This window comes from Ambystoma mexicanum, chromosome 1q (genome assembly GCF_040938575.1).
Source record: "Ambystoma mexicanum isolate Mex_15411 chromosome 1q, UKY_AmexF1_1, whole genome shotgun sequence".
In the NCBI taxonomy this organism is placed as follows: domain Eukaryota; kingdom Metazoa; phylum Chordata; class Amphibia; order Caudata; family Ambystomatidae; genus Ambystoma; species Ambystoma mexicanum.
Window position 1 is genome coordinate 479830669 of NC_090922.1, and position 144179 is coordinate 479974847.

Here is a 144179-nt window from a genome sequence, read left to right on the forward strand (position 1 = left end):
GAGAAATCCCGAAGGAAGAGATGATAGGGGCAAGGAGGGAGGTCTAAAGAGAGAATAAGAAGGGTCCAAAGACATGGTATCTAATGTCAGCCAATTGTAGTTCTGATAAGACCTTGGCTCTCTTGGCTCATCCAACTCCTTAGCTGAGATATATTCTGTTTAATTCAATTGCTTTTGTAACTGCAACACTGAATTTGAGGCCTTCCTCGTTGTTCAAGACTGCTATATACGTAGTAGAACATTCACTCTTTCTTCAATCCATATGTATCTATGAGGTTTATATGTATATGTTGGCGCTTGCCGCAATCTATTTACTATAAGCATTTGGTTAGCACGTGATTGCTTTGCTGCTTGCATTTCATTGCATCTGTACACGTTTAAACCAACTAAGTATCTTCATCATGCTCATGGCATAAGTCTCTTTATCTTGATCCCAAGATGTCACTTATCTTTAGTACTTCTTTGTTCTTCATAAATCGTCTGCCTCTCTAGTCTGGTTATCTTCTATGTGGAGGTCGGTTCAGATTAGTATGGCGTCCCCATTCATCTTGCTCATTCAGTTTCTTTGTTTCATCATGAATCGCGTTGAAATGGCCATCATATTGTCTTGGATGTAGGTAAGGTTTTCTTAATGGGTACTATACTTCCCATATTCTCTTAGGTATAGGTATTCTTATGGGTACTGCACAGAGTTGTTGCTCTTCTTCTTGCTTTCTTATTGGTGTAGTGTATGTCACATACTTTGGTTCACACTTCTCAGGTAATGTCGGCGGGGCAGGTGGAATGGGGGTACTTGGCTCCTCCTCTACACGGCCATGCTAGTTTTTCTGTTGTGTTCTTGTGAGCAGCCAGTTTTTGAAGGTTCTTTTGAGTTCCATGAATTGGTTGACAGTGAAAGCATCTGACTGCTGAGGGAAAGTGTTCTAGCAGGTGTGTTCTAGCACAGAACCTAAGTTGGGACTGCATAATTTGTATATATTTCACCTTATACCATTGTTATAACCCAATGTTATGACTGTATAATATGTAAAACATGTATATATCTCCCATTGTAATCTTACCCTGACTGTATAAACTGCACCTCTTCTCTCATGTATAAAATTGTCTATACTATGCCATGTAACGATTACTGTCTTACCAGCGCCCAGTTACCTTTGGGTCAAGTGCGCGATATAAATAAAATAAACAAACAAACAAATAATGGATGAACTTCTTCTTGGGGAATTCTGGATCCCTGCTTTGGAAGGCACAGTGTGCAATGCTGATGGTTTTGAAATGACTCCTGCATTTTACCGAGAGCCAGTGTAGTGTTTACTGAGGCGTTGTGACCTGTTACCAACTTTCTAGTCTTAGGAGGAATCTAGCTGTGGCTTTCTGACTCTCTGTAGGCAGTTTAGCAAATATTATGAGAGGCCCAGGTAGAGACCATTGTCATACTGAAACCTGAAGAGTCCTAGGGAGATGCTAGGGTAATGATTGCTACGGTGCTGCATGAGAATGCCAGGTATGGCATGATGTGCAGTTAGATTGGCTTTGGAAACAACAGCCTACAACTAAATCTTTGACTTGGGGTTAAAAGTTATGGTAGGTATCTTTGAGTTTGAGGTTCTTGGCCCTTGCTGTTGATTGGGTCGGTTACCCAAGGAATCAGTGCATTGTTTGTTGTTTTGGCAATTCATATCTTAAGTTCCATTTTGTTAAGGTTTATTATTAGTCAAATTGTTGCCATCCTGTCATGATCTCTGCTTCCAAGAGGTCAGGACTTGCCCAACTCCCTCGGAAGCAGACCCATAACCCAGGTTCCGAGCGCCAGCCGGTCCCAATTGGGACCTTTTGGACTCTCTCCTGGCGCCGGTGGCGCCAGGCTCATAAATGTGCCCAGTCCCAGCGCTGGAAGCGCCGGGCTCATAATGCTTGGGTGGACTTACCTGCGGCAGACCATGCTGCTTACTTACCTGCCAGTTGAGCCTCTGATCCTCTTCTGATCGGGACTACTTTTCCTGTTGGGTGGGGCAGGAGCCACTCCCTAGGTTCAGAACCCTGGAACTCTTCTGGAAAGCAGGGACTCTTTTCTTTCCTAGGCGTGGCTGTGGAAGGAGACACCTAAGCACTACAGGAGGCTATTTAAACCACACCCGATGGATGAATCTTGCTTTGTGTTATTCTGCATCCTCTGCAGCAGAACGCTCATCGTGTCTTCTGCATCTGATCCTGGGCCTGAGGAAAAAGGCTTACCATCCTGAATCCAGTCTTCAGCAACACCTATAAAGACAAGAAAGAACAGGTTAGCATTACGGTCTTCAGTGACAGCGCTCCTTTTACCTGATCCATCGGCTGTCATCAACGCCTCGCACTGCATTCCGGCATCTGAAGACAAAAGCTTACCAATTCTGCGCACGCTCCGGAGGTCTTCGGCGCTGCATCCCGCATCTGAAAGATAAAACAAGGTGCGTTTAAAGACTTTGGGGAACTTAAATACTCACGAGCCATTACTCCTTTCGCATCTAACCCAGTGGGTATTCCGGCACCCTGCAGCCACTCCGAACTTATACCTGCAAAGGAAAAAGACAGTTAGAGCGCGCCGTGAAGCAGGCAGCAAGCGCTTACTTACGTGCTTCAAGGCGCTTCTATTCATCACACGGGCTCCATCTTCGCCATCGCCGAAACCCTGCAAAACAAGATACAACATTACTAAAGACTTTTAAAGACAATTGAATTACTCGAAACTTACCGTGCGTGAAGAAAACGACGGACAGCAGTCCTCTGAAGTCAAGAGGCCTGCTTCCCTTATCCAGTGAGGAAACTGGTTTCAGCACCCTGCTCCGAAGCAGATGGAGAGCACGGCGTTCACTTACTTAAGGTGAGCGCGTTAACCTTTGGGGTCCTACAGGAGAAGAGAAAGGGAAGAAGAGAGAGACATTCAATAACCCAGTTCATTAATCCCATATTTTCTATCTGCAGACACCTTACCCTTCAAGTCAGACATACAGTGCACAGGGGTCCAGCCCAAAGAGCCAGCCGTGTGTTACACATCACCTTAGAAGATACGGTATACGCTCAGTCAAGACCGGCGCCTCTACGGGAATCAGGTGAGCGTTACAGAACACAAAGCCTACCACAAAACTCCCGTCCAGGCGCTATGGAAACCTCGGATACCGACCAGCTAGCCCAGTTGCTTGGGGAACTAAGGGCAGAAGTGCATGCAGCCCGTCAGGAAACCAACGCTCTAAAAAGGGAACTGATTATTTCCAAGGAGCGAACAGATGATCTCTCTAGGCAATTGCTACAGTCACAAGCCGGACAGACCCCGTTACCCGCATCTGGGGGAAATCTTCCTTCTACATCCTCTATGAGTCCAGTGCAGATCAACCTACCTGGGAATGTACCTCTGGCTCCGCCCGAACGATTTTCTGGTGACCCAAAGAGGTTTGCAGTATTTATCAATCAGTGTCGGTTGCATTTCTTATGCCGGCCAGCAGCATTTCCAACTGATCAGGATAAAGTAGCTTTCGTGCTTTCGTACCTTAGTGGTAATGCGGCAGACTGGTCGATCCCTCTAGTAAATCAAGATGATCCGGTCCTCCATGATTTTCAAGCTTTTCAGCTCAGTATGGAAAAACTTTTCGCAAGACATTCACAGGGGCAGGCTTTGGACAATGAGCTTCTTTCGTTGCGACAAGGTAATCAAGACCTTTTGGCTTATATTGCATCTTTCAACAGACTGATAGTGGAAACTCAATGGCCTGAGGACAAAAGGATTACGCTGTTTTATAGAGGTCTACGTGGAGAGCTCAAAGATGTGTTAGCCCAAGTAGTGAATCCCCCACAAGATTGTTCGGACTATATAGATTTAGTTGTTCAAATAGATCACAGACTGCAGAACAGGAAGGCTGATCGTTCCAAGTTTGATGCTCGAGTATTTTCCAAACCTCCAACTCCTTCCAAAGGAGTAGACTCTGGGGAACCCATGCAAATAGGGGGCCTGAAAGGTCCTCTAACACAAAAGGAGCGGGAAAGAAGAAAACAGTTGCAATTATGCCTCTATTGCGGAAACTCAGGGCACTTTCTTCGAGACTGTCCGGTGAAACCTGCCAAGAAGGCAGTAGGAGCTGCAGTTACCAAAGTTACAAACTCTGAGCAGGGAAACGACCTCGCCCGACAAGAATAGAGGTCCTCTTGCCGAGCGTGAAAACCAGTTCCGTGACCTCGCATTTCGTGATACCTATGGTCCTCATTAGCCCTGATAATCCGGATCGATTACATGCAATTGAAGCTTACGTCGACAGCGGTGCCATCGGCAATTATGTGGATCATGCAATGGTTTTGAGGATGAATCTAACTCTTTGTCCCAAGGCTGTAAAGGACGTCATTACTACGGTGGATGGAACGGAGATAGCCTCCGGACCAGTAACGCATACCACTCAAGAAGTGACGCTCGTAAGTCAAGATGGACACCATGAGAAGATCGTGTTCGATGTGATCAAGGCCCCTCAGTTTCAGGTTATTCTAGGAATTCCTTGGTTAGAGAAACACAATCCTCTGATCGATTAGCGAGCAAGAACAGTCCAGTTTCCAGAATGTGTCTCTACTTGTCATCCTCCACCTGGTGTTGCACTGGCAACTACTTCTTCAGAGATGACTCCCCAGTTACCTCCCGAATACCAAGAATACCAAGATGTTTTCCGGAAGGATCAGGCTAACTCTCTACCTCCTCATAGGTCTTATGACTGCCAGATAGACCTGATACCTGGATCTACTCCTCCTTGTAGTAGAATTTATGCCCTCACCGAGCCTGAGAACCTTCACCTTCGTCAATACCTGGATCAATACCTGGCAAATGGGTTTATTCGTCCTTCCAAGTCCCCTGCTTCTTCAGCTTTGTTCTTCGTTCCAAAAAAGGAAGGAGACCTTAGAACTTGTATAGATTATCGCTCCCTGAACCAGATCACCGTCAAGAATAGATATCCGTTACCTTTGATCCCTGAACTCTTGGACCAGTTCAGAAAAGCATGCATATATACAAAGTTGGACCTTAGAGGAGCCTACCATTTGGTTCGAATAAAGGAGGGCGATGAATGGAAGACGGCCTTCCGCACCAAATATGGGCTATTTGAATATCAGGTCATGCCCTTTGGACTTTGCAATGCCCCGGCCGCCTTTCAATATTTTATGAACGATGTCCTCAGAGAGCTCATAGATGTGTGTGTTGTTGTTTACATTGACGACATCCTTGTTTATTCTTCATCGGAATCTGAACATCGGAAACACGTAAAAATGGTCCTCGAAAGATTGCGTCAACACAAACTTTTCGCTAAGTTGGAAAAATGTGTTTTCAACGTGACTGAAGTTGAATTCTTGGGATTCATATTATCACCTAGCGGAGTACGTATGGATTCAAAGAAGGTCGATGCAATTCTCAAATGGCCATCACCATCCTCCGTAAAAGGTGTGCAAAGCATGTTAGGCTTCGCTAACTTTTACCGTAGGTTTATCCCCGAATTTTCTCGAATAGTCCAGCCCATCACTGCCTTGTTAAAGAAAAACAAACGTTTTGAATGGTCTACCGAGGCGGAACAAGCTTTCCAGGATTTGAAGACTAAATTTATCTCTGCACCAATCTTAAAACACCCTCGCCCCGAACTCCCCTACATCGTGGAAACTGATGCTTCAAGCCTTGCCATGGGGGCAGTTCTATCACAAAAGGACCCGGTAACCAATCAGTTGCATCCTGTGGCATTTTGGTCCCGCAAATTCTCACCTCCTGAAATCAATTACACGATTACTGACAAGGAACTTCTGGCTATCAAGTCTGCTTTTAAGGCTTGGCGGCATTATCTGCTGGGGGCCCGACACACCGTTACTGTGATTACGGATCACCGAAACCTGCAATATTTGAAAACTGCAAAAGCCCAATCCTCTAGACAACTTCGTTGGGCATTATTCTTTGCCGAATTTGACTTTATAATTACCTATCGACCCGGTACAAAAAACGGTAAAGCCGATGCCCTTTCTCGAATGGGAGTGGAAGAACACTTGATCAACCCTAAACCTGTACCTATCATTCCCGAACAAAGAATCCTGGGTGTAATCGCCACACAATCCATAGAGGAAGTTAAGGATAAAGCCAGGCAACTTGTAACTCCAGCAGACATACAGAATTGGCCTTTAAAGGGAAAGGACTTTGCAGTAAAGGACAACTTGTTGTATTTCCAAGAACGATTATACCTGCCCAGCACAGATTTACAGAAAAAAGTAATCTCTTGTTATCACGATTCTTTAATGGAAGGACATCCCGGTATGACCAAGACTTCAGAAAAGATCAAGCGCTACTTCTGGTGGCCGTCTTGGAAAAAAGATATCAGAGACTTTATAATGTCCTGTGGAGAATGCGCCCAAAACAAGAGTCAAAAGGAAAGACCAGCAGGCCTCTTACGCCCTATTGACATCCCACCTCGCCCTTGGCATACGCTTTCTATGGACTTCATCACCGATCTACCTCCATGCTCCGGATACAATACGATTCTAGTAATCGTGGACTTATTCTCCAAGATGGCGCATTTCATTCCGCTCAAAGGCTTGCCAACAGCAGCAACTCTGGCCCGTGAATTTCTGGAAAACATTGTCCGACTGCACGGTTTTCCTTCGGTTCTAATATCGGATCGTGGTAGTCAATTTATTTCTCATTTTTGGCGAAGTTGCTGTCGGTCGGCTCAAATTGATGTGAGACTATCGACCAGTCACCACCCTCAGACCGACGGACAAACCGAGAGGACCAATCAAACTCTGGAACAGTATTTACGCTGCATGCTGCAACAAACTGAAAAAACTTGGAAAGACATACTTTGGATAGTCGAATATGCCTACAATAACTCTGTCCATTCGGGAACTGGGAAAACCCCGTTTTTTCTTTTATACGGCAGTCACCCTCGAACCTCGGAGTTGGATCCCCTCCAAGATCTTGAAACACCAGCAGTAGAATACCTGCATGCTACAATCACCCAAGCCTTTAAGGAAGCTGTTTCTCACCTTCAAAGGGCTAAAGAACAATACAAGAAAGGAGCAGATCAACATCGGAAGGAAGCCCCTCAATATCAAGTAGGGGATCAAGTCTGGTTATCTACCAAATATCTACCTCTCAAAGGGCCACGTACATTCAACCCAAGATACCTTGGTCCCTATTCCATCACTACCATAGTAAACCCAGTAGCGGTCAAGTTGGACTTGCCCCCGCACATGAAGATTCATCCGGTCTTCCACGTCTCTCTATTAAAACCCGTGCAACCTCAAACCCGACTAACTAAATCTCCAAAACCTATCCTAGTTGATGGAGAACTCGAGTTTGAAGTCAAAAGCATTCTGGACTCCAAGATCTCCAAATCTAAACTATTTTACCTAATTGACTGGAAAGGCTACGGCCCCCAAGAGAGATCCTGGGAACCTGCTGAATATGTCCACGCTCCTCGCCTAATCAAAAAATTTCATCGAACATTTCCTGACAAACCCAAACCCCCGGAGAAGCCCGGTTTGGGAGGGGCCTTGAGGGGGGGTACTGTCATGATCTCTGCTTCCAAGAGGTCAGGACTTGCCCAACTCCCTTGGAAGCAGACCCATAACCCAGGTTCCGAGCGCCAGCCGGTCCCAATTGGGACCTTTTGGACTCTGTCCTGGCGCCGGTGGCGCCAGGCTCATAAATGTGCCCAGTCCCAGCGCTGGAAGCGCCGGGCTCATAATGCTTGGGTGGACTTACCTGCGGCAGACCATGCTGCTTACTTACCTGCCAGTTGAGCCTCTGATCCTCTTCTGTTCGGGACTACTTTTCCTGTTGGGTGGGGCAGGAGCCACTCCCTAGGTTCAGAACCCTGGAACTCTTCTGGAAAGCAGGGACTCTTTTCTTTCCTAGGCGTGGCTGTGGAAGGAGACACCTAAGCACTACAGGAGGCTATTTAAACCACACCCGATGGATGAATCTTGCTTTGTGTTATTCTGCATCCTCTGCAGCAGAACGCTCATCGTGTCTTCTGCATCTGATCCTGGGCCTGAGGAAAAAGGCTTACCATCCTGAATCCAGTCTTCAGCAACACCTATAAAGACAAGAAAGAACAGGTTAGCATTACGGTCTTCAGTGACAGCGCTCCTTTTACCTGATCCATCGGCTGTCATCAACGCCTCGCACTGCATTCCGGCATCTGAAGACAAAAGCTTACCAATTCTGCGCACGCTCCGGAGGTCTTCGGCGCTGCATCCCGCATCTGAAAGATAAAACAAGGTGCGTTTAAAGACTTTGGGGAACTTAAATACTCACGAGCCATTACTCCTTTCGCATCTAACCCAGTGGGTATTCCGGCACCCTGCAGCCACTCCGAACTTATACCTGCAAAGGAAAAAGACAGTTAGAGCGCGCCGTGAAGCAGGCAGCAAGCGCTTACTTACGTGCTTCAAGGCGCTTCTATTCATCACACGGGCTCCATCTTCGCCATCGCCGAAACCCTGCAAAACAAGATACAACATTACTAAAGACTTTTAAAGACAATTGAATTACTCGAAACTTACTGTGCGTGAAGAAAACGACGGACAGCAGTCCTCTGAAGTCAAGAGGCCTGCTTCCCTTATCCAGTGAGGAAACTGGTTTCAGCACCCTGCTCCGAAGCAGATGGAGAGCACGGCGTTCACTTACTTAAGGTGAGCGCGTTAACCTTTGGGGTCCTACAGGAGAAGAGAAAGGGAAGAAGAGAGAGACATTCAATAACCCAGTTCATTAATCCCATATTTTCTATCTGCAGACACCTTACCCTTCAAGTCAGACATACAGTGCACAGGGGTCCAGCCCAAAGAGCCAGCCGTGTGTTACACATCACCTTAGAAGATACGGTATACGCCCAGTCAAGACCGGCGCCTCTACGGGAATCAGGTGAGCGTTACACATCCATGAGACAATATGTGGGAGGCAGGTGCCGAGATCCTGTTGATTTTCAGTTATGATTTGAGTACATTTAAAGATGATTTTGGTATCCTCTGCATAGTTGCTCACGATTTCCAAGAATGGGGTCATATAGATGCTGTGGAAATAAGTTTGATACTCGGTTACTCCACAAGGGATGTTGTTTTGGTATGACTTGAAGGGAGCCATGCAAATAGTCTATGTCCTGTCTGAGAGAAAGGATGAGATCAAAAACGGAGCTGTTTCCTCTAGTCTGAGTTTTTCAAGCAGGATTTTGAAAAGCCACTCAAATGTCGGGACAAATAAGTTTCCATTGATGTGTTTGCATCAGCGTTGTATTTTCAGTATTCAGCATATGGACAAGAGTGGATCCTGTCCCCCTCCTGGGTCTGAATCTGTGTGGTGATTTGTGCTTGATGTTGTTGGTTTCCAGATGGTCCTGGAGTTGATATTAGATTTGTATTTTTCAATGTGTTTATTTATTATAAAACAGCCTAACATTATAGGCGTTTTATTGTCATGCTTGCGCCATGGGCGCATCCATTTACGCTCAATATGGACTATTTGCTTATCATTTATTTACAACAGACTCCAACAAACTACGTATACCACAATGCACCTGGCTACAAACATCGATTCCTGGCTGTTCCTATTTGTCATCAAAGGAACTACACCCCCCAGAAGCCCTAGGGACTTGCCCTGCTTCCACCAGCCTAGGAACAGAAAGGGAGGTGGCCGATTGCCTGCAGGTGTGCTTAGCCAGGTGAAACCAATTAGCTTGCCTCTGTGCTGGGCTAGGCAGTATAAAAGGCTGCTGCCTGCAGTGGCTCGGCCTCTTGCATTGAGAGTCCTTCCTCCACCTTTCGCGTCTGTCTTTGGATCCTTGTATGCTGTTTACCATCACTCCTGCTTGGACCCTGCCTTGCAACTTGCTACACCCTGCTGCCTACAGCCCTAGCCTTTTGGGCTCCCAGCCTCAGTCCAGCTCCTCTGGGCTCCCTGCCTTGTTGCTTGCTCCACCCTGTTGCCTCCAGCCATAGCCTTCCAGGCTCCCTTCCTCACAGCCCTGCTCCTCCGGGCTCTCCACATTGCAGCCGATCACGCTCTGCTGCCTTTCAGCCTCCGCCCTCGCCCTGCCGGGCTCTCCACATTGCAGCTGATCACGCTCTGCTGCCTTCCAGCCTCCGCCCTTGCCTTGCCGGGCTCTCCACATTGCAGCCGATCACGCGCTGCTGCCTTTCAGCCTCCGCCCTCGCCCTGCCGGGCTCTCCACATTGCAGCCGATCACGCTCTGCTGCCTTCCAGCCTCCGCCCTTGCCTTGCCGGGCTCTCCACATTGCAGCTGATCACGCTCTGCTGCCTTCCAGTCTCCGCCCTTGCCCTGCGGGCTCTCTACATTGCAGCTGATCACGCTCTGCTGCTTCCCAGCCTCAGCCCTTGTCCTCTGGGTTCCCTGCTCTGCAGCCTGCCTCACTACGGCTGCCTTAGCCCTTGTCCTCTGCTCTCCCTGCTCTACAGCCTGCCTCACTCCAGCTGTCTTAGCCCTTGTCCTCTGGGCTCCCTGCTCTACAGCCTGCCTCACTCCGGCTGCCTTAGCCCTTGTCCTCTGGGCTCCCAGCTCTACAGCCTGCCTCACTCCAGCTGCCTTAGCCCTTGTACTCTGGGCTCCCTGCTCTGCAGCCTACCTCACTCCGGCTGCCTTAGCCCTTGTCCTCTGGGCCTTTCTACTTTGCAGCTTATCACGCTCCGCTGCCTACTACCTACCTTTTCCGCTGGGTTCTCGGCCTAGTAGCCCTCTACAGTCCTCTGCTACCTTCTTCGTTCAGCGACCCTGCCCCTCAGAGTTCACTCCTTACTGCCGGCCCTTCTGGGATCCTTGCCGTGCAGTCTGCTTTACTCTGCTGCCCTAAGCCCTTTTCCTCTGGGCTTTCTACCTTACAGTCCTACTCCTGTGGGATTACTCACTGCTTTCCTGCTCCCCTGAGCTCTCTACCTTGTACCTTACTGTCCTCTGCTATCCTATCCTGTTACTCGACTTTCCCTTCATATCCTTCTGCTAGTTTGCTATCACCTCCTTTCTTGGATTTGTCTGTAGTATCTTCTCTTGTACTGTTTGTAGACCCTTTTGTACAGAGCTTGTCTGTTGGTTCCCATCAGTCAACATCTGCCCCTTGCCTTGTCTCGTTTCTACATTACAGACACCCATAGCTGCTGTTCCAAGTCATGAGCAAATAGTGTGGGCCTCTGTTATAGCAAACTGTGCAGAAGGCTAGAGTATTTCCAAGGTTCGTGGAATACTCTTTTCCTATATCTGCATACACCCCAAGAGGGTATTCATTCTGTATCTTTTCTCTTGCCTACTCTTCGTTCTCTTTCTTTTCCGCTGTGTGTGTTCTTATCTGTCCACTTTATTTGGCACAACCACCCAAACCCTTTCTGGGTGTCCTGTGCCACTCTTAATAGAGTGCCATCCTTGACAGAATGCAAGAGCAAAACATTTCTTATTCCATTGGCCGGAAAGGCACACACAGACCAAAGATGCTTTCCTTTCGAGTTAAGAAACCTTTGCATAAACCTATGGTTTCCCTAAAGACAGCAAACAAGAAACTTAGTCTAAAGGACAGTCTCGCCTAAGTAAACAAAGATTTACAAGCACGGTACTATACTCACTGGCTAGCCGACCCTTCTTCCATGTACAGTTATTATGACATTTGCGACTATGATCCGCAGTCCTTATCTGTTGCAGAGCTACAGCAAGATAATGAATTCTTACAGATCTTGTTAGACCAAACTGTGAAAAACTCTCCTGCGTCTTCTGACAAGCCACTATAACACTGCAACAGCTAAGGACATATCACTCATTGTGAGAGAATCTAAACCCGAATACGCTGTTGCCAGAGTGATATGCGCAAGATCAGCTTGGCAAGCTCCCCAGAATTCTGAATACCCTTATTTGACAGGACAAGGCAGTCAGTATCCTGAGGTTTGTGCATCTGGTCCTGGGTACAAAAGACCTATACTAACCATCGGGTGTCTTAATGCTTCCACTGTATCTACTAACTACAATAACCCTAAGGTCAGTCTTCCCATTGCTACAACCGAATTTTCTGCCACACCAGCTTCTGAAGCTTTAGATCAAACTAATGATACTTACCTGTTACACGAACAACTTCTACGCCTTAAAAAAGAGACCGAAGACCTCTATGATGACTTTGTTTATTTGCATTATAAGAATCTTATGAAGGGACACAAGTTACCAGACCATCTGACACTATGTCCAACACCTGACATCTTATCTTTAGAGATCGATATGATAAGGCCTGGGATCGTCACACAGAAAAGTATACAGACTTATACCAAGCAGATGGAAGACCTAAATATAGCATATGTATCCCTTCTAAAGACTGACACAGCTCTTTCACCTTCCAGCCACAGTAACTCAGGTTGTTGTACTGACAGAAAAGAATTAACTCCTCCGGTGGGTCAAATCACTCACACAGCCATAACACCACAAAACAAGGGTGGTCTTCGGATTGGAGATTCCTCTGAGTCAAAGGATGGTTCCGCCCTCACCCTTGCCTATTGTCCAGTACTCTCACTTACAACCTCTGAAATGACAACGGCAGCTGAGGAGACTGGCGCAGTTCACACCAAGCATGCTGAGTTGGCAAGCGGGGCTTGTCAAAGTGTGGCTGTGCTATCAGACAACACTCTTGAGCAATCAACATCTTCAGTTTCTTCGATACTCCCTGAATCGCCAGTGGTTGTGGTACCTGATCTACCAGTAGTTGCAACACCTGAACTGTCTGTAGCTGCTACAGCACCCGAACCTCCAACTGCAATTCATGATCTTCCTGCTGCGGTGGTTCTTAAACTCCCTGTCACATTTGAGACTCCTGAAGTCCCTGCTGCAAATCTTGAGGTTGCTATAGCTACTGTGATTCCTGAAGCTACTGCTAATTCTGATGCTTCCGATGCCCAGATTTCTACTTCCTTCGCAGCTGTGCTCGCTGCAGCAGAATCCTCTGCTACACAACCTGATCCCGCAGCACCTTCTCTTCCTGATCCTACACCCGCCATGCTAACTGTTGCAAAGTCAGCGAAGGGTTTTCCTGTTAAGACTATTGCTCCAGTTGTTCCTGCTGGTGTATCTATAGCACTAAGACTGTCAGACTCTACTCTACCAGTCTCAGGTGGGTTCCAGCCCGCTGGCTCTCTCATGGCACCCACACACCCAGTCGCTACAGCATCTATACTCTCTACAGCCATTCAAGATCTCACCGCTGCTGTAACCTCTGAACTGTCTACTAATCCTGGGGAAACCGCCGCTGTGAATCCTGAACTCTCTGCGGCTAACCCTAACGTTGTCATTGCTGCTCCGGATGTCTTGGAAACCCTTCCTAAAGCTACCAACTCTGCTGTACCTATGGCTCCACTTTCCAGCATCATACTGTTGCCCGTCAAAGCAAAATCTATCATGGAGCCTGCAGCAGTTTTTCGCAGTTCCTCTCTTCATGCACACACAGTTGGCGTTTGTGATCCAAAGACTTTGTCTTTTCTGATTTCTACATCTAAAGTTCAGAACATTGGTAATGTCTCCGTCATTCAAGACTCTCACCTTGTAACCCGTTTCTGGTGCTTCATGATGTGCCTTTTCGGATTAAGACTCTGGTACGATGTGACAGACATTCTTCCTCTAGGTCGGTCTTCAGGGAGCCTGGAGAGGGGCCTGGAGAGGGGCATACTGTCATGCTTGCGCCATGGGCGCATCCATTTACGCTCAATATGGACTATTTGCTTATCATTTATTTACAACAGACTCCAACAAACTACGTATACCACAATGCACCTGGCTACAAACATCGATTCCTGGCTGTTCCTATTTGTCATCAAAGGAACTACACCCCCCAGAAGCCCTAGGGACTTGCCCTGCTTCCACCAGCCTAGGAACAGAAAGGGAGGTGGCCGATTGCCTGCAGGTGTGCTTAGCCAGGTGAAACCAATTAGCCTGCCTCTGTGCTGGGCTAGGCAGTATAAAAGGCTGCTGCCTGCAGTGGCTCGGCCTCTTGCATTGAGAGTCCTTCCTCCACCTTTCGCGTCTGTCTTCGGATCCTTGTATGCTGTTTACCATCACTCCTGCTTGGACCCTGCCTTGCAACTTGCTACACCCTGCTGCCTACAGCCCTAGCCTTTTGGGCTCCCTGCCTCAGTCCAGCTCCTCTGGGCTCCCTGCCTTGTTGCTTGCACCACCCTGCTGCCTCCAGCCATAGCCTTCCAGGCTCCCTTCCTCACAGCCCTGCTCCTCCGGGCTCTCCACATTGCAGCCGATCACGCTCTGCTGCCTTTCAGCCTCCGCCCTCGCCCTGCCGGGCTCTCCACATTGCAGCTGATCACGCTCTGCTGCCTTCCAGCCTCCGCCCTTGCCTTGCCGGGCTCTCCACATTGCAGCCGATCACGCTCTGCTGCCTTTCAGCCTCCGCCCTCGCCCTGCCGGGCTCTCCACATTGCAGCCGATCACGCTCTGCTGCCTTCCAGCCTCCGCCCTTGCCTTGCCGGGCTCTCCACATTGCAGCTGATCACGCTCTGCTGCCTTCCAGTCTCCGCCCTTGCCCTGCGGGCTCTCTACATTGCAGCTGATCACGCTCTGCTGCTTCCCAGCCTCAGCCCTTGCCCTCTGGGTTCCCTGCTCTGCAGCCTGCCTCACTCCGGCTGCCTTAGCCCTTGTCCTCTGCTCTCCCTGCTCTACAGCCTGCCTCACTCCGGCTGCCTTAGCCCTTGTCCTCTGGGCTCCCTGCTCTACAGCCTGCCTCAATCCGGCTGCCTTAGCCCTTGTCCTCTGGGCTCCCTGCTCTACAGCCTGCCTCACTCCGGCTGCCTTAGCCCTTGTACTCTGGGCTCCCTGCTCTGCAGCCTACCTCACTCCGGCTGCCTTAGCCCTTGTCCTCTGGGCCTTTCTACTTTGCAGCTTATCACGCTCCGCTGCCTACTACCTACCTTTTCCGCTGGGTTCTCGGCCTAGTAGCCCTCTACAGTCCTCTGCTACCTTCTTCGTTCAGCGACCCTGCCCCTCAGGGTTCAATCCTTACTGCCGGCCCTTCTGGGATCCTTGCCGTGCAGTCTGCTTTACTCTGCTGCCCTAAGCCCTTTTCCTCTGGGCTTTCTACCTTACAGTCCTACTCCTGTGGGCTTACTCACTGCTTTCCTGCTCCTCTGAGCTCTCTACCTTGTACCTTACTGTCCTCTGCTATCCTATCCTGTTACTCGACTTTCCCTTCATATCTTTCTGCTAGTTTGCTATCACCTCCTTTCTTGGATTTGTCTGTAGTATCTTCTCTTGTACTGTTTGTAGACCCTTTTGTACAGAGCTTGTCTGTTGGTTCCCATCAGTCAACCTCTGCCCCTTCCCTTGTCTCGTTTCTACATTACAGACACCCATAGCTGCTGTTCCAAGTCATGAGCAAATAGCGTGGGCCTCTGTTATAGCAAACTGTGCAGAAGGCTAGAGTATTTCCAAGGTTCGTGGGATACTCTTTTCCTATATCTGCATACACCCCAAGAGGGTATTCATTCTGTATCTTTTCTCTTGCCTACTCTTCGTTCTCTTTCTTTTCCGCTGTGTGTGTTCTTATCTGACAACTTTATTTGGCACAACCACCCAAACCCTTTCTGGGTGTCCTGTGCCACACTTAATAGAGTGCCATCCTTGACATTTATACAACAAGAAAGAAAAACATAGTAAGTGATTCATTTCATGATTCAGTTAATTTTTCCAAGGATATTTCAGTGGACATTGTTTTGAGGAAGGAGTGGTAACTGGCTGGGCCAACGGGGCTAAATATGGTTTTCTTTAATAGAGGCTTACTGCAAGGCAGTTTGAAGGTTCACAGGAAAACACCTTGTACTTTGTATGAGTTGAGGTATGAGGCCGAAAGCTCAGTTTCGGAGTAACATTTGTCGTGGAGTGTGATGCCATTCAGCTTACCTCATCCATCATCACAAGCTCGGAGGAGACCATTAAATACATTTGATTAACATAGGGACAATCGGGTGACAGGGATAGAGCACTGGGATGTGGAGGTGGGGCCAGAACTTGAGTGGGCATTCCCCCCATAATTCTGTGGATGTGACACTGGGTCTCTGTGGTCAATGAAGTAACAGTGGTTTCTTCAAGTTTGTGGATACTTGTATTTTGTTGATATCTCTCGTTGGTCCAGACATTTGAGTTAGAAGATCCTTCATGGTGGGTTTTTGGTCTCTCCGTTTAACTGGGTTTTTGATCTATGGAATGGTTTAACTGTGATGGTGATGTGTCTTTTTCTGGTTGTTGCTGCTAACTTGCACGACCTCTTGAGATGTAATAGGTATTGTAGGTGGGTTGTTGTTAATACTGTTTGCGTTTCTCTTTGATTGGTTGGTAGGGATTCCAGAGGAGGATTGTATTCGTTTTTAAGCCTCTCAGTGCCTCGGGTGCTGCTGTGTTTGCGCCACTTTGCCATAGAGTTGTATGCAGCGATTGAGGCTCCAATGGCGTGTTTGTGGAGATGTTCTGAAAATAAAATGTTTCTATCTCCAGTGCATGAATTGGCCCCACCTGAATTCCAGATCTTTGAAGGACAATTGGTATTTTGAACATGTTCCTTTTAAAATGATGCATTGTCCCCACATAAGGGCGAACAGAACACAAAATTATATAAACAGCATATAAACCCATAAGCAGAGTACAAAATTCAGAGAGAACAGCAAGGAAGAAAATTATATTAACACTGCAGCATCATTATGTATCTGTAAACGGGGGATGAGCATTCGATACAGCCCCACTCGTGGGGAGGGGAAAATAATGTCTGGCTACTGTAGATGTGTGGATGAGGAGGAACCAGGCTGAAGGAAGCTGATAGGAAATGAGACAAAGGCAGATGGCAAGGCATCTTGAGGTACTGATCGGGCATCAGTCGGCAGAGCAAGCCCCACCACTAAGAAAATCCTTTTAGTCAGTGATGCAAAGCAAATTTCCAGCTGAGTAGAATGTATGGGGTGCAGGCTTGCATTGGCACTTAAAGCTGAGTTACCCATACTGCAGTTGGATACAGATCTTTATCGGGATGCTAATATGTGCTAGTCACACAGGGAGATTGGCAAATACCAAATTTCTATAATCACATGATGCAACAATCTGTACAGTATAATAGTGAATTCCCTTTGTAGAATGAACCAAAGCATGTTGGAACATATGTAAAACCTCACACATTAAAATATATTTTAAATACAACAGCAGACCCTGATGTTATAATTTAAAAACACTTACAAATATAGTCTAAAAAAGTCATATTTTCTGTTAAAATAATATAATCTTTATACAGTACAGCTTAGAAATAGTACCAGTATAAAAGTGCAAAGTGTGCTATAAAGCGCAAAGTATGACTCTAAAATCATTTAGACAAATGCTAATGCAGCGTTGCTGGCAGGATCACTCAGACACCCTGTTATTTCTAGATCCAAGCGCATATTTTATTAAGGTTGCCAGTTTGTAAATAATCGTGGTTGAGCTTCCAACCTCAATAAATATGTTAGTTTCCCTATAGTTGAAACATCTTCGTTCCAGTAATACAGGCACAAGCCACTGTTTTTTATATGATGTTACTAGGGGCAGAAAATTAAAGAAACGGGTACTGTCTTTACCAACCTCCTATAACAAGGACACCTAGACAATATTCATTAATTCTTCTCCTTGCCAAGGTTTTCTCCAATCTCTGTCTGGCCCCTGTGTATACAATCTTCTCTCTTAGCCAATCAAAATTGGTTTCATTGTGCACTATCATATTAGTCAACAACTTATTTGCTCCTAAGAACCTTTTAAACAAATTGTTTGCAACAGAGTTAAAACGCTCTGTGGCATGAAGTGCCCATACTTCAACTGTACATGACGTTGAGGATAACATATGAGGTAAGGATATGATGTGGCAATGCAAGGAGCTTAGATGGCAATTAGATATTGACTTAACAGTAAGGTCTTGAACTCCTTCTTGAACTGCAAGAGCATTTCCACTGTCTGCATTGCCACTGGGATGGGGTTTATGTAGGCAGGAACGTAGCAAGAGAAAACCTTTTTCCTGTTATCTCCCTGTGTAGCACTTTTGTCTAGTGTCTAGCAATGGCCTGACTACTGCAGGAGAGTCGCCCGCATATGCTATAGAGATTTACAGCTACATACGAAGGTGTGCAAGCAGTGGTTGACTTAAAGGTAGTGCAGGCAGGCTGAAAGGGATTAGAAGCCTTTGCAGCTCCCTTAGGACAGTAGGAATGGGGTCGAATTTCTTGTTTCCCCGTTACGAGTTATGCTGTGGCATGGTGGGCTACTCTAAGGGGGGGGGGGCAAGTGCTTTCATGGAAGGCCAGTGAGTAGGCCCTTTCTCCAAACTATTTGTGGGAGATTACCAACGTCTGGACTGTAGTTCTGAAGTGACTGGGTGGAAGGAAGGGTTTTATCCTACGGAGGAGGTTTAGCTGGTACTAGGTGGTTTGGGCCATTCTTATCCTGCTTAGATGGGTGACCAAATAAAATAAAATGATCTTTGTGGGATTGAGCTTCAGGTATATACTTGTAATCCAGGCTTGGATGGAGGCAAGGGAATTCCTGCAACGTGATGTCCTGGGTACAACTGACTTTTAGAAATAGGGTATCATCTGCGTATTGGTTAAGTGAGCCCTCAAGGTCAGTGAGAAGTGATTTCAATGGCTCCATATATATAGATTACAGATCACCGGGGAGAGTATTGAACCTTGTCGGATTCTGAAGGTGATTGTGCAGTGTTTTGACCTGAAGTTGCCCATCTGGACGAATTGGTGCTTTTCTTGCGAGGTGAACCAGATGAGAACTGAACTGAGAAGCCTGTTCTTTTCGTGAGTAGGCTGGTCATCTATCCTCTTTGATAGTCATGCGATATTCCAATTGAACACCCCTGTTTTACTCCCCGATTGGTGGGCATGGGCGATGAAATCAGGCTGTTGTTATCAAGTCTCACTTGTATTGAGGTATTATGATGCAACATCATAATTGGTGGTAGCAGGTCACATGGGCATCCTAGATGGGACATCTTGCCCCACACGTTATTGCTATTGAAATATTTTCTGTTCTACCATAACAGGTTAATTAAGGCTCAATGAAAGAGAAACCATAGCGATGTTGCTATGACTAGCCGCCCTCCATTTCCTTTCCAGGTGTAGTTCCCTGCACATCCCTGTTAATACTTCCATTCAGCATGGTCAAACCCCATTCATTAGGATATTTAATCCACCATTTCCCATGCTTGGGTAGCCTAAAGTAAAAAGCTGTGCCTTAAATGCAGAAAGGATGGATCCAGTGACATTGAGTTTTTTAGATATGTTTTTATTTCATCAGTTTGGTCTATGAGTGATGATCTGTCCGATATATCTTGTCGGTGAGCACTACATGCATGGAAGATTGAATAGCTGCAAGTCTAGAGGAAGGACATTTCTCTCTTTCTCCTATCCCTTTTAACTAGGCGGCGCACCACCTGCTCCTAGGGATATTTCACTCCCAGGGATAGTGTAGTCCTTCGTTGAGGGCTGGAGACAGTCTAGTTAGTTGTGTTGATTCAATCTAAGCACTAAAATAGCTTGTCTACTCAGGTCACCCTACAGTCAGTCATGGTCTACCATCAACAACTCCTATGTTATCTCCTTGTTGACGGGTCTGGGGTTTCGATTGGTCACACAGGTATTTTCGAACATTTTGTTGGTTTCTAAAAGTATGACATATGTTATACTTGGCATAGCTCTGTGCAGTAGGCTTCAGAATTTCCACTTCATATCCCATCTTAAGCATACATGTTGTAAATAACTCTATCATTTCAACAGTGTCCTGTGTATAGCATTGAACAATTGAGCTCAGAACATTTGTATCTTCAATGATTTGCATGTATTGAACATCTTTGCATAACAGAACTCTTAGTTGGGGTATTGCATTTCGAATCTTCTAGACGGCTTCCCTGTTTAACCATTTCTCGGCTTTATTTGGGAATGTACTGCTTACCAATATCTTTTTGCTTCCCGGAAACCGTGACATCGTCAATACGTGGGATAATTTGTTTCCTTATCTCACAGGCTTTAGCTCTAACTCCACTCATTACTTCAGTTTATTCTGGTGTTGATCTTGCTTCCACCACAAAGGATACATTACTCATGTTTTCTCTGTCACAAGATGTCTCTATCGCTCCTTCCTTATCCGTGATAATATTAGTTGAGTAGCCAGCTGGTTAAAACTCAACTCTTTTTTCCAATCTTTTCTGCTTCCAATTGGCACATTTTCTAGATGTTCTTATGTTTGCCAGACTCGTTTCTTCTATAGGATTTGTATCAGTATTATTCGCTGTAGCAGGCTGCACTGTTTGCTGATGTGTTGTTTTTGCGGTAGCCAATCTCTTTAGTTTTCTTGTTTTTTCTGTGTAAGATAGATACTACCATCTCTCCCGCCAGAATTATTCATATCTTCCCGTGAAAGATTATGATCGTCAAGTGCTTCAACAGTTAATGCTGTCTCTACACTAGTTTTGATTCTCTCCTCATCAGTTGGCACCATCTGATTTACTCCCCTCATTAGTATATCATTATTTCTTAAGCCCACAGTGTTCTGCCATTGTTCGATACGCATAATCACAGCTCATTGTGCGATGTCTTCATGCATTTTATTGTACAATCTCAATAGAATTTTGATCGCAAATTGCAAAACATCCATGGGCATTTCCTCCGCAAGTGAAGCCTCAATGTTTTAAATTGTTGGTTCCTCCACAAACAACAGCAGGGAGGCAGAGAGGCAGTAAGGCTGGGTCACTAGATTAACAGTTGTGGGGTCTTTCCTATCCAAATCGCACCACGAACCTGTGGCAGTATTATCATTAAGTGGAGCATTCGCACTTCTCTGTAAAGAATAACAAAGTTCTAATAGTGAATTGTTATTTTATTGATGGGGTTTTGGACTGATGGTGTTGTTTTGTATCAGAGGCCACAATCTGTATGGACGGCGCAGAGGCTTTCGGGCCTAGGATGTGCTTGTACTTCAAAGAAGTTAGTGATCTTTCCCCTAGAACTGTTGGAAGCGCAATCCCATGAAGCCTTATGAGGCACCTTTTCTGTGTCTAGTATGTCCACCAGAGTCATTTCACCATTTAACCATCGAGCACCTTTCTCCCTGTGTTTGATGGTGGTACAACACCAATTGGTTTTTCTGTCGTGCCGGCAGGTTAAATTTTGTGCTAACAGGGCTTTACTCCCACGACTATGTAGCGACAGAGAGCTGGAAATATAGGCACTTACTTATGTTGACTTGACCAGTCCAGGGCAGGCTCACCACCAAACCACCTTACACTTCTCTCAGCGCTTGCCTGAGGTGGGCACACTGAGGCAAGCTACAGGAGTTTTTCTAATCCACTGGAAGTGGGTGGAGTCAGATATCATTACACAGGCAAGAATTAGCACAAGCACAGGATAACTTCAACAGATGTGGTCCGCCATCAAACCCCCTTATACTTGTCTCAATACTTGCTTGAGATGCGTGCGCTGAGGCGTGCCGCAGGAGTTTTTATAATCCTCTGCAAGTGGGCGAAGTCAGCTCTTGCTCCGCAAGTAAGAGGTAGCACTAGCACAAGATAATTTCAACAGACGTGGTCCTCCACCAAACCACCTTACACTTGTCTCAGCACTAGGTTGAGGCGCACACGAGGAGGAGCGTCACATGAGTTTTTATAAAACTCTGCAAGTGGACGGAATCAGCTCTCGTTCCGCAGGTAAGACTTAGCAAAAGCACAGGATTACTTCAACAGACATGGACCACCACCAAAACACCTTACACATGCTTGAGGCGTATTGCAGTAGTTTTTATAATCCTCTGCAAGTGGACTGTGTCAGCTCTCATTCCGGAGGTAAGAGTTAGCACAAGCACAGGATAACTTAAACAGATGTGGTCATCCACCAAACAACCATAGACTTTCCGCAGCAATTTCGAAACCCTTCTGTACTCTTCTCTACTCCTGTGGATGTTGGATCCTAATATGCCACTCACCATCTACAAATGGTGAAGCACCCAACAGAGTGGACTGCCACACAATACCTTAGCTGGACATTGTGGGCTTTGCGGCTGCAGGTGGTTTTGAAGCCATTTACCTCTCACTTCCTGTGAGTGCTGGATCCTAATTCTCCTGGACCTCTGCCAAATAATAAAGTGCTCAACTGAATAGACTATGCAGGTTCCCTTAGAATGCTGACAGACTGCCTTAATGGGCATATGCTGAATGAAGCAGACAATGAAGTTGAGCATTTGGAGATTGAATTGATAATTAAGAGTTATGCTGGCCTGCAGTGTATGTATATGTCATATTCTGATCCTTACCTGCATTTGGGCATCAACAAACTTAGAAGAAGTTCAAGTTACATAGGTCAGGATGCTTACTAGTCAGGCTATACAAAGCCCAACTCTTCAGCACTTCCTTTAAAAACAGTGTATTAGGAGACAGGTGTTATTGGTTGTAGGGAAGTTAGGGGTCCTTGTAAACTGCCTTGGGACCTGCAAATACACCAGGCACTAATATAATGTTCACATAATATCAAAAAGGAAAGGGGTTACTTTAGCAATAAAATTATATATAAAATGCAAAAGATACAGAACATCAAATGTGGGATTATTGACCACATAAATATTTGTGTACTTTGTGTAATTGCATTGTAGACATTAAGAGTTGGCTAACTCTGTGGACGTGTTGCCCTCATGTCCTAAACGTTTAGTATTATACTGTCAAAACATAGAGTACAGTGTGTCTAATGAGACAGTTACTTAGCCAACAGGATCTGGTGATTGAAGCAGGCTGTAGCAGGACAGGTAATCGCTGTGAGATGGTGAATGCAGGAACGCTTTGTGAATAGATAGGGATGTCTGCCAGTGGATAGTTCTGGGCAAAGTTATTTGGATGAACTATGGGGGCTGTTCGGAATTCCATTAATTTACTGAGATTTTAGGGTTGCAATGTTCAGGGGCCCTAATTTTCCAGACTATGGAAGGCCCATCGTTTAAGCATAACAGCAATAACCTGAGACAAGCATACAAAGAGAGTTGGTTGGTTGCTGCTGAAGAAGTTTGCTGTTCTTATAACAGGAGGGCTGCATCTAATTTGTTTTGCTCAGAAAATAATGTTTGCACGGTTCCTAACATAACAATACATTGGGAAAACATGCAAGGACAAAGGAAGTCTTTCTGAACACAACTTTGCAATTTCTTTTTTTTTTTTTATTTATTGACATTAGTTTTGTAAATAGAAACAAACTTTTTAGTCATTTCCTCCGTGATTTACATGTTACTAACCAAAATGGGTAGGAAAAAAGAATCAAAAACTAGAATTGATGTAACGATTAAACAGGCAAGAAAGCACAAGCGGAGACGTGCTTAGACTGGTGGCGAATTGTCACTCGTTATGTCAGGGTTTGGTAGAATCAAATCCATAAAGTTAATAATGGCACAGGTTAATCGGGTATTTATCCCTGAAATTACATAGCTCCACCAGTCTTGCATGTTTCCATTTTTCGGCGCATATCGTGCCAGATGTAAAGAACGTTGGGCAGCAACTTCTGGGCATTCCGTTATCAAATGTTTACTTGTTTCCACGTCCTTTAAACAAAACCGGCAGATGTTGCTTAATGTCGATGGATCTTTCCTTTGCGACAGGACCTCACGAGTTTTGTAGAGATTTACAGGCCGATTCATGGAATAATTAGCGCGGCGCAAGTGGCCAAAAACGTGCGAATCGCAGTTGAATAGCGAAAATCGCAGTGCAAGTGCGAAAATCGCACGAAAAGCAGCGCACATCGATTCATGGAAGGCCGTGCGCGAGAAAACCATCGGATGTGCGATAAAAAAGTGCGCGGAGCACGTTGGCGCACAGGCCATCTAACGGCGTGCGCCAGGTCACAGCGAAAATCGCACAGGCCACAGCGAAAATCGCACATAGCGCGGCGCACGCAACAAAAGTAGGCGGAACACGGGGCGTACCACTCGGAATGGGGAACAACTTGCCAAAATGTGGGCGTCACGGGGGAAGCACAGGGTACAAGTGCGCGGAACGCCCACACGCTCGCCTACAACACGTATTCATGGAATAGAATAGGGCAAAAAAGCGCACGCTCAAACCAGCGCACAGGCACAAACACGACCGCCACAAGAAAGCAGGCGGTAGAGTCTCTGCGCCTATAAGAAATGTTCGCCAAAAGGTGCGCCAACAAATAGCACCTATATACAGCCATGATGAATGCCCAATACTGTGGCCCTCCAGGACAAATGACGTGCAAAGGGGTACCCACAAACACAGACACCCGCTGACAGAAAAAAAACGTGTGCGTGTATACCGGGGTGTGCGGGAAGTCTCACACGCGAATTGGCCAGGTACGTGGATTTCAGGGGTGCGCGGGAAGTACCACACGCGTTTTGTCAGGGTACGTGGATTTCAGGGGTGCGCGGGAAGTTCCACACGCGATTTGGCCGGGTACGTGGATTTCAGGGGTGCGCGGGAAGATCCACACGCGATTTGGCCGGGTACGTGGATTGCAGGGGTGCGCAGGAAGTTCCACACGCGATTTGGCCGGGTACGTGGATTTCAGGGGTGCGCGGGAAGTTCCACACGCGATTAGTCAGGGTACGTGGATTGCAGGGGTGCGCGGGAAGTTCCACACGCGATTTGGCTGGGTACGTGGATTGCAGGGGTGCGCGGGAAGTTCCACACGCGATTAGTCAGGGTACGTGGATTTCAGGGGTGCACGGGAAGTTCCACACGCGATTGGTCAGGGAACGTGGATTTCAGGGGTGCGCGGGAAGTTCCACACGCGATTTGGCCGGGTACGTGGATTTCAGGGGTGCGCGGGAAGTTCCACACGCGATTTGGCCGGGTACGTGGATTTCAGGGGTGCGCGGGAAGTTCCACACGCGATTTGGCTGGGCACGTGTATGACAGGGGTACGTGGCAAATTCTACATGCGATTTGGCTGTGTGCTACCAAGTATTACCTGTACACCCTCCACGGCCCCTGCAGGCAGCACACACCACAGGGGACTACCCTGCACACCTGCTCATGTCACCTACCACCCCCACCCCCCCAGCCACCAGGGGCACCCTCCACCAGGCCCCCACCCATGTCTCCCACCACCCCCACCCCCAGCAGTGCAGGGGCAGCCTCCACCAGGCCCCCACCCATGTCTCCCACCACCCCCACCCCCCAGCCACCAGGGGCACCCTCCACCAGGCCCCCACCCATGTCTCCCACCACCCCCACCCCCCAGCAGTGCAGGGGCAGCCTCCACCAGGCCCCCACCCATGTCTCCCACCACCCCCACCCCCCAGCAGTGCAGGGGCAGCCCCCACCAGGCCCCCACCCATGTCTCCCACCACCCCCACCCCCCAGCCACCAGGGGCACCCTCCACCAGGCCCCCACCCATGTCTCCCACCACCCCCACCCCCCAGCAGTGCAGGGGCACCCTCCACCAGGCCCCCACCCATGTCTCCCACCACCCCCACCCCCCAGCAGTGCAGGGGCAGCCTCCACCAGGCCCCCACCCATGTCTCCCACCACCCCCACCCCCCAGCCACCAGGGGCACCCTCCACCAGGCCCCCACCCATGTCTCCCACCACCCCCACCCCCCAGCAGTGCAGGGGCACCCTCCACCAGGCCCCCACCCATGTCTCCCACCACCCCCACCCCCCAGCAGTGCAGGGGCAGCCTTCACCAGGCCCCCACCCATGTCTCCCACCACCCCCACCCCCCAGCCACCAGGGGCACCCTCCACCAGGCCCCCACCCATGTCTACCACCACCCCCACCCCCCAGCCACCAGGGGCAACCTCCACCAGGCCCCCACCCATGTCTCCCACCACCCCCACCCCCCAGCAGTGCAGGGGCAGCCTCCACCAGGCCCCCACCCATGTCTCCCACCACCCCCACCCCCCAGCAGTGCAGGGGCACCCTCCACCAGGCCCCCACCCATGTCTCCCACCACCCCCACCCCCCAGCAGTGCAGGGGCAGCCTCCACCAGGCCCCCACCCATGTCTCCCACCACCCCCACCCCCCAGCCACCAGGGGCACCCTCCACCAGGCCCCCACCCATGTCTACCACCACCCCCACCCCCCAGCCACCAGGGGCACCCTCCACCAGGCCCCCACCCATGTCTCCCACCACCCCCACCCCCCAGCAGTGCAGGGGCAGCCTCCACCAGGCCCCCACCCATGTCTCCCACCACCCCCACCCCCCAGCACTGTGGGGCACCCTCCACCAGGCCCCCACCCATGTCTCCCACCACCCCCACCCCCCAGCCACCAGGGACCCCTCCACCAGGCCCACACCCATGTCTCCCACCACCCCCACCCCCCAGCAGTGCAGGGGCAGCCTCCACCAGGCCCCCACCCATGTCTCCCACCACCCCCACCCCCCAGCCACCAGGGGCACCCTCCACCAGGCCCCCACCCATGTCTCCCACCACCCCCACCCCCCAGCAGTGCAGGGGCACCCTCCACCACGCCCCCACCCATGTCTACCACCACCCCCACCCCCTAGCCACCAGGGGCACCCTCCACCAGGCCCCCACCCATGTCTCCCACCACCCCCACCCCCCAGCAGTGCAGGGGCAGCCTCCACCAGGCCCCCACCCATGTCTCCCACCACCCCCACCCCCCAGCAGTGCAGGGGCAGCCCCCACCAGGCCCCCACCCATGTCTCCCACCACCCCCACCCCCCAGCCACCAGGGGCACCCTCCACCAGGCCCCCACCCATGTCTCCCACCACCCCCACCCCCCAGCAGTGCAGGGGCACCCTCCACCAGGCCCCCACCCATGTCTCCCACCACCCCCACCCCCCAGCAGTGCAGGGGCAGCCTCCACCAGGCCCCCACCCATGTCTCCCACCACCCCCACCCCCCAGCCACCAGGGGCACCCTCCACCAGGCCCCCACCCATGTCTCCCACCACCCCCACCCCCCAGCAGTGCAGGGACACCCTCCACCAGGCCCCCACCCATGTCTCCCACCACCCCCACCCCCCAGCAGTGCAGGGGCAGCCTTCACCGGGCACCCTCCACCAGGCCCCCACCCATGTCTACCACCACCCCCAGCCACCAGGGGCAACCTCCACCAGGCCCCCACCCATGTCTCCCACCACCCCCACCCCCCAGCAGTGCAGGGGCAGCCTCCACCAGGCCCCCACCCATGTCTCCCACCACCCCCACCCCCCAGCAGTGCAGGGGCACCCTCCACCAGGCCCCCACCCATGTCTCCCACCACCCCCACCCCCCAGCAGTGCAGGGGCAGCCTCCACCAGGCCCCCACCCATGTCTCCCACCACCCCCACCCCCCAGCCACCAGGGGCACCCTCCACCAGGCCCCCACCCATGTCTACCACCACCCCCACCCTCCAGCCACCAGGGGCACCCTCCACCAGGCCCCCACCCATGTCTCCCACCACCCCCACCCCCCAGCAGTGCAGGGGCAGCCTCCACCAGGCCCCCACCCATGTCTCCCACCACCCCCACCCCCCAGCACTGTGGGGCACCCTCCACCAGGCCCCCACCCATGTCTCCCACCACCCCCACCCCCCAGCCACCAGGGACCCCTCCACCAGGCCCACACCCATGTCTCCCACCACCCCCACCCCCCAGCAGTGCAGGGGCAGCCTCCACCAGGCCCCCACCCATGTCTCCCACCACCCCCACCCCCCAGCCACCAGGGGCACCCTCCACCAGGCCCCCACCCATGTCTCCCACCACCCCCACCCCCCAGCAGTGCAGGGGCACCCTCCACCACGCCCCCACCCATGTCTACCACCACCCCCACCCCCTAGCCACCAGGGGCACCCTCCACCAGGCCCCCACCCATGTCTCCCACCACCCCCACCCCCCAGCAGGGCAGGGGCAGCCTCCACCAGGCCCCCACTCATGCCCAACTCATGTCCCCCTGCACCCCCACCCCCCAGCAGTGCAGGGGCAGCCTTCACCAGGCCCCCACCCATGTCTCCCACCACCCCCACCCCCCAGCCACCAGGGGCACCCTCCACCAGGCCCCCACCCATGTCTCCCACCACCCCCACCCCCCAGTAGTGCAGGGGCACCCTCCACCAGGCCCCCACCCATGTCTCCCACCACCCCCACCCCCCAGCAGTGCAGGGGCAGCCTCCACCAGGCCCCCACCCATGTCTCCCAGCACCCCCACCCCCCAGCAGTGCAGGGGCAGCCTCCACCAGGCCCCCACCCATGTCTCTCACCACCCCCCCCCCAGCCACCAGGGGCACCCTCCACCAGGCCCCCACCCATGTCTCCCACCACCCCCACCCCCCAGCAGTGCAGGGGCAGCCTCCACCAGGCCCCCACCCATGTCTCCCACCACCCCCACCCCCCAGCACTGTGGGGCACCCTCCACCAGGCCCCCACCCATGTCTCCCACCACCCCCACCCCCCAGCCACCAAGGGCACCCTCCACTAGGCCCACACCCATGTCTCCCACCACCCCCACCCCCCAGCAGTGCAGGGGCAGCCTCCACCAGGCCCCCACCCATGTCTCCCACCACCCCCACCCCCCAGCCACCAGGGGCACCCTCCACCAGGCCCCCACCCATGTCTCCCACCACCCCCACCCCCAGCAGTGCAGGGGCACCCTCCACCACGCCCCCACCCATGTCTACCACCACCCCCACCCCCCAGCCACCAGGGGCACCCTCCACCAGGCCCCCACCTATGTCTCCCACCACCCCCACCCCCCAGCAGTGCAGGAGCAGCCTCCACCAGGCCCCCACTCATGCCCAACTCATGTCCCCCTGCACCCCCACCCCCCAGAAGTGCAGGGGCAGCCTTCACCAGGCCCCCACCCATGTCTCCCACCACCCCCACCCCCCAGCCACCAGGGGCACCCTCCACCAGGCCCCCACCCATGTCTCCCACCACCCCCACCCCCCAGCAGTGCAGGGGCACCCTCCACCAGGCCCCCACCCATGTCTCCCACCACCCCCACCCCCCAGCAGTGCAGGGGCAGCCTCCACCAGGCCCCCACCAATGTCTCCCAGCACCCCCACCCCCCAGCAATGCAGGGGTAGCCTCCACCAGGCCCCCACCCACGTCTCCCACCACCCCCACCCCCCAGCCACCAGGGGCACCCTCCACCAGGCCCCCACCCATGTCTCCCACCACCCCCACCCCCCAGCAGTGCAGGGGCAGCCTTCACCAGGCCCCCACCCATGTCACCCACCACCCCCACCCCCCAGCCACCAGGGGCACCCTCCACCAGGCCCCCACCCATGTCTCCCACCACCCCCACCCCCCAGCAGTGCAGGGGCACCCTCCACCAGGCCCCCACCCATGTCTCCCACCACCCCCACCCCCCAGCAGTGCAGGGGCAGCCTCCACCAGGCCCCCACCCATGTCTCCCAGCACCCCCACCCCCCAGCAGTGCAGGGGCAGCCTCCACCAGGCCCCACCCATGTCTCCCACCACCCCCACCCCCCAGCCACCAGGGGCACCCTCCACCAGGCCCCCACCCATGTCTCCCACCACCCCCACCCCCCAGCAGTGCAGGGGCAGCCTCCACCAGGGCCCCACCCATGTCTCCCACCACCCCACCCCCCAGCACTGTGGGGCACCCTCCACCAGGCCCCCACACATGTCTCCCACCACCCCCACCCCCCAGCCACCAGGGGCACCCTCCACCAGGCCCACACCCATGTCTCCCACCACCCCCACCCCCCAGCAGTGCAGGGGCAGCCTCCACCAGGCCCCCACCCATGTCTCCCACCACCCCCACCCCCCAGCCACCAGGGGCACCCTCCACCAGGCCCCCACCCATGTCTCCCACCACCCCCACCCCCCAGCAGTGCAGGGGCACCCTCCACCACGCCCCCACCCATATCTACCACCACCCCCACCCCCCAGCCACCAGGGGCACCCTCCACCAGGCCCCCACCTATGTCTCCCACCACTCCCACCCCCCAGCAGTGCAGGGGCAGCCTCCACCAGGCCCCCACTCATGCCCAACTCATGTCCCCCTGCACCCCCACCCCCCAGAAGTGCAGGGGCAGCCTTCACCAGGCCCCCAGCCATGTCTTCCACCACCCCCCACCCCCCAGCCACCAGGGGCACCCTCCACCAGGCCCCCACCCATGTCTCCCACCACCCCCATCCCCCAGCAGTGCAGGGGCACCCTCCACCAGGCCCCCACCGATGTCTCCCACCACCCCCACCCCCCAGCAGTGCAGGGGCAGCCTCCACCAGGCCCCCACCCATGTCTCCCAGCACCCCCACCCCCCAGCAGTGCAGGGGTAGCCTCCACCAGGCCCCCACCCATGTCTCCCACCACCCCCAACCCCCAGCAGTGCAGGGGCAGCCTCCACCAGGCCCCCACCCATGTCTCCCACCACCCCCACCCCCCAGCCACCAGGGGCACCCTCTACCAGGCCCCCACCCATGTCACCCACCACCCCCACCCCCCAGCAGTGCAGGGGCAGCCTCCACCAGGCCCCCACCCATGTCTCCCACCACCCCCACCCCCCAGCCACCAGGGGCACCCTCCACCAGGCCCCCACCCATGTCTCCCACCACCTCCACCCCCCAGCAGTGCAGGGGCAGCCTCCACCAGGCCCCCACCCATGTCTCCCACCACCCCCACCCCCCAGCAGTGCAGGGGCAGCCTCCACCAGGCCCCCACCCATGTCTCCCACCACCCCCACCCCCCCAGCCACCAGGGGCACCCTCCACCAGGCCCCCACCCATGTCTCCCACCACCCCCACCCCCCTGCAGTGCAGGGGCACCCTCCACCAGGCCCCCACCCATGTCTCCCACCACCCCCACCCCCCAGCAGTGCAGGGGCAGCCTCCACCAGGCCCCCACCCATGTCTCCCAGCGCCCCCACCCCCCAGCACTGTGGGGCACCCTCCACCAGGCCCCCACCCATGTCTCCCACCACCCCCACCCCCCAGCCACCAGGGGCACCCTCCACCAGGCCCCCACCCATGTCTCCCACCACCCCCACCCCCAGCAGTGCAGGGGTAGCCTCCACCAGGCCCCCACCCATGTCTCCCACCACCCCCACCCCCCAGCCACCAGGGGCACCCTCCATCAGGCCCCCACCCATGTCTCCCACCACCCCCACCCCTCAGCAGTGCAGGGGCACCCTCCACCACGCCCCCACCCATGTCTACCACCACCCCCACCCCCCAGCAGTGCAGGGGCAGCCTCCACCAGGCCCCCATACATGTCCCCCTGCCCCCAGGTCCTGACGATACTCAATCATGGCAGTAATGGGCAGCATACCCAGCACAAACACCCAGCCAAGGATTGCATCCACCCACATAGTAATTGCAATTACATGATACAACCCCAATGGCAAGTATGTAAATGAACACATGTCTGTCACACACACATACACAATGGGTGCAAGTGAATGTCAAAACCCATATCATGGCATGAATGAAACCAATGAGAAAATACCACAAGTGAAAGTAAAAAAAAACATGTATTCAAGATGAAAAAGAAGTAAACAAATCAAACATACAACAATGGGGATAACAAAATAAATGGTCCATGTCCGAGAACAAATGTAAAAATAAAAAAAACAAAGGAATCCAAAAACAAATGTTGTCCAAAGCAATATCATGTGGAAGGAAAATAATGAAAAACCATTGCTTCATGGTGAACACAAATATTAATCAAAAAAATGTTTCTTCAAAAAGCCAACTATATACAAGAATGTTCCAGGGTCCATGAGCCCAACACCATAAATGAAACCTACTACTGCCTAATGAAAAAAATATATACAGAAAAGTGGCCATTGTCCAAGCGGTCCAAAAAAATCTCAATAAATAAAGGAAACCTAACACTAACTAACTAAATAACTATATACAATGGCAGCGGGCAAGTGTTGCGGCTCACTCTGTGATGTTGCCGGCCAGGGCATCATCAAACTCCATGTCGATGTCCTGGAGGCGGGACTCTGTCCTGGCCCCGAGGTCTTGCAGGGATAACCCCATGTTCAACTCAAACTCCCTGCGAGCTTCCTCGAGGCACTCAGCCCGCCTCAACGCCCGACGCATGGAGAACTCCGCCCTGACCATGGTGAGCCGCTCCTCTTCCGCCCGCTGCCGCTCCGCACCTATCCGCTGGACCAACTGCTCCCACACGGAAGACACTACCGTCCCAGGGTTCCCCTGCCCTCCGGCCGATGCCTGCCCCTCTGATCTTGATGGCCCCGAGCCATGATGCCTCCCACGTCGAGCCTGCTGCTGCCTCCGACGCCACTGCCTCTGCCAGCACACCGGCATCCAGGCTGATGGAAACCACCGACGCCGTTGTGCACGTGCCCTGCCCGATGATGCCGTCACATCTTCCATCTGCTGGGGTCCAGTTGCTGTGTTGTCCACCCCTGCTGGACCTCCGACTCCCGACTGTGGCAGGGATGGGATCCCCACCGAGCTGGCTGCATTGTTCAGGGCAGGTCCACAGGGGGCCCTGGTGGCATCTGGGCCGGAAGACGGCAAGGAGAACGACTGGTGTATAGCCTGCACAGAGGAGGAGAGGGCCGCCAGATTGGCCAACACATGCAGGAAACCCCCGAACATGGCCGATCCCAATTGGGCCACGTCGGCACGGTGCACTTCGTGATGACGTGCGTGCTCCTCCCGGGAAGCACGCACGGCATCACGAATCACAGCCGTGCGCATCGCGACCCCAATCAGGACCTTCTCCACACGGCCAGGGGTCCCCTCGTCTGCAGGTGGAGGGGAGTCAGGTGACATGGACATCCCCTCTACCTGCGGACGGGCCTGGGACGGGGCATCCCTGCTGGTACATGGTGGTGCACTCACAGGGTCAGGGACAGCGACATGCACAGGCCCCTCCACGGTGACCTGTGCTGCCTCCTGCCCCTGGCCCTGGACTGCACCACTTGCACCAGCAGGGATGCCCCCACCAGGCCCCATGTGTGCCCCAGTGGCGGCCTCCTCCTCCTCTGTGGAAACCACCAACCTGGATGGCTCCTCACCGTCTCCCACCGTAGCAGGCCCCTGTGGGGGCTCACCCACCCCTTCCGCTGCAGCCATGGGGGCATCCCCGCCGCCTTGCTCCACAGCGCCGTCCCCGCCCTCTTCTTCACTAGCCGCTGCGTAGAGGGAGACAAAGAACACAAGCATCAGGGTACTGTACAATGGTCCCCTAGACAGGAAGCAATAGCAGATGAGCACCACTGTCAAAGTACACTTCCATCATGTCCCTCCACAACACATGGGTCAGTCCAGGCAAAACACACACAGTAACAGGCATGGTGCATGCCATGGACATTTCCATGCATGTCCAATGGACTCTTGAAACATTCAATGATATGTAACTCACATGCATCATGGGTCATGCCTATCACATGCACACACTTCACCTCAGTCACATCCATCTGGCCCCATACACCCCAAACACAGCGGATACAAGGGTAATTTGGCAGCTTCACTGAATCTGTGCATTGTCACACACATGTGTCATGCATCCATGGCATGCACAAGTCACAGACACGCAGGTCAGGCACACAGACATGGCTACCATATATGTACCTGGCATCAGCACCCATCCCTCACCCCCACCCATGTCCAGGAACAGAGACTGGCATGCTCTCATGTTTAAAATCTGCATAGGGCTCCCCATGTGGCATTTAAACACATGCAACAATCATGTGGTTCACACATCACTGGTCGCACATGCATTACCATGATGTCCCTGCACACATACATGCATACATGGCCTATAGCACACATACAGGCAAGTATCATAGAACCAGCACACCGCAACATGCCCTGTCTCACACAGTAATGCTTGGACACTTACCGCTCAACTCCAGACGGGTCTCCCTCTCAAGGATCTGGGCATGGAGCGCTGGGCGTACGCGTTCCAGGACCCTCATCTGGATGGAACTCATGCGGCCCCGGCCCCCCTCCACGAGGCGCCGGGCCTTCACAAGGGTCCTGGTCCTCAAGTCCTCCCAGCGCTTCTTGATCTTCTGGACGTTGCGGGTTGCCACCCCCTCCGCGTTGATGGCAACCACACAGTCGGCCCAGATCCTCTCCCGTCCTTCCTTGCTGGCGCGGGACGATCCAAAGAGGGCATCATACTGCCCCAGGACATGCTCCACCAGGACACCAACTTCGGTGGCAGTGAAGCTGGTGCCCCTCTGCCCCTCTGGCCTGGGGTTGCCACTGGTGCCAGATGTGGAAGTGCCCGACATGGCAACCCCAGAGGCAGGTGTGGGTGGGCAACTGGGTCCTGGGGCTGGGCTGTGGAGCGATGGAATCCCAGTCGGGAGTCTTCAGTTCCAGCAGGGGTGGACACAGCAACTGGACCCCTGCAGATGGCTGATGTGCAGGCACCAAATGGCAGGGCACGGTGGCAGCAGGCAGGCAGGCAGCAGCAGATGGCACGTGGGAGGCTGCTCGGGGCACTGGGGGGCAGTAACTCGGCCTTCTGGGCAGGAGCGTGGTCTTCCGTGTGTTTTCGCATGGCCAGCTTGATACGGAGTGATTTGGCACGTGAACATCCTGCACGTCAGCGTGAAATTCGAGGAAAGGCCCTTAGCGCGTAAGCGCGTCAGCACGCATATGTGATTCTATTGGACCAAAGTCCCTCAGCACGTAAGCGCGTCTGTGACGTGACCCGCACGGGTGTTCCCCACACAGCACGTGATGACGGAGCACACGTGGAAATACTGCACGTCAGAGTGTCATCGCGTGTAATTGGACAAAAGTGCGCGTACATGCGATTGGCCTATGTACGTGTATTTCAGGGGTGCGCGGGCACTTACACACGCAAGTACGTCAGCGCACCTGTATCCCGTGGTGCGTGGGAATTTCCACACGCCATTGGACTGGGAACTGGATTCCAGGGGTGCGCGGGTCACACGCTCGCCTACAACACGACACGCGCAAATCATAAATTTGCGCACTTACAAAATAACAAGCTCAGACGCCAGGATGAACATACCGTTCCTAGCAGCAGTGGCCGTAGCCTACCAAAGGAGGAGGAGGAGGATAGTCAGGGCCAGAATATTCACACCCAGAACCAGCCTTTTCGGGATGCCTGACGACCAGGTGTATGGGAGGTACAGGTTTCCACCACACATAATACTGGACCTGGTGAGTGAGTGGGAGGATGACCTCACATCACCCACCCTGTGCTCCCAAGCACTCAGCCCCCTGGAGAAGGTCCTCAATGTACTGCACTTCTTAGCCACTGGATCATTTCAGCGGACAAGTGCCATAGTGGGTGGGGTGTCACAGGCCACCCAGTCACGCTGCCTACACCAGGTCTTGAACATCATCACTGCACGCCCATCAGTCCGCAGGCACATATACCTGCCCAGAACACCTGCAGAAAGGCATGCTGCCGCCCTGGATTTTTACGGTGTGGCACGATTCCCCAAAGTGCTAGGTGCCATTGACTGCACCCATGTGGCTCTACGTCCCCCCAGCACATCTATAGGAACCACAAGCACTGGCATTCCATCAACGTGCAGGTAGTATGTAATGCCAAGGGAATCATCACCTCAGTATATGCCAACTATCCCGGGTCCACCCACGACAGCTACATTTACCGAATGTCCACCCTAAGCCGGGACCTAGAAGCTGGGCAGCATGGCGATACATGGCTGCTTGGTGAGTATGAATGCCACTGCACATGCATGCATGTTGGATACTGAGCAAGGTCACAACCCCACCAATGATACCAATTACCACCTCCACAGGGGACAGTGCCTACCCTCTCAGCCCCCACATGATGACGCCAATTCGGAACCCCACCACGCCACCCGAGGTAAGATATAACACAGCCCACATTACAACCCGGGGCATAGTGGAGCGCACATTCGGAGTGCTAAAGTCACGCTTTCGCTCCCTTGACCGTTCTGGCGGGCAGCTGTTATACGCTCCCCCAGTAGTGTGCAGGATCATAGTGGCAGCATGTGTCCTGCACAACGTTGCAACACGCCGGGGCCTGGCCGTGGATATGGTGGTGGCCCCACATCCCCAACCACATGCACAGCCGCTGCGCATGGGAGGGGAAAGGGCACGGGGGGAGGCAGCCCGTACACAGCTAGTGGCTAATTACTTCACATAGTAATCACACCCCTGTGGAGTGCACACTGGCCTGGCACATTCCATCTGACAATCAATGATGACTCAACCTGACACTGATCCTGAATGTCTGGAGAATCAACCGTGAAAAGAATATCAGCCTGAGATTGTTCACCTGGAAGTGTTACAATGTGTGCATCCCTATCCACACATACACCACCAATGCAGTTTTGTGAAGGAACACATTCAAGCAGCTAAAATGAATACCCACTTGCTAAATGCAACAAGAGGACAGTGCCATGTCACCCAACCCATCCCCAGCACCGCCACACAACACACCGTGCCATGTCATGCTATGTGCAGGTAAACACAGTAATCCCCACAACATGACAAGTGTCACAATGTACAGTGTCCCCAATTGAAACTTGCTACACCTGAAATGCTCACAGTAATGCAGGACCAACAACAAACTTGAGCAGGTACTACCATTAACATGACTTCACTAATGTAATTAATCAGTAGTCTCACCACCTGGAAATGCCTGCACTCCCACCACTTCCAACTGTACAGTGTTGGCGCCATGTAGAGTTGTAGGTGCACTGCTGCCAACAAGGACCCCATCTCCAGACTAGAGGGCCTTGTGTAGACATGAGGAAGGGACCTGCAAATTGGGAGGCAGACACAGATGATGAGTTACACATCAATGCAACATGCAGTGTACAACACAACAGCAATATGCACTAGGAATGTATACACAGTATTGACTAGAATACCCACACATGTAGTGGGAGTCCAATGTCACCATGTACGTCAATGTCACTTGGGCACACCCTTTGCAAGCCCATGGAAACGGGAAGCAGGAGGAGTGTGTGTGACTCAAACCCAGGCATCTGAACCAAATACATGACAAGCCTGCATGTGCCCAGCCACAATGCAGCGTATGCCCACAGGAAACACGGAAGCTAACAAAATGTCCCAAAAAATTGGGAAAAAACAAAATAAAAATAAAAATAAAAAAAAATCAAAAATGGCCATTGATGGGCCCGGGGGGGTTGGGAAGGCCACCCAGGAGGTCCGAGGACAGGGTGCACACCAAAACCCACCTGTGTGGATCCTGGGAAAAAAAACACCTCCATGGGCTCATGGCCCACACAGCTACCCTATTGTGGGAGTATCACTGCTGTCGCTATTATCACCCTGTGCAGCTGCATCCGGAGGTGGTTGCACTATGGGAGGCAGCCCACGCAAGGCCCTACTCTGTTCCTCCATGGCTGCAAGCATGCGGGTGTGGTAGATCTCGTTCTGGAGGATGAGTGTGCGGAGGTCCCCATGCAACAACTCACGGGATGCCCGGACCTCCGCCCTCGTTGCCTGCATCTCAGCTGAGAGTGTACGGGTGAGACGCTCCAGCTGCTGTTCTGTCCTTTGGTGTGTTGAAGCCTCAAGCTCAACAAGAGTCGTCCTGAGGTGATGGAGCTCCTGCCTCAGGGCTTCCCTGTGGCCCTGGGACTCTATGGAGATGGCCTCCTGCAGAGCCGCCAGTGCCGCCCGCCTGTCCCTGTTGGACGCCAACATGTCCTCCCTGTGTGACTGGCAGATGGAGTTGGTTGCCTGCTCTAGTCGCTCCATCAGCCTTTCAGGGGGGACAATGGAAGTGGCCACCCTATCCATGGCCTGAGCCATCATCTCGGATGATGCTGCCTGTTGGGTAGCCATACCGTAAATGGATTGCTCCCATGCGGTATTGCCAGGTGGCGTACGGCCACCACGTCAGCGGGCACCACACCTGTCTGGGGCAAGGCGGACTGCACCTTGCTGTGCCGGCACTGCCTGAGGCTGCAGGACTGCATTCCCCCTCTGATCTGCTGGCCCAGGAACAGGATCAGATGTCGCGGAGTGTGACCCTGCATCCGTAACCACCAAAGGCGTAGCTGCCAACACTGACATCCCCATTGAGGGTACTGACCCTGGTGCAGGTGGGTGGGACAGAACAGAATCCCTCCCTGGAACACTCACCTGCGACGGCACGTAGGTCTCATCATCCGAATCAACAGCTGAGTACAGCTCGGGGGAGGTGCAGCCAGAGACACCCCTTGAGAGCACGACCTGCAGCACTTGTGGGTTCTCACCCACCAGCACACCACGTCCCTCACTGGTGGTTGGTCGGCCCTCGGACCCCTCCTGGCTCTGCACCATCTCCACAACCCCAGCAGTATCAGGTGCGTCTTCCCCTGCAAAGACATAATAACAAAGAAATGGAAACAGGCATTAGCACCATGGCACACAATGAGGGCTAAGAAGCAAGAGAACCAGTACTTGATTGACACATGTCCCACATGACTAAGACCCTCCCATGCATGCACCCTCACTGCGTATGAAGGGCAGGCAAATGGCACACACTGATGACACAAAGATGGAAGATGAACACATTTTCTGCATGCTGCCTGGCAGTGGCATCACACATTGGCCTGTGATTGCCAGGTGACACACACATGCCATCACACAGATGGCATGTACCATTGCTATTGAGGCAAGATGGAGAGGAGGGCAGCACTTATTCATTCAGTCCAGTTCCCGCATGTAATAGCTTTTCTAATTCAAACAGGTCTGATTTTTCACCTGGAGCTGCCAGTCCTAAATGGTCCAATTGCACAGGAACATGTGTGAACATATGATATCCAGGTAACAAAGTCACTCCACTTTACCATAGCCATGCCAGACATGTGACTAGAGGACTGAGAAATGCCTAGTATAAGTGGTGGAATGCAAACAATCTGTCTGAATGAACAGAGAAAAATAAGCAACAATGTTGTGGCAAGGTAACACTTCAAGGGCAACTGGCGTGCTGTTGGGCTAGATGTCTACTGTTGGCAGAAGGGATACTGCAATGGCCAAATGCAGCTGCGCAGGATGTATTGCATGAAGCACATGGGTGACCCATACGAATCAGGCGCACACACTCTCACCTGGCACACAAACAGAGGCCCTCACACACACACCATGCACATGGATGACACACACATGCATGTGCACTCACCGGACAATGCCTCGTAATCAGGCAGATCTCCCACGCCTTGGATCTGTTCCTCCGTGACGTAGGTTCCAGCGACTGACTCATGTGGAGTGAGTTCCATGTCTACTACTGGAGACCCACCTCCAGTCACTAGAGTTGCGGCATGACTTGAGGCCAGCTTCTTCTTTGCCCTGCGCTTTAGGTTATTCCAGCGCTTATAGCAATCATTGGCTGTGCGCCTCACGATTCCAAGGGCACTTACGATGTCCGCAACGGTCTGCCAGTGTGCCTGGCGTTGTGCAGGTGTGGTCTTGGATCCTGCAACAATGACCATCTCGTTATCATGTCCGGACACATACTCGACAAGTGCATTCAGTTCGTCATCCGTGAAGCTGGGCTTCCTCGACGGGCCGGACTGTGTAGCCGTGTCTGGGGCATCAGCCTGTGCCGGACGAGCACTCTTCCTCTTCCGCTTGGAAGGTGGTGGTGATCCTGAGTGTCCTGCGCCGCTCTGGACACTAGGGGCAGGAGCCCTGGTGGGCTCTGTATCAGGAGTGTGGGATTGCACACTCAGCATGGGAGTTGGTGCAGGCATTGGCTCAAGTGTAATGGTGTCAGGGGGAATGTCAGCAGGATGGACTAGGACCGACACTGTCCTGGCTGGGTGTGTGAGAGCTGGGGTGGATGGAGCCGCAGCTGCCCCTGCAGCCTCTCCGCCCTGCCTACTTGGGGCAGCAGATGACCTTGCTGCCCCAGATCCACGTGGCATGATGGCATCAACGTGCACCAGCGCACGTGTCGTAGCCCTGCTGACCTGGAAGTCAGCCATGGAGTCAGCCAGGTCTGGTGCCACAATGGGCTGGTCCAACAAGGGCTGAGCATGGATGGTGTCAGCCACATCAGCCTCAACGGGAGGGGGGGAGGGGGGGAATTATGGGTGCCCTTGACTGGTCCTCCACACATGGGGGGACAGGCTCACCCTGCAAGTTACGACCACGTCCCCTACCGGATCCACCATGGCCACCACTTGTGGCTCTTCCACCTTTGCCACCCTTACGGAATCCTCGCCTCCCAGCCATGGCACTGATATTAATGTGCGTATGGGAGTGGCTGTAGACTATTGTCCTGGGCAATTGGGGGTCAAAGGGGTTGGGTACCAGATGGTAATTGTACCCTAGTGCTCTAGCAAGGCTGAATGTAACCCCTGGGGAAAGATGACGGGTCACACAACGCACAGGAGGCCCAAAAAAGGGAGATGACGTGCACGCAACCCCTCCTAGACCACGTGTGCAGAAAGAAAAACCTGCACTACGCTGTGGCACCCAGTAACACAAGAATGAACGTATGCGTGTCACACGCATCCTAGAATGACCTCTGAAGGGGTAGGCTACACACGGGGCAAGCACAGATGTTAGATACGTGCGTGACTCACCGTCTGCCAGGTAAAAGAGCGTGAAAAATGAGCGCGTTTGGTTGGCAACACCCCCGCCGAAAGAAGATATGTACGGTGTCTGAGGAGACAGGACAACAGTAGAAGGGAACACTGTTTGAGGGAACAGGCCCAGGTAAACCAGTACAAGAGAAAAAGAGAAAAAGCTGTCAGAGGTAACAGGGAGTACGAACTTGAAACGCCGTGAAGTAAATCGCGTGTGAAACGACAAGAAGTACAGAATTCACCCACTCGCTCTCCACGAAAAGCACGTACAAGGAAATGGTGTTCTACACGTACCTTATATGCAGGCCCACACGTACAGCGTCACTTACGCGGCGTGTACGTGCTAGGCCCATTCCCACCAATTACACGCTTTGTCACTTCTGCGTGTAGGTCCATTACCACCAATTACACGCTTTGACACTTCTGCGTGTAGGTCCATTTTCACCAATTACACGCTTTGTCACTTCTGCGTGTAGGTCTATTTTCACCTATTACACGCTTTGACACTTCTGCGTGTAGGTCCATTTTCACCAATTACACGCTTTGACACTTCTGCGTGTAGGTCCATTTTCACCAATTACACGCTTTGACACTTCTGCGTGTAGGTCCATTTTCACCAATTACACGCTTTGACACTTCTGCGTGTAGGTCCATTTTCACCAATTACACGCTTTGTAACTTCTGCGTGTAGGGCTATTTCCACCAGTATCACGCTTTGACACTCGGACGTGTCACGCAACATTTTCCTACGCGTGCACGTGACTTCATAGACGCGCATACGCTGGTGACGCGTTTACGCGCTAAGGGCCTTTCATCGATTTACACGCAGACGTGTTGGATTTTCACGTGCCAAATCACTCCGTATCAAGCTGTCCACGCGTTCACACACGAAAGACCACGCTCCTGCCCAGGAAGCCAAATTACTGCCCCCCCAGAGCCCTAAGCACGCTCCCACCTGCCATCTGCTGCTGCCTGACTGCCTGCTGCCCACGTGCCCTGCCATTTGCTGCCTGCACATCAGCCAGGGGTGCTGTTGCTGTGACCACCCCTGCTGGAGCCAAAGGCTCCCGACTGCTTTTCCGTCGCCCCACAGCCCAGCCCCAGGACCCAGTTGCCCACCCACTCCTGCCTCTGGGTTTGCCATGTCGGGCACTACAACATCTGTCACCAGTGGCAACCCCCGGCCAAGGAGGCAGAGGGGCACCAGCTTCAGTGCCAGGGAAGTTGGTGTCCTGGTGGAGCATGTCCTGGGGCAGTATGATGCCCTCTTCGGAAGGTTGCGCGCCGACAAGGAAGGACGGACTCGGATCTGGATGGACATCGTGACTGCCATCAACGCGGAGGAGGTGGCAGTCCGCGACTACGAACGTGTCAGGAAGCGCTGGGAGGACTTCAGGTCCAGGACCCTCAACAAGGCCCGGCGCCTCATGATGGCAGCGGATGCTGAGGGGCGGGCGGAGCCACTTGTCGGAACATCAGATGAGTGTCCTGGAACGCATATCCCCAGTGCTCCACATCCAGGTCCTTGAGAAGCAGACCCGTCTGGAGTCGAGCGGTAAGTGTACATGCATACTGATTGTAAGCTGTGCGTGTGGTGGTGTGCCAGGAGTGTGCAGGTTGAACATGTATTTTTATGTGGCCAAGTAGGGGGGGTGTACAGGGCTGTGAGGGTGACACATGCGAGGGGTCTCATGTGTGACACATGGATGGTGCTTGTGTGTGTGGGCTTGCATGGCACAGGATGTGGAGGAATGATTGTCAGGTGTGACATGGATGTCGATCGAGACACTGCGACAGTTGGCGGAGGTGTACACATGCATGCAGGTTTGGTGTTGTGTGTGCATGTGTAGTGTACTCCCTATGTTGCATGTGATGTGTGGATGACCTTTGGCTGCTCATGCTGTTGTATGTGAATGGATGGTGCTGGCTGTTGCATTATGGCTGTGGTATGGCTCATGTGTGCAAGTTGAAATGACATGTGTGTTGGGGATTGTGATGCCATGTGTGAGGTTTACCAATGCCACTCATGTATAACTGTCATGTGTGTATGAGTCCATTTTACAGTGCCCTGATGCCTGTGTTTTCTTTCTCCCTGTCTGCAGCGTCAACTGATGAAGAGGGCGGAGAAGGTGCTGTGGAGCACAGCGGCAGGGGTCGCACCACCAGCCGGAGACGCAAAGCCCGGATCCCCTCCCAAGTTGTGATCTCATCGGGGAGTGAGGAGTCTGGTGCCACGTCCCAGGCCGCAGCTGCCGAGGGGAGGTCCAGGAGGCGGAGGTCGGAGTTGGACTCCTCGGCAGCAGAAGTGGCAGCTGGGACCCCACAGGGTCCAACGGGGGAAGATGGCACAGAGTCATCCAGGTTGGTGGGGGGTTTGGTGGAGGGTGCCCCTGGTGGCTGGGGGGTCGGGGTGGTGGGAGACATGGGTGGGGGCCTGGTGGAGGGTGCCCCTGGTGGCTGGGGGGTGGGGGTGGTGGGAGACATGGGTGGGGGCCTGGTGGAGGCTGCCCCTGCACTGCTGGGGGGTGGGGGTGGTGGGAGACATGGGTGGGGGCCTGGTGGAGGGTGCCCCTGGTGGCTGGGGGGTGGGGGTGGTGGGAGACATGGGTTGGACATGGGTGGGGGCCTGGTGGAGGATGCCCCTGGTGGCTGGGGGGTGGGGGTGGTGGGAGACATGGGTGGGGGCCTGGTGGAGGGTGCCCCTGGTGGCTGGGGGGTGGGGGTGGTGGGAGACATGGGTGGGGGCCTGGTGGAGGCTGCCCCTGCACTGCTGGGGGGTGCGGGTGGTGGGAGACATGGGTGGGGGCCTGGTGGAGGCTGCCCCTGCACTGCTGGAGGGTGGGGGTGGTGGGAGACATGGGTGGGGGCCTGGTGGAGGGTGCCCCTAGTGGCTGGGGGGTGGGGGTGGTGGGAGACATGGGTTGGACATGGGTGGGGGCCTGGTGGAGGGTGCCCCTGGTGGCTGGGGGGTGGGGGTGGTCGGAGACATGGGTGTGGGCCTGGTGGAGGCTGCCCCTGTAGGCTGGGGGGTAGGGGTAGTGGGAGACATGGGTGGGGGCCTGGTGGAGGGTGCCCCTGGTGGCTGGGGGGTGGGGGTGGTGGGAGACATGGGTGGGGGCCTGGTGGAGGCTGCCCCTGCACTGCTGGGGGGTGGGGGTGGTGGGAGACATGGGTGGGGGCCTGGTGGAGGCTGCCCCTGCACTGCTGGGGGGTGGGGGTGGTGGGAGACATGGGTGGGGGCCTGGTGGAGGATGCCCCTGGTGGCTGGGGGGTGGGGGTGCAGGGGGACATGAGCAGGTGTGCAGGGTAGTCCCCTGTTTTGTGGGCTGCCTGCAGGGGCCGTGGAGGGTGTACAGGGAACACCTGTGAGGACACACCCAGCCTAATCGCGTGTGATAATTCCCACGCACCCCTGTAATACACGTACCCAGCAAAATGGCGTGTGATAATTCCCACGCACCCCTGTAATTCACGTACCCTGCCAAATCGCGTGTGATAATTCCCGCGTACCCCTGTAATACACGTGCCCTGGCTAATCGCATGTAAGACTTCACGCGTACCCCTGTAATACACGTACCCTGGCCAATCGCGTGTTGAACTTCCCGCGTACCCCTGTAATACACATGCCCTGGCTAATCGCATGTAAGACTTCACGCGTACCCCTGTAATACACGTTCCCTGGACAATCGCGTGTTGAACTTCCTGCGTACCCCTGTAATACACGTACCCTGGCTAATCGCGTGTAAAACTTCCCGCGTACTCCTGATATGAAGGTTGCCCGCTTTGCGTTCCTTGTTTGGCAGCCCTGTAAACTGGTCCAGGGTTTGCGCAGCCCTTTGCGATGATTTAGCGATTTTGATGGCTTTTCCTTGCGCAAGGGCGTTCTTGGGGGCATTACTGGCGCTGCTGCAGGCTCGCTGCGATACTCTGCGCCACGGCTGGTTTGGGAGCATGAAATCCATGAATACGCTGTGCGCGGAAATCGGTTTTATCGCACGTGCCTGGCGCACACAATCGCACGCGGACACTCTGCGCCAGCCACTTGCGACACTTTTCTGCGAAATTCTATGAATTACCCTGTGTGTCGTAGTCTCAAGAATTGATTTCTGTGGTATCGAGATGGAAATTTCACGAGGTATTTTGGTAGATCGCCGAGCCTGTTTGCGGACAATCCCAGGTCGATTGTTGAAATAAAGCACATTGTTTATTCGTATTTGAAATCCAGTTCCATTGGTGGAACTTTTTTTTTGCTACCTGAGGCATCGACAATAACATGTTCATGTTAATGTTGGCTTCACATAGGATTGCATTCAGTTTTGTTTCCCATTGATTTAATAGACCAGCTGACAGATCATTGTTTTTTTCATTCAGGATCTCATAGGCTTTCACTGGGGTTGTGAGACGCATTTTACGAAGTGCTGAGAGTGACTTCCAGACCACTAGATTGTGTAGAGAATCTAGGCCTAGTTCGTACCTGATCGCCACTATTGAGAGACATTGAGGTAGTTTCAGGACTTTGCGCCAGAAAAACCCTTCCATTTGACTCCAAAATTCCGCATTTATATTCCATCCTGCCTCGCTTCCAAATGTGACTGTTGGAGCTACTTTTTGCAGGTAAAAAATTATTATGGGTTGCAGGGTGAACTTGCCATATTTGGCATGCAATTTCGAACCTTGTTGTGTGAGAATCTTCATGCGGGATACAATATCAAGGGTCCAACTCCTTTCTCTCACTGAAGTGTTAAACAGCACTTGGAGGTAGCGAATTACTTCAGTTTTCATTAGTACTTCGTTATTAACTTTCCAGGTGAATATTGCTTTCTTTGTCTGCCTGTTTTGTCCAAAGGCAATAATTTTTGATTTCTTAACATTTATTGTTAGAAGATTATGAGTTAAGTAAACTTGTAGGGCTGTCAGGAGTCTTTGAAGGCAGATTTCTGTGGAGTCAAGTAGGACAATGTCATCAGCATAGATTAACCAACTAAGCTGTTTGCCATTCACCTTTGGTGGAAATGACTTTGCTTGTGACAAGGCTATTGGTAGGTCCGAGATGAACAATTTGAAAAGGAGAGCGGCTAGCGGGCAGCCCTGTTTCACCCCTTTTGTTGTTTCAATTTCATCTGATAGGTCTCCTTCTGCATTCGTACGTACACGAATGGTGGTGTTCGAGTGGAGTGCCATTAATGGCGCTAGTAATTGTGATGGGCAACCCCAGGCTTTGAGTTTTCTCCATAACAGTTGTCGATTGACGGTGTCAAAGGCCTGTTTAAGGTCGATGAACGCAAGGAGCAGCCTTTTCTTGCGGTTCAGAGCATCTAGCTTTACCAGGTTCAGAAGTAGCAGGTTTAGTTCCACTCCCACTCCTTTTGTGAAGCCAGTTTGTCTTTCGTCGATCAATTTCACTTCTTCGGCCCATCTTGCAAGCTTTTTTTGTAAGAACGAGGCGAATATTTTGCCTATGGTGTCGAGCAGCGCAATAGGCCGATAGTTAGCCGGGTCTTCACGATTGCCTTTTTTATACACTGGCACAATCACTGCTGATGTCCATGTTGCCGGAAGAATTAGCGTTGCTATGATTCCATCAAATAAGGCTTTGATGAAATTTGCCCAATTTTTGCTATTTGCTTTTAGCATTATATTAGATATGCCATCTGGGCCCACCGCCCTTGAGTTCTTCAACTTTTTGATTGCGTGTTCGATGTCTTCTGCGGTTTCAGTATTGTTCCAATTGCTGCTCTCTGGCAGCATTGGTTCAGTTGCGATGACATCCGAGGATGTAAATACGGACTTGTAGTATTTTACCCAACTCGCTGCAGACACGCCATTTGATAATGCAAACGCTTGTTTTAAATGACCGTTATTAATTAGTTCCCAAATGTTTTTGCTGTCTTTTTGCGTTATTAAGCGCAGCATTTGTTCAGCCTGATCTTGGTCACGAATGCAGTTAAATGATTTTAACCAGTTTCGATATCGAGAGCGTCTCTTCACAATTAAACTGCTTGCATTTGCTGTTTGTTTCAGCCGTCGAATGTCCGTTTTAAGTGACTTCTTGGCTTCAAATAATTCTTTGCTGAAAGAATGTTTGTTCTTAGACACTTTGATATTGTGCCTGGTTGAGCAAGAAGAAAATTGCAACAACAGTGATGTGTAGTTATTCTCATTACTCAACTTGTTTCCATGAATAAAGTCCGCGGTCAGTGTGTCGATCTGCCGGCTGTTTATTTTTAGTCGGTTTTGCGCACTGTTGATGGTTACCGGAGTTTTATATTGTAGCCGTGAGTTTTGGTTTCCCAACTCACAGAATACCATCAAGGGATCGTGATCACTTTTTAGTGATTTTGTGATTGTCAGCTTTGAAATATGTCTGTATAGACGTTCAGACACCCAAATGTAATCCAGGATTTTACTTGTTTGTCCTCTATGCCAGGTGTAGGCAGCAGGAATGTCGCCCTTAGTACAGCCGTTTAACATCATACAACTGCGCAAACTTAGTTCGTACTCCCATTTCTGCCCACGGTCAGCTGATTTAGGAAGGATTTTGTGCTGGTGCCCTGGGATGCGTGTATTATCTTGATTGAACCAGGAATAATTCAAATCTCCGCATATCATGATGAAAGGGTCGTCGAACTGCACAAGGCTGCCATCTATTTGCGCCAAAATTGATGATAGATAATTGGAGTCCAAAATCATTGCTGGATTCCAGTAAGTATTTATTATTAAGAAGTGTATTTTCTTTTTGAATTGCATAATACTCAAAGATTCTAGAGTTATGGCTTGCACAAACAGGTTGGGGTTTGAGATGTTTATCACCGCCCACTCAAATGTATTCTTTATCAACGTAAGTAGCCCGGAAAACGGTCTACCGAATACATTTTTTCCTGCAGTGTTTAAGATCGCAGAATATCCGTCACAAACAGGTAAAACACGGAGCCAAGTTTCTTGTAGGCAGATTATTGGGCTTTTTAACTCCGCCGCTGATCCTGATGGAACAGATGTGTGAATCCTCTTGTATTCCAGGAGGTTAGCAATTGGGTCATACAATTTGACCCTTCGTCTCCCTAGTCTCGCTTATTCCGGTGGTTTATATTAGAAGAGAGCATGGGCTGCTCTCTGAGCTGCTTCCGTAGATCGTCTCTTTTCAAGTTGTTCGGGCCAGTGGATTTGGAATCATTTGAGTTATCTTCATTGAATGATGACTGATCTTCACACATCGTTAGATCGAAGCCAAAGAACAACAGCTCCTCCCTGGCATCGAGCAGTGGTTTTGCTACTTGTCTTGATTTCATATGTAGAATGACCCAGTCAGATCTACGTTCCGATTTGTATTCGACGATTGCAATGTCGTCAGACGATATATTACGAAGGGCCGGGACATGGTGTAGCAATTTCATTATGTTGGCACGATTCAGGTTCACTTCATTTTTTTCCTCAAGTATATTCTCCAATTCCAGTTTCCACCATCTAGATTTTGAATGCCCATTTGATCGATATCTTGCATTTGACCTTTGCTGGGCGTTTTGCGACCAGTGTGATGATGTTTGTTTAGGGTTGAGCTTTGATGCAGGAGACTCTACTGCATTCGGTGTGATTTTTTTTTAAGTATTTGGATGCAGCATCATCTTGGAATCTGCTGTTTGTGTAACTTTAGGACATATGGATATTCGAGGTGTGAATAGATGTTTCAATGGCTTCTGAGCCACATCAGAAGCATGATGGTCTAGCTGGGGCTGGGGACCTTCATTGCCCAGGCTGGCGAGATTCGATAAGGAGTCTACGTCGTCAACTGTGTAGGTAGAGAAGTCACATAAATCAATTGAGGCACCTGAGGAGGTCACCACTGAAGTAATTGATGCTTCTCGTCTTCGTTTTGCAGATGAAATTGGTAAGCGATCTACTTCTTTAGTTGAAATACTTTTGACATTCGACTTTTCTTGGCTGGGTTTCATGTTGCTTTTTTTTTGCTACGTCCGGGCGAGGAGGAGTTGTTAAATTTCTGATAAACTTCTTAGCGCCATTTGAACGTGACCTTTTCAGTAAGGGTTCATTTGTGCTATTACTTGCCTTTTTATTATCATTTTGTGTATTTTTTTTAAACGTTTTTTTTGTTTTTTCCGCTTGTATTGATTTGGCAGAGCCAGAAAAGATGCCGAACGTGACATTTTGAATTGCCACTATGCTTTTTGTAGTTTGCGGTCTTATTGATATCTGCTCTTCTACTTGATCGGCAGCTGGTTTATGAGTATTATCTGAAGTCTCTATGTTGACAATTGATAGTTGTGAGTCTCCTTTTGTGGGTTGTGGTAACATCGCTGCTACACTTTTTTCCGTCACTGGGTGCGAAATTGTTGAGCTTGATTTTTCATGCATTTTATTGTTCAATTCCGTATATTGCGTAGGCAAATCTAAGTTCACCAAGCCGGCCACAGGTGAGGGGCCGAAGTTTTGTTGTTCAGATCTAGGACAGCAACTTCGGACCGAAGATTTTGGAACTTTGTCATTAACTAATGGGTGCCTCATCCATTTTACTGCGTCAAGTAACCCCTCCATTAGAGAGTCGTTTTGGCAATGATGACGTGCGGCGAGATCACTCAGCCGCTCTTGCCATCTCATAGTTTGTTCGGCCTCGTGAGTCAATTGCGTTTGTAGAGACTCATTGACTGCTTCGAATTTTTCCATCTTTGTTTTTATGCATATAATAAGTGCAGTCTGATCTTTAAAGGTCTCATGAAGAGATTCGTACATCTTTAGGAACGGGAGCAGCGCTGTCGAAGAAGCCGCTAGAACATTATTATAAATTTGCATTGCAGCGGCAGAAGAGAGACTAGGTTTAGATTTGGGTCCAAGATTTTCTTCCGAAGATGAATGTGTGTTATTTAGAGTCTCTGACTGAAGGTCGCTACAAGTGGATGAGTTATCTTTAGCAACACAGTTGTTCTCATATAATAATTGTCCTGGGTTTGTGCGTATAGTTAAAACTTTTGGCGTGCTAGATTTTTGCTTTTCAGATTGAGATAGATGTAGCTTCAACCTAGAGGTTTGCGGTGAGGAGGCTACAAGATCACATTTCGTTCTTCCAACATTTGGCATTGTGCGAAAATTTGAACTCGTTTTTTGGGGTTTGGACAGACTATCTTCTTGGTGCATCTTGTGAGTCGATTTGTCATCTTTTTCTTTTTTGCTAGAATTTAGCTGTTGTGTGAGTGTTCGCAGAGGGACTGTCTGGGCCAGCTCACCCGGAGATGTATTCAATGCCCGGTTTGCATTGGTGGTCGGCATAACCATGGGGCACCTTTTCTCAAAGTTGTTTTGAGGCTGCGTGGAATCCGGCCCTGTGAGCGTTGGAGGGAATGTGAGATCAACTGACTTTGGCCTCGGCCGCTCATCTACATCAGTTTCCAAGTTGTCGTCAGTCTCATCTGTGATGTTAATAGGTTTATCCTGCGTCATAGTTTCGTCTTCGCATTGTGAAGCTTCCATTAGTTCAGCATCCGTAAATTCAAAAGGAGAGAAGAACTCGTCGGTGGTCTCAGCTGTTAGTAATGACTGCTCAGTTTGAGTTTTTGTCAAGGACAGAGCTACAGTTGATGGAGATATTGGAATCGAGGGTAGGTCTCTCAAGGTAAGTAGACGCATTTGGGGCAGATTTTCGGGACTGTGAGTGGTTTCTATGCGAGCTGGAAATAAAGAGACATCCACTAATTCTGCTTGATGGTCTACCAGCCTATTTTCCTCCAAAGTTGTCACAGCAGCATCTGAGTTTTGTGATGCACTTTTAGGTTGCTCGGCTGATCGATCCTGTGAGGTAGGCAGTAAGTAAGTAGTGGCTGCCATCTCAGTTGTTACTAGAGTTACAGCAGTTTGCTCTGCTGCTGCTGATAAGCTTGTCTCGGGAACAGGGGTTATAGGCGAATTGTGCAGTGTAGGATTTGCCATAGCAGATAATGGTGCTACTTGGAGTTCACAAGACACAGATAGTGGGTGCGTTTTGCTCAACTCGCTTACCTTTAATCTCTTGTGTGTTGAGGGTGAGCTGTCAGGTTTGAGGGCGGTCCAAGGATTTTGCATCCGACGCTGCTGAATAGTTTTCCGCCTTAGGACAGGGCCGCTCTGGCTTGTTTGAGCAGTCATTGCAATCGCTGGTTTGGCACACGTCCCCTCTATTACTGCGGCCCCACTGCGCCTAACAGCCGCACAACAGCCGTTGGCCTTTACCCCTGTCGGGCTTAACGTCGCAAGGGTGTGCTGAGCTCTGTTTTATGTGCCTGGATAGGTCAGGTGATCAGTCACGTGACGGCACAGCGCTCCGCCTCCTCCTGGAAGCGAGCGAGCAGGCGAGATGGAAATGCGGAATGCGCGAGTTCTTAGAACTCCCAGCGCACGTTGATACAATACAGCAGCAGCAGCAAGAAAGTGTCCTCTCCTCACGGGAATTGCACACAACTTTGCAATTTCTAACTCAGAATTGTAAATTGACTTGCACATACTTCAAACATATGGACCAAACCAAGATATGTAAAATGCACACTTTCTGAGCTTGGGAATCCTTAGGTGGGTGGGTTGTTGGGTGACGCTGCAGAGCTGGTGAGAGGAATTAGCTACTAAGCACTGGATGTTGTCTTTAATACTGAGAGATTTGAACCAATCTGATACAAATAACAGACACCTTTCTACTGTGGACGAGCGTGTCCATTTCAGAGGCCTAGGTTGCTGGGTAAAGCAAAATGGTGTGAGGCCTTGTCGCAAGGGTTTACAATCTGTATTTTCACAAAGTTAGTGTTACACCCAAAAGATGTATGCCACACCCATATTCTTAAAATCGACCTGATGTTTTTTGGTGGATCATTTTAGCACTTTTAAAGATTTATATTGTTGCACTGGACTCTAATAATTGTGGGCTTTCCCACACAGACCATAACATTTTGACTAGGTGGTGAAATAAGACATTAGACATCTCTACAAATCTTTTTCCAATGTGGTTATGTTGTATGGTGGGAGTCTCTTCACAAAGACATTTGAAATAATAGTGAGTTATAGAACCAGATTTTCACCCAAGTCATGTGTGTTCATATAACAATGATGGAATGTCTAGTGATCTGCATCAGTACAAGAATGAGTAGCGGTTTCCAAACTCCCACTCAGCCTAACAGTACTAGTAGAACAGCCGTGATCCCAGTCATAGAGGTAAACAGGGACAAGATGAAAAATACACACCTTTTGCTTATTTAAGGTAGCATGGGCCATGGGAATGCCATACTCTTCAAGAGGATATGAGCCATCATGGAAGCATCTAAACAGCAATAGTGCAGTATTTACCAAAATAAAAAGAAATATCCAATCAATGTTCTCCAAAAGTGATACTTTATTTAAACGGGAAGGACAGATATTTTTGTTTTAAATCTAGACACCCACCCCTGTAAGAAAATACACAGTTAATGCATACTTTGGGAGAATGAGGCATTCATATTATTGAAAAACAGGGGTCTAAGGTCAGTAGTCTTCTCATAAAAGTCAATCAAGAATAGGTCCTTCAAGTTATACAGTTTGGCCTTAAATTAGGGCCCATAGGACAAGACCAGGGGGATAGGACCACTGTTAGTTACTTTTTTATCTTCTTTCCTGTACTGCGTTCAGCTGGTTTTCTGGGTGCTTTCCAGGGGCAATATTACAGAAACTTTGCAATGGTGCAAGTGCAAAGTTTGCATGGTATTAGCACTAGGGCAACATTTGCCCTATTTTTAAAAACGCTGGGACACATAAAAACACCATTGCACCTCGGCAAGTGCAGTTTGCATATTAAAAGCACTTGGGCTTAAATTGCCCTAGTGCTAAAAAGATACATTTCTGATGCATTTCTGCATCAGGGCAAAGTTTGCCCTGGTGCTAATACCATTCCGTATAAGCATTGGGGCAAACTTTGCCCTCGTGCAAAAATTTAGTGAAAATGCATCTTTTTTGCACTAGGGCAATCTTTGCCCTGGTGCTTTTACTATGACAAATTGCACTGGTCGAGGTGTAATGGTTTTTAATGTGTCCCAGTGTTTTTAAAAATAGGGCAAACTTTGCCCTAGTGCTAATACCATGCAAACTTTGCACTTGCACTGGTGCAAAGTTTCTCTAATCTGGCCCCAGAATGTCAGATCGGGTTTGAGGTGGTTTCCGCTGGTTCAACAGGATTCAGCCACAAGGTGCAATTCAACAAGCAGCAACAGCTCGAACCTCAAAAAAGTTTAAGACAAGCTGTGATGTTCAAATCCAAGTAGCTTTAAGGTTTGACTGGGTTTCGATGTATGAAACCGCTAATTTGACTCCAGCGCTGATCTGGCACATCCATATCATATGACACAATGGGGTTCAGAGACTCAAGGCTTCAAAAAGCTTGGGATAGGCAGACAATGTTCAGATTGGCATGAATCGAAGGTGCTCAAAGTATTCTGAAGTGTAGAGTGTCAAAGGCAGCTCCATTTGGGGCTTTGCAGGGCCTGAAGGTGTTTGTAGCACTGCCAATGGCTCAAATCAGCTTTAAATGGCAGAGAGTGCGAAATGCAACTTAATTTTGTCTCTGGGTTGCTGTGAGACCCTCTGTTTTGCTCACCTGGTCTCTGCAGAGGCGTTGGGGCACGGTTGCAGCCCTCCCTGAACTTGAATCACCCACTTCAGGTCTCTCCCTCAGTAGAAAAGCTGTGAGCAGTGGTACATGGTGATACTGCTCCTGCGTGGAGATAAGAGTGTGTGAGTGCGCCAATCTGTGATTGTTGTACCTCTCGAACCCTTCACCCCAAAGTACGGTTTCTGTGAGCATACGCCGGCCCATAAAGCTCACCTGTGAATTATGCAACATAAGCACTTCTGGCAGGGGCGCGTCGAATGGGATCTAGTTCCTTCACTGATCCCTGATAGGGATTAGTCCAGTCCAGCTGCGACTATGCTTCTCCTTATGATTGGTTAGTTTTTCTTGAGCTCTTGTGATGCTGTTCGTTCTGTTTAATGTCTTTATATGTTGCTCCTATTTATGCCTGCAATAATGTCTCTCTTCTGTTTTCTTCCCTTAGATGGAAATGCGGCCTCAATGCAGCTGTGAGACACGAATCGTGGCCGGATGGAAGGTGGATGCTACCGCAATGTTCGACAGCAGGTAAGTGATGGTTTAAGGAAAAGCGTGAAGTATGGGGAAGCGCAACCTTAAACTGACTGTTTTTTCGATTTCTAACCTTGTCTTCTGTTTTTCCTTGCATGCGCTGCTGTCAACGATGGAGCGTGTCATGCTGCGGTGCCAAGATGAAGATTTCGGCATTCCGGAAAGTGTAAAGATGAATACTTGGTTCGCCAAAGAGATGTACAGGTAAGAACAGCTTCCCCCAGTTGGTAAGTATGCTGGCAGGAAGCAGGATGTCCAGGAAGCAGGATCTTCAAAGGTAAGTCTGACCTCAGGAGACGGTAAGCGTTACGTTGCTTGCAAGTGCAGAATAACGCGAATCGTCTGTCTTCAGGATCGGTGCAGCTTATATGGCTGAGATCGTGGGCACGCCCATTAGGGCCGGCTTACCAGCCACACCCTGCCACTCCTAGAGAGTGAGCACGTGCAAAGGCAATCCATTAGCAGCCACACCCAAGAATACACTTGGGGCTGCTTAATGGATGGAATGTTCAAGGTTAATGCATCCTGCTTAATGGATGAAATGGTCAAGGTTAATGCATCTGAAGTGTTATGTCCATAATAAAAGCTTTTAGGTGTTATATGGATGTTTTTGTTTACTTTTGTCCATGAGCCTTGCGCCAACAGCGCCAGGACAGTGTCCACCCAGGTCTCCTGTGCATGCGACCCCTGCATGCATTTGCCCCTAACTTCATGACCAAGACACCCTCCTCTGCATCTCTGAGGAACGGCATCTCTCTCCTCTGTCCTACCCAGCTAGCAAGGTTGGTAAGGACACTTGCAGTGCTTGCCACTTCAGCAGGCAGACTCATGGGTACCAGTGTCCAGCTGCATTCAGGCCTTTTCAAAATCGGGTCACTTCAAATGTTTCCCTCGAGCAGTTGTCAGGTCAACCCCATCCTTGGAAGTTCTAGCTTCACCCCACTGGCTGGGGACTTTGGGACATATTTTCCTCAAGAAGGTTCCAGGGAAATCTTGTTGGAAGCTTCAAGAAGATGGTTCCATGAAGAAAGAAGACTCAATTAAGGTTGGCCTCATCCTCTTATGTGATCATTTTGCCACAACAGATTGGTAAATTCCAAGACTTCTGAAAGGGTTCAATCCTTGCTGTTGTAACGACAGTTATTTTTGTGATGCCAGCTCACAAAGCACCTTATCTGCAGGACGGTAAGGGGGTCTCAGGATGGAAGTTTGGCCTGGACATATTCAGGATGGCTGGACCCTTATACTGGGTACTGTTCCTCTCCCTAGTTGCAATATTCGCCCCGCTTCCTGTCTGCCTCAGTTGAAAAAGACTCCAGTAATTATCTATCTAATGTGTTGCAGGGTTCCATTTGAAGCGCCAAGCCCTCATCCCACCTCTAGAGGAGGTCTGCCCTGCTCTCCCAGGAAGGTATCAAACCTTCCCAGAAGAGAACAAAAAGTTTCTGGGGCAGATCCAACATCTGTTGTGGGTGGGCCTCCCAACACTAGACGCAGTACACAAATGGCTCCTCTGGTGCAAGGGTCACATGGTCACAGGAATCATCATTTGCATTTGTGTGTTGTCACAAACCTGCATATTGCGCTATGAAGGAGTAAATATTATGCTGCTGTAGGCAACATTTCTTGCAAGCTAAAAGAATGTGGTATGTTATTGGCAATAAAAAAGGCAGCACATGCATTATACAGATGCTTTATAAAGCACATGCTGGATCCAGTCTTAATCCACAAAAGTCGGGGAAATGCTGATAATTATGCAGCTCAAATATGGATTTAATTCCCTGTGAAAGCCCACACAAAATTGGCTAATATATGGCTTAGGTCGTAAAACTCAAGTTTGTTCACACAAATTGCTCGTCTTGCGTAGCTCCTCTTTTTGAATCATGAAGATAAGGGGCCTCATTACGAGTCTGGTGGTAACCTTGCCGGTAAAATCGGCAGGCTGGCACCAGACTCGTGCATTTTTCCGGCACCTGGCTCCACGGAAACACAGCAGGATTATTACCCCAGTGTTCCTGGTAGTCAGGCACTGGAAAAATGTAAATCCCCATTCCCATTTGAGTCCCATAGTCTGCGAGCGGCTGCCGGTCTGCCCGGCAGGTCAGCCCTGGTGGGCGAGACGGCAGCCGCACGCAGACTCGGATTGTGCCAGTCTGGTAACAACTGTGCCGGTATGCTTACCGGCACCGTTGTTACCAGACCGGCATGCTCGTAATGAGGCCCAATGTCTGTAAGTAAATAACTGTACACTGTTTTATATGACAACGCATGATTTTGATTTGTTGTATCTTGAATCATGACTTGTTCATTTGGATTTTGTTGCTATAATAATCTGTGAAAACGTATAAAATGTGTTATAAAGAAAATGGGTTTAATTTGTAGAAAAGATTAATTGAAGAATGCATTAATTTAAGAGACCTATAACGACCGTTCCTTTCTTACTAAAAATCCTAGACAAGGTCGCTTACGTACAAATTCAGAAGCACTTGGAAGAACACCACCTTTTAGGATCCAGACAATCAGGGTTCCGTCCGCAACACGGGACTGAAACTGCACTTATTGACTTGAAAGCTCAAATAGACACACTCAGGGAAAAAGGGCAAGTTGCCCTACTCCTCCTCCTCGACCTATCTGCAGCTTTCGACCTGGTTGATCACTCTGTCCTATGCTCACACCGCCACACAGCAGCATATTTCTCTTCTGAGGCCATCACATGGATTGTCTCTTTTCTTAACGGAAGAACCATGAGGTCTTCTCTCCCACTGCAGCAGCAGACCCGATACCCATTACCTGCGGTGTCCCACAGGGCTCCTGTGTCTCCCCGACACTTTACAACATATTTACCAAGCCCCTTTTCGATGATTTGGATCATCTCGGTATCACCTACACGAACTACGCAGATGATACCCAGATCCTCCTTCCACTTCCACAGAAGAGAACACATCTCAGGACTCAGCCAACAGAACAACTGGCTATCAACTAGAAACAAAATACTCCTAAAAACGGCTTCACTTACCTATAAATCTCTCAACAATGGTGCTCTGATCTACCTGATCAACAGATTCCACAAACAAGCCTCCTCGAGACCCCTCAGAACTGCGTACAAAGACTGCCTTTCCATCCCACACTTCAAACTTGCTACTATAGGAGGCAACAGTTTCACGGTAAAAGCAGCCAAACTTTGGAACTCCCTGCCTCCCAACCTGAGAATTAGACATGCCCTATTTGCACTTCCGTGCTAAGGTAACATCATGGTTGAAACTGAACGACCACCTAGGTGGTTAATGCTATGGCTTCTTTCTCGCCATCTGCACACCATGTAACATGTGTGCCCACTCTTGTAATTCTGTTTTTTACTGCTTACTTTGTCTGCCCTCCCTACCAGTCTGTATATACTCCTTACTGTCAATGTGTACCTTCATACCTGTAACTAAGCTTTGCGTATTCTTGTAAATGCTGCGCCCTGATACCCTTGGGTATAATTGCGCAATATAAATAGTAAAACAAACAAACAAAGAAAAGTTTCACATAATCCATTTTCTAATTTTAGGCCTCATTAGGAGTTTTGTGGTATTCTGGCGATAAATCTGTCAAATTATCATCAGACTCAATTGCTGTTACCGTGGAGTTAATTACAAGTGGTGATAATGCCCCATTTTTACAGTCCATAAGAATCCATAGGGATTTTTGGCAGATTTACCACCTGCAGAATCACTGCATGGTAAAACAGCAGATTTTTGGAGCTTAAGTGGAGGATTTACTTCCAGCAGCAAGGTGGAGGTGAATCCGCTACTTTTCCTCCGAAGATCAGCAGATTTATCATATGGCAATTCCGCCAGCTGCAAATCCGTCAACAATTATAATGGAGCAGTGCAGGAAAAATGGCGATAACGGAATTACTGCCACTTATTTCACGCACCGCCAACGTTATAATGAGGCCCAAATGGTCAAGATAAATGTGTTCCCTTGTATGTTGATGACTGTCAACAGAAAAGGCACTACGTGCATTGAATAAATGCTTTATAAAACACATACTGATGTAAAGCCGGTAAAAGCTACTAACTATAGGTAGGCCAGTCAGTCTGAGGGAATAAGATCTTGAGGTAACAAGTTTGAGGAGATGGACATATGGTCTGGATTGTTACTTAAGCAATAATCCCCAAGCTCAGGAGGCATTACCGAGTCGGCCCATAGTTACAGGCCTGAGCACAGCGAGGGCCTTAACGAAGGCTTGGAGGCATTGCCTGACTCGGTAATGCTCCCCCAGTGAGGGGATAATTGCTATTCGTACCCCGGCCCGTTTGACCAGGGTGCTAAAAGCTGTGGGCGTTTCACAAAGGAAGACATTATTTTTTAAAATGACCTCTCTGGAAGGGAAAACGAAGTCTGTTCTCCCTTTCCATGGCAGCCATTCAAAAAATAGGAAAAACATAAATGACTAAAATGGCTGCCATGGAAAGGAGAGAAGAGACTACCTGTAGTCTGTTTTTCGTTTCCATGGTGGAGTGTTGCAGATCGGGAGCAGACCTGCTGGGTACAGAAGTGTTCCCAGCACGTCTGCTCCTGAAAAGGAGCCAAAAGAAGGTATGTTGGGGGCGGGGCGTGAGGTAAATCTGTGGATGGGGGATGGGAACATATACCTTCATTAGTCTGGTAATCAACCCATTCCAAGCCTCCTCATTGGCTCAGAGGCTGCCCCCACCCTCGCCAGGTACAAAAACAAATTATTCATAGATGTGGAAGCCCTCAAGGGACTCTGCATCTATGAGTAAGAAGATGCTATAGAAGAGCAAACCTGAAAAAGAGAAAGGGTATTTGCCGGATGAATTTAAAGAAAAGGCTGGAAAGATAAGTGAGATTCTGTGGGATCACTTATCAGGGAAAAGACTATGGGATATGATGGAAACATTAGATAAGATTGATATATGCTTGGGTTCAATAGGTCCTTGCGTGCTGAACAAATCTACTGGAATCATGACTGGCAAAGGAGTCAGGTGAAGAGAGGTGTGAAGACTGATGTCTACTTGTGTTTCAGGTATACCTTTAATTTATCTGACATAACCCCCTGGTGGGATTCAGTGGTGCTTAGCAGGGTGCCCCTAACTCCATCGAGGTCACCTCAGCACCATCGCCGGCCCATAGCAGGGAAGTCAACTGTCTCACTACCCCAAGCAAGGTCACCCAGGGTGTTTCCAGAGGCAGGAAAGGAAGGACACCAACTCACACAATCCTGCTGCTTTCCTGAAAGAACACCTGGACCTGACATGGAAATAAAATTCATTCATTTTATTGTTTATAGAAGGAGCCTAGCGCGAGAACTGCAGATCGCTTTAGAACATGAGGGTGCTATTATTTGGTTTAGTATTTTATAAAGTAGCATAGTACGGTTGGTGGAAGGAGGGAGGGTTTATTATTTCCGGTTGGTATTGTTGAACGAGAAACTTTGTAGTGTTTTGCGGAACGTGAAGATGGTGGGGGCATTTCAACCCTCTGTCAGGATTGAGTTCCAGATGGTTACAGCATGGCAAGAGAAGGACTGCTTGTGAGTCTTTTCTTTATGGGCTAGTTTGGACACTAACCTTTTGATAGTTTTCCCATGTGAGGCGGGAGAGACCCGAGAGGTATCGAGTCTAGCCAACAAGTCTGACGGTGTTCTGTTTGAGACTGCTTTGTAAATGATATGTGCAGTTTTGAATATGATCATGATGTGGAGGGGAGCCATTGAAGCTTGGCCGTATTGGAGAGATATAGTCGGATTTGGGGCCGCTTGTAATGAGGCGAGCTGCAGAGTGTTGGGCTGCCTTGAAGGAGGCCAGGCAGTATTAGAAGTATACCAAAAAAAGTAGTGAAACTGTGAAACCAGAGAGGAAGCGGGGGGGGCACAGTCAGCAGGAAGGGAGCAGCGTGCAACACATTTTTCAAAGGTTGTAGCCATGCTGATTGAGAGCCAATTAAGTTGAAACAGATTTCACTTTAGCTGTAACTGCCATTGGGTAGTAAAGTGGAGACGTGTGCTCTAACTTCACAAAGAATGCTTTTGGAATGGTGAAAATGGTTTCAAAAAGTAGTTGAACTGTTAACAGTAAAATATACAAGTAGTGGTTCACTACTCCCGACCATTGCTGCCCACTTCGACCACTAAGGCCAGGTGCTCAGGTGCAATCCCAACAAGGAGGATATTTCCTGCATCAACGTGTGAGATCACAAAGACTTGGATCACCACGCAGAAACCATGCAGGGGGTCCAAGGTGTTGCTTTTGTGGAGATGTGCAGGCACAAAGTTTGCACCTTTTTGTCTGTGTGCTTTCGGCTGTCAACAACGAAGACCAGGGATTACATTGAATCATTCTAGCTGCATGCCATCCATCCATTGTTTCATGAGTTGTTGTTTGGTGAAGGGACCAATGGGGATGAATTATGCCTTAGTGGTGTTCAGCTTGAGGTAGGCATTTGACATAAATGTCTTGATGGAAGCCAGTCATTTGAGGACGCCAGTGAGGTCCAGGGAGCCATTGACCATAAGTTACAGCTGAGGATCTATTGCGGAATGATAGATGGCTATGTTCGGGCCATTTAAGAGAGTTCCCAAGTGTACCATGTATAAATTGGAGATGATTGGGGAGAAGGACATGGGAGGACCAATGCATGACTGGGAATCAATTGTATTTGAATGAGCTCATCTCTGCGGCATGGTGTCTGCCAGATTGGTAGGCTGCAAACCATTTTAGGGCGTTACCAGATATTCAAACCAGGTGGAGAGGAGGGAGAGGAGTGTTATCTGGACAACTGTGTTGAATGCAGTAGAGAGGCTTAAAAGGATTAAGAGGGACACGTTCCCTGTCTCAGTGTTTTTCAGCACATTGTCTACAAGTTGGATGGTTGCAGTCTCTATTCTGCATTTGGGGTCAGAGCCAGACTGGTAGTTGAAGAGGATACCTTGCTGGTCGATGTTGGCAAGTAATTGGGTTGCAACTAATTTCTCTATAACTTCATGATGTACAGGAGGCTTTTGATGGGTCTGTGGTTGGCTTGATCTACTGGGTCACATAAGGGTTTTTTTGAGAATGGATAATTTGAGGCCTGTCTTCAACATGTCTGGGAATGTAACTTTGCTGAGGGAGGTGTTCACTATACAGAGGAATGTGATGAGCGCTGGCCCGGTGATTTGTTTAATATGAAGGCAGGGAGCAAGACGTCTTTGTACGGTTGGCAGGGTTTAGGGAAGACAGACTGTCTGAGAGATTCTTAGGAGAGAGAGAGACAGAATCGTTTCGGGAACGAAGTGCCTGTGGGTGCTTTGTCTGGTTTTGAGACATCAATGAAACCTCTGTGACAAATGACCTCAATCATTCACAGACAACAGAATATACCTTTTTCCAGGACTTATTATGAAAAGAAACATGCTTCTCGGGAGGCAATGGTGAACATGGATAAGGGGTAACCTGGTCTATTCTCAAAGATTTGTGGACTCCCTCCACTGTGTCCAGACATCCCTATTCCCCACAGCAAATTCTGAGACATAAATCTAAAGCACCATAACCCGTACTATCTATGTCTAGTCTGGAAAAAGGGAGGGCCTAAAGGCTTTGTCCTACTTCATCGCTCTCCCTCAGGGAATTTTCTAATGGGACCCTTACTGTGTTTAATTACATGGTGTTTAAACTGGTAGGAGACAGAGGCTTTGGGGATTTCTCACATAAAGACCCCCAGAAATCACCAATTATGGAAAGAATCGTGATACTTTTGGCATTGCATGCGGGCCCAGGGATGTGATGGATACAACACTGTCATTAAAAAGTGATATAACATGGATATCAGACCCTTACTCGCAACTTGCAGGACCAGCTCAAAGGCAGTTAACAACACAGAACGTTTTCCATTTGTCCTGTGAAAGTACTTCATGCTAGAGATACAAGAACAGCGGTTGTTTTTCTGATATTTAGTTGTCATTCTAACAATTCAATGCTAAGAAATCAATTTTTTACCTAGAGATGGCCTCTCTCTCAAGCCCTTCCTCGAATCAGAACTTGAAGAAAGGTGCCCTACCTATTTCATAAGCAAGGGAGCCCAAATGCAGCTTAATGGCGATGGCCATGAAGTGAGTGTATGAATATGCTTTTTAGATCTCTATTCCCCTTAGCAGGTCACCAGGACTGGTTCCTGAAAAATATATACTGGGGTCTTCTTCTTAGGAACCCACAGCCATGGCAGGCTGTAAAGTTAGATTTTCAAAAAAGGCCCACTGCTTTTAAGTAGTGATACAAAGTTATTTTGTCATGGCTCTTAATTAGGCCACCTTATATTAGGAGTCAGCATTTGGCAATCCGACTTCCAATTTATATTCCGACAAAATCACTGTCCCGTAGGCTTTCCTTAGGTGAGCGTCATTCCATGGAAAGTTAAGAAAAGCCTTTAGTATCTCTTCCCTAAGCAGTTTCGACACTGAGAATAGTAGTATGGAAAACAGGAAGAGAGGCCTGGAAGCGTCTCCAATTTTATCACAGAATCTATCCATCCAGTAAAGGCCCAAAGTCTTCCATTGCTTGATATGCAAGAGAGCTTGGCTTCAAAACAAGACTTAATTGACCTCAAAGGTTATTGAAAAACAATTACGCTTATCATTGGTCTTATTAAATGGGTGTCACACTAAATACAACTGGCTATGTTAATCTCTGGGGTATAGTGGCATGATCATGGATTTATCAAGATTAATGTTGTATATGGATATTCTCCAAATATATTCAGGATCTCTATCAAGTTCAGAGGAGAACAATGAGGCTGTGTTAAATATAGAAGTACATCATCCTAAAAATGGCTCATCTTGAACTCTTTCTTACGAGCTACACAATCAGTGGGCCTCATTCCGAGATGGCAGGTACACAGTAAAAGTGCCTGTAATAACATTTACCACACTTTTACCGGACCAGCCAACTACACCTTTGCTAGTAGGGGTTAAGGACTAAGTGCTGGAGGTAAATCTGACCCCTATCGGCAAAAAACTGCCTTGATTACTGCCATGGCCGGCAATAGAGGCAAAATCCCCTCATGGAGTCCTACGGGACACCATGGAATAGGGATTTTTCACCCTTACTGACACTTGTAATCTGTCGTTAATTAATACCAGCTGACCAAATGCTGGTAACAGAATTCTGTTTTCCAGTATTCCGGTGGATTTACTGCCAGAATACCAGCAAACTTGTAATGAGGCTGAGTAACTTCAGGGGAATACTTTATCAATTTCACCAGGTGTTCAATAACTAACGCAAAAAATAAAGGAGAGAGGGAACAACCTTGGCATGTATCTCTCTTCAAGGGAAAAGAGTAAGATGAAATCCCATTAACTCATACAGTAGCCGCAGGAGCAGAGTACATTTCCCTCACCCATCACAGCTAGTGAGGGCCGAATCTGAAAACCCTGCCGACTCAATGTCAAGAATCTTCAAATGACCTGTACAAAGGACTGCATCGGTGTCAAATGAAATCATGACCGGGTCAGAGGGTCTTGGCGGGGCTTGATACATCAATTATATCATTTTCCTCATGTTATCTACTTCTTTATGGCCCTTTGTGACCCCCCACTTTGTCCAAATGGATTAGATCAGGAAGAAATGGACCTAGTCTAGATGATGGTACCCTTGTCAACATTTTAGCATCCACATTTAAAAGGGATATTGGCCTTTAGGATGAACATTGAGACAAGTCTGTCGTCTCCTTTGGCATCACTGAAGTTGACGCCTCCAGGAAAGATTGGGGAATGCCATGACCTTCTAAGTTCCAATTGACATTGTACAGCATGTGGAATCCCATCAAACCTGCCTACATTACTACCCTCCTCGGACAGAGTCATCTGCTAATTCACAGACTCACCCTTGCTCTTTGAGAGGTGGCTGATCCCTAAGGCGAGAATTCGATAACAGGGGTTATCATCCCCCTCTCATTCTCATCTCCCCTCTTATAGTGGATTTTATGGAGGAGCATAACATCAACAGAGTTTCTTCTGAACTCTTGGATCACCAATGAGCTTTTCTGGGAAGAGTTTAAGACTTTAACTTTAAGTCAGGCCACCATTCAGCCCCAAACCACCCCACAGAGTCTAGGCATGAACCCTGTACAACATTGTATGTGGTCCCACTTTCCAATCTGTTCCATCTCCGAGTGAGACAAACATTCTTCCCTTCCTCTCCTTCCCCCAGAAGCTCACTGTCTCTAGAGCTCTGGTTCTCTCTAGGCTGGACTATTGCAACAGCCTCTTTCTAAATCTGCCTGCTACTACACTCCACCCTCTGCAACTCATCCAGAACAGGACTGCGAGACTTGTCCTTGGCCTCAATCCCAGGGATCGTATCTCTCCAGACCTGAAATCTCTTCATTGGCTCTCAGTGGCTGCAAGGATTAAGTTGAAGACCCTCTGCATTATCCACAAGGCCTTCTGGGGTCTGGGTCCACAATACCTTCAACTCTCCCTTCGGAAATACCTTCCTACTCAACCTCTTCACTCCTCCACCACCATCTCCCTCAGGATCAGTCGCTTCTCCAAGCAACGAGTTGGCAGTAGATCTCTTTCTTCGGCTGGGGCCTTCCTCTGGAACAGCCTCCCTGAAACTTGAGGAGAAACATCTTCGGTTCCGGAAGCATCTCAAGACCTTTCTCTTTGCTTCTGCCTTCTCTCTTCCTCTCCCCTGATCTTTGTCTTTACTGTGCTGGGCACCTGGATACCCTCTGAATTCGGGCCCAGATCCCTGCCCACCTAGCTTCATACCCGCACTGCCTCCTGGCAAACCTTACACTTGGGTCTGCATCTGCAACCCTACAGTCCCCTTACCTGCACTTACCAAGAACCAAGGGATGGGGCGACACCACTCATGGCTAAAATATTGAGTGGACGGACATTGTCCAAGCACAGCCCAATTAATCTTCCGTGCTGAGCCCCTAGTGCACCAGTTTGGCCCCACACAGTACCACGTCATTGGCACCCCTCCTACATCGATGGGTGGGACCGCATCCTCTCATCGTATGGGCCTAAACTCCTCTGATGACTAATAGGGTACAGCTTGGCCCCCAGATCTCCTGGGTACGTTCTGAAGCCAAAATGTTAGAAACTGCAGCAGGGGTGTTCATTTCTTCCAGGTGGGGACCGTGGAGCCCTCATCTGAACTGACATCTTGTTTGCATCCCCTAACGTTTTTCATGGTTTATGATATTTTAATTGCTTTATTGTAAAATAAAAAGTTGAAAAACATTGCCTCATTACGAGTATGGCGGTAAGTGCTAAAATTGGCAGCAACTCAGCTACCGCCAATTTTACCACTACGCCAAACTATGAGCTCGGGCCATGAGTGGAGGATTTACTTCCAGGATAATCCTGGAGATACATTTTGCCACTCACTGCTGTGAAATCGGCAGAATTACTGATGCGGAAATTCTGCAGTGGATATTCATCTATAAAAGCCCCATTGAGTCCAATGTACTCAAAATAAATGGGGAATTACGCCAGCACCGCCACTTACAATCTGGCGGTAATTCCGCCGGACAAAGTGGCGGTAACAGTAATTCAGTTGGGCGGTATTCCGGCAGATTTTCCGACCGAGAAAGCACCAAACTCGTAATGAGGCCCAAATACTGTTTAAAACATTTTGTTCATTTCATAACCTACTTCTGAATCACCTGGTAGTCACTGGTGTGATGGGACACGGAGCAGCTGAGAGCCTACTAGATATTTCCATATGCATCCATTTTTCTCTGAACTACATTCTAGGTGTGCACCTGGCATTGAGGTGCTCTTAGCACTATATTGTATTGGGGAACCTGTAAGAAATGGGTAAAGTGGGGAGAATGTGTGTCAGCAATCGGCAAAATGGAAGAAAGTGGCAGGAGATGGGTTACACCGATGACCAAGTGTTTCTGAGTACTTTTGAGAATAAGGGCCAGCGGGAACAGTATCTCTGCTTGTGCCTTATGTCTAAAACACCCGAAAACAAAGGAGTGGATTTCGAAACAAGCTTCAGGATCCTCTCATTTAAGTGCATTGTTAAATGCACAGAAAATGCAGCCCAAAAACACTGCAGCAATAAAAACAATAAAATGGCATGGAGTATTTTCTAAGACTAGGTAGCACATAAGGAGCACACCCTACTCTCTTGGGTGGTAAATGCACAACAGTATTAGAATAAGGATCTTGGCATTAGCAGAACAATTTCCTACAGCAAACCGAAATTAAACAATAAGGACCCCAAAAGGAAAAATAAAAACAGATCAAGGCTAATGTGTGTTGCAATGGTCAATATTGGTTTCAATGTAGAAAAAAAGGTTTACATTGCGCGTGCCATATTTATGATTGTGGTAGACGCAATGTTTGTTGCAATGTTGCAATCTGGTATGTATGTACTATTAATGTTATTTTGTGTGTAGTTTGATACATTTTAGATTTGCATACACATAGCAACATAATGATAATTATGCAAGTACAGTGTGAATACAATGTAGTTGTGTGACATGCAACGTAGTGCCTAAAGATGGGAAGTGAGGAGCTTTATATGGACACGCGAGAGGCAAAATTCCCAGATGAGGAAACCACTGTGAGAGGATGTGGTAGTCCTGACCTCACGCATACAAATACATATATACAGAGTTTTATTTTTAAGAGAGATGGGTTTGGGACATTTGTGGAACTGGGTGCGCATGATGAATACATGGGAAGGTTGTATACCGCAGGTCTCTCATAGCTCGGGATTATTTAGGCCGCAGAAGTCTTGGTTGGAGAGATGAACTTTGTGCCACCTGCAGTGTTAGTTGACCAGGGTCGAAGGAAGGAGGCAGGCAGCAAAATGCATTTGATCAGTTTTGATAGTATCAAATGATCATTGGAAGCCAGGACACAATGAAGTGCTAGTGGGTTATAGGTGTATGACTTGGTGCTGTTGTGGGTAAGGGATATAATCTTCCAGAGAACATGGGAGCTTGTTATTCAGTGACCAGGGAAGTTCAGCCACATGGGAGGGCCGACTTGGGGGCAGTTAATAAAGCAGGTGCAGAGGTGGCAAATGGTTTAAGGGTTTCAATTAGGTTCTCAGGAAGATGACTAGGATGTGGTCCAGAGGCCATGCGGACTGAAATGGCAGTCACAACAAATTAGCGTGAAAAAGGAAATGCCATGGACGCCAGCAAGTCTGGGAAGATAAGATGTTTATTGCTGGTTCAAAAGAAACTTTTCTATTTCTCTGCCACCTCATATTGATGAAGTGTTCTTGTAAAAGCCATGTGCAGCACACACAGAGTAGAGGGCTCTGGTCAGCTGGAACTTGTAATAAATGAGGATTGTTGTAGGTGAATAAGTAATCATGGGATGATGGATCAACTATGGAAAGAGCCCAAAAGAAGTTGTACTTGTAAATATAATCTACTGTAATTGTATGTTGCAGTGGATGGTGTTCAGGAGAATGTATCCAAATAGGGTGTTGGAACTTTAGGGGATTAGATTTCCTTGTATAGGGTTAGCCAATCACATTTGGGGGGATGACTTTGTAACAAAATATGTGGGAGTGTGTTAAATGTTGCAAACATGTATATAAAGTCTAACGTTTGTGTGGTTTGGAGAGAATCGGATTAGTTCTGTTTCTAAGGAGTTATCTAGCCCACCCACCCCCCCAGCTGTTTTTTTATACTATAAACTTGCTATACTAAAAAACATGCACTCACTTCTTGAGAGGTGGGCTTATTTTGGATAGAGATATCTAAGGTCCGCCCAACATGTGTGATCACAATACCTGTCACAGTAAGTTGCACTGCACAGGGGCCTGCTTCGTAATGCTTCTTTTCTGCTGGTTATTTCTCTTTGGCTCAGCTAGGGAAAAACCTAGAAGAAGAAGATGCTAGCACTGGTGCTGGGAGATACAAAACAATGGTCCAGATTCTCAAAAAATGTTTGGCTCAACAGATGAGATGTACTAGTGCATCTCCTCCCTTGCACCAAAAAAAGGTGCAGCCCAATTCACAAAGGGCATGTGCTTAGATGTGCTCATTACAATGTTCATCCCTCCCCTCCGCACATTTGCACAAATAAGCAGGCATTTAAAAGTGCATCCTGAATTTACAAATGTGATGCGTTTTGAAATGCCCTGTAATGAGGCTCATCCCCCTGCGCCTTTTGAAACCAAACTGATATGGAAAGGATTTTTTTCTGGGCATTTCATCAACACTGGACCTTACAGACGCATCTTGGTGAAACATGCTCCCAGAGACCACATGGTTTCAGGTATCGTGCCATACACACTCCCAACTCTATGTAAGGGGGCTGGACAGTGCATCTGTGTGCATCAGTCAAGTCCCTCCTGAATGCTCAGATCACCTTGGTGATAAAGGTGGCCTGATCATTTCTGAAAGCAGCACAAATTATGAGTGCATTCTTTGCGCTCTTTTCATTTGCGCTGCTTTTTGAGAATCCGGCCCTTTGTATATTCCTCACTCAGAATGAGGCCTTAATGAGGAGGGAACTGCTGGGCACCACATGATGATCCCTCATCATCATTGAAGGAGCTGTCCCTTTTTTTCTTCTTTGGCATGTCCATTGGACTCTGTCTAGACTCTCCGGCGCTTGCAGAGAGTGGAAAATGGGGAATGATCCAATGAGGGCTACTAAATAGAGTTTGCTTCTTTTTTTCCTTTTTGTGCTGAATAGGCCCGAGCATGTGAAGGAGGCTGGATCTCTCTTTACTGCTTTTGAAGGCTGTAGTCTAGGGTGGAATGTAGGGAGAGCAGTGTACACAGGTCCCGCACTGGATGTGATGGCGGGCTCCAGTCTTTGTTTCCTTAAAATCATTGGCTGCACAGGGTGCAAAGAAAAATAGGGACTATGGCAGTGGGACCCTTACTCTACATTGGTCGCAGTAAGAGGACAGCCAAGGACTCTAAGGAACTCTTTTCTTTTTTGAAACTCTTCACACTGCACAGGGGGCACACACATAGCAGACAGAGAGCTCTACTCTTCTGTGAGTGCTAGAGAGCTTTAATCTCCGATGCAAGTAGGGAAAGAACTCTGGGCAAAGCACTGAATGTGGCAGCAGAGACCCTAGGCTTTCTTGCAGAGATCCTGAATAGTAGTTGAATAGTAAGAGCGCTACGCATCCAGATGGGTGATCGCACTCTATCTCTCTCTCTCTCTCTCTCTCTCTCTGTCTCTCTCTATATATATATGTATCGGTGAAAAAACTTTGTTAAAGGGACAATATGGTTAAGTTGCGCTACGTTATGGTGTAAAACCGGAAAACCCCTGAAATTCACCAGTTATGGTAAGCTAAGCAACCATAACTCGCGCCACCACTGTGCACTACTAAGACTAACACCCAAGACATCAAAGATGATATCACAAATGTGTGTCAGACTTTTAATTAGTTCTGGGACCTAAATACTGTCTGTAGAACACCTGTGCGCATGCGTACAACCAACCATGTACATTCGGTGTCCTACAGACAGCCGTCCCATTCGCGAGCGTGTCCGCGACGTCATCATGTGACCACACCCACGCTAAGCTCGGGTCCTTGTCCGCAGACACAGTCCGGGCCCCCGGACACTAAAAAAGTGCTCTCTGAAGCAATCCAAGGTATTTTACTGTGAAACTTTACCCTTGCACCCTTGCACATGTCCCAGACCATGTCCCTACCGATCTGGATACTTTTTGGAACTTTTTAAACCTTTTTTCTTGGTTGACTTGTGCGTGGATGGCATGGCTGTCTGCAGAGCGCTCCCCAGCACCCCTATAAAAGGCCACATCCCAGAGCTGCTTCTCATTCTGCTTTTGCATTTCCAAGACAGAGCACTGCTCTTTGGCATTCACTGTCTTCACAGCTATTCCTAATAGCTCAACAGGACAATTGGTGCAGGTTGCTGTTGTGTTCCTGGTGTTCCTGGTTCCTGCTTCCTGGTTCTTGATAACCTTCCTGATGGCATCCCAGACTGCTCCTGCTGCTACTGCCTTAGCTTCAGCACCACCCCCACCCCCTCCACCACCACCACCTTCCCAAGTGCGTGAAGATGCAGAGAGTGATGAAGAGGATGACGAGGTTGAGGTAGTGGAAGCCCCTATTACTAGCAGCCCCTGTGGATCTTGGAATGTGGAGGCTGGGTGTGGAGGCTTTTACCACCATTGGAGGGGTACCCCAAGCTTGTGCAGGGTGGAGTTCAGTTCAGTCATGGCAAACCGGGTTTGTACAGTTACGGGACTACATCCATGCGGCCACACCTAAGATCGTTCCACACAGGTGTAATTCGGCGGGTCTTCCCCTGTGATAAAAGTAGTAGGTTAAGTTCCTCTACAGCAAGCTCTGTTTCTGCTCCGGTCACCACAAGAAACACTCCTGTGGGGCAGTGCATCCCTGAACCAGCCTCCCAGGCCATATGTGATGCAGTAGACCCTTACCTTTCGAGTGTCACAGTATTGTGTATGCACTACAACTGCAGGGGGAGATTCTTCAAAGTGCTTTCGAGGCTACGGTCCGGGAGCATGAGAAAGTCTGCCACCTACCTGATTAAGGTCCACCCAACATCTTCCTCTCTCCACCAGCCGTTGCGCTGTTCCCGGCCTCGGTTCCATGGCGTCCGTGGGCTGCTCCCGGTCAAGTCCAAAACGGGGTGGCGCCCTGAGCGGGGGGGGGGGCCCTTCCCTCCACGGGGCTATAGCCGCTCATAGGGTCCGGCCTTGAGTGCCATGGCGTTCGTGGGTTACTCCCAGTCCTCGGCCCAGTTAGTTAAGAATCAATACATTTCATAAAATGATCATAGTACATAAAACATATACACTATGTTAAAACACCACAAGTAGGCACACCATGGGTGAATAACATTGCAATAATTTCCTAAGGATCACAAAATGTGTGTACATATCACACTCTGATTCCTATGCCTCACTACTTTCAGCCTATTTCCTATTAGTGTATTTCAAACAACCCGACTCGTACAAGTTTCAGTCCTTATTATACAAACATGTAGGACATTCTTCAGGGGAAAGTGTCGTGTGCCGGAATTAAAAATCTTCTTTTGTTGGGGAGAGAACCCTGTCAATAAAACATAGACACCCTATTAGTCTTAGGTAACAAAGTTTCAATCTCATTTGGTATAAAAACTACACCCTCATCCCTCAAAGGGTAATTTAATATGTTTATTATTACATACCTATTTTTCCCATTAATAACTCTGGGGCCTGTTCTGATACTTGCTGCAGATTCCCAATTTCTTCAGGAATACTTGCGTATCCTCTTCTCTTCTCTACGCTAGTGTACAATAAAGACCAATTAATACTTTGGGACATCTACATCTTCCCATATCTATTTCCTTTAAGTGTCAGGTCAGTACGAGACGATAAAGCTTACCTATTTGGACAGATCCAAACGTCTAGTTTTCTCTGGCTTTTCTCAATTCAGGATAAGGATAGATGGTCGCCATCCTGGGTAACAGAGTAAATACACTCTGTTACAAGTCACTAAATATGGGTAAATAAACTAGTGCAGTGAGGCACAAAAAGTCAAAAATAACTCACTTGTTTGTGACTGGGGCTCAAAACCTGGTACACCCCATATCATTCCTGGAGGACTCTTGAAATAAGGAAGAGTGTAACGTCTCCACTCCCTTCTCAGGGTCAAGCTCTGTGGAGATAGAAAAACGTGCACAACCTCTCATCAGTCCCACCTCTGGGTCAAAAAGCAAAGACCAAAAACATCCACCGCTAATGCCGTGTTCCAGGAGGTCGGAAGTGCTAACAGCGCTTTCATCGGTGCCACTAAGGGTCTTTACGGGCTCTTTAATGGCATAGCGGTACGGTCCTTACCGGCATGGCGCTAAACTCCTGCCCGCATACTCGTGATGCCACGCAATTAGCGGCCTCTTGCCTACACGGACACGTTATTAGCGCCATGCCGGTAAAGGCGGTATCTTTCCGCCTACCGTGTAATGAGGCCCCATGTCTTCAGTTAGACATAGGGGGTCATTACGAGGTTGGAGGTAAGTAACAGTCCTTACCGGCATGGAGCAAATACCGTGTCCGTGTAGTAAAGAGCCCGCTAATAGAGGGCTATTACGAGTTTGCGTGCACGAGCTTAGCGCCATGCCGGTAACGACATTAGCGGAATGCCGTTAAAGTCCAAAAAATGGCCCCTACCGACATCATGGAAAGCGCAGACAGCACTACCGGCATCAATGGAAATGGCATTAGCGGGCATCGCTATCAGCGGTGACCACTGTTAGCGGTGCCCGTAAATAAGCGGAACTGGAAGTAGCGTCATCGCACAGGAACGGGAAAGAGCATGGCGGCCATCTTGAAAAATACAATCCATTGCCTCCCTCAGCACACAGGACCTGGAGCATATTGCTGACTACATACATCAACCTCCCGCAACTAAATCATGCCCAAGGCAGTAAAAAAATGCTGAGGTTGTTTTCGCAAACAGCCTTAAGAGGGAGGCAGTGATAAAGAAAAAAGAAATCTGGGAACGTGTTGCCCAAAGAGGCAGCGCGGTCGGCAACACCCCCCGCACAACAAAGGATGTTCGGAAGAGATGAGATGACCTGCCAATAAAGCTAAACCGGTGGGAGGAGATCTGCGCCAGCACGATTGGCATAGAGGCCATCGAAGGTGTGGGCGATATGGAGCGTGGCACCACCTCATCAGCGAAAGGAGGTGAGTGTCCTAAGAAAACACTGTAATGCAAAGTATGATGATAGTCAACCAATTTGTCTGTCTAAAGAGGCAAGCCATGGGCCAATACATACACATTCCCTGCCTAGATGTCGTCCGCAGCACAGACACATGCACATGCATGCAGCATGGCAATGCGATACCTGACACACACCAAACAAATATGAAAATGTCATTAGTCACACTGCATGCAGGCCACAACAGAAATGCATGTCACATAGCATACACCCGCCGCAACATGAGTGAGCCCGACGGGTGCCTGCATGCTCCACCCATATAGCAAGCAACGTGATCATCAAAACTCTACTGCCTAATCCCCTCTAATGTGTAGAAGAGCAATAATACAAATGTATGCATGATGCTTGTCAAACCATCATTCATGCTGTCCCTCTCTTGGTTCCCCACAGACTCAGATCCTGACAGCAAGGCCTGTTACGCACTCCCACAGGCGACTACACCCCGAAAGAGGGCCATGAATGAAGGCAACAGGCCTTCCACTTCAAAAGGCCCAGACAAGCCACGACAGGCACTGAAGACCAAAACAGCCATGGATGCCACGGCACTAGTGCTGCTAAGGCCCATCACCACAGTCCCCACAACACCTTTGACACCTGCACAGTCGACAGTCGACAGGGCACAATCTGCAGGCAGAGAACAGCTCTGTTGGGGAGGTGGCAGCTATGGCACCCCGGACAGATGATGAGCTGCAGGGCCAGGTCTGTGTGCCTGTCGAGGACGACTCCTCGGACCTACCTGCAACACCAAGTCCTGCACCATCCCCCCAGGTCACACCTGTCGACTCCTACCACGACACCACCCCGGAACAGTTTGGGGGGGAGTCCGTACAAGGGAGCATCAGTCCACATAGGACCCAAATGGATTTGCCAATGTCACACATGCACCCTCCACCTCCACTGGTGTACAGGCGGGGGTGCGCAGGCAGGAAACACAGCGCAGCACCAGGAGGAGCTCACTGCCCTGGTGAGGCAGTTCATCGCAGACAGTGCCCAAGCAAGGCAGGAGGGGTGCGACAACACTGCCTCCCCGAGGCAGGTCATTGTGGAAAGCACCAATAGATTTTGCGAGGAGGTGTCTGCCCTGAGGCAGGTCCTCACCCGCATTGCAGATTCCATGGAGGCGGAGCGTCCAGCCCCCAGAATGGAGCAAGCAGCCACCCCTTCTTCATCAAGCTCCACCCAAACCAGCCCCCTACACAGGTCAGCGCGCACCCTGAGCCGCTCGGACATGCCGCCATGAGGTGCAGGAAGTGGCTGAATGTAGACGGGGCAGCCTGATGAAGGCAATAGACACTGACACATGAAGCATTTGCTTGGACACCATGTGTGGGGGTGTTGTGGGGGAGGAGGGAGTGGGTGTGTGGGGGAGTTGTGGGAAGAGGGTGTGTGGGGAGTTGTGGGGGAATGGGAGGGGGAGAGGGTGTGTGAGGTGGAGGGTTTCAGCACGTTATTTCATTTTGGACAATTAAATACACTGTTGTGTGAAAAACAAATCTTGAGTGGACATTCCTTATTGCATATGTGTAATTTATTGATATAAAGTGCATAGTGTACATGTACTCCCACACCCAGTGCCCTCTGTCCAACTTTCATGTCAGCCTCTGCACCCATGTGTGTTAGAAATATTGTGCATCGGCACCGCAATGATGTGCACCCACATCTTCTTCATCCCCTTCATCATCACCAGGTGGTTGCAGTTTAATGTCACGAGGCAGGGGTACGTTCCATCGGATACACATGTTGTGCAGCATGACACATGCCATGATGATCTTGGCCACCTTCTCATGCCTGTAGAGGAGTGCCCCACCCGACCGGCTAAGGCAGCAAAACCCTGCCTTCAACAGGCCAAAGGTCTGCTCGATGACCACACGGGTACGGGTATGGGAATGATTGTAGTCCTCCTCGTGCCTGTTCTGTGGGTTTCGGACAGGGGTGAGGAGCCACAGCTTCAAGGGATAGCCACTATCCCATGCATGAGAGGCAATAAAAGGTATATGTTGGTCGATTCATGATGGACAGCTGTACTAGTCACATATGCCTGCAGATTACCGTTGGTCACATGTACATGTAGCTGGTTGTATGCACACAGTATCAATGCCCTCAATGTGTTCTGTGCCATGGACTTATGCTGTGGGTTGCATCTCCAAGATGATACACAGTGTACACTGCATTGATGTTGCTCATGCATTGTGGACGTATACCGCTGTGTTTGTGTCAAATTTGTGATGTGTTGTCTTCTGTATGATTTTCTAACTGGCAGTGCTGGCAGTAGGCTCTGCAATATTAGGCATTCAGCGCTGATTATTACGATGGTAACATGCTGCACTTCTGTGCTGGTGGCGGCCCTGTGACAAGCAGTGGATTCCCTTGGTGATTTTGTTCCGTGCACTCCCATGGATGCTTGTCCTGTGTAGTGATTTGCTGCAGACATTTACATAGTGAATATTCACAGCCTGTTGCTGGATTGTGTTACAGAGGGTGAGGTACGATGATGGGTGGTGGACGTGTTGTGGGGTGTGGGGTGTTTTTAAGTTTGGCATGTTGTGATAGGTGTCCATATTACTTCATTGCTATAGGATTTGGTTGTCATTTTCAGTTTGGGATGCTTTGGGGCACAGTGTTTTGTGATGTGCACATCGTGCTGTGACATCAACAATGACGCCATGGTGGTGTGTGCCTCTATCCCCCCATTTCACTGCCGTGTGCCTGTCATGCAACTTACCAAGCAGCCAGGCACGTCGTCCTGCATGTCGCTCCATGTAGCGTGGTAGCGTGGAGTTCCGCAGGACCATTGAGTCATGTGTTGATCCAGGATATCGGGCACAACAATGTGTGATGATCTTGCTGGCATCACATACCATCGCACATTAATGGAGCGGTATTGCTTGCAGTTGCGGTACGCCACCTCCATGGCATGCGGGACCACCAATTCCACATGGGTGCAGTCAAGGGCACCTATACAATTTGGCATGCCTGCCAGTGCATGGAAGCCAACTTTGTCATCTTAAATCTCCTTGGGAGTCCGTGGTAGGGATATGTAGTCCCTTGTGTGCTTCAGGAGGGCATTCAGCATGCGAGAAAATAAGGGTTGTGATATGCCATGCATGTGCCCCACTGTGTGCTGGTTGGTGCCTTTGGCAAGGAAGTGGAGCACCGACACTACCATCAGTAGAGGGGGGATGGCGGTGTGTATTACAATGAGGCTGACAATGTCATTGTGTATCATGTCCACGATGGTGGTGATGGTGTCTCGGTCCAGGCGGTACATGGTGTGGATCTGCTCAGCAGTTAGGTTAAATGGACTGGCTCTGATGCAAGGGATTGGGGGTTGCCTGCATGCTACCACTGGCTGCACTGGTGGGGCATGCTGGGCCTGTCTCACCCTCCTTCTCCACCTGCGTCTTCTCTGTGGTGCCTGCTGTTGTTGTTGTTGTTGCTGGTGTAGCAATGCAAGCATGTCCACCGTCCCCAGTATTGCTACTACTAGTGGAATAATTTTGGTCTTGGAAGGGGTGTGGTGTGTGGGTGTGCTCCTTTTGTCCTGACCCAGACTCCATTGCCTCCACCTGTGCTGATTGTGTGCACCTGTTGCAGTTGGGAACACTGCACATAGCAGTTTACGGGTGCTTTGCGATGCTGGTATTGCCGGCATGCCGGTATCCCCTATTAGCACCTTCATGAGGCCGGTATTTGCATGTCCGCCTGACTTGTGATGTCCTCCTGTTAGCAACATCCCGATATTGCTGCCCTGAAGGCCCGCGCGCCTGCGCCCTTGCCGCTATTAGAGGCACCGTTATTAGCGGTGCCTCTAATACTGGGTTCTTAGGTTGGAATAGCATAAAGCGGTATGCAATGCCGGTAATCCTTTACCGGCATCGTTTTCCATTACCTCCAACCTCGTAATGACCCCCATAGTGTCAAAGGTAAATCCCCTAAGAACACATACTGCATAAAAAGAACAGAAGGATCAACGTACATCAATGATTACAATGCAATAATTCCCTTCCTATGGAATGCAAATATAGATGTGCAATACATTGCAGACAATTCCACTGCACTTGCACGATATGTCACAGCCTACTTATCCAAAGCAGAAAAAACAGAGCTCAAAGACCTCTGGGACAGCATATCATCTGACAAAACACTGTCACAGAAATTGTTCAGCTTATGCATAAAAATTCTCTCCCATAGAGAATGTGGCTGCTACAAAGCCGCAGACTGTTTAACCAGCACTGCCTTGTATGGAAAATCTGAAAACATAGTATGGCTAAGCCTTGGTCCTGCTAAATCTAGAAAAAGAGCACTCAAATCATATGAAGACATTGTAGCAATAGCCAAAAATGATCCCAAACAGGCAGGCCATTTTGGAAAAACAATTTGCTAGACACATACTACCCAAACAGGAGTACCACTTTGGAAACCATGTGTCTATACCACGTAGCCCAAAACTTCACATACAAAAATAATATTAAACCAGATGAGAAGAAAGGTAGATACAAAGTAGAAAATTGTGAAGGCATCCTAGTGAAACATACCAAACGTAGCTTATTTAATCATATGAAATTGTCATTAAAAACTCCTCAACATAAATAACTGTATTACAGTATTACAATTCTCTACTACAATTGTTTAAACCATGGAGAAAAGAAGAAGATTTATTAGATATCCATGTCTCCTATGAAGATGCTTTCAAAACAAATGCAAGCACTATAACAGACACAAACATTTTGCAGTACAAAACAATGATAGACAATGAACAGCAACAAGAAGAAGAACTCCAGGCTAAACTAAATATAGACTCTCCTGACAGCAGTCAACCTTCTCTAACAGGAAGCCAAGAACCACTTGGACAACCACTCATAGCAAATGAGGCTGAATTAGCCATGACTGAAGTAGAAAACACCATGTACCAGTATGAAGAGTCTACAGAAGACTTTCCTATACTCAAATCACAATTAAACAATGAACAGTGTAGCATTTTCCTAGAAATAACAAAACAAATTTAACATAATATGCAGCACGAAACTAAAACTTGTACCCACCAAGACTGTTCATTGATTGATTGATATTTTATTTCTATCGTGCTCGTACACAAGTGTTTCAGAGCGTGACAAGGCAAGGGAGGGGAACAGGGGAGAACAAAATAGCGATCTTACTAGGCCCAGTGACATTGAGAACGCGCAAGTGCATGGGAGAGGGGGAGGGGAAAAGTGTATGGAAGGAGGGAGAAGTGGAAAGTGCGAAGCAGAGGAGAAACAGATAAATAACAATAAATAAATAATAAAGGCAACAAACAGTGGTAACGAGGCCAGCAATTTGCAAGTGCTAGGTTTAAGAATGGGTAGGTCTGATAAGTGCAGGAAGAAAAAGGGGGGCTCTATGGGTACAGATATAGACCCCAGTGCAAGGGATGGCCTGGAGGCTTTGTGGGAGGGTGGCAGGGTGAGCAGGTACCTGGGCCCGAAGGACAGAGGGTGGCCAGGTGCACAGTGCCAAGAGAGAACAGATCAGCAGGGGAGAGGGGGAGCGAAGGCAGAAGAAAAGAGGAAGGTCTTGAGGTGCTTCCGGAACCAGAGATGGTTCTCCTCAAGTTTTAGAGTGGCAGGGAGGCTGTTCCAGAGGGAGGCCCCAGCCGAAGACAAAGATCTACCCCCAGCTCGTTTCTTTGAAAAACGACTGACCCTGAGGGAGTTGGAGGTAGAGGAGTGAAGAGCTTGAGAGGGGAGGTATTTGCAAAGGGATAGCTGAAGGTATTTTGGACCCAGGCCCCAGAAAGCCTTGTGGACAATGCAGAGGGTTTTGAATGTAATCCTAGCATCTACTGGGAGCCAGTGGAGAGATTTCAGAGCTGGAGAGATACGTTCCCAGGGCTTGAGGCCAAGGACAAGTCTCGCAGTCATGTTCTGGATTAGTTGCAGAGGGCAGAGAGTAGAGGCAGGTAGATTTAGAAAGAGGCTGTTACAATAGTCCAAGCTAGAGAGAACCAGAGCTTGGGATACCATGAGCTTCGGGGGGAAGGAGAGGAAAGGCAGAGTACCTCTGAGGAGGTGCAGTCAGAAATTTGACTTTTTAGAGACCTCAGAGATATGGGCGGAGAAGGAAAGGGTGGAGTCAAAGATGACCCCGAGGTTCTTGCAGGTGACTACAAGCCTATACTGCTATATGTGAGTGGTCAAGCTGGTTCAGGGAAACCATTCTTAATAAAAATCATCATCAAGTTCCTCCGACAATTGACAAATAACAAACTGTCAGCTGTTGTAACTGCCCCAACAGGTTCAGCTGCCTACAACATAGGTGGTGTCACTTTACACCGATTACTACTCCTTCCAGTAGAACAACAAAACAAATTAGACTACTACAAACTTTCTCCAGAAGCTGCAATGGAACTACGCAGAGTTTTGAAACACATGAAAATGCTGCTAATAGATGAGGTGAGCATGGTCTCCAACCTAATGTTGGCTTTTTTTTTACCTCAGATTACAAGAGGTCCTCAACACATACTGCGAAGAGCTCTTTGGAGGAAAACACATTATTGTTTTCGGAGATCTTCTTCAATTAACACCAGTTAAAGGTGAACCTATTTTTAAAACCTTAGGGGACAAACTATGCCGTAAAACTCTTTACAGCATAGGAAATGTCAATCTTTGGCAACATTTCTAATATAAAGAATTAACTGAAAACATGCATCAGTCTGCAGACCTCACCTATGCCAACATTTTGAAAAGTATTCGGATTGGTGTTCTATCTAAAGAAGCACAGAGTATCTTGAATACCAGATGCATCCATGACCTATATGGCCATAACTCATGTGCTACTGATGTCATGGAACAATTAGCACACAAACATGTAAACTGTATGTCCTTGATGCCAACTCTTGCAAGCTGTGCACAATTCAATGAAACAATGTTGAATATAGAAATGCAACCAATAGTTCAAATTTGCTCCACAGGCAAACTGGACGTGCACGGTATGACACTACCCATATGTGAACAAGCCACAGCACAACTTAATACCTTAGAAAACTATCTCTAACACAACTGGTTTAGAGAAAATGTTCAAATTATCTTTAATTGCTCAAACATAACCTTAACGTGGAGCAAGGACTAGTTAATGGAGCACTTGGTACAGTTGTTGGCTTTCAAACATACCCACGTGACAACATTCAGTTTGTCAATATTCACTTTGACAAACTATCAGAGGTAAAAAGGATAGGATGCTCAACAGCCCGATTCCTTTTTTTCAAAGACATGTATGTATGCAGAGAACAATGTTCTCTATCTCTAGCATACGCAGTCACCATTCATAAATCACAAGGTCTTACCCTAGATCAAGCATTGATAGATATTGACAGCACAGTGTTTAAAGAAGGCATGAGCTATGTAGCACTATCATGCCTACGTACACTTGAAGGACTATTTCTAATAAACATTGATGCAAGTTAAGTAAACACTGATATTCCTTGCATTCTAGAATACAATAGACTATGTGCACTCAATGCATGCCATCTCAAAACCTATCCTGTTCCTCAAAAAGCAAAATTTTGTAAAAGAAAACCAGTTCAGACTCAGATTATACAGGATCTACCAACCATACCTCCAAAGAAATTAAAAGAAGCTAATACTTCATCAATGACCAGAACCAAAGAAGGATCTACTGCACAAACAAAACCAACTACACTTTCAAAGAAACAATGCACACTTCCAACAAATGTCTTAGACAGAGAACTGTCTGGCCCATTGAAATTTTCAAATACAACTGGTCAAATTGCTATGCAAATGCAGCAATCAAAATTCTATTCCATTTGCTAACAATTATTGAAAACATTTACTAAAACGGGAAAGATTAATTATGTTTGCAAATGTTAATCCATCACAGAAATGCAACCAACAATCCTGACAGCACTTACAGTGTTTCTGGAATAAGGCAGGAATTGGATTACTGTGCTGGAATGGTCAGATTCACTATAAACACACAAGAAGATCCACAAGAATTTCTAATGTACTTACTACAAGTACTGGAAAACAAAAAACATACCTATAAATGAAATCTTCCATATTCCATACATATGGAAACATACATGCACTCTCTGCAACCATGTGGCACAGGAACTAATACCTAATGAACACTTTCTGTATGTATCCATACCTAACTGTGAATCCATTCCATTTCAGCAACTTTTACAAAATGCAAACCATGGCAGATTATCTACTACTTACAATTCTGATAATCGTTCCACTTTACAAATACAGTGACATAGTGAATACGTAATAGTAATGATTTTAGGTTACAATGCAGATGGTACCAAAACAACTGCAAGCTGACTGGATTCACACATGGACAAAAATCACCTGGTAAGAAAACTTTCACAACAGTAGGCATAATCTACCACGCAGGAGCCACAACCAATGCAGTTCACTACACTGCATACATTAAAAAAAAAATGTGGATGGTTCGAATGTAATGATATTTCCATTAATCTAAAACAAAGAATACCAGCAAATCTTGTAAATGCTTACTTAATATTCTTAAAACCAAAATGTATTCACTTACCTGAGTATACACATCTACAAAATGTCCTCAACAACCCTTAAATCCATAAACTAATAGAATAGGACAACAGCTATCTAACAGTGAAAAACTATCAAAAGTTAGAATACGCCAACAGGTATTTAACTGCCTCACAAAATTCTGCAACAACCAAATAGATTAAAGAATACTGCTAAAATGCAACAAGAAATAAACAGTTAGAATACGTCAACAGGTATCTAACTGCCCTAAAATTCTGCAAAAACCAAATAAATAAATGAATACTGCTAAAATGAAACAAGAAATAAACAATTACAATATGCCAACGGGTATCTTATTACAACAATAGTACCACCACTTCCAAACCAAAAACCATACACCTATTCAATTCTTCCTACTGAAATCAACCACCGAAAAATATTGTACTATAACGTACAAAGTTTTTTTTAAAATCCTGTATGGATTTCTTTTCCCACAGACCCAAAGATTTTACGAACAAACACAGGAACTGGGAAAATTGTACACTGGTTTGAAGCATAGTGCTTCTAAAGCACTAACAATGAGGGTCGACAAAGTACAAAAATGTCTGTCATGCAATGCAATAACTCATCACAAACTACCTTAACTAACATGTTGGGTCTCATTACGGGTCGGGCGGTCCGGAATTAACAGTGGCGGTAAACCCGCCGCCACTGTTAATTCCGGACAGCCCGATCTCGACCCCTGCAGGTGAACGGTGATCTTTCTGCCAGGTCTGACCTGGCGGGTTGAACACCTCTCGCCTGGAGGCAGACGTGGAAACACCAGCACCATCACGAGATGGTGCCGGTGTTTCCACTTCCCCATTCCCATTGAGTCCTATAGGACTCAATGGGAATGGGGATTAACACCATTCCGCCTCCGTGACTCCCGGGACACTGGGGCTGTAATACCCTGGTAATTCCGGGAGTCAAGGAGGCGGAATGGTAATATGAGTCCGGCGGTAACCAGGCGGTTTTACCGCCGCAGTTACCACCGGACTCATAATGAGGCCCGTTGTCTTTTCTTTTATCACAGAGAATGAAAAAAGAATGTGTGCTCCAATTTCACATACCATGCAGAAACTGCATGCAACCTCAACAAAGTAAACAGTAAGTATACAATGATTGGAGTCACAAACACTGCAACATAACACACCTATGAAAGCAAACACCTGACCACTCACCACAACCCAAAATGCTTAATTGCATGGCTGTCTTATGCTGCAATGGTTGTGACCAGTGCCTTCAGTCTTGAGTGCATGGTGTGTACAAAACACTGCAAACAGCCTCAACAAAGCAAACAGTAAGTATACAACGATTGCAGTCACAACCACAGCAACATAACACACCCATGCAAGCGAACAACTCACTACTAACTACAACCCAAAATGCCTAGAGTCTTAAATACCAACATTCTAAACACAGTGCAACAAACCAACTACCACACACCATGTCCACTGTCCTATAAATACTATTAGACTACTGGCAACCAATACACAAACTTTTTAAAACATATCCCCAATGCAGCCCACATACCACAGTCAAATTGTTTTCTTGAGTGGATGTGTTATGCTGCGGTGGTTGTGGCCAGGGCCTAGAGACTTGGGTGCGCGGACAGCCATGGTGTCCGCGGATAGTGCAGTGGGGGAAAAGTCTGAAAAACACATTTGGGGTTATTTGGTGGTTGAAAGAGGGGCTGGAAAGGTTGAGTTGTGGATTAAAGATGATATGGAGCTGTTTCTCTAGGTGTAAAAAGGGTTTGCAAATGCTGTCGAATCCGCAGCCAATTTTAGTGTCCACGGACATTATTTAAATTATAGGGGCTTCAGGGTGAGTTTTGTTATTTGAAGGTGTATTGTACGTACTGTATATATGGTTTAATTCTATTGTGGTGGTTGTGGCCAGATTCTTGGAGCCACTGGTCAAAACCACCACAGTAGTAATATGTGTATAGTAATAATAGATAATGTAGTGGGAGTATAAAGTGTTTATGATATGGTGGAATGATATAATTGAACTCTATATGGTATTTATGATTGTAGAACAATTGTGGATAATGCTTATGAAATATATATTTGTTTATACTTTGTATAGTTACTTAGTTGCATACAGTAATGACGCTGGAATCTCTGGTTCATTTTCTGTGGAAACATAAATGTAAAATGTGTTAAGCAGGATACTTTACAAGCTTCAATTGCATGCAAGTTTGCATATACATTTACTTTTTTTGACCCTCATAAACAGTACATTCTGTGTACTATGTTTGGTACAACATTAGTGTATGATACACTGTTGCTGTATTGACATAAAACAAATCATTGGGTCATTGGACAAAAAGAATGCATGAGTAAACAAAAACCTATTAGAAGTATGTGATTGTTAGTGTGATAGTATGTTTGTTTGAAGTATGTTGTCATTAACAGAGTTTTTAAAGCAGTTAGATACCTGTTGGCGTATTCTAACTACATTAGCCTTTAGAAGAGGTTTTGTAGTACCAAGAATTGTGATGGCATATTTTTTAGTGAATTGTAATGAAGGACATGTTTGAAGTAGTTAGATACCTGTTGGCTGATTCTAACTAGTTTTTTGGATTTAGTTAGATACCTGTTGGCGTGTTCTAAATGTTGATTGTGCTACAGTTTAGTGGGGACATTTGGGTTGAAGCAATACTAAATAGGCGTTTGCTAGGTTGGCTGGTAACCTATGTTTTTAAGTTACAGAGGTGTTGTTACATTGAACCCAACACTTATTTTTTGACATGTGCAGTATAGTGCCCTGAAGTGGTTGTGGCACCAGTGTGGCACCAGTGTGGTATATCGTCCCTACTGTTATGAAGGTTGTGTGTAAAGCTAGTGAGCTTACAGTTATTTTTGGTACCATCTGCATTGTACCTTAAAAGCATTAGTTTGACATATTAGCTATGTAAGTTTATTTGTATGCTGGAACTATTGTCTGAATTGCAAAAAGGTCATAATATGCCATGATTTGCATTCTGAAGATGCTGGTGAAATGGAACAGATTCACAATTTGGTATTGATACATATAGAAATCTTTTGTTAGGGATGTGCTCTTGTGAACCATGATTGCAGAGAGTCCATGTACGTTTCCACGTGTATGAAATCTGGAAGATTTCATTTATATAGATGTTTTTGGATTCCAGTACGTGTACTAAGTACATTAGGATTTTTTGAGGATTGTTTCGTGTTTTTATGGTAAACTTTTTCCTGCACATTAGTCCAATTCTTGCCTTATGCCTGAGACTCTGTAAGTGCTGTCAGGATTATTTGTGGCATTTCTATGAAGTACGAGCATTGCAAACACAACTGGTCCGAGATGTTTAAATAAATGTTGTGAAAGATTGGTGGCAATTGGAAGCAAAGAGTCATTACATTTATATAGAAATGTACTCCAGTTGTGTGGTTGAATTTAAATGTACCAGAGAGTTCTGTCTGTGCATAATTTGTTGGGCCTGCGGATCTTTTTGCAAAAGAGACGTCTGTCTCTTTGTTTTCTGATGGACGTGCAGTTGAGTTTTATGGTTGTATTATTTGATGGAGAAGGATTGGTCGTTGTTTCTTTAGTTGTATTTTTGGGAGATCTGTTATATGTTCTGCTTGTTTTCATTCTCTTTTAACTTTTTTGAGTTACAGGATACATACCTAGATGGGTGGTGTACAGGGCACATAGCCTGTTGTATTCTAGGATGCACAGAATATCAGCGTTGACTTTGTTTGCATCAAAGTTAACTAGGAATAGACCATTGGGTGTACAGAGATGTGAAAGAGCTACGTAACACATACCTTCTTTAAAGACTGCTAGTGTCAATCAATGCGTTATCTAGAGTTAGACCTTGTGATTTGTGAATAGTGACAGCATATGCTAGAGACAGAAAGAATTGTTCTCTGCATATGTACATGTCTTTGAAAACAAGGAAACGTGGTATAGTGCAGCACAGTTTTTTTAACTTCAGCAAGTTTGTCAAGGTATAGGTTGAGAAACTGAATGTTGTTGTCATGTGGATGTTTGGAAGCCAACAACTGCAACAATAGCTCCATTGACTAAACCTTGTTCTACGTCAAGGTTACGTTTTAGAATTACTCTGCAGTTCAGGCACAACGTAATTGTTTTCTCCAATCCAGCTGTGTTGGAGATATATTTTTTTAAACTAGTTAGTCGTACTGTTGCTGTTGCTTGTTGACACATAGGGAGTGTCATGATGTGCACTTCTAGTTTGTTTGTAGAGCTGGTATGCAGTATACATTGCATTTCTTTTTTAACACTGTCTTATTGAAATACAGCTTGCAAGTGTTGGCATGACAAACATGCATTTTATATTTTGTTGAGTTAATTGTTCCATGATATCAGGAGCAGATGTGTTTTGCCCATATTGATCATGCTTACTATTTAAGATGTATTTTACATCTTTAGTAAGCAGACCAGTTCTATTGCTTTTTAAAATGTTAGCAATAGGTGAGATGTGCAGACTGACTCAGGTTTTGAGTTAGTTCTCTGTAGTGAAAATGTTGCCAGACATATAAATTTCCAATGCTGCCGAGTGTGTTGCAGCATTGTTTGTGTCCTAATGTTTTGAAAATAGGTTGACCTTTCACTGGGGTTAACTGTAGGAGGTCTCCGAAAACAATTATGTGTTTTCTTCCAAACAGGTCTTCGTAGTCGGTTTTTAGGACATCTTGCATTCTGAGGTGAATTAAAGTCAACATGAGGTTGGTAACCATGTTTACTTCATCTATCAGGAGCACTTTCATTTGTTGCAGAATTCTGCGTACTTCAGTAGCAGCTTCTGCTAATAATGTGTAATATTCTAATTTATTTTGGAGTTCTACTGGAAGGTGTAGTAGTCGATGTAAAGTTACACCTCCTATCTTGTAGGCAGCTAAACCTGTGGGGGCTGTTACAATAGCCAAAAGGTTGTTGCTTGTTAAGATTTGTAGACATTTTCTATTTATTTTAATTAAGAATGTTTTATCAGAACCAGCTTCACCACTTAGATACAGGAGCAGAGGTGAGTAATTTTTACAGGTACTAGTTTTAGTTTCGTATTTAAAACCATGTTCAATTTCTTCAGTGACTTCTAGATAAATGGTGAGTTGTTCATCATTTAGCTGTTATTTGAGCACTGACAAGTCTTCTTCAGATTGTTTATATTGATACATGGTATTTTCTACCTTAGTCATGGCTATCTCTGCTTCATTTAGAATGAGTGGTTCTCCAAGTGCTTCTTGGCTTCCTGTAAAGGAAGCCTGACTGCCCTCTGGAGTGTCTTTATTGGTATTACTCAAGTTGATCATTTACAAACGATCGTATGGTAAATCTAGCCGAATTCGGCCAGTACCATTCGATTGTTTGTAAACAATCAGCTTGGGTAATCAGTAGCAAACATGGGGAGCAGGGTTTGCAGGGGTGTCCCCGCTCCCCATGTTTGGTAGTAATGACTTTTGTGGGTACCATGGGTACCCCTGCTTCCAGAGGTTTGGATGCAGGGGAAGAGGAAAAAAAAAAGAATAGAAAAGCGGACACTGCAGCGTCAGATTCAGCATGCATTGGAGGGACGAATCCGATGCTGCAGGGTCAGAAAAAAGGGGACGTGAAAAAGGTAAGTAGGGGTTCATGAGGAGTGTTTTGGGGATGGTGGTGGTTTAAATTTGGCTCAATTTGACTGCAGCAAAATGGTCTTTGCAGCCGAATTGACCACGGTCAATTCCGTTGCGAACAATTGTGCCACAGCCAAATCGTATACATCATCTTTATCAAGTTGAGTTTCAATTTCTTCCTTTTGTTGGCATTCATTGTCCAGCATATCTTGGTATTGTTTGAAATTGAAATTTGTTATACTGCGTTCATTTCATTTGAATGCAGCTTCCAATGAGTCATAGTCACCTAATTATTCTTCTTCTTTTCTCCAAGGTTAAAAAAGTTGCAGTAGGGCCATGTGATACAGTTCTCTATGTTCTGGAGATTTAAAGGATAACTATGTATGATTAATTAGGCTGGGCTTGGTAGGTTTTACTAGGCTTCCTTCACAAGTTGAGAATGAATATTTGCCAGTTATCTCATCTGGTGTAGCATTGTTTTTGTAGGAATAGTCTTGGGCTATGTTGTACAGGCACATGTTTTCCAAAGCAGTACTTCTTTTTGGGTAGTATGTGTCAAATAAATTGTTTTTTAAAATGTCCGGGCTGTTGGGATCATTTTTGGCTATTGTTTCTATCTGTTGGTAGGATTTTAGTATTCTTTTTTTAGATAAAGCTGCACCAAGCTTTAGCCAGACAATGTGTTAAGATTTGCCATATAAGGCTGTACCTATTAAACAGTCTGCAGCTTCGTAGTACCCATATTCTCCATAGGAGAGCATTATTATACTGAAGCTGTACAATTCTTGTGACAGTGTTTTGTCAGATCTAATGTCATTGCAGAGGTTATTAAGCTATGTTTTCTCAGCTTCGGTGGGATAGGCTGTGACATATGTTGCAACTGAAGTGGAATCGTTTGCAATGTATTGTATGTGTATGTTTGCATTCCACAAGAGGGTAATGGCTGCATTGTAATCATTGATGTTCTTGGATGCTTCATCCCTTTTAATGTTATATGCGTTTTTAGGGGATTTGCCTTTTATACTGTGTCTGATAGAAGACATCAAGCCATTTACTTTTTTTCAAACTGGTCTAGGGAAGCCAAAGTGACATTTGGTGTAGTATTTACCTTTATTTTTATGTCTAGTCAGCAGTATTTGCCACACTTATATTTTTGGAAGCGTAAGATTTGTGTATGCACGACACTATCTGTGGTTTCTGAAGAGATGTTGCAAGTAATGTTTTTTTCAATAAACTGTAAAACAGTGGCATCGCTGTCATGGCCACATTTGTAAGCATCTTTTATCCGCAAAAGCATGTGGATGTGTGGTGCTCCTCTGGATTGATATTATTTTCTCCAAAAGAAGTGTTGCACTTCTCCGAGTGGATGGGTTGTTTTATTGCAGATGAAGTGCAGCATGGCAAAGAATCGATGGTGAAAGTACCTTGATACATTGATAGGGTCAAATGAACACAGTTCTCCTGATGTTTTTATAGATGTTTAATCTTTGTTTTGGTTTGCAGTGCCTAAAAAGTCATGCAAGTCACCCTATGCATACTCTGCACAACTTAAAGTAACAATCCATGTGGGTGGACCTAGGTTCCATAACATACAATGTACATCAGCGTGACATCGGAACCAGTATTCTTTTGTATCACGCATTTGCCAAGAGATTTGTGATACTTGACTGCAAAACTTCATCTTTGTATTTTATTTTTTGAAGCAGTTGGGTAGCAGTCATGTTTAAAAAATTAGAGCCTGTTTTTAATGTGTGTGCAACTCCATAATATATAGTTGCGAGTTCACTTTTGAACAGTAGGTGGGAAATGTATTCTACTACATTTTGTCTGAATCTGGGGTCTTCAGAATACATTTGTAAAGAGCGATATTCTGATGCACTAATTTTTGTGGACCTTTCATCATATCTTCCTCCTTTTCCTTTAGGAAAGAGTAGAGGAAAGAACGTGCTTCTACACTTTTTTCCCATACGCTCATTGGGGATCCTTTGGCTAGATATGTTTCTAATACATCTTCAATGGTGTATTTGGAGTGTAGTGGGTGAATTGTTTACTGGTCTAAAATGTTGGCTGAAGTAACAAGATCTACATGTTCAAATTGGACCGTTGCTGGTGAATCTTGAATTATTTGGGTGGGTTCTCTTATGTTTTCCTCTATGTTTATATCTTTGTAGTATTCATTGTTTTCTTTCAGATATTATAAGGCTTGTCTAACTTTGTTTAAGTCGACTAGTTGTCAAATGTTGTCTTTTGTTGGTACACCATTAACTAGTATAATCAAACATTGATCTATTAGTCATTGTACTCCTAGAGTTTCTACATTTTCTTTAAGATCTAAGGCAAATATACTACTTTGCCACGTATGCCCTTTGGTAAGTCAGATATAGGTAATTTGGCTGTTTTAGGTTGAAGGCATATTATAGCTTGAAATCTGTGTACTGTTTGGATTATAATCCTTTCATACACGTTAAATTGTTGGAGAGCGTTTGGAAGTAGGAATATTTCTAAGTCATTAGTGATAGCACGTGACAGCATTTGGTTATTGTCAAGCTTTGTTTTGCAGTACGTGCAAACTATTGAGGGGTCAGTTATTTTGTATTTATTTTCTGCTGTGAGATATAAAGCTAATTGGAACCATTGGGATTCCTCATTGTCCTCTATTTTTTAGGCCATATCTACTATTTTTGTGCTCCTTTTATAAAAAGTTCTGCAACAACAGACACATACTTGGTCTGGTATTTCAGCAGATGTGTTTTGAAACGTAGATGTTTCTTTTTTGTATGTGTTTGTGAGGAGGGTGGTGTTTGTAAGGTTTTCAGAAATGTTTTCTGAAGTTACTGAATTTTGTAAGTCAACTTCACTTTCAAATACTTACTTTGGATGTGCTCTATTGTTTGAAGGAGTTCTTTGGCTGTTCCATGTAGGAGAATTTTATTTACATTTTGCAGTTCTAGAACAGGACTTTTTGCATCGTATAGTCAATGCACAAGATTCTGTATAGCGGAAATATGTGTTGCTAACGTTTTGATGTGGTGGAAGGTGCTTTTGCAAGCAGTTCCCAAAAATGAAGGCTAATGAATGTCCTCGAAGTCCAGTGTAGCTGCTCACTGGACAAGAGTACATGGTTTGTAAAGCTTTCATTTTATTTTTGCCTCTGAGTTTCACATAGTGATTGAGGAATTATCGTAAAGATTTAAAGGATTGTTGGCATATGCTACACATTGAGCTACCTCTGGGTATTAAGCGTGTTATAAATAACATATCATAACATATCATATCATTGAGCAGCATGTCCATTTCTACACTGCACGGTTTGTTTGGGTGAAAGGAATATTTGGTTGAAAGTTTGTTGGGGATCTTTTTTCTGTAAGGGTAACTTTTTCCATAATGGTGTCTCCTACCATTTTATACCCTCGGACATCACTGTCAATGCTAATTGTTTTTTTGTTCTTGTTTATAAGACTCTTCATTGAAATATGGTTCTGTGCTGCTTGTGTGAATCCATTCACCTTCCACAGAAGTTTGAAAAGGTATCTATGTTGACATGGCACATATTTAGAAGTACCTTTTGTAATTTATTAATTAATTTACTTAGTGGTTTCATTCTGTTTAAAATCAATATAAACAATGTTGTCTTTGGTATGATCTGATATGGCATTTTTAACGTGCCTATACAGAAGTGTTTCAAGGTGCAACGAGGCAAGGGAGGGAAACAGAGTGAGGACGAAGACAACGCTCATACTAGGCCTAGTGACATTGAGATTGTGCAAGTGCAGGGGAGAGGGGAGGGGAAAAGTACCAGGGAAAGGGGAGAATGGGCAAGTTCTGAACATGAGATAAACAACAACTAGTGCAGACAACAAGTGTCAATCGCAAGGGTTAAATTGCAGACAACAGGTGTCTAAAAGCGCAGGTGAGGGGATTGTAGGGTTGCTGATATAGACCAAAAGCAAAGGGTTGCCAGGAGGCAGTGCAGGGGTACAACTGGGCAGGCAGGGACCTGGGTCCGAGTTCAGAGGGTAACCAGGTGACAAGTGCAGTATTATACAGGAGATCAGCAGGGGGGAGGAAGACAGAAGGCAGACGCAAAGAGGAAGGTCTTTAGGTGTTTCCGGCACCGGAGATGGTTCTACTCAAGTTTCAGAGAGGCAAGGGGGCTGTTCCAGGGGCAGGCACCAGCCGAAGAAAGAGATCTGCCCCTAACTTGTTGCTTGGAGAAGCGACTGACCCTCAAGGAGTTGGAGCTGGAGCAGCAAAGAGTTTTAGTACCAAGATATTTCCGAAGAGATAGTTGGAGGTGTTGCGGTCCCAGGCCCAGAAGGCCTTGTGGACAATGCAGAGGGTCTTGAACATGATCCTTGCAGCCACTGGGAGCCAATGCAGAGATTTCTGGGCTGTAGAGATGCGATCCCTGGGCTTGAGGCCAAGGACAAAGTCTGACACTCCTGTTCTGGATGAGTTGTAGAGGACAGAAAGTAGAGGCAGCAGATTTAGAAAGAGGCTGTTGCAGTAGTCCAGCTTAGAGAGAACCAGAACTCTGGAGACAGTGAGCTTCTGGGGGAAGGTGAGTAAAGGAAGAATACCTCTGTGAAGGTGCAGCTGGTAGTTATCCATCTCAGAGACGTCAGAGATATGAGGAGAGAAAGAGAGTCTGGAGTTGAATATGACCCTGAGGTTCTCAGCCTCACAGGTGGGAGCTGAAAGAGGGCCAATAGTTGCCCGCCAGAGAGTGACAGGAAAGAAAGGTGCAGGTGGTGCCGATGAGGAGGATCTCCGTTTTACAGGCATTGAGGCAGAGATTTTTGGCGACACACCACTCCTGGATTGCAGAGAGACAATCCGGGATGAGATAGAGAGAAGAGGTTGGACCTGGGAGGGTCGGTCTGAGAGGAAAGAGGTCAGCCAAGCCAGGGCCTGATCAGTGATACCCAGGTTAACACAGAGACATTTGAGGAGGATGGGATGGTTGACCATGTCAAAAGCAGAAGATTGAGTAAGATGGGTACAGAGGGGTGATTAGCATCAATGTTAGAGAGCAGCTCTTCACGGATGTTCAGGAGAGCAGTTTCCCTGCTTCTGGCTGTTATGACGCCAGACTGATGGTCATGGAGACAACTACCAGATTCAGTGTGAATATTAAGCTGGGAGATGACCAGCTTTTCTATGATAGGACACAGTGTAGGGGCACTGTAAAGGAATTCTCGAGACATAGACAAATTAATATAAGGAATAACTGGTGGCAATGTGAGATACAATGCTAAGGCACCTGGTACAAATCAGGAACAACTATCGGTGAAATTGTAAGGTGGAAAGACAACAACTGCCTGTGGTTAGAAGTGGACTTTTGCAGGACTATATACAATTAGGCAGCAACTTCCTAATTTGCAGAACTGGACAAACATCGGCTAAAGTCACTGTACCCTCCACATCACATGCCAAGGGGGAAAAAGAAGCCTACCCGGTCAGGGGTCACGAAAGACCCTCAGAGCAAAACGAATCCGCTGCAAAAACTGTGGCCACTGGGCCAGGTGACATCTTTGGCTGGAAATAGAGGAACATTTACCCCAAGAGTGGAGTCTTGGGGTAAATGTCCCTAGCCACGACTCAGAGAAGGCAGATTCTTAAGAGGACTTTGCAAAGAGCTTCCAGGAATTTCAGGACAAGTTCCTAGCCTCATTTCAACTGCAGTTTACTTCTTTCACCCCAGAAATCAGGCAGTCACTATTTGACTTCGGGAGCAAGTAGATAACAATGAACGGGCAATCCAGGAACTGAAACGGGAAAGCAAACAGTCTGACATTGCCCTTGAAGATCTGGCCAGGCTAACACACACTCTCGAAATACAATGTGAGGACCTTGGAGTTTGATCGAGATGCTCTAACATACAAATAAGAATCTTGCCGGAATCAATCATCGACTTGAAGGACACTGTAGCCCATATCTTTGCTGATCTAATTGCGGGATCACCTTCATAAAACTGGCACAAAAATAAATGACTCTGGTGCTCGTCCACGGGATCTATTGGCAGCATGCACTTCATCACCCACAAAAAGAGCATATTCTAAGGTAGGCACGGGAGTCGTCTATGATTACTTACAATGGGAATGAGATCCATCTCTTTCAAGATCCTTCGCAGATTACCCTCCAAAAACAATGTGAGATGCAGCCAGTGGTCAGAACACTACAATTAAGAGGAATTAAATGCAAGAGGACTTTCCATTTAGGCCTGATATTTTCCTCAGAAGGCAGACAGCATAAGATCACCTCACAAGGTAGACTTGGCCCTACTGAAATAGAGGACGAAGCGACGAAAGGCTCACAGAGAACAAGAATGGACGTTTGGCTTAACAACTTAAGCCCTGAGAGTGGTCGACTGTAACACGTCATGGGAGGAAGGAGAGGGTGAAACAACAAGAGGACTGGAAGGTGCAACTTAGAGGCCCTATCACCAAACCACCACCAGAATAAAGTAGTCTTAAGGTAGCTACATGCAGACAGATCAAGAACTGATTTAAGGATTATCATGAGATGGAGAGATGGAGCACACCATCTTGGAATGAATCTGTTCAGGTAACAGATGGGGGTACTAGGATGACCCACAAGTTGCCCTTGAGTTAAAGTTGACTCACTGCTGGGGTTTCATGCCCCGGGCTATGTTAGGTACTGTGGCCCACACCAGGGGACATTGTTTGGGGACACAGTTTGGACGGTTGGGGTAAGGGAGTGATGTTTGATAAGGGACGGGCACTCAACGGGGGATTAGATGTATATTGCATGGCATCTGAGAGGAATTTCAAGGACTGCAGCATTCAATCGATCTTCTGATGGTATGATATCAATATGATATGAGGACAATTCAAGTGTTTAACGTTAAATATTAGGGGCCTGAATGCGCCGGCGAAAGGCAGGAAGCTAGAACCGCTCCTGGGGTGTTACCAACCAAACTTGGTGGTGCTTCAAGAGACATATAAATGTTTGGCAGACAGATATAAACTTTGCCTGCGGCGATACCCGGTGATACAGTCAAATGTAGTGGGAAAAGTGGCTGGGGTGCTGATAGTGATATGGTCAGCTCCCCATATCAAAGTGTTCTGAACAAAAACACACAAAGAGAGTCGCTATGTTTTTACAGTTTTGGGTATAGGACAAAAGAGTGTAACTGTAGTCTGAATCTATGAACCCAATACTAGCAAGGAAGATGTCTTAAAATCAACTCTCTCGCTATTGGAAGCCTTTTAGGAGGGGGAAATAATCCTTCTGGAGGATTTTAACATGGCTTGGAACCCTCTGCGTGATCGTCGTGCGGTTACCCACTCTATGCAACCGGGCCGGGTCACCCAAAAAAAGTGGCCCACCCCTCTCCTCAATAAAGTGGCCCACCCCTCGCCTCACGACCCTTAACCGGAAGTGATGTCATTTGACCCCACCCTAAAGTGACATCCCGGGAAGCGATGAAACACGACCTTTCACCACTTGACAAAACAGGAAGTGGCATCAAATAGCATTGTTTCTAAGTACACTAGATCACTGTGAATCCAAGCAGATGTCCAAGGCCAAATGATAATGTTATTGTATAGCACTTACGCTTAAGCTCTTTTTTATAGAACAAATATGCATACAATATCACCCAACGTGTGTTGGTGCTCATTTATCAACCTAAGAAGGATGAAAGACTTTTTGAGAAAAAAAATGGAAAATTATTATTTTTTTTTTTTTCAATTTCTTTTTTGTCAAACCTGCCCAGGCATAGCCAGCAACCGGCACCCACTCCCCAGGGATGATTTCGGCCTGGCCATGGGCCGAAAGGCAGAGGGGCCAATCCGACCCTGCTGGTGCCTTCTAATTTTCTAAAACAAAAGCTTACGAGTTTAACCTTGGTAGACGTGTGGTCAAAAATTAAGGGGCAGGAGAGAGGATATACTTATTACTTAAATGTTCACCCGTATAGATTATGTATGGGTCTCAAAGCCCCTTTTGGGAACAGTTACCTAAATCATCTGTCAAGCGATTACACTCTCGGACCATGCACCTCTTATTATAGATCTGAATATAGCTGGGGCAGTTCGGAGGGTATGGGCTTGGGGATTTCCATCTGAAATCTTGGGGGACTCAATATTGAAAGATAAAATTGAAGGCAACAGTGTGGAGTTTTTCTAGTTTAATTTGATGCATGAAACCTCTGCAAATGTAACTTGGGATGCCTTGACTCTTCGCTGAGTTTTCACAGGAGAAGCGGCTTATAGATGCAAATAAAAAATAGCTTTCGAGATAGAGCTGGAGCAAGAGCTACAACAAATAATGGGGAAAATGGAAACGAAAATGGGTCCCTCCATCCAATTCAGATAGAGTAGGGCAGACTCTATCCCATGGCCTGGGCGGTAACCTGATTTCCTCTTGCGCAGGATGCTATTTGCTTCTAAAAACTGCTGGATTTGAGTATAGGCAACTTTGTCCAAACTTTTCAGAATGAATGGGACTGTGGTGATGGGTCTGTAGTTGTTAGGTGTCTAAGGGTCTAGGGAGGGTTTCTTTCATAGTGGGCGTACCCACGCCTATTTAAGGCATGCCGGGACAGTGTTGTAGTTGAAGGAGGCATTAATTAAAGTTTTCAAGAACGGGGCTAAGGTGTCCGCACTCTTTGACAAGACTTGCTGGGCAGACATCCCCTTTGCATTTAGACGGTTTGGTTTTACGAATGATGTCCAACACCTCTGTCTCAGTTACTTCCCTGAAAGAGAAAAGTGTTTTCTCTTTGGTATCTGTGCTGGTCGTATAGGACTCAGGCACATAGTCTTTGGTGAGGGCCTTGTGGTGTGCATTGAACTTTTTCTGTACGAGTTCAATTTTATTAATCATGGCTGTTTGGACACTGGTGCACCATGATTCGTCTTCAAATCCCTCTACGGTCTTGCTCCACCTTACCTTTCCTCCCTATTCATTTTCTATACTCCTTCTTGCCCACTCCGCTCTGCAGATCTTTTCCTACTCACTTCTCCCCCTCCACCCTGTGCCCCATCCCGCTTCCGCTCCTTCCAAATACTTGCTCCTTTCCACTGGAACCGCCTCCCTCTCCCCATCTGCTCTATTTCCTCCTATCCTGCCTTCCGCTCTTCTCTAAAATCCTATTTCTTACATTCACCTCCCTAATACCTTTACTTCCTCCCTCACCTCAGTCTTATCCACATCCTACACCTCCTACTGCTTCTCTCACTGTGGTCCTTCTCCACTCATGCTTAACCACATCACTTATGTAAATTGTTCATTATACTGTTTTCTGGTACCTGATTCAAATGTTGTTATGTAATGCTGTTTGTCATTCTTGTTGTCTTTTTGTAAAGCGCTTTGGCGTAAAGCGCTATATAAAATTTAATAAATACAAATACAATTAATCTTTAACGACATCCTGTGTGTTCGAGACCGGGGTGGCCAATTCTTTAAAAATGGCAAACAATTCTTTGGATTCCGATGTAGCGTTAGAGATCGTATCGTTATATGCTGAAGATTTAGCTAGAAAAATAGCTTTTTTTGTGTTGTGCTGGCAGTGATTTGTAGGCAGTTAGAGTGGAATCCTGTGTAGTCGCTTGCCATTTACTCAGCACTTTACGCTTAAGGGCCCGTAATTGTTTGAGCTTGGCGGTAAACCAAGAATAAGCATGTTTCTTTTTTTTGTTTTTCTTGTTCTCTAGCGGAGCAATGGCGTCGACTGCAGTTTTGAGACTGGTGTTGTAGAGCTAAGCAAGAACAGAGTGGTCTGAAGAGAATGGGGGCTTGAGAGCTGGAATCTCTAAGTAAGGACGGATCCTGTCTTTGGTTAGGTTTCATGTGCATCTTGTTAGAGCCGGTGGGACGGGCATGAATGATTTTGGCGTGTTACCGCTAGTAGGGATGGAGAAATGGATAAGGTGGTGGTCGGTCCACGGGAACGGAGTATTGGAGCTAATGTCCACACCGCAGTTGTGGTCTACTACCCATCCAGTATGCAACCTTTGCAGTGGGTGGAATGGAGGACTTTCTGCTGGTAACCAAAGTCCTTGAGTGCTTTGGCTAGGGCCTTAGCCTGTTTATTTTAATGATCATTGAAACCCAGATTGAAGTCCCCCAGGAGAATAGATGTAGTGGTGGTTTTTAGATTTTCCCCAAGAAGATGGATTTAATGATCATGGAAGTCAGATAGTGGGCCTGGCGGGTGGTATGCTATGTGAATAGCAATGGTGGCGTTGGAAGAGATAGTAATCTTGAATGCGAGGGAGTCCACATTCTCTCCGAGAAAAAATGTGGTTTGTCTTACTGCTAGAGTATCTTTAACTATAATGGCTACTCCCACACCCTTGGCAGCTGATCTATCTTGTCTGAGGATAGTGTATCCTGGTGGGAGGGCTAATGAGATGGAAGGTCCCGAGGCTTTATGGAGCCAAGTTTTGGTAATGGCTATAGCATCCAGGTCCAAGTTGGTGATCAGGTCATGAATTTCCATAGCATGTGCTGGGAGAGATCTAACATTTATCAGTGCACATTGCAGGGGACAGTGCTCTGGCATTGTCTTTATATTGCGTTTGGATGACTGAGAGGTTATTAGGACCTTAGTAGGACTAGATGCTGCATGGGTAGATGGCACCACCGGGTGTGAACATTGTAAATTGGTTTTGAGGTGTTTTATTTCTGAGGTATGACGGGAGTGCTGACCTAGGAGTTTATTTCTTGTGACAATCGATCTGGGCGCTTGACGAAGTGGTGAGATTTGGTGCAGCTGCGGAGCCTATTGAGCCTGATAAATGAAGTGTTATTGTAGAGCGTGGTGGAGACAGTCGGTGGGGTGCTGTGGTCAAATGGTTTAAGGAAAACAGATAGCAGGAAATGACTGGGGGAATGCCCTCAGATTTAGATGGTTCCTTGGCAGCCATGCTATGTTTGAGGTTAGAGGGAATGGAGGGCAGTGATTCTGGTAAGCAGCTACTGTGTTAGTTAATGAATGCAGCTACTTTGCTAGTACCTGATCAAAGGACACAGCGCAATTCAGGTAAGCATCTACAATGCTTTTACATGGTCATAGGACACAGCGCACTTCAGGTAAGCATGTACAATGCTAGTCCATGGTGATAGGACACAACGCAATACAGGTAAGCAGTTGTTATGCTAGTATATGATCATAGGACACTGCTCAATTCAGGTAAGCATCTACAATGCTATTTCATGGAAATAGGACACAGCACACTTCAGATAAGCATCTACAATGCTAGTACATGGTCATAGGACAAAGCGCAACACATGTAAGCCACTAAAAAGCTAGTACCTAGTCAAAGGACACAGCGCCATCGGTACGCAGCTACTTTGCCAGCTTGTCAGTATTCAAATAGAACATGTTTATTATGTAACAACCTTATATTATGGGGAGCAGGCAGAGAGCTTGTTACTACCTGTGACAGTTGTAATCAATTACCATGACCACCTTAGTGGAGCTATCCAGGAGGGGGTGACAATGTCAACAAGGCGTACGTATGCCTCAGGCAATTTATAACACTCCTATGATGTGGCTATCGGATGCAATGCAGGACATGCTAGTCAGAAAAAGGGCAAATGAAAATAGTAGGCAGGCGACCAGGTGGCAGGCGGTACAGTGCTGAGAATGATGCGGAAAGCTACGGTAGCGGGGCAGGGATAGGGGAGGAAGGTAACGGTGAGATCAGACACAAGATAAGGGTACTGTGCTGGGGCTGGCCCGTGTGGCAGAGAGGAGCACTGGGTACGAGATCCAATCCCTGCAGTGAGGGATTTAAGGCGAGATTGCAGTGCTGTGTATTGATCACATTCTTACCCAAGATGTTTCAGGAGCACTTGGTGGTCAGCAATGTTCATGCGTTGTCCAGTAAGGGTTATAGGTGCTGTGTGAAATAGCTAGATATGTACAGGGCAGCCCTCTAGTCCTCCCGGCTCCGAAAAGGCTCGGGTCAGGGCCTTAGGCTGTGGGCCTTTGGCTCGGGACAGGTTGCGTGTTTGCGGCCATCTTAGGTCAGCTGGAACATGTTGAAGGTGGTGCTCCTCATGGCACTGGAGGCCTGATATCGGAAGGTACTGATCCCAAAACTTGTATATTTATATAATGCATTTATACAGGCAGGTCGTATATCTTCCACTACGGAGGAGGCAAATATAGTACTGTTCCCAAAGCCTGGAACTGACCCTTGTAGATGCAGATTGTATCACGCTATAGCTCTTATAAATATAGACACTAAAATGTATTCCAAAATATTGGCCAATAGGATAGAGGATCTACTCCCCACAATTATACACCCAGATCAATCTGGTTTTATAAAAGATTGTCAAACTAATGAAAATATTAAGTGTGCTTGTCAAAAATGCACCTTCTCGAAAAATCTAACACTTTCCCCAAATATACTTGAATTGAAGCTAATAATATATATGTATACCCTTCCTGGAATATTTGGGGAAAGAATTTTAGGGGTCAGGAAAAAAAAGTGAGATTATCACATGGAACCGGCCATGCACCCCAGAATCTGGCGACTGGCCACAACCACCATGATACAATTAAGCATATAAGTACATACAATACACCGACAAATCATTTTTTATTATTATTTATTTTTGGTTTAAAGAAAAACCTTTACAAAAGTTACAATACATAATAAACAGAAAGAAAAATCATCAGATACACATATTATTTACATTTGGTTTTACAAAAAGAAACTCATCACATATTCATATAATTTACATCTATGGATTGACAATATGCAAACTTCCCAGTATGAAAAGAGTTTTCAAAATATACTCATACAATAACCTACATAACAATTCCTGTTTAGTAAAATAATATTAAAAAAATGTTAAGAGCAATTATGATACTTTCTATAGACATATATTCCAGATATCTCCTAACATATGTCATTAATCACAACCTTCACGGAAAAGAAAAAGAAAAAAAAATATCAACCATATCCGAGTCCTGAAATAACGTTCCATAAATAGCACAATATCAATTTGAGAATTTTGTTTTGGTAATAGACACAAGTACAGGATACAACTATAATATGACATGACATCAGTCTGTACAGAAGAATTGTCATAATGTTAATAAACCACATATTTCTTATAAAAATCTGACAATAGCAAGCTGAAGGCCCACCTTATTTCCAAACAGAATGTATTTCCAAAGTGTATCCAAATCAACTCTCTCGTGATTCGGGACACATTTTCCAAAATATTGAATTCTCCGGGGGGTTAATACTGGGCATTCCAGAAGGAGATGTCTTACATTTTCAAGAATGCCCACATTTCTACAATGCCTGCATGGAAACGAGGTTGTAGACAAGCTGCCCCTACCCTCCATGATCTCACCGGTTTGTAACATGTTAAACCGGAATCTCATGAAAGAGTTCTTCCACTTTTTGCAGTGGAAACGAGACAAATAAGGCTCAGGAAAACCCAAACCTTTAAAGTGAGATACCAAATGACAATAGATAGTGAACGTGGATACATCCTGCATGGTAGTGGTCCAATCTACATATTGCAATAATGTTTTAACCTGTGATGGATTAGCTAGGAGGGTTTCCCCATTACAAGGAGAAGGTTTAGGGACAATACAGCTAGCTTACCCAAAAATTAAGACTGTGACAGGCCTTGTCTCAAGTGCTGGCCTATGTCATGGTACAAGTTTTTTCAATCATTCGTTATCAGCTTTCTATAAATTGAAAGGCAATTCCATTTGACTACGCTTAGGATGGTTTGCAGACCCAACTCATACCTTAAAGCGGCAAGTGTAATGCATTTTGGGAGACAGATCATAATTGCTCGCCAAATTCGAGCTTCTAATTTTGCAAGGTCGACATTACCTGAGATAAAAATAAATTCCAAACCATAACAAAACGTTGGTATAACTTTGAGTTTATAGAAGCGGAGAAGGAGTACCCAGGAAAATGCACAATATTTACATTCCATCATCTTCATGTGAGCTATTAAGATCCTAGATTTTTAGAGAAAATGTTTAAGCAGCTGACCCATATTGGCATTATCAAACACGTGGAATCCCAAATATAACATGGAGTTTCTCACTTCTAATTTTGCTTTGTTTAGGAACGATCTATACGGACTGGGCTTTCTACGCCTACTAAATCGCATAATAAGAGATTTCTGAACATTTATTACCAAACCATTAGAGGTAATATAGTTTACAAACACAGTAATTAGATGTTGGAGACCGAGTGGTGTTTTATTCATCAATAAAAAGTCGTCTGCATATGCACAACAACTAGCTCTCATCCCTTCAATAACTGGAGAAATAAAGGAAGCTGTCTGTAGAGCTATTCCTACATCCGACATATATAGATTATACAAAGCTGGTGCGAAGATGCAGCCTTGCCAAAGCCCATTTGATGTCTTAATGGGAGAGGATTGTAGGACTTTAGAACCTTCATGGAGAGATATTAAGATGGACAGAATTTCAGGTGGTAAACCTAAAGATTTTAGTTTTGTCCAGAGAGATCTATCTACTAAAACAAACGCAAGGGACAAGCCCATTGTCGCGAGATAGACCAGGGTTGCATTTTTCTTCCATGCCAATTCTTGAATCAAGGTTACCATTAAACCTCCTACCTCTGTAGCAACCACTTTTCTAAAGGCGAATTGTAGATTCGTCAGTATCATATTTGAGGTAGACCAGTCTTCCAAATGTTTCAGTGTCAGGCTTCTAAAGATTTTTGATTCATCATCTAACAATGCAATAAGCCGGTAATTTGAAGGCTGTGCTCTGTCACCTTTTTTGTATATGGGACTATATAACACAAGTTCCAAGAAGAAGGGATCTGTTTCTTGTTTGAAATATCCGCAAACAGTAGAAATAAGGACTTAGCCCAAATTTCTGGATTCACTTTTAAAACAATATTTGCTATGCCATTTGGACCACAGGCACGCAATGAGCTTGACTTTACAATCTGGGTCCTGATCTCCTCGATTGAAAATGTACAGGTCCATGGAGTTTGAAGCAATGAGTCAGTTAATACAAAAGGGTGTGCTCAGGCCACGTATAAAGATCCAAAATGGCCCCCCATACCTCTTCCGGGATAGGATTGACTTGAAATGTCACCCGAGAGGTATCATTTGCTTTTATTAAATGCCAAAACTGGCACAAAGATCCATCTTTCAAGGCCATCAACATTGATTCGTTATCCGCCTGTATCATGGAGAGTTTGTGAACTTTTGACCAATTTTTAAAGATTTCTTGTTACCATCCCTTTTTATTTCCAAGGAAATGTCAATTTTTTAAAGTTTTCTCAAATGTCAATGGATTCTTTTTTTTACCAGTCGTACCAAATTATCATAAGTATGAGGATGAGTTACAGCATGAAAATTCATTAATTTTCCTTTGGTTAACCTAACAATTTTAGAGTTAATATTGGGGATGAACTTAGAATGTGTAAATAAAAGGCACCTCTATTCAAATGATGTAGTATGATGCTCAGACACAAAAAGTTTATTAAATTCTTGTACATTTCATCAGTGCCAAGTGACTCGATGTCGAGCTGTGTTGATATCTAATTTTTGGTGCATATGGGTTTGAAGTATCATATACCTATCAATACATATTGCTACTTCCAAGATCCTATGGTCACTCATGGAGTAGGGTGTAATATTAAATGAATGTGCTAGTTCAAATAAAAAATATGATGCATATATATAATCTATGGTGGAGGACCGTGTAGCAACCGACCAAGTGTGAGGGTCACTGGTCAGGTTAAGTGTTGAATTTAATGAACGCAGGCCCCAAGTCTTAAAATAATTATACCAGAGGAGGCCATCAATTTTATTTTGGGAGCCACCCGGATTGATGCTTCTCTGGGCATGGTATAACCCCTCCTTTGCAGGGGGGGTACTCAAGAGTGGAATCATTAAATAAAAAGGACCATTTACGTAGGAAATATGAGCATTAAGATTTCCAAGTAGAAGGATCTATAGTCCTTTAAATTAGTCCATCAAATCCACCGTCAGTGTCTCTATCATATCAATAAGCTTAGACAGGTTTTGACCTAGGGACCAATAAATGTTCAAAATACATAGGTATATTGGAGTAGTACTACCTCCAACCTTTACCACTACCCAAGAACACAAGGGGGAGAGAAATAGCATAAAAAATAACTAGTCCTTCCCCTAACTTTATCGCCGTAATGAGCCCTCCAAATGCTCTACCTCGCGGGCCTTTTCTGGCTAAGAGGTACAGAGAATCAAATCCATCAAAATGCAAGGGAGCAACCATCCAGGTCTCTTGGATACAAATGATATTTCTCTGATTTAATTTTTGGCATAGTTCAGATGAGGCAGAGAGATTTGTGTGCCCTCGGGAATTCCAGGAAAGTATTAATAGATCTTGATTAAAGGTTTTGTTTCAAGGATTGCAGTAGGGATATGGAATCCCTAAAAGATAGTGCGAGCCACCTCCAACTCTGCTCTTTGTCAGGTTTTGGAGCTGGATCATTGTTAATCTTAGGCCCTGCAGAGATAGCTGGCCCACGATCCTGTCTATCTTGAATATCGGGAAGATGACTCACTCAAGTGCTAAAGATCAATATCTCATAACCCCTACGATTGAATTGATCTAGTTCTATTAATACCTTCTCAAAGACCGTGGGAGAATGAAAGACTACGCGTACATGGCCATAGCAGGTGGGATGGATAACATCTATCCTTTTAATATCTGCAGAGGATAGATTAGCTAAAGCTGGAATATCATTGAAAAGTGCTAATGTTCATGGAGACCGGAGCTCCACCATCAAAAAACGGGTATAGAATGATACTCAGATAATCGAAGTGAGAGGGTTGTCTCCTTTGAATATATTTCAAATCGGTATCCTGGTTAAACATAGGAAGCCTCTTATTTACATCACAGTGGGAAGGTACCTGAATATTACCTGAACAGTTCCCGGAAGGGGGCATGTTCGCTGTAAAAGCCTCAGCATTCAAATCCGCTAACACGATTGCCAAATTTGGTATATTCTCTGTCAAAGTACATTTGGGCTGGCCCCCCTCCCCTGCCCTTTGAGCCGATTCAACTAGATGTATATAACTGTGTAGAGGGTCCTCTTTGTTGACAATTACATCGGATTTCCATTTAGAAAGTAATAGTTTTTCTAATGTGGAACAAATGAAAACTTCAAGGGAAAGATTATCATATGTTAGGGCATCCGATTTTAACTCCTGGAGTTGATCGATACTAGGCTTTTTTAAAGCCATTCCACCGCCCCCCCTCAAGATTGGGCCATTGGAAGTAGAGAAGGGGCCCCTGAACCATACGATTCACTTCTCAAGTTACCTGGGGGCTGGCTATCCAAAGTCATTTGTAGGCCTTTGTCCTGCAATCCTTGCTTGTTGTCATTTGTCATTTCACCAAAATGCCAGTGGTAGCGGAAGTGACATCACACGGCCTTTGACCTTTGATGATATCACAGCAAGTGATGTCATTTAACCCCCACCTCGAAGTGACATCACAGGAAGCGATGTGACACAACCTTTCACCCCTTGAAAAAACAGGAAGTGACATAACATGTTGTTCCTAAGTAAATTACGAAAAATATTGTTGCGATATCACTATAATCCAAATAAATAAATAATGTTATATACATTTCATACAAGAATGGATTGTTAGTCTAGCAACGACTCTAACCAAGTATAGTAGGTATATTATGTTGGCCGTAAACCAATCACATCTATCGCATCATATGATCAACATCAACATCGCAAACACAGATTCATCAAGTACAACTACAGTATAACCACAGGGCGGCCATCTTGTGTAACATCCGCCACTTTTTGCTTCTTTTCCTTTCTGTCAAATGCTTTGCAAAGTGTATTATATTCTGAAAGCTCATACACGGTGCAAGGCCACAGCCTACATGTTGAAAGACCAAACCCAGACAGGAATGCCAAACAGTACAGAAATACATTGTTTTCCTGCCTCACAAAGTCCTTGGAGGCAAGCTGAAACGGCATTTAATCAGTGGCCCAGGTGCCGGCCTGTCTCACTAGAACTGTAGCACAAGGCAGCTAAAGCATGAATTATACTTTTCTAGCGGTCCTCCTTTGCAGATCTTCCTTAGAACAGACTGACCCCCAGTTCGGGAATAGAAACTGATAGAGAAAGTGCTTTGGAATGTGCCTCTTCTGCGAACACGAATTCCTTGCTGAACGTGTGCTTTATGTTCTATGTTTTTTACAAAGAACTATGTCTGCAACTGTTCCAAAATATAATAGATAGAGTAAGGAACTTGTCATAATGTGTCATATTTGTCACAATTCTCAATCACCGAACCCTAGCTCAAGAAGATACATTAGGGACGGTTTTGATATGCCTTAAAAGATTGCATGTTTGTATATATATTACTGCTTGATTGATGTTCGCTATCTTGCGTCTCACGAGGTCTGGGTGACACACGTTGCGAGACGTTAGACCCACTCGGCCGACTGAGCATATTTTTGCAATAAACCATAATACTTGGAAAATCGAACCTTGTGTCTGTGGTATCACTGTTATATGGTGATTGTGCCTTAGTTTCCATATGCGCAGGGTCTTCAGGGCCTAGCAGGATCACCATATGTATCATTAATATCAGTGTGTATAGGCCCGTATTACCAAATTACTGTGAATGCAAGCAGACGTCCAAGGCCAAATTATAATGATATGTTATTATATAGCACTAACACTTAAGCGCTTTATATAGAACAGATATACAATATCACCCAACCTGAGTTGGTACTAATTTATCAACCTCTGAATTGTGAAAGGCTGAGTTGGAGTGTTAAGAACAGGCTAAATCAGTGACTCACCCCCTGAAGTATGCCTGGAAATAAACTTGAGTCTAGCAATTATTGGATTATTGGATAGAATTCCAGAAAGACAAATTATTTATTATTCCTATTCTTTCTTATTTAGGGTCACTGCACAATTGTGAATAAGAAAGTCAGCCACTCAGAAAATAAACAGCCACATGACACTAGCCACAGACCAGGAGCGTACATTAACAAAAATAAAGTTTTTTAAAAAAAACATTTCTTTCTTCTTTTCTTTCTAGGGGTAGCAAGGGAGACCACAGGGGTAGCAAGGGAGACCTCAGGGGTCGCAATTGCGACCCCTAAGCGACCCCCAAATGATGTCCCTGCATTCAATGTCTCATTTATATGGGGGATTAACAGTGTGGGGGCTGGACATATAGGATGATGTTTCTTGGGTTGCCACTTTAAAAAAAAAATGGATAAACTCCTCTGTTGGCAGTCGTATTGAGTGATTGTTTATGCGAGAGGATAGGCCCCAACATACTGTTCACCGGGTTTGTTTTATTTTTATTTTTTATATTGTTATTCCCCTTATGCGACAACTCTTCGGAGAGTGTATTAGCCGCTGGAGTACTCTCTCCCAAATCAACTAGGTCCTCTTCAATCTCATAGTCTAAGCCATAACCTAGAATGTTCCTTTGCTCCCGACCCTAAATAATAAAATTACGCCAAGAATTTTTGGCAGATTTTTTATTTAAAGTACCAGAGTTGCCATTAAGATGTTTTTATTTGCTATTATTCTTTTTTTTCTTTTTTGTCTTTCCAAAGGTTGTGATAAAGTACGGGGTACGGAGGTTTTAGGCATTTCTGTTCCAGGGCCCTGAATAGCATGTAATGGGCCTTCTTCCAGCTCAATCCCCCTCCAAATCACGACGCCTTCCAGGTCCAATCGGAGGCCTGTCTGCGGACCAACAGGGAAATGAGTCAGCAGACCGAACCCAGATATCACTAACATTTTTAGACCTACTTTTTGGCAATTTTAAAAAGAAGAAAATGTACACCAAATCTACAAAAGCATGGTTTTGGGACCAAGCCACCACTCCTGGCGCTAATAAGGTGAAAATCCATCCAGCGGTTTGGGCTGTAGGCATGATCAAATTGTGTTTCCATTGCGTCTATGGGGAAAACCACACATTTTGAGACCACCCCATAACTTTGCCCCTCCTGAACGAAACCTCACCAAACTTCGCCAAATAAATCTGACGGGGCCATATACTTCTTTGCAAAGTTTCGGGAGATTTGCTCCGGGGGGGGGCAAGTTATAAGCCGCTCAAAAAGTGCTCTTCCTATGGGTTGAGCAACTTAACCATAACTACAGGGCCGCTACTATATATATTTCTCTCGCTATTTCCCTCTCCATTGGAGTGGAGCAGAGAAGCTAATTTTCCTTTTTACCTACAGGGTGCACTGTGGAGCACCCTTCAGGTGGCTCACAGCCTTCTCCCTCTCTCAGACACACAGGAGCTGCTGCGACTCCGAGTGTCTGGCTCCTTTTCACCCGTGCATCATAGAGACAATGGCCTGGGTCCGGCAGCAGTCTCTATCAGTTATTTTATTCTGAACACACAGAACACAATGTAATGGCATGCAGGGCAGAAAAATACTATGCCTGGTCTGGGGAAAATTACCCACTTGGGTGCCGGGAGGCAGGAGCGGTCGTCAGACCACACAGGTGAACTACTATTTTGCTCCTTCGCCAGGGCTGCGGATGCATTGACCTGGCGACTTGCGCCAGATGGCCTCTGAATCTCGACTGACACCGGAACACTCTAGGCACTTTCTATCTCTCCTGTTAAGGTGGTGATCCATGGGACTACCACAGATAACTATGATAATCTACCACAGGGAGTCCTGCAACAAATAGGGACACAGAAACAGAAACCTTTAGAACAGGTCTTTATTTGTCTCGATTCCCTTCCCAATCCTCGTGCCCCCTGCCACTTCTTTTCCTCCCGCTTATCATGGTCTCCACCCCTGACAACAATTAGAGAGCTCCAGGACAATACAACCTCCCCCCATTTTATATATATGGTTCAGTACATTACCCCATTTCATCAATGAATCTGAGGGTGCACTTGCACCCTTTGGGGTCTCTCTTGCCTTTCACCCCATCACTCCTCTGACCTGTCTCTCTCAGGGGTGTCCTGGCGATCACTGTCAGATTTCTCCCCATTTCTTAGGTAGAGACATCATACTGTACAGCGTCCTCTCCTTCCAACTCCTCCCTCAGAGCTCTCCAGCCTTCAACAATCACCCTTTAGCACTATTTCAGAGAGAGATATTGAAGAATCAGCAAAGAGAGACACAGTATCAAATCTCAAGAAGCCAGAGACAAATGTAGAGCAAGTTATAGATATCAAGCAGGGACCTGGAAACCTAACCGCAAAGAGGATGGGAGAGCACACTAGGATGGGTAATTCCCTCGTGGACAGCCATAGAGGCCCCACGAAAGTGACCAGTTCAGATAATAGATGCTATCAACAGATACCCAGGTGCTAAACCCCCTAAAAGATTGGCAACCCCCAGTAGGATGGCTGACACTTTGGAAATCAATAACGGCCCAAGGAAAATCTTGAAGGGTGTTCCAACAATATATAGGGTCAATATTCTAAGATTGGATCCAGGCCAGTTTGAAAGCCATACCTCTTTGGTTAACAAATCCACTCTTTGGATTAGGCAAGTGAGGGGTTACACATCCCTAATAAGGGAGGATATTACCTGCTGTGTTTGGGGTACGATGCACATCGGGGGTGACGATTACATGAAAATATGTTTGATGAGTAAATCTCTTGTCGATGGGCTCCAATCAGTTGAATTTAGAACGTTCCCGCCACATGGGACCAGGATGATGCTCAGGTCCTACATAGACAACATCGGGGAGAATGGAGGTGGTAGCACCACAGGCCAGAATCCCGGCATGGATATCACGGGTCCAGGAAACTTGGAAACGTGGGGGTTTCAAGTTGTAGATTGACTTCTAGTAGATCCAAGCACAGAAAATCTCAATCCTAATGCACCGTGCAAAATATTATCATTGAACGTAGCCTGTGTTAAAAAATCAGTCAGCGATCCTCCCTCGCGCAATTTTGTTAGTGGCTATGATATCAGTTGTCTACAAGAGACCTAGGCCACAGATAACATATGGCTAGATGACTATGCAACATTTAACAACACAGCCACAAAGGGGGAGCGTGGACAGCCATGTGGTGGGCTTTCAATTTGGGTTAAAACCAAACTAGAATGAGAGATCGAGGACCAGCCGACCAGATCTCCAGATATCCAGTTTTTAATTGTCAATTTGGCAGGAAACCATGACCTCTTAATATTCAACATCTACAACAGACCTGATGGAAAAACTCCTTGGTGACCATAAAGGTCATGAGAGATATGATCATTAATAGGGAATCGCTGGAAGATATTAATTCTTATTTCTGGTAGTGTGTGACTTAATCTTCCATTAGAACCCATAAGAGGGGTGGACGGCATGTGAGACGAACAGCACCTGGAATGGGGAATACTCGACCTGCATGATAACCCCAATAAAACACACAAACATGCTATTGAAGTCAACCGGATACTATATGGGTTGACCCTCAGAGATATCAATGGACGTGTCAACCTGGACCAGCTGGCAAAGTCCACTTTTTAGGGACATAACAGCATGTCCAAGATTGATTACATCCTACTGAGAGCAACAGATTGGAGTAATATCTGTGACTTCAAAGTAAAGAGTCGACATGAAAGTGATCAAAAACCACTAACGTGTTCAATGAGGTCATACTGGAAAGAAGTATCAGGGAGCAACAAAACAGATAGTGCTGCTCCAATTGAAATGAGAGGCCACGCAAGTTGCTGAATTAAATGAGACAATGTAGTAGCAAATAAAAACAAATCTGGCATGTATTCAGACATAATTCCCAATGGCGAGAATATCTGTGATGAGGAAAGCTCGTCCCAACGGAAGCTAAATTAATTTGCTCGTCTGAGCCACACCTTAAAGGACTTGTTAACAAAACCAATAGCTAGCTAAAAATGAAATCTGGCAATGCCTAGCAGACGGCAAGTTCATCTATAAATCATAGGTCTCAGTGGCTTAGGCTACATTTTAAAATGTAATTAAAAGGAAGAAAAAGGCCTACCTCGCTCAAAGGTGGCATACTCTTTTATAGGCATTTCATCTAAGGGACTCTGTTTTGTAAATTAATAATTGGCATTGAGTCCATCAGAAATAATGAAATCTTATGTCACATCAGCCCAATAATAGGTGGAATTACTTGCAGGAGTTATATAGAGACACTGAGGCATCCATAAATGAGAACCCAGTGACCAACGAGCCCCGCCCCTATGGGTTGATGGAGGGGAATGAGATCTTCACTCGAAACATCAAGGAAGTGGAGATAGCCATAAGTGTTCAATGCGTTGCCGGAAGGCTCCCAGTCCTGACAAGATACCTATCAACTTATGCAAGGATGAGATGCAGAACTCGGCCCCTTTGCTGTGCAGTTTATTCAATGCAGTCATTGATTTACAAGCCATCCCTAAATCATGGCAGGATTCCAAATTAGTTCTCATCTTTAAAAAAGGCAATAGGGGGTGCCCTACAAACTACTGCCCCATCTCACTTCTTGATGGGGCAGGAAAAATCTTTGCAATAGCGATCTTTGTACCTCTGCAATATTGGGTGAAAGCAGAAGGCATCTTAAATCACCTTCAAGCTGGATTCCATGCTGGGAGTACTACAGTTGACCAGAGCTTTCTCCTCCATCTCATTTTATCCAAGCATCTGACTGATCTAAGATGTATGCAGTTTGTGTGGACCTCCAAACAACCTTTGACGGAGTTCCTAGAAGGCTGTTGTGGGAGGTGCTCAGAAAGAATAATATCCCCTGTCATCTACTTGAATCTATCAAAGATCTGTATACAGATAACAGGGCGTTGGTCGGTCGGGAGCTGGGGGTGAAATGACTAGTCCTATGGGTGAAGTGAAGGGTATGCACCAGGGATGTGTCTTGGCTGTGCTGCTTTTCTGCATATACATTGACAAGGTGATTGAGGAGATGGTAATGTACTCACAAGACCCCCCCTATAATGGGAGCAGAAAGAATAATATGGGCCTCATTACGAGGAAGGCGGTAGAGGGATAATGGCGCCGGTAGAGCTGCAGGCCCCGTTATCCCTCTACCGGCCCTCATTACGAGGTCTGTTTGCGGGTCCCGCAAAGGACCTCTGGTAAAACCAGGCGTCCTTAGTGAGACCCTCTAGCAGACCAGGATGCTAACAACGGGCCCATTGTTAGCATCCTCCCCATTGGGGATGTATCGGGTCCGGGTTCCAGGAAAGGGAATTACCGGGCCCTCCAAGGTCGGAATGGCCCAGTAATTCCCTATTTCTGGAACCTGGACCCGGTATCGGGGCTACCGCCATACTCATAATGAGGCCCCATGTCTATTTTTTTGTCGATGGTGCTATTGTCGATGGTGCTATTTCATTGGCCACTAAACCAATGGAACTAAAGCACACTTTGGATATTTTTACTTTTAAAAACCTGGGGACATGCTTCTTTGGAAACAGCCTTAGTTCTACTGCATCTCATTGGGGAGGGGCCATCATGGCAGCCTTAGACATCTACAAATTTCAAGCCCTGGCCTCAGCTTTGTATGGAGCAAAGATATGGGTTATACATTAATACACAAACACTAGGAACGATGGAAAGTAAATTCCACAAGTCTCTGCTCTTAGTTCCAAAGAGTACACCAAATGCCACACTTTTATGGAATGTGACCTCAGACCTGTGACAGAACATGTGATTATCGAACCCCTACAGTACTGGGCCAGGTTTTGAGGGAAGCAAGGTCTGGAAAAATACAGGGAAATTCTTTCCCATGTAATTTCCCTGGAGGGAGGAAGGGCACTCTCATGGTTTACATTTGTAAAACAAGGGTTGACCGAGCTGGATCTCTGTATATGTGGGAAGAACCGACAAAAATAAATAGGCAAAGCAAGAGACTAATTAAGGATGCATCATAATTTGATCAAGGAAGGAAACGGAAGATGCCTGCAGTTTGTTGAATACTGGAGTAATGTATCTCACTAATAAAATAGATTTTGGTTATGAAGTGTACTTGGATTGCAAGAGCACAGTATAGATTAAATAGACTACATGTGGCAACATTTACAAATAATTGGAATATTTCCAATACAGCTGGTTGTCAAGTCTGCGGAAGGGACTAAGAATCTATCATTGATCTTATGTTGTTCTTTCAAGGTTACAATACAATGCAAAGGTTGTACTTCTATCCATTGTTTAGACTGCATGGCATTAGACGTGTAAGTGAAGTTTTTGTTCAAGACAGCATATGACCTTGCAGTTGTATACTATGTAGCCATGTACATCCATAGAGCATGGATGAGGTGAACACAATTGACTGCAACAATAGCTCCAGATGAATCAGGTGCTAATTTGATAAATGTGCTTTCAGAGACTTCTTGATTTTACAATTCATGAAATCCGATATCGGGTCAACATGCTGTACAAATCAGGCCTATAAGTCAAGCCCACCACACCCCTCCCCTATCAATGTTGATATGTTTTAAATGTTTTAACCTTTTCATCTGTTGTAACCTGTACTATTTACAATTGAGGTATAATGTATTTTTGTTAGTATGGTTTTATACCGAAAAATTGATGATGACTTTTTGAAGTGTGAGTAGTTTAGAGTCACGTGCCGATGATCTCCTTCTGCTGTTATATGAGATGCCTTATTCCTTGTGATTATGAGCGGTTTGTGTGTTTGTGGTTGCTTTACCACTACCACATCCCCAAATACCAAGTTGGACTCTTTTGCCCTACATCTTATGTCTGCATTCCTCTTCATCTTATCTTTTTCTTCAACATCTTTCCTCATGTCTCCATCCTCTTTGTAGTGTTCTGACACCTTTGGGATATATGGTATTCGAGTTATTACATTTCTTCCAAACACTTTTTCAGAGCAACATTTTCCTGAAATGCTGTGCGGCATGCTCCGGTAGTTCCTAAGCAGTTGATATAGTACCTGTTCACATGGCTTACCCGTTAGGTGTGCTATGTACAGAGCCCGGGTCAAGTCTGCCATAAACCTCTCCACAGTCCTGTTGGCTTGGAGCCATAGGAGCATTACCCATTGATGTTTAAACCACATGTATTCTGCAAATGTTTGCAAGTCCTCGCCTGTGAATGAGGGCCTGTTGTCTGATTTTACGATATTAGGTATGCCATATGCAGTCAACATCCTCTCTAGGGTTGGGATAACATGGTGTGCAGCAATGGACCATGCCAGTTGGACTTTGGAGAACCTGGAATACGGATCTCTGGCCACCAGTACATATTGGCCTCCATCAATGGGGCCAAAGAAGCCAACGGAAATCTCGTCCCATACTCTCTCTGGCAATCCTGTAATTTGTAACGGTTTGGGCTGTAATTCCAATACTGTCTGTCGAGCCTCAGAAACCACACTTTCTTTCTCAGTAGCTGCTTGCTTGCGACTATTCCCCTGTGTCTCTCATGTGCTATCACCATGACCTGTCAACTCATAGTTGCTGGTTTGACCATTTTTCTCCCTTTGAGCAGCAGCCCCTCTTCGGATCTGGATAGTTCATCCTTCACAAGTATGAGGTTTCCGATGTCCTTTTGTACTTTCAGTGATTTAATTTCTGCTGCTTTCTTGGCACACCTCCATTTCCCAGATCTAAGACATTCTCCCACGACTTGGAATGATCTGTCCTGTTCTGTCTCCTTTATAATGTGGAGGTGATCCGCTCCTTTGGGTGCCCCTTGTTTGACAATGTAGTTTATAAATCTGTCATCTATTGATGGTTCTGGTATCGCTGATTGATTTGGGTGTTGTTGTGATGCTGGAAATGCTTTAGAGGGACAGGGCCTCCTAGACCTTGCCACACTTCTCCCATAAACTGTGTTTTCTGTATGTTTTCTGCACAAGAGTCCAGAATGGACCCCTGGCAGTGCAGCTTGTCATTTTTCATTCTTGGTGAACAAAGACCTAATGGATACTCTTATGGCACCCATGGGGAGGAGTACAACCTGGTACCCCTAGTGTGTGTTTTAGGGCACCTGTGTTTGGGCCACAGAGCAGGGCATGGCCTTGTGACAGCTACATGCTGATTTAGCAGTGGCTCTGGCTCTCCCTAATTTTGGGCCATCCAGGCAATGTCATAGGAATCAATAGATTGCTAAACAAAGGCAAGATGTCCACCTGGCTTTCGCCTTCCCTTCCTGTTTATGAAAGTCCTGAGAAGCCCTGGCTCTGTCTCCCTCCCCCATACATGGTTCTGGGGCTGCCCCTGCTAGACTGGTACACCCCTTCCCAGGGACTGCTTGTTTCGGGTACACCCATGAGATGGGGAAGTGAATTAATGGAGAGAGGAGTCAAATCACATTCTGTGTTGTGGGTGTCTAGTTTTCGTTGTGTGACACATTACGTGTGGTCTGCCTGAGCCAGCCCTGACTAAAACTGGGATGAATGCATTGTGTGCTCTGAAAGGCTGGGAGTTGCCTCCAATACACATCCACTGTTAGGGGTGTCTAGTGTTGGGTGAATTGTCTAAGTGCCTGTGAGCCTGATTGGATGCTGCCTGGTGAATCCACTGGTGTGTAATTGGATGACTACGCCTAGCTCAGCCTGAGTGAATGTTTTATGTGTGTATATCAGGAGAGCCCTCATTTAACTCTTTGTCATAAACTGAAGTATGAAGCCAGAAGAAGAAACCTGGAGTATTCCAGAAGCTGGTATCCCGAATCCATCTGGGGGAAGAAGTCTGGGTTCCAACTCTTTAACAAATCCAAAGGTTGCTTTGCTGATTCAAGGACTGATCAAGAGAGGGCCTGGACAGACAACCTCTTCCCGTAGCAACGAGGGGACATCGTGCAACTGCTGCTCTTCACCGGAAGTGTCCTGGAAGCCAGTTCTGTGTGCATGCAGTCCTGCAGAGGTATCTTTGTGGATCCTGACAAGGAGTGTCTGGACATCTTGAGAGCAAGAAGTCTACCAGCATCATCCAGGTTCCGGAAGCTGTTTGTGACCGCTGGGAAGCCAGAGTGCTGTTTATCACTCAGAAGAGGTGCTACCCTGGCAAAGTGCTGCCTGGTGCCCGGAGCTTGCAAAGTTCCAACCAATTTAAGAAATCTTCAAGGGACACTGCAAATACTGCATCTGTCCACTTTTCATTCGCTGAGGAAGTCCAGCGTCACCACCTGCAGACAAGTGCCTGCCGGTCGTTTGCACACCATTTTGAACTGAAGCGCAAGTCCCGAGGGTTCAAACTTGATGGTGGCCTGCAGAGAAGTCCATTGCTTGAGTCTAAGTCAGCAAAAGCCATGCTGTCATCCGTATTGTGGCTGTAGCACCAAATAACCGAACCACATCTAACTGTATATTACAAAAACCTGACACCTACTTCTGTCACAGCACCCGTCACCACTGAAGATCATCAATGAAAACCAAAGGACTCCTCCACACCTCCTAAGCCTTTTCAAGGTCCTCAGTGCATATCAGCTTTGTGGGACAGCCGGTGTAGCAAACCAACCAAGGGGACCACTGTGACAGACCTTCACTGCTGCCTTTCTGACACTGATTGGTTACCTTCTCCTGCTCGACACTGACATTCCATGGACTCCACAAGGGGTCCATCCTCGAGGGGCATTGTCGAGTAAAACCGAGAAACTCCACCACTTTGCCTCCCAAGGTACTGTGACTAGGAACAGAGTCTTCCAACCTCAGGGTTCACTCAAGGGTTCCAGATTTATGTTGGATCTTGGTGTCCTGTGACTGCCTAGGTACTTTGGAGTCAGGAGATCTGTAGAAAGAAAAGCAGACAATTACTGAACATTTAAAGACGCATTCTCAAAGAAAGCATTCTGCCAATGTTCTAAGTATTACCTGCATTTCTACTTTAATGTCTGAGATTAAACCGTGCCTAATATTTGTAATAACTGTCAGCAGTTACAACTGAATCCAAGGGTAACTGTGGTATCACATAGATCTGCATATACTGAGTTGACTATTTGATTAGATTTCTGAGTACAATTATTTGCATACATCCACCTGACTTTTTATTCTTAATAAAAGAACTGTGTTAGCACATAGCATAGTGTGTGGCACTTCCATCGTGGGGGGCTTGGAGATTCACTGTACCTAAGAACCAGCCTAAATCCCCTCCAGGCCTGGACTGGCCTAGCAGGAAACCAAGAGTTTTCCTGCTAGGCCTCTGCAGCCAGGGCCTCTTTTCCATGCAGCATTAGAGGGTAGTGGAGTACTTTAGCTGTTTTGTTTTATTTTTAGTTAAATCGCACATTTGTTTAGGAGTTTCAGGCCTGAACTCTTTCGTTCGGTACTGAGCTGCCTGCTCATGAGTTTCTGCAAAAGCTGTTGCCTAGTAACTTCAGCAGTCCGAACCAGACACACACATTGTATCATTTTTGCCCTGGCACATGCATGGCGCACGTGCAATGTTAGTGAGGCTTCATTCAGTTTGAACTTGAGCTGTGGTGTGGTCAGTGTGGCGGAAACAAACAGGGACACAATGAAGTATGATCAGGTAAACCTTTCTTTAAAAATTTAGAAACATACTTCAGTTCCCCTTCTTTCAAGAGAGCTTGTGTGTCATCACAGATCAAGATGCCACCAGTCTGAAACCTCCCTCCTGGGTGTTGCTAAAGGAGGTAACACACAATTTTTACTGCCCAGTGACCAAGGTCTTGGCTGCACATCTTTGTGATTTGTTGGGTTGTGTGAGGTCACAGCTCCTCTGAAAGAATGTTTCTAGGTGCTGCCTGTTGCCTTTCTTAGCACTCCTGGGAAACTTGAAATGACCCCAAGTGGCAACTTTTATTTATCGCTCCAACAAGTTGCTTTAAAACTTTGCCTTCCCCCACACCTAGCTTTGAGGTTCCACAGAAAACAACAGCTGTGCTGCTGGCTGACTCTCCCCCAACCCACCCAGCCTGTTTGAGGATACTGGCTCATTGGGTCATTCAGTGGGCTTTGTTTTTGCAGGTTTTCTCTACCTCTTCTTTTCCTGGAAGAAATAGCTGTAAATGTGAACCCATGTTTCAAAGCGGATGACCATTTTACCATTATCCCGGGATAGATGCAAGTCATGGAGTGCAGTGGAAAAGTAAATGCATGTCAAAACGTTTTACACTCTTTATACCGTCCACACCTGTTCAACGCAATGGCTGACCTAAATGGGCTTTTAAATTATTTATTTCCCTGGGCAGAGCTTATCAACAGGTTTGGGTCTGAATAAAGTAATGAGGAAACTTTCTTAATATATCCTATTACCTTGTGATTTTTCTTGTCTATTGGTGAACCTCTCCCCCCGGGTGCCAGGCCCCCACCAGCTCAGCTATGCCTCCCACTCCCAGCCAACAAACACTCCAATGACATCTGACTCTTTCTTGTAGACATTCACCTCAACATTCCCGCTCTTACTGAGACATGGTTCGATGCCAGCTCCATCACTGCTTTTGACTACCTCCTCCCTGACGGCTTCAAGATCCTCTGCAAGCCTCGACCTTCCCGCACTGGCGGGGGGGTTGCATTAATCTTCCCTGAGTTGGTTCCTGCTTCCATCTTACCCACCCAGCTCTACTCTTCCTTTGAATGCCTGGTTTGGAAGTTGCTAATCTCTCCCATCTCCACCCTGATCATTGCTAACATTTGCTTGCCTCCAGGTGCCACCACCCTGTGTCTCTCTGAATGGGCTGATTTCTGCTTTTTCCTACTTTCATCCACCTCCAATCTCTTCCTCCTGGGTGATTTCAACATCTAACTGGTCTCCCCTGACTCTGCATCCATTCTCATCACCGATCTCTGCACCTCGTTTTCCCTCCTCATTCTCCCTTCTGGGCCAACCCACTCAGTTGGACACACTCTAGAAGCCCTCATACACTCTGACCTCTCTCTCTCCTCCCACCAGTCACCACTGTCTCCTGGTCAGACCAATCTCTCCTCTCCTCCCACCTGGGTTCCTAACGGTATATTGGGAGCACAATAAGAAAGCTCAAATTCAGAATCATGGGAGCTATTAAAAATAGGGATCAGAAATACCTATTAGCTGTTCATCACCAACAAGAACACCCAGATAAAAAGATTGTAGACCTACAGTTCATGTGCTTGTCAATATCCCAAATGCTGATGTGAGAAGGCATCAGAGAACTTAAACATAGACAGAAAGATGCCAAATGATTACACTCATGGACACGTGCCAAAATGGATTTAACCAGCACAATGAATATTGGTCTTTTTGTGATCTTAAGAGTAAGGTACAGTAGATAAGACTCTGATAAGATAGATGCGACTCTGGGCTTAAAATCTAATTTCAACTGAATTTTCTGTTTATGATTAAACATATTATCTGGCCAGTGCTCAAAAAATTCTTTGTGTTCAATCATGTTTTCAAATTTGGTATAAACATCGGGTATCAAAGCACACATGTGGTAATTAATAATTAATAACTGTAATGCAATATTTTTCAAAAATATGGGTCCATTTAGAAATGCCTGACCATTTTTATTAGCCGATTCCCTATTAGAACTTGATCGGCCCCTGCTTACAAAATGGCAGCCCACAACTTAGCAGATGACATCATCACGCAAAACGGCATACGTGATGACATCACTGTGCAAATAAATAATGAGGGCCATTTTGGAACACCGCTTACCAAATGGTACTGAAAATAAATGGGATCAAATGGACTATCATATCCAAAATCAACAACACAATGTAAAATACATTTGAGATGAAATTAACAGACTGTAGACTAACCTCAATGACAGAATCACATCAGGACACAATCATGATATATTGTACTTTCTGTATTATTTCTGAAATTTTGAAAAATCATCAGTAAAGTAGAGAGCCGTATGCACACTGACAAAATAGGACGTGGATAAGGCTGTGTGAGTTTCAGTATATTTTAACACTGATAGCAATGAATAAATGAATAGTAATGAGAAGCAATTTTCTTGTTAGATTCAGAAGGGGTGACTCCATTATCTTTTTACTTCCCCAAATTCTTTTTGAAAGGTTGATAGATTCAATGTAATCTTATACATTTCACAGAAATCCTCCACGTATAGAGGTGGACAAAAGATTTAAGAGGATACCATATGAGAAGTGAATAGAAGAGTCAAGAGAAAATCATAAGATTTAAGAATAAATATCATTTATTTTGAACTATGAAGAGTTTGAAAATACAAGTGGTTATGATTGATGAATAATCAACTTTGGTAAATCTGAACAGACATTCAGAGATGTATTGAAGTACTAATAATTTTGAATTATGAAGAGTGTGAACATGAAAGATATTATGACAATAATAACCGATCTTGGATGATCACTATCTGAATAAAAATTGGATAGATATACAAATATTCAAAGAATATATATAGATATATTCTTGCATAAAAGAAAAAGGGATCTCTTTTATTCTTTTTTCGGAAATATTGGAAGTCGCCAATGAAATTCAAGAGACTGTTTTACAGGCGCTTTGTCCTGGGGTGATTTTTGTCTTGTTCTTCACCCTGTTGTTCCACTGCTAGTTCTGCTCCTGTCCTCCCCACGTTTAGACAGTACAGATTAAGGCAGTCTTGGTAGGCAGTTTGACACACTCTGTCTCAGATTTTAACACTGAAACAGTTTGGAATGTGGATTGAGGCCCACCTGGCCTTCCACGTTAAAGGCTGCTATTCGAGTCTTGGCAAATAATGAAACAAAAGTTCACACCGGTCCCCCTCTGCCGGGCTCAGACCTTGCATAACTCAAACCCCCCGCACTTCTCCTTCCTCCCCGTCCCATGCACTTGCGCAATTTGAATGACACCTGGCCTAGTAGGATAATTTTCTCTCTTCCCTCCTTTCCCTCTCCCTTGCCTCGTCGCGCCTTGAAACACTTGTGTATAGGCGCATTATAAATGCCATATCATATCATATCATGAAGTGGGTCCCCCACTGCCGAGCTCAGACCTTACACAGTTCAACCTTGGTCCCCCTCTGCCAGGCTCAGATCTTACACAGTTCAACAACACTTGCCGGGGCTCCCTTCCCCAAGCCCTTTACACTTCAGATCTTTCTCTGCCGGGCTCAGACTGTTTTTTGGATGTGAAAGACTATCAAATGTGCAGGCTTCTTCTACAGACCACCGCAGGACCACTTCGGCTCAGTAGTCAATGCTTAGCTTTTCCTCTCCCCATCTCTCGGGTTAACTTTGTTCACTTTCGTTTATAAAGTTCATGTATTTTTATTGTCTCAAAAAATGTACCTTTTACAGAGACTTTCCATTTCGCCTGACCACTTTGTTACTCAGTATCGCTGATTCCACAGCTGTTCTTGCTTTAAAGTTCATTCACAGGTCTGCCTTTGCTCGCGTCTTATCCACACGCGTGTAGACTTCACTTGTGATATTTTGTTGTAAACTTCACTCTTTCTTAGCACACACCGGTCTCTCAGGTCGCTTGCTAACTCACTGGCTTTTCTCTTGCTTTTTCAATTTCCAATTCATGTGTCAAGGTTAGTCCCATAGGCGTGGCCTCGCCTCCCTAACTCTGTCGTTCACCTGGGAGGGTCGCTGGCCTCTTTGAAACGTAATGAAGTCTTCGATATTGAGATCTGGCCTTCTCTGCATGTCTTTCACAGCCTTGTACAGGCAATGACCTCCTGTAGGGAACACACTGGGTTTTCTTCCTGCTGCATTTGTCCCTTAGTCTGTTGCTCTGCTCCAGTAAGTTCGCCTTCACCCTGGATGTTCTGCTCGTATTTGTGTTCCAACTTGCTCAGAGTGTGTCTCTAGGTTCTGCGTTTTATCCGTGTGAGGAGAGCTAAATTGGAATCAAGTGTATGCTTGACTTTGCCTGACCCGATTAGCGAGACATGTCTACCCGATTAGCGAGACATGTCCAGTACGATGTATGAGAGTTAGTCTCAGTCGTCCTCTTCCTCAGCATTGTGTTTGTGCAGAAAAGTGGGGCAAGGAGTTGAGACACCAGATCCTACAAAATAAGAGGGGTTGGATGTACAAAAAAGGGGGGAATACCGCGCCTCACCATCGGCTGCCTCACCTCCACTCCCTGAAGAACCCTCATCTAGGTAATCTTCCCGCACTGGTCCGCCCCCAGGTACTGGATCCAAAGATGATGGCCGTGGCCTGGCCACCTGAGAGAGAGAGTTCATCTACGATATCACTTGCGGCCAGACCTACTCTCAGCGTAAGTAGACTCTTCTTTCTGTGGTCATCGATCAGGCCCAGTGCTCCAATGTAAAATTCAAAGTCTCTCACTTTCAGAAATGTGGATTTTCCCAATGTTTACCGCATTACCCCATACAGCGTTCAAAGAGCGTAATAACCTGGTATCACCTGGTGGTGCCGCGGGGGACATCTGTGTGCAATCACTAGCCTCACTCAAAACCACAACTCATAGCAACCATGGCGTTACGCCAGTGACATCAGCATGCATGGAGGACGCTAACCCGGAAACGTTTCCTCACATCTGCTTATCTAGCCAGAGAAATCATCATTTAGTGCTCCTCAATATTTTTATCCTACGTTACTCCGAAGTCTGTATTTTTTTCCCATTTACCCTGCAGCAGTTCTCCAACCTTGAATGTTTTCCTTTCTTCTCTTCTGGATTTGTTTCTGCTTGGATTTGGTGACTATTTGTGACAGGAATGAATGTTCTGACATTTTTTTGAAATATTTCCTTCTGTATTACTGGCTGTTGTTTTTTTTATCTTCACCTTGTTTTTTGCCCCTGGATTATTCTTCATCATTTTTTATATACTATTTTGTTTACTTATACACGTATAATGGGTAATCAGGATTGGTGGTTATTTTCCTTGGTGTTTTTCACATAGTAATCTTGTCCTCCTTTTGTCTTTTCAGCTTCTCCTCCCCACATCAGGGGTCCTCGGTAGACTAAAGGTTGATAGTACTCCTTTGGTCTTCCGTATTATTTTAATGTTTGTGGGGAAAAAACGTTGGTCATGAACGCACAGCCATGCAGCGACATCCCTCGCTTTCTCCAGCGTGTGCCTATATCTTTGCTTTCAACAACCCTGCAGCTGGGTGTTTCTAGTGTCAGTGCACCACTGATCTGACTTCACTCCCACTCTTTCCGGTGGTGATACAAGAATGAGCTTATCTGCTTGTCACCATTGTTAAGGTGGTCCTGCCCGGGGCTGCCATGGATAACTAAGGTTAACCCCCATACCGCATGTTAGGCAGAATCCAGCGCAGTTCCCTTTAGGGAGCACTACACCAGATTAGGGCTACAGGTGAGAGCAATAAATCCCCTTTGGTATTAGTCTGTACCACAAAGATTTAGTTGGTAGCTGTGGCTGAGCAGTCAGACTAATCTCAAGAGGTAGATAAGCAGTATTCAGGGTTTACACAAAATGTATCACAGTACTATGGGACAAGGAAACACTGACCAAAGCTTTGTATCAAAAAGAGAATATATTTATTCTATACACATCTAGTTCAACACATAAATCAAAGTAAGTTCAGTTTAGTCAAGGAAAAGTATATACAACTCCCTATTCAATTGTAGACAAGTTTGCGGTAGAGTGAAAACTGAGCAACACGGAACAGTGAAAACCAACTACAATGGCACTCTAGCAATTTACTGAAAGGGAGGGAAAGCACAAGTTAAACCGAAATATCTTCAGACACCCCCTAGCAACACTTCCTTGAAGTTTTGTGAATAAGTAATGCACAGTGACACTTTAGCAGAAAGATAAGTAAATGAAAACTGAGCAAAATGGCACTCCACAAGTTAAAACAGGAGGAAGGAAGAGGGGTTTAGAAGATTTAGATGCATCAACACATTTCTCATTGAAAACCAATCTAGTGAGAGCAGATCTAACAAATCAGCCAGAGTCAATAGGCCTGAGCCAGAGTCAGTGGTACAAGACCAAGAGTTTAGGAGCAAAAATGTTCTTGTAGCTGCAGTCAAGTCTTTAGTAGAAAACTATTCAAGAGGTAGATGCGAGGTTAAAGACAATGTTAAGAGAGAGGACGGCCAACCCAATAAGTAGATAAAGGATTTAAAACACCTTTAGGGCTACCACGGGAAAAGGGAGGCCTGGCGGAACAATGTGCCTTAAACGTGAAGAAGTGGCTCATGCGGTGGCGGTTGTTCCTGGTAGTTCCTGCAGTTCGAGGGGTCCAGCAGAGGAAGAGAGGCTCTCGTCGTGGAGGAACGTTTGAGTCACTGCACTACCCTGGGATGAAACCAGCCGCGGTGCTGCCAAACGAAGTTTAAAAGGTACGCTCCTTTTAATCGCGGTCCGGGTTGATAGCTGCTAGCTATCCGGTCTCCAAGTGCGGTGGACTGTCGAATCGATCAAGGCAGGTGCGGAGAAGCGATGGGTGAACTGGTTGTCCCCACCAGCTCAAGGGAAGAAGGCTCTTTCGATGAAGATCTCCTCTAGTCGTGTGGAAGAAAAGTGGTGAGACGATCCGGAAGGGCTTCACCGGTGGTGTAGATGCTGAAGATGTCTGTGGCTTCTCTCCCCTTTGGTTCCGTATTTCCAGTGGCAACGTCTTGCTCTTCCAGTCCTCAGGTCCCTGCTTTTATGCAGAAAGAGACCCATTCATACAGCCTAGCTGTCACTCACACAGTGGAGTGGTCTTCTTGGCGGGAGACCCTCCAGCCTATCAGGTTAGAGTGCGACCTGAGTTGCTGTGGCAACTCTGTCCAGGGGTTCTACTCCACCTCCCAAACAACAGACCAACCCCAGACTCAGAGGCGCCGAAAGGAGGGCTTCTTGGCAAAAGCCCACCAAAAGAGCGAACAAAGGATCCCCGACCTGGGTTAGGAGTATGGAGTAAGACTGGAGAAAGAAGTTATATTAAAGTTCTGGCAAATACAACCTACCGTAGTAAAGTTAATAATAAAATAAAGCAGCGGTATGTTAGAGGCTGTCAGTAAAAGTATTAGCCTCGAACAATGGGAAAATCCCATAGGAAAATATTTGCGGTTGAATATTTTTGGCAGTAACCACTGCCACCAGCCACATACTTTAGAGAGCGGGACTTTAAGGTACCCCCTCGAAAATGAACCTAAGGGAAAAACTATTAACCCTTTCCAGTACCTCCATAGAAAGATGGGTTGTACTTGTTAAGTTCGTAAGATTTGACTGGTAAAGTCAATGGAGACTTTACATGCTCTGGAAGACAGTAGTCAGTGCCAAGGTATGGAGTCTATGTTTGGGGGTAGCTACGACACCCCTGTGTCACTGCACGGAGGGTGCTGTGTAACACATGTGCATAAAGATGGTTCCTATGGGGGAGAGAAAACCCCATAGGCATTAAACACAAAAAAATAGCCTAGAACACACATAGCAAAAATGCCTAAGAGTGGGAAAAAGAGTCTCACTCTTAGCAGGTAAAAGAAACAAACCCTTCAAATCCGGCAAAGCTGCTGCGGGACTCTATAGGTAATGGAAATTAGCCATAAAATGAGAATTCTCCCTAACACTTGCCCCCCCCCAGACTAAGGGACTGAGGATCTTATCCACTCCTGGATGAGTCTCATACCTCTAGTCGGTTATAAACATCCTAGAGAGACCATCACCATTTTGGTGGTGACATCCTGACCTGTGTTCAATGGTAAAATCAAACCCTTGGAGGTAGATTGACCATTTTAGCAGTTTTGGGTTTTCCCCTTTCATTTGCATCAACCATCTCAAGGGTCGGTGGTCTGTTTGAATGATGAAAGTAGATCCATACAAGTATGGTCTAAACTTCTACAAAGCCCACACAATGGCAAAACATTCTCTCTCAATAGTTGCCCACCTTGTCTCAGTTTCCTTCAGTTTATGACTGATGAAGCAAATGGGGTGCTCCCTACCTTTCTCATCCAGTTGACTGAGTACTGCAACTATACCTATATTGGAAGCATCTGTCTGTACAATTAAGGGTTGGTGGTAGTCAGGATCTCTGAGAACTGGAGCTTCACAAAGGGCTTTCTTTAGGCTTTCAAAGGCCTGATTGCTGTAACGCTCACCTGATTCTCGCAGAGGCAGCGGTCTTGACTGGGCGACTACCGTATCTCCAAAGGTGATGTGTAGCACCCGGTTGCCTCTTGGGCTGGACCTCTGTGCACTGTATGCCTGACGTGTAGAGTAAGATGTCTGCAGATAGAAAATATGGGGTTAATGAACTGGGGTTATTGGGGTGTCCCTATCTCTTTCCTCTTCTCCTCTCCTGTAGACCCCCAAAGGTTAACGCTCTCACCTTAGGTAAGTGAATGCCGAGCTCTCCATCTGCCTCGGGGCAGGGTGCTGTAACCAGTTTCTTCACTGGATAGGTAGCGCAGGCCTCTTGACTTCAGAGGACTGCTGTCCGTCGTTTACTGCACGAACGGTAAGTTTCGAGTCATTCAAATGTCTTTAAAGTCTTTAGTAATGATGTCTCTTGTTTTGCAGGGTTCCGGCGATGGCGGATGACGGGCTGAAGTGAGTTGAATATGGAGCCCGTGTGATGAATAGAAGCGCCTGGAAGCATGTAAGTAAGCGCTTGTTGCCTGCTTCACGATGCGCTCTAACTGTCTTTTTATTTTGCAGGTACGAGTTCGGAGCGGCTGCAGGGTGCCGGAATACCCACTGGATTAGATGTGGAAAGGAGTAATGGCACGTGAGTATTAAAGTTCCCCAATGTCTTTAAACGCACCTTGTTTTGTCTTTCAGATGCGGGATGCAGCGCCGAAGGCCTCCGGAGCGTGCAAAGAGTTGGTAAGCTTTTGTCTTTCAGATGCCGGAATGCAGTGTGAAGACCTCCGGAGCGCACGAAGAGTAGGTAAGCTTTTGCCTTTCAGATGCCGGAATGCTAACCTGTTCTTTCTTGTCTTTATAGGTGTTGCTGAAGACTGGATTCAGGATGGTAAGCCTTTGCCTTTCAGATGCCGGAATGCTAACCTGTTCTTTCTTGTCTTTATAGGTGTTGCTGAAGACTGGATTCAGGATGGTAAGCCTTTTTCCTTAGGCCCAGGACCGGATGCAGAAGACACGATGAGCGTTCTGCTGCAGAGGTTGCAGAATAACGCAAAGCAAGATTCATCCACCGGGTGTGGTTTAAATAGCCTCCTGTAGTGCTTCGGTGTCTCCTTCCACAGCCACGCCTAGGTAAGAAAAGAGTTCCTGCTTTCCAGAAGAGTTCCAGTGTTCTGAATCTAGGGAGTGGCTCCAGCCCCACCCAACAGGAAAAGTAGTTCAAAACAGAAGGGGATCAGAGGCTCAACTGGCAGGCAAGTAAGCAGCATGGTCTGCTGCAGGTAAGTCCACCCAAGCATTATGAGCCCGGCGCTTCCAGCGCTGGGACTGGGCATATTTATGAGCCTGGTGCCACTGGCGCCAGGACTGGGTCCAAAAGGTCCCAATTGGGACTGGTTGGCACTCGGAACCTGGGTTATGGATCTGCTTCCAAGGGAGTTGGGAAAACCCTGACCTTTTGGAAGCAGAGATCATGACAGTACCCCCCCTCAAGGCCCCTCCCAAACCGGGCTTCTCCGGGGGTTTTGGCTTGTCAGGAAATGTTCGGTGAAATCTTTTGATTAGGCGAGGAGCGTGGACATATTCAGCAGGTTCCCAGGATCTCTCTTGGGGGCCGTAGCCTTTCCAGTCAATTAGGTAGAATAGTTTAGATTTGGAGATCTTGGAGTCCAGAATGCTTTTAACTTCAAACTCGAGTTCTCCATCAACTAGGATAGGTTTTGGAGATTTGGTTAGTCGGGTTTGAGGTTGCACGGGTTTTAATAGAGAGACGTGGAAGACCGGATGTATCTTCATGTGCGGGGGCAAGTCCAACTTGACCGCTACTGGGTTTACTATGGTAGTGATGGAATAGGGACCAAGGTATCTTGGGTTGAATGTGCGTGGCCCTTTTAGAGATAGATATTTGATGGATAACCAGACTTGATCCCCTACTTGATAGTGAGGGGCTTCCTTCCGATGTTGATCTGCTCCTTTCTTGTATTGTTCTTTAGCCCTTTGAAGGTGAGAAACAGCTTGCTTAAAGGCTTGGGTGATTGTAGAATGCAGGTAGTCTACTGCTGGTGTTTCAAGATCTTGGAGGGGATCCAACTCCGAGGTTCTAGGGTGACTGCCGTACAAAAGAAAAAACGGGGTTTTCCCAGTTCCCGAATGGACAGAGTTATTGTAGGCATATTCGGCTATCAAAAGGATATCTTTCCAAGTTTTTTCAGTTTGTTGCAGCATGCAGCGTAAATACTGTTCCAGAGTTTGATTGGTCCTCTCGGTTTGTCCGTCGGTCTGAGGGTGGTGACTGGTCGATAGTCTCACATCAATTTGAGCCGACCGACAGCAACTTCGCCAAAAATGAGAAATAAATTGACTACCTCGATCCGAAATTAGAACCGAAGGAAAACCGTGCAGTCGGACGATGTTTTCGAGAAATTCTCGGGCCAGAGTTGCTGCTGTTGGCAAGCCTTTGAGCGGAATGAAATGCGCCATCTTGGAGAATAAGTCCACGATTACTAGAATCGTATTGTATCCGGAGCATGGAGGTAGATCGGTGATGAAGTCCATAGAAAGCGTATGCCAAGGGCGAGGTGGGATGTCAATAGGGCGTAAGAGGCCTGCTGGTCTTTCCTTTTGACTCTTGTTTTGGGCGCATACTCCACAGGACATTATAAAGTCTCTGATATCTTTCTTCCAAGACGGCCACCAGAAGTAGCGCTTGATCTTTTCTGAGGTCTTGGCCATACCGGGATGACCTTCCATTAAAGAGTCGTGATAACAAGAGATTACTTTTTTCTGTAAATCTGTGCTGGGTAGGTATAATCGTTCTTGGAAATACAATAAGTTGTCCTTTACTGCAAAGTCCTTTCCCTGCAGATGCCTATTCTGTATGTCTGCTGGAGTTACAAGTTGCCTGGCTTTATCCTTAACTTCCTCTATAGGTTCGGTGGCGATTACACCCAGAATTCTTTGTTCGGGAATGATTGGTACAGGTTTGGGGTTGATCAAGTGTTCTTCCACTCCCATCCGAGAAAGGGAATCAGCTTTACCGTTCTTTGTACCAGGTCGATAGGTAATTATGAAGTCAAACTCGGCAAAGAATAATGCCCAACAGAGTTGTCTAGAGGATTGGGCTTTTGCGGTTTTCAAATATTGCAGGTTTCGGTGATCCGTAATCACAGTAACGGTGTGTCGGGCCCCCAGCAGGTAATGCCGCCAAGCCTTAAAGGCAGACTTGATAGCCAGAAGTTCCTTGTCAGTAATCGTGTAATTGATTTCAGGAGGCGAGAATTTGCGGGACCAAAATGCCACGGGATGCAACTGATTGGTTTCCGGGTCCTTTTGTGATAGAACTGCCCCCATGGCAAGGCTTGAAGCATCAGTTTCCACGATGTAGGGGAGTTCGGGGCGAGGGTGTTTTAAGATTGGTGCAGAGATAAATTTAGTCTTCAAATCCTGGAAAGCTTGTTCCGCCTCGGTAGACCATTCAAAACGTTTGTTTTTCTTTAACAAGGCAGTGATGGGCTGGACTATTCGAGAGAATTCGGGGATAAACCTGCGGTAAAAGTTAGCGAAGCCTAACATGCTTTGCACACCTTTTACGGAGGATGGTGATGGCCATTTGAGAACTGCATCGACCTTCTTCGAATCCATACGCACTCCGCCAGGTGATAATATGAATCCCAAGAATTCAACTTCAGTCACGTTGAAAACACATTTTTCCAATTTAGTGAAAAGTTTGTGTTGACGCAATCTTTCGAGGACCATTTTCACGCGTTTCCGATGTTCAGATTCCGATGAAGAATAAACGAGGATGTCGTCAATGTAAACAACAACACATACATCTATGAGCTCTCTGAGGACATCGTTCATAAAATATTGAAAGGCGGCCGGGGCATTGCAAAGTCCGAAGGGCATGACCTGATATTCAAATAGCCCATACTTGGTGCGGAAGGCCGTCTTCCATTCATCGCCCTCTTTTACTCGTACCAAGTGGTAAGCTCCTCTAAGATCCAGCTTTGTATATATGCATGCTTTTCTGACTTGGTCCAGGAGTTCAGGGATCAAAGGTAACGGATATCTATTCTTAACGGTGATCTGGTTCAGGGAGCGATAATCGATACAAGTTTTAAGGTCTCCTTCCTTTTTTGAAACGAAGAACAAAGCTGAAGAAGCAGGGGACTTGGAAGGACGAATAAACCCATTTGCCAGGTATTGATCCAGGTATTGTCGAAGGTGAAGGTTCTCAGGCTCGGTGAGGGCATAAATTCTACTACAAGGAGGAGTAGATCCAGGTATCAGGTCTATCTGGCAGTCATAAGACCTATGAGGAGGTAGAGAGTTAGCTTGATCCTTCCGGAAAACATCTTGGTATTCTAGGTATTCGGGAGGTAACTGGGGAGTCTCTGAAGAAATTGCGGCCAGTGCAACACCAGGTGGAGGGTGACAAGTAGAGACACATTCTGGAAACTGGACCGTTCTTGCTCGCCAATCGATCAGAGGATTGTGTTTCTCTAACCAAGGTATTCCTAGAATAATCTGAAACTGAGGGGCCTTGATCACATCGAACACAATCTTCTCATGGTGTCCATCTTGACTTACTAGCGTCACCTCTTGAGTGGTATGCGTTACTGGCCCGGAGGCTATCTCCGTACCATCCACCGTAGTAATGACGTCCTTTACAGCCTTGGGACAAAGAGTTAGATTCATCCTCAAAACCATTTCATGATCCACATAATTGCCGATGGCACCGCTGTCGACGTAAGCTTCAATTGCATGTAATCGATCCGGGTTATCAGGGCTAATGAGGACCATAGGTATCACGAAATGCGAGGTCACAGAACTGGTTTTCACGCTCGGCAAGAGGACCTCTATTCTTGTCGGGCGAGGTTGTTTCCCTGCTCAGAGTTTGTAACTTTGGTAACTGCAGCTCCTACTGCCTTCTTGGCAGGTTTCACCGGACAGTCTCGAAGAAAGTGCCCTGAGTTTCTGCAATATAGGCATAATTGCAACTGTTTCCTCCTTTCCCGCTCCCTTTGTGTTAGAGGACCTTTCAGACCCCCTATTTGCATGGGTTTCCCGGAGTCTACTCCTTTGGAAGGAGTTGGCGGTTTGGAAAATACTCGAGCATCAAACTTGGAACGATCGGCCTTCCTGTTCTGCAGCCTGTGATCTATTTGAACGACCAAGTCTATATAATCCGAACAGTCTTGTGGGGGATTCACTACTTGGGCTAAAACGTCTTTGAGCTCTCCACGTAGACCTCTATAAAACAGCGTAATCCTTTTGTCCTCAGGCCATTGAGTTTCCACTATTAGTCTATTGAAAGATGCAATATAAGCCAAAAGGTCTTGATTACCCTGTCGCAACGAAAGAAGCTCATTGTCCAAGGCCTGCCCCTGTGAATGTCTTGCGAACAGTTTTTCCATACTAAGCTGAAAGGCTTGAAAATCATGGAGAACCGGATCATCTTGATTAACTAGAGGGATCGACCAGTCTGCCGCATTGCCACTAAGGTACGAAAGTACAAAAGCTACTTTTGCTTGATCAGTTGGAAAGGCTGCTGGCCGGCATAAGAAGTGCAACCGGCACTGATTGATAAATACTGCAAACCTCTTTGGGTCACCAGAAAATCGTTCGGGCGGAGCCAGAGGTACATTCCCAGGTAGGTTGATCTGCACTGGATTCATAGAGGATGTTGAAGGAAGATTTGCCCCTGATGCGGGTAACGGGGTCTGTCCGGCTTGTGACTGTAGCACTTGTCTAGCAGGATTGTCTGTTCTCTCCTTGGAAATAATTAGTTCCCTTCTTAGAGCATTCGTTTCCTGACGAGCTGCATGCACTTCTGCCCTTAGTTCCCCAAGTAACCGGGCTAGGGGGTCAGTATCCGAGGTTTCCATAGCGCCTGGGCGAGAGTTTTGCGGTGGGCTTTGCGTTCTGTAACGCTCACCTGATTCTCGCAGAGGCGCCGGTCTTGACTGGGCGACTACCGTATCTCCAAAGGTGATGTGTAGCACCCGGTTGGCTCTTGGGCTGGACCTCTGTGCACTGTATGCCTGACGTGTAGAGTAAGATGTCTGCAGATAGAAAATATGGGGTTAATGAACTGGGGTTATTGGGGTGTCCCTATCTCTTTCCTCTTCTCCTCTCCTGTAGACCCCCAAAGGTTAACGCTCTCACCTTAGGTAAGTGAATGCCGAGCTCTCCATCTGCCTCGGGGCAGGGTGCTGTAACCAGTTTCTTCACTGGATAGGTAGCGCAGGCCTCTTGACTTCAGAGGACTGCTGTCCGTCGTTTACTGCACGAACGGTAAGTTTCGAGTCATTCAAATGTCTTTAAAGTCTTTAGTAATGATGTCTCTTGTTTTGCAGGGTTCCGGCGATGGCGGATGACGGGCTGAAGTGAGTTGAAGATGGAGCCGGTGTGATGAATAGAAGCGCCTGGAAGCACGTAAGTAAGCGCTTGTTGCCTGCTTCACGATGCGCTCTAACTGTCTTTTCATTTTGCAGGTACGAGTTCGGAGCGGCTGCAGGGTACCAGAATACCCACTGGATTAGATGTGGAAAGGAGTAATGGCACGTGAGTATTAAAGTTCCCCAATGTCTTTAAACGCACCTTGTTTTGTCTTTCAGATGCGGGATGCAGCGCCGAAGGCCTCCGGAGCGTGCAAAGAGTTGGTAAGCTTTTGTCTTTCAGATGCCGGAATGCAGTGTGAAGACCTCCGGAGCGCACGAAGTGTAGGTAAGCCTTTGCCTTTCAGATGCCGGAATGCTAACCTGTTCTTTCTTGTCTTTATACGTGTTGCTGAAGACTGGATTCAGGATGGTAAGCCTTTGCCTTTCAGATGCCGGAATGCTAACCTGTTCTTTCTTGTCTTTATAGGTGTTGCTGAAGACTGGATTCAGGATGGTAAGCCTTTTTCCTTAGGCCCAGGACCGGATGCAGAAGACACGATGAGCGTTCTGCTGCAGAGGTTGCAGAATAACGCAAAGCAAGATTCATCCACCGGGTGTGGTTTAAATAGCCTCCTGTAGTGCTTCGGTGTCTCCTTCCACAGACACGCCTAGGTAAGAAAAGAGTTCCTGCTTTCCAGAAGAGTTCCAGTGTTCTGAATCTAGGGAGTGGCTCCAGCCCCACCCAACAGGAAAAGTAGTTCCAAACAGAAGGGGATCAGAGGCTCAACTGGCAGCCAAGTAAGCAGCATGGTCTGCTGCAGGTAAGTCCACCCAAGCATTATGAGCCCGGCGCTTCCAGCGCTGGGACTGGGCATATTTATGAGCCTGGTGCCACTGGCGCCAGGACTGGGTCCAAAAGGTCCCAATTGGGACTGGTTGGCACTCGGAACCTGGCTTATGGATCTGCTTCCAAGGGAGTTGGGAAAACCCTGACCTTTTGGAAGCAGAGATCATGACAATTGCACTCCTCATCCCATTTGACCTTTTTAGGGAATTTAGGAGAAGAGATTACATTCAGTGGAGAAGCTATGGATCCATAGTTCTCAATGAAATTCCTGTAGTACCCAGTGAGGCCTAGGAAGGCTCTCACTTGGGTTTGAGTAGAAGGGGTTGTACAAATTTGCACAGCATCAATTTTGCTGAGCAAAGGCCTTATTTCACCACCTCCTCCCTCATGCCCAAGGTAGACCACTTTACTCTCACCAATTTGACATTTGCTTGCCTTTATGGTCAGATGGGCCTGTTGCAGAGCCTGCAAAACATATCCTAGGTGGTCAACATGTTCTTTCCACATAGGGCTGAACACTGCAATGCCATCCAAGTATGCCATGCAGAAGTACTCCATCCCATTCAGAACCTGATTAACCATCCTTTGGAATGTAGCAGGTGCATTCTTTAGTCCAAAATGCATCACCTTAAATTGGTATATGCCAACTGGGGTGGAGAATGCAGTTTTCTCCTTGGCATGGTCAGTCAGGGCTATTTGCCAATAGCCTGCCGTGAGATCAAATGTGCTGAGGAACTTGGCTGAACCAAGTCTATCCACCAGCTCATCTGTCCTTGGCAAAGGATGGGCATCAGTCTTAGTGACTGCATTTAGAACTATATAGTCCACACAGAATCCTAACTCCTTGGATCCTGCCTTTGGTACTAACACAACTAGGCTAGACCATGGACTAGTAGAGGGCTCTATTACCCCGAGATCAAGCATCTTGTTGACCTCTCCTTTGATGTGGGTTCTTACATTTTCTGACATCCTGTATCCCCTGCTTTTGACAAGTAAACAGTCACCAGTTTGAATATCATGCTGGCCACAAGGGGTCAAGCCTGGTGCTAGAGAAAACAGGGAGGTAAATTGATTCAACAAAACTTTGCACTCTTCCTGTTGCTCAGTTGTCAGATTAGAAGAGAGATTGACTCCGTCTATTTTCTCATCTAAAGGTTTGCCGCTGAGGAGGTACAGGCAGAGGTTCACTCTCTTCCTCCTTTTGAGCTGAAGCAAGAAGCAAAGCTCCCAGGTCTGGTCTCGAGACATAAGCTTTTAGACGGTTGATGTGAAAGACTCTAGGAGCCTCTTTAGGATTGCCTAACTCCACCAGATAGTTCACCTCTCCATGTTTTCCCACAAACTTGAACGGTCCCATCCATTTGTCCTGCCAGGCCCTCTGCCTTGTTGGTACCATAACAAGAACTAGCTGGTCTTGAACGAACCCAACCATGTTGGCCTTCTGGTCATGCCAATGCTTGACCAGAGCCTGACCTGCTTTCAAGTTATCACTTGCTTCAGCCATCATGTGTGACATTCTCCACCGGAGTCCTATCACATAGCCAGTGACTCTGACTAGCGTGGGGGAAGGAGCACTCTCCAACCCCTCCTTGATCAGGGCCAATGGACCTCTGACCGGATGACCATAGAGAAGTTCAAAGGGACTGTAATCCATTCCCTCCTGAGGGACTTCTCTATATGCAAAGAGAAGGCATAGCAGTAAAAGATCCCACTTTTTCTTAAGAGGGTCCTCTAAAGCTCCTATCATGCTCTTCATGGTTCTGTTAAACCTTTCTACCAAACCGTTTGTCTGAAGGTGGTATGCTGTTGAGAACTTGTAGGTAACTGCACAGTTTTTACACATGGCTTTCATGTAGTGGGACATAAAATTTGACCCCTGTCGGATATTACCTCCTTAGGAAACCCAACCCTGGTAAAAATACCAAGGAGGGCCTTAGCTACAGCCAGAGCTGTAACAGTCCTCATAGGAATTGCTTCAGGGAACCTAGTAGCATGGTCTAATACAACAAGGATAAACCTGTTGTCTGAAGAAGTTGAAGGATCCAGGGGACCACCAATGTGGATTCCTACCCTCTCAAATGGTATTCCCACCACAGGGAGAGGCACTAGAGGTGCCACGTTCTTGGAGCCACTTTTACCAGAGGTTTGGCAAGTGTGGCAACTCTTGCAATACTTATCTACCTCAGCCCCCATTTTAGGTCAATAAAAGTAGAGAGAGAGCCTTTCCTTGGTCTTCTTGAAGCTCAAGTGACCAGCCAAAGGTATCTCATGGGCTAGTTGCAAGAATTGGAGTCTGTTTGCTTGGGGTACTACACGTCTCTTGTAGTCCCCAGGGAATGACTCGGTTGGTTCACTATAGAAGAGGCCATCTTCCCAGTGTAACCTATACTTCCCAGGCTCTTGCCCTTCAAGCTGAGAAGCTGCCTGGTGGCGAAGACCTTCCAGAGTTGGACATTCTCTTTGTCCCTTACTGAAGTCTGCCCTTTGGGGTCCACCTTCGAAACACACCAGCTTGTGAGGAAGCTTAGACTGTCCTGATGAATGTGGTGTCACTAAAGATAGGCCACTGAAACCGGTCGACGGTGTTTGTTACATCTAAAAGGGCTCCAATTTGCCCCCATTTTAGTTTGAGCAAACTTTTTTACATTGTCCCACTTTCCATGAGCATAAAGTCGATCCTACATTGGGAAGTGGTGATTGTATTGTCTCTGTATGTTGCTTTGGATTGGTAATTTATCCCATTTCCACCTTTTGTGTCATTTTTAAACTTGAGCAACCTAGGATTAGTGTGACAATCAATGGGCTATTAAAACATTGTCTATCCCATTAGATGTCACATGAGTTGCTTTAAAGAGAAAAACTGATTCTCTTTATCGTCCTGGGTTAACTCTCTTTTTCCTTTCCCATGTTTTACTGGTTGTCTCTTCCTACTCAAGTTTATCCGGAAGAGAATGGGTTGGGACTCTCAAGGTTGAATGCATTACACACCATAGAAGTGGTAATTTCATTCTTATTCTGTCACTATTAGACAGGCGTTGTAACACAGCAACCTAGTTGAGAGTGCACAGTAGGCAGGAATAGTACCTCTGTTTCGCTCTATCCTTCTGTCTTCAGCCACAACCTTGTTCTATTCCCTTTTTTATGAATAGACTTGAGTCCACCCCACAGTAAAAAAAATGTTGGGCTTGGTTCTCCGAACTGGACCTAGTCTTGGGCTCTTTGTTAGCTGCTAGTAGCTTTTACACAGTTGTGTGTTGCCTAATCTTTTGTGTGAACATTAATTACTAAGGGCAATACCCTGTCAATTTGTAGAAATTGCCCTATTGTTTGTTTATAAGGTAGTAGACACCCAGGAGCCTTGAGGGACTTCAGTACTCCACCAAGACCCACATTGCTGGCATCCATAGTGATACAATTGGTGGCTGAGGTTTACACATTTCAAAGATTGATGCTTTATTGACATTCCTCTTTATATATTTCAGTTCTTTATGACACAGTTCTGACCATTCAGATGTTACATTCTTTTTCGTTAAATTCCTCATCTTTTGCATTTTGTCTATAAAGTTTACAATGAACTTAGAATAGTATTCTGCATTCTAAAAAGGAACGCAGCTGTTCTTTGTTGGTGTGTGACAACATGCCCAATATGGATTTGACAAGCTCTTTCTTGGGTCTAATTCCATCACTATTGACAACATGTCCTGGGTACACCACCTCCATAAATGTAATCCTGCCTTTCTCAATTTTGAGTGTGAGGCCTTCTCTTGGATGACTTGCAAAACACCTAGTTGTTGTAGCTATAAGGATTTTGTCTTGGAAGTTGTAAACACCATCCAAGCATCTCTTGTATTCATCTTTAAAAATACTGCAGCTGCAGACTCAAATCAAAAGGGTATGCATTTGTATATGAAGGCTCTCAATGGTGTCACAAAAAATGTCAGGTGTTTTAAATCTTCATCTAATACAATCTAATGGTATACCGATGATAAATCCAGGGTCATGGAAAACTTTGCAGCCATCATGGTTGTAAAGATTTCATTAATGTTTGGTGGGGGAGGGGGGGTTCGCCGTAGATGTTTGCATTTTAAATCCCTGAGATCTACACACATCATGATCAAGTTATCACTTTATGAAGAATGACTATTGCTGCTTCCCTATTCTGAAGACTTGATAGGTTTTATGATACCCCCCTTTTTTATTTTGTGGTTGCCAGTATCCAGTTGTAAAATGTTCTTGCGTTTGCTCCGTAGTTCCATTGTCCACGCAATCTGTATTATTTGTTCAGAGGTGGGATCCTTTGCTTGCCACAGAGTCTGTTGGATGTCGGGGTCTGTTGTATGCAACATCAGCTGATCTCTGAGGTATTCCTCCGCTACACCAGTGAATTTGCATGATACTATTAAACCACTCAGGGCCACTATATTGTTGTCCATGGCCTCCCCTTTGTTTTCCTTCCTTATGAAAATATAATACCTTTTCGAGGACCATGTTGATTTTGTTCCCAAAGTGTTTCTACATCTTTGTGATGGCTCTTTTATACTTCCTGTTCGAAGCTGTGGAATTGCGGTCCCCAGATCCATCCTGGATGGTGACATCCAGTAGTGTGCAGAAAATCTTCAGTGCTCCTGCCCCTATACAAGTCTACAAGGAGGGCGCTTTCAAATCGTCGTTGAACTTTCTTCCTCCAATGGCCGTCAGATAGACTTCAAAATTATCTGTTCATTGTTCCCACAGTATTGCAAGGTCACCTGGGGATGAGAGGATTGGGCAAGCGACCAGTATATTTTGCATTGTGCACTTGCTCTTCCCTTATTAATTCCACCACTTAATTTCTTCCTTTTTTTTGCTTGGCGCATCACAAAAAGGTCTGTCCTGCCTATAGTTTACATGTCACGATAGGGCTACTGTCCCTTCAAACCTTTCCTGTGACATCACAAAGCCCTGAAGCGATACACTGTAGCAGGCTTTTCCTTCTTGATGAAGACAAACATCACCACATTGCACACAGCGATGGGTCCTTTCCTGTAATGACCACATGAGCACTGTGCCTGCATGGCAATGTCCTTACTGGGCCCATGCGGCAGTGCTCCTGCTTCTGATGAGCTGGTACCAGTCCTTTTGTCACCAGGTTGATGCCAGAGCCCCTTTTTCTTTTGGGACCCTTCCCCATGGGAAGAATTCAGCCGATAACTCTGATCCGGCCGGTGGTAGTTGGGGAGCGGTGTGTGCCATGGCCCCTTCGACAGACCAATGGGGTCTCCTTCTTTGGTTCACCTCCATCATGGCCTTGTGTTGAGGGGCACAAATCAACTGACACAAGTGTTGGAGGCATGATAGCCTGAAACACTGCTGCCTTGTCTTCAACGTCCCTCAACCGCCTGCTCTCCTTGTGCACCATTCTGGGATCTCTAACAAGCCATACCAATCAGGAGGGCTGGCATGTATAGACTATATGAAAGGGGCAGTAAAAGCCCATTCAAGGCATTGGGAGGACATCCACAGAAAGGAAGAGAGAAGACATGTATCTCACCACTTCCTGCAAGAGCAGGGGGCACGCCATGTGAGAAAAACTGGTGACTTTGCTAGAAGAAATTTTGGCTACTCTAGCCCTGATACAAGGGCGCAAAGCTGGCCTCAGGTTGTGGAAGAGAGCTCAAAAACGGCATACTGAATCAGTGTTGAACGCCAATTTCCATAGAGTGAAACCCAGAATAGATGTTGAAACCAGGTCATGGTGAGAACTGCTGAAACCACCAGGTGATGTGCAACCTGAAAATCTGGTTATTAAGGTCCTTGTGAAACTTACAAGAGTGAACAATACAAAGAAGTTCATGGTGGGACCTACATCCGATAACCCACGGCCTGGGTGTGTTGGGGACTTTATGTGTTGAAATAGTCTGGAAGAGATCCGTCTGGTGGAGCACCAGAGATTGCAGATAAATCCAACAACTCAGTGAGAGGAAATGGGAATCCAAGCTGTAAGGAAAAGATGGCTGAGAAGTGAGGGATCTGGTAAAAGATCTGAAGGATCATAGTGGAAACAAAACAACCTCAAAGGGTCTAGACTTGCAGTACACCCTGTGCTTTTGTGCTTTGGACTAGGGATGAACATTATAGCATTGTATTTGTGAACTCTTCTGTTCGCCAGGATTTAAACCATGTGTGCTTTAGTTTAGGGACTACCCGGGATGCTTAGGATTTATTATGCATAGGTTTGCAGCTTTCTCTTGGCCACTTACCTTGGACATTTCAGTCTAAATTAAGGAGTCCCAGGAGAGATGAGAATTTATAACACCAGGCTATATTTTGTGTTTTGAGACTATGCCACTGGAGGTGGTGGACATAGGAAGAATCCTTCACTTTGCGGTAATCCCTTCCTGATACCGTTTAGATTGAACAGTCACTTTTAATCTGTAAAACTCCCCACGTTCATTTAGGCATTTGTACCAACCCATACCTTTAAAATCATGCTAATAAAACCTTCTAGTTTGAATTCAACTTGTTGTCATGCTTGTAATTGCGCAACCTCCCTACAATAAACAGACCAAAAGGGTTACTTTTGATTGTTTATTTAATAATAAAAGAACATAAAAAAGAGTACAGAGCGCTAAAGCTATATTGAAAAAACATAATTAATTATTTCCTTCTCACATGCATTTTACTGCTGCTGTGGACATGCAAAGCACATCATGTGCTTTACAAATACTGATTTAGAAACAATACACAGAGAAGAGTAAGTAATTGAAAGTCAAACAGATTTAAAGCAAATGTGGCAATGTGCCAGCTGGATGTGGTGATTGAAGCTGTGACTTGGTCGACCAGTGCGATATCAATAGACGCGTGATGAGAAAGTCAGGCAGTAAGACAGTGAAATGGTCAGCCAGAGGGATGGCAGATAGCTGGTATTTCTGGTTAAACATACCGCTTAGTAACACAAATATTACATGTATGCCGGGGAATTTTGAGTTTAATGAATTTAAAGACATTTTAGGATTTTGTTTGGAGACCCTAAGGGCCTGATTCACAGACGCATTTTATAATGGTGCAATCCCATTGGAAAACACTCTGTGAATCAAGCCCTAAGTCTATAAAAGATCCAGTATTTTACCACTTTATGTGTGTGTTCAGGTGATTTATATTGGGCAATCATAGCTGGAAAGCAGTGGATCGACGTGCAAGTGGGGGTGGGGTGCATAGTAAAGGATGAGGGGAACTGTGTTAGGGAAAGTGGCATTGTCATCCTTGATCAGTGTCGTTTTCCTTGAACAGCACAGTCTGCATTTCCTTCCTGCAGTGTAGATTAGAGAAAGCCAGGCTGATATTAGTAGTACTGTTGCTGTTGTGTGTATGAATTCATTTTTAATCTGCCACTAATTACTTGGGTTTCATACTTGTTATGCTTTGGGCTCCTGGTGTTGCATTTACCTTCTGAGTGACGATTCTTGAGTGTGGGCTATATCATGGTGGACACCATTCAGCAGGAACACCTGCAACATGTGCTTTGTGGGTGTTTACAAAGCCCAAGTGCTTTGATGACAGATGAAGGGCAGAATTATGGTGCAGGACAGGGATCCGGAACCGATCTACATGCTCTTTCAAAGGTGTGCTTTGAAGGTGGGGTCACAGTCAATGACAAAGCCGAGGGACTCTGCACATAGTGTGAGTTGCAGGGAGACGCTATCAAGCCCCACCCCTGTCATCTAGTTCTATACTGATGTGTAGTCTAATGGAGAAACTTGAGGTTCAGGTAGGTTCACTCAGCATCCACGCTTGAATGAGGAAAATGCAGTGTGTCAGCTGGTGCATGTCATTGTTACGCCTTCCCAGAAGATACTGAAAAATACTGGTGGAATCTGATGTTGAAGTAATCACAGAATTCTGAAGCATTAACATCTAGTCAGGGTGAGACAGCCATAGCTGTTTGATTTGTTATAAATAAATGGTGCAGGTAATCCATCTCATAAAGGGTGGTCTGATAATCAGACGTCCCTTTCCTATAGCTCAATGCCAAGAGCAAAGCACACACATGTGCCCTGCTGCATCAGTTCATTATTTTTTTATTTTTTTTTTATTTTATTTGTAACATCTAGTTTTTTACAAAACTTTTATTACAACTTATCCTCAGGTCTTTAGTGACGCTTTCCATTGACAATTTAGTTTGTGTCTTTTCAGATTAAGACTGTGTCAAGAAAGTTTATCACTGAACAGGTAAGATGTATCGAGCTTCCACTCAGTATCCGAAACCACAGATCTTCCATCTCTTCGTTTACTGGCTTAAATTTGCTCAAATGGATGGAACGCAACTTGTTTAGGGCCACGCATTCAATTATCAGATGTTTTAGTGATTCTGCTTAGAGTTTGCAGTGCCGACAGGCTTCTTCAGTATCTCGTTTCATTTTTCTCGTCACCAACATGTGGTTAGTTTTCAGAAGATTTAATCTGAATCTAAGAAATTTATCTCTGTGGTATCTCGATGGAAATTGGCACAGATAGTTTGGCATTTTGTCCACTTTATTCTTTGTTGGCCCAAGATCTAACGCTGTCGGCATTGATTCGAGTTTGTTCACGTTGTCTATCCATAACCATTCTTTCAATTTTGTTCTCGCGATCTGAGGCTGGTTCATCAAAGTTTCCATTGAGATATTTGCACTGTACAAGATGGTTTTCACTTTCTCAGACCATCTTAAGAGCAGCCCCTTGTGTAGATGTGTTCCTTCTGATTTTAAAATTTTGTAAGTTGGTGCAGGGTTCGATATCTCTATCTTTCGTAGCAATGACAGGGATTTCCATAGAACTGTTCCGTGTAGGCTTTCTAGTGCCAGTTCGTGGCGTATTATGGTCATTGAGAGGTATTTTGGTAATCTCAGGACTTGGCGCCAGAATAAGCCTTCTAAAGTGGGCCATATCTTTAGGTCTATGTTCCAGCCTGCTTCTACCCCAAAAGTTATTGTGGGTATCACTTTTTGGATGTAGAACGTACGTAGCGGTAATACTGAAAATTTACCATATAAGGTATGTAATCTTGCTCCTTGTAGGGCAAGCATTCGGGTCCGCTGGAATAGATCATGAACCCAGCTCCACTCACGAATCGAGATGTTCATCAAAATTCCTAAATATCGAATTTCCGTAACTTCTTCGAGGAATTTATTGTCAATTCGCCATTTGAAGTTTTTTTTTTAGCGACTCGATCACTGCCAAACCTTATGATTTTTGTTTTTTTCACATTGATTGATAAGTCATTATCAATCATGTAGGTTTCAAGCTTTGACAAAAGCCGCTGTAGCCCTATCTGGGTCTTGTCAACCAGTACTAAGTCGTCTGCATATATCACATAACTTATTGGATGTCTATTGATTTTTGGGGGGAAGCAGTTGACACTTGCCAATGCAATAGAGATGTCAGCAATATAGAGTTTGAACAAGATAGCGGCAAGTGGACATCCCTGTTTTACTCCTCTGGTGGTAATAATAGATTTAGACAGGTCTCCACTTGCGTTTAGTCTAACTCTAATTGTTGTATTGGAGTATAATGCCTTTATCGGTTGTAGTAATGCGTTTGGGCAGTTTCGATTTTCCAACTTCTCCCATAGTTTAATTCGATTTATTGAGTCGAACGCTTGCTGTAAGTCGATGAATGCCATAAATAATTGATCTTTCTTGTTTAGGGCATCACGTTTTAACAGATTTACCAGAACAAGGTTATTCTCTACTCCCACACCCTTTGTGAAACCAGTTTGTCTGATATCAGGTAGGTTGACTTCATTGGCCCATGCAGATAGCTTTTTTTGTAAGAAAGTCGCCAGCACTTTGCCAATAGTGTCCAGGAGGGCAATCGGTCGATAGCTGGCGGGATCGTCACGACTGCCCTTCTTATATACTGGTACAATTATTGCCTCAGTCCATGAACTCGGGACCTGTTTTCTATCAGCTATCGCCACGAAAAGTTTGCCAATGAATTTGGACCATGCAAGGCTATGTTCTTTTAACATTGTGTTGCTGATTCCGTCTGGCCCAGCAGCTCTTGAGGTCTTTAATTTTGATATGGCCATTAAAATGTTTTCTCTAGACTCAATTATGTCCCAGGCTGTGTTGTTATTTCCACTCTCTTCAAGGTGTGGTGTCTCCTTTCCTGTAAAGATACTTTGAAAGTGCATTGCCCAGTCACTTTCGGACACTCCACTAGACATTAGGGCGTCCTGATTAACCGTGCCTTTATTCAAGATTTTCCATATTTCCCTTGAATGATTTTTTTTGATCAAGGCCAACATTTCTTCGCCACGCTCTAGGTCTCTCTGATAGGAGAAAGATTTTAACCAATTTCGATATTGTTGTTTTCTCTGTTTTAATTGGCACAGGACATTCACTCCATGCTGTTTTTTTAATTTAGTTATGTCTTTCCTGAGCTGTTTTTTTTTGATTTTTCAAAGTGTAGCTCCAATTATGTTTGTGATCCTTATTATTTTGGGATACTTTTCCAGCGAAGCTTGTATTCAGGCTTGGTAGCAACGGTATGTAGTTTAAAGGGTCAACGTTATCATAGTTTGTTGCTTGTATTTCATTGGACAATTTGATAATTTGGTATTCTTTTATCCTTAGTCGATTTTGCCCATGATTTACTTCAAGTGCTTTACTGTTGGTTTCACATTTCTTTTTACGTTTTAACAACCAGGACGTTACTAATGGGTAGTGATCACTGTTGGTTGTAGGTGTAATTTGGAGATTGGTGATAGTTGCAAACACATTTCTAGAAATCCAAAAATAATCTAAGGTCTTTTTGTATCCCATGTTCTCCCAGGTGAAGTTTGGTGGTATGTCTCCTCTCACTTGACCATTTGCCATCATGCAGTCACGGGCTTCCAGTTCTTTACTCCATTGCGTTCTATTTTTATTTCCATGGCATCCATCTAACGAATTTTCTTCGATAGGTTTCTTATGTGCATCAAACCAAGATATATTCAAGTCTCCACACAAGATTATTGCAAGGTCCAAACAGGTCCGTTGGTGGCTATCTATTATTTGCGTTACAGCAGATATAAATGCATCAGTCGAGATTTTTAACGGATTCCAGTACACATTCAAAATTAGTAGAAATTCATTGTTGTTTTGACTATTCGTTGTTTGAAGTAGGGTTCCTTGAACATAACTATTTGGATTCATTTTTTCAGTTATTTCCCAATTTGTTCCTGTTTTTATCATTGTAATTAAGCCAGAAAATGGACGTCCCTTGTTGTTTTTTTCTGCTGGGTTTAGCAATGTTACATAGCCATCTTTAGTTGGTGGCACCCTCAACCAGGTTTCCTGTAAACAGATGGCGAAGTTATCAGTTAGATCAACCGGAAAGTCATTATATAGGTGGTTGAAGCCCCTTGTGTTCCAAGAAATCACAGTCGCAGGCGCATCAATTTCCTTTTTTTTGCGCTAAAGCTTATTTGACTTCTTGTCGTCGTTCCTTTTCTTTGCATTACTAAGTGGAATAGTTTTTAACTGTCTCCTCAAGCTATCACGTCGCTGTTCCAGAGTTTCTTTCGCTTTTATATTCACAGAGATCGCTGTTGGTCCTTGACTAATTGTTGGATCATAAAGTGTGATCTCAAATCCCAAGCACATGAGATCCTGCTTTGCAGATATTAACATTGTACGTACTGCTTGGGAATTTATGTGGAGAAGTACAATGTCAACACGATCCTCCGATAAGTATTCTACAATTCGGATGTCGTCGGACCTGATGTTCCTTAGTGCTGGTACTGCATGCAGTAGACGCATGATGTTTCCGCGATTCAAATTAACATCTGATTCATTTCGGAAAATGTTTTCAATCATGATCTTTTGATCAGATGCCTTAAATGTAGATCGGGGAAAATCATGTAAGACAGAAGAGGACTTGCAATTATGTGCGGATGTGTATTTTGGATTTAATTCCGAACGAGAGTTGTTTGCTGGCCTGGAGTTAAAGTCTGGTAGACCCGTCTTCCGTCCAGTTAAAGGTTCGGCATTTGTTTTTTGTTTCTCCCCGGCCTCGCCTATATCACTTTTCTGGTCTCCTGTTTTCTTTAAAAGCGGTTTCCCTGGTTTTGTCTGTGTTGGTGACTCTGAACTACTTATCGACATGTTTCTCAGGTCCACAACAAATCCTCGAAGGGATTCCTCAACCTCAATGTCATCATATGTAGACAAATTACATAGTTCTTCTGTTAGATCTCCAAGCTCAGAAGAACTCTGATCTGATTCGATTCTCATCCGCTTTTTTGGGTTTGCAAGCGATTTGCGCTTAGGTTCAGCTATTGTCTCAGCTTTTCCCACTTTACTATTTGCATTTGATTTGCCAAGGCTTTTGTTTATAGTTGACTTTGATTTCACAGGCGTAGTCAGATTTCTTATAAATTGTTTTATGTTGCTTCTGTGTTTAGGAACAGTCTGAATGTTCTTTTTTTTCTAGCTTTTTCTTTGGATGTCCATTTATCCCTGAGATTGGATTTCCTTTGTTTGCTGTGATCTCAATGTTTTTGGCGGGGCCACTGAAAATGCCATATGATGCTTTTGCAGAGGAACATGATGGCTGCTCAGAGCACTTCCCCG